General features: G+C 50.9%; 2 protein-coding genes and 1 long non-coding RNA gene across 4 annotated transcripts; 2 read left to right on the top strand and 1 right to left on the bottom strand.

The window, feature by feature from the left end:
* Nucleotides 1–15910: 15910 nt before the first annotated feature.
* Nucleotides 15911–23566, bottom strand: TBRG4 (transforming growth factor beta regulator 4; the record flags this gene model as incomplete). Of its 2 annotated transcripts, XM_079711350.1 has the most annotated exons (10): nucleotides 15911–16209; nucleotides 16892–17006; nucleotides 17120–17231; nucleotides 17413–17658; nucleotides 18041–18185; nucleotides 18950–19060; nucleotides 19682–19839; nucleotides 20117–20288; nucleotides 20894–21217; nucleotides 23153–23566. In XM_079711350.1, 10 exons carry the CDS (start codon nucleotides 23564–23566, stop codon nucleotides 16108–16110), a joined length of 1899 nt encoding a protein of 632 aa, XP_079567476.1. In that variant the 3' UTR covers nucleotides 15911–16107. The 2 variants fall into 2 exon arrangements, with proteins under 2 accessions (XP_079567476.1, XP_079567477.1); XM_079711351.1 differs by lacking the exons at nucleotides 19682–19839; nucleotides 20117–20288.
* A 2129-nt stretch (nucleotides 23567–25695) lies between these two features.
* Nucleotides 25696–47572, top strand: LOC307058144. The gene is made up of 3 exons (XR_013811087.1): nucleotides 25696–25725; nucleotides 30095–30265; nucleotides 47286–47572. It is a non-coding gene; the product is annotated as an uncharacterized lncRNA (long non-coding RNA).
* A 14473-nt stretch (nucleotides 47573–62045) lies between these two features.
* On the top strand, nucleotides 62046–78823 carry RAMP3 (receptor activity modifying protein 3; the record flags this gene model as incomplete). Its single annotated transcript, XM_079711470.1, has 3 exons — nucleotides 62046–62115; nucleotides 74571–74703; nucleotides 78568–78823. 3 exons carry the CDS (start codon nucleotides 62046–62048, stop codon nucleotides 78821–78823), a joined length of 459 nt encoding a protein of 152 aa, XP_079567596.1.
* Nucleotides 78824–142697: the final 63874 nt, after the last annotated feature.

Here is a 142697-nt window from a genome sequence, read left to right on the forward strand (position 1 = left end):
GGGGTGGGAAGGGGTCCCCTTACGCAGCCAGCCCCAGTCCTGGGTGCTTGGGTTGCAGGCCAGCCTGGTCCCTCCCGGGGGTGCAGGGTCCCAGCAGGGCCCCAGCCCACCTTTCGGGCCTTCTTCTCACTGCGGCTCTGCTTGACTTTGGTGACGGTCTCCTCGCTCCCGCCGCCTGCCGGGGCCTGAGGAACAGAGGGGTCTGAGCACCCGAGGGTGGGGCGTGGAGCCCTCCCAGGGCTGCATGTCCCCCCCCGCGGTAGGGCACCTGGGCTGGGCACTGCGCGGTCCGCGGTCCCGAGAGGTCCTGTTCCTCCAGCTCCGCCGACGACTCCCCGTGGCTGTCCGAGTGCTGGCCGGAGCCCGGAGCCTGCGGTGAGTCTGAGGACAGGGCAGGTGTGAGGGTGGCCTCCGCCTTCCGGACGGGGGCCTGGGGGCGAGCAGCACTGGCTCTGCGCCGGGGGGTGGCGTCCCTGCCCCTTGCAGCCCCCGGCTCAGGACACTGCTCCAGCCTGGATGCCCCTCACCTTCTTCCAAACTGTCCTGGTCATCCTGCTGCTCGGCGGCTGGGAGCCCTCGAGGTCCGGCTGGGCTCCGGAGCCCAGAGCCAGGAGGCACTTGGCAGGGGGGCGAGATCCTCGAGGCCAGGTCTTTGGCATGGGTAGCCCCCTTGGGGGCCGCCTTGGGGCTGAGGAGGGGGGAGTGGGGCGGGAGGCTGACCTGCCCGGCCCCGGGGAGATTCTTGGTCCCTGAGAAGGCAGCCACCGCCCGCTGGCCTCTTGCCCTCGGTGGTGGGAGCCCCAGAGAGCCCAGGGGCTCCGCGCCCTCCCCCAAGTCTTCCCCGGGGACCTGGCAAGGGCAGGGGCCAGGGGGTGCCGTGCGGTGGGGGACTGTCTGCATGAGGACACCAGGAGCGGAGGACTCGGCGCCCTGGATGCTGTCTTGGGGTGCAGTGGGCAGGCCCCCTGGGGGGCTTCGTGGAGGCTGCGGCGGGGAGGAGCCGAGGACTCCCAGGGCTGCCCGGGCCTGCTCTCCGCTGTGCGGGCCCCGCACAGGCTCTGGCTGCCTTGAGGGCAGTGGAAATGCCAGGGCAGGATCTTTGGGACAGCTCCCTCCCAGCCTGGGTACAGCCCTTGATGGAGACTCTGGGCAGGAGCCCAGCCCAGGCTCTGAGGCCACAGCCACGGGAAGCCTGGGCCCCAGGGCGGCCCTTCCCTCCTCCACTGGGCTTGGGGGCCCCACCTGGCCAGCCTCCAGGCTGGCAGCAGGACATGCCTCTGGGCTGCAGACGACTGCCTTTAGAACTCCACGCCCCTGGTTCTCAGCCCCTGGGGCCTCCTTTAGGGGTGAGCTGGGCTCAGCTCCATCACCCCCATGCACACGGGCATCAGGACAGGCTCCCCGCTCGGGTGCCAAAAGGTCCTTGGCTACTTCCTCCCCACTGGAGTCAGGCTCTGGGGGACTTGGGGCCTCCGTGGCAGGCTCAGGTGTGCCTGGGGCCTCCGTGGCAGGCTCAGGTGTGTCTGGGGTCTCTGTGGCAGGCTTAGAAGGGCCTGCATCTCCGTCCAAGGGTATCCGAGCATCTGCAGCTGGCTCCAGGCCACCCAGATGGATCTGATCCAAGGCCAGAGAGTCTGAGCCTCCAGTGTGGTCTGGGTCCCTTTTCTCAGGCGCTGGCCTCAGTTCCAAAGTCTTGCCTCCTTTCTGTTGGGCTGTGGTGGTCATGGGCTCTGTCCCTAGGGTGTAGCCTTTGTCAGCCTGCAAGGCCTGAGGGCTGGCCTTGGTGGCAGATCCTTGGCTAGAGGGGAGGCCTGCATCCTGCAGGGGCAGGGATGCCATCAGGTCCACTTCGTCCGACTGGGGTTCAGGGCTAGCCTTGTAGGCAGTTCCCTGGACTGAAGGAAGGCCTGCATCCTGCAGGGGTGGGGATGCGGTCAGGTCCACTTCTTCCAACTGGGGCTCAGGGCTGGCCTTGGAGGCAGATCCCTGGATCAAGGGAAGGCCTGCATCATGCAGGGGCGGGGATGCCATCAGGTCCACTTCATCCGACTGGGGTTCAGGGCTAGCCTCGTAGGCAGATCCCTGGACTGAAGGAAGGCCTGCATCCTGCAGGGGTGAGAATGCTGTCAGGTCCACTTCTTCCAACTGGGGCTCAGGGCTGGCCTTGGAGGAAGATCTCTGGACCAAAGGGAGGTCTGCATCCTGCAGGGGCTGGAGTGCTGTCAGGTCCACTTCTTCTGGCTGGGGCTCAGGGCTGGGTTCGGAGGCAGATCCCGGGACCGAGAGGAGGCCAGCATCCTGCAGGGGCAGGGATGCTGTCAGGTCCACTTCTTCCAACTGGGGCTCAGGGCTGGCTTCAGAGGCAGATCCTTGGCCAGAGGGTAGGCCTTCATCCGGCAGGGGCTGGGATGCGATCAGGTCCACTTCTTCTGGCTGGGGCTCAGGGCTGGCCTCAAAGGCAGATCCCTGGACCAAGGGGAAGCCTGCATCCTGCAGGGGCAAGGATGCTGCTGGTTCCACTTCTTCTGGCTGGGGCTCAGGGCTGGCCTTGGAGGCAGATCCCTGGACCGAGAGGAGGCCAGCATCCTGCAGGGGCAGGGATGCTGTCAGGTCCACTTCTTCCGGCTGGGGCTCAGGGCTGGCTTCAGAGGCAGATCCTTGGCCAGAGGAGAGCCCTGCATCCTGCAGGGGCAAGGATGCCATCAGGTCCACTTCTCCCGGCTGGCGCTCAGGGCTGGCCTCAAAGGCAGATCCCTGGACCGAGGGGAGGCCTGCATCTTGTACGGGCAGGGATGCCATCAGGTCCACTTCTTCCGGCTGGGGCTCAGGGCTGGCCTCGGGGGCAGATCCCTGGTCAGAGGGAAGGCCTGTATCCTGTAGGGGCAAGGATGCCATCAGGTCCACTTCTTCCGGCTGGGCCTCAGGGCTGGTCTCGGGGGCACATCCCTGGTCAGAGGGAAGGCCTGTATCCTGTAGGGGCAAGGATGCCATCAGGTCCACTTCTTCCGGCTGGGCCTCAGGGCTGGTCTCGGGGGCACATCCCTGGTCAGAGGGAAGGCCTGTATCCTGCAGGGGCAAGGATGCCATCAGGTCCACTTCTTCCTGCTGGGGCTCAGGGCTGGCCTCGGGGGCAGATCCCTGGTCAGAGGGAAGACCTGCATCCTGCAGGGGCAAGGATGCCGTCAGGTCTACTTCTTCCTGCTGGGGCTCAGGGCTGGCCTCGGGGGCAGGTCCCTGGTCAGAGGGAAGGCTTGCATCCTGCAGGGGCAGGGATGCCGTCAGGTCCACTTCTTCCGGCTGGGGCTCAGGGCTGGCCTCGGGGGCAGATCCCTGGTCAGAGGGAAGGCGTGCATCCTGCAGGGGCAGGGATGCCGTCAGGTCCACTTCTTCCAGCTGGGGCTTAGGGCTGGCCTCGGGGGCAGATCCCTGGTCAGAGGGAAGGCCTGCATCCTGCAGGGGCAGGGATGCCGTCAGGTCCACTTCTTCCAGCTGGGGCTTAGGGCTGGCCTCGGGGGCAGATCCCTGGTCAGAGGGAAGGCTTGCATCCTGCAGGGGCCGGGATGCCGTCAGGTCCACTTCTTCCGGCTGGGGCTCAGGGCTGGCCTCGGGGGCAGATCCTTGGCCAGAGGGGAGGCCTGCATCCTGCAGGGGCAAAGATGCCATCAGGTCCACTTCCGGCTGGGGCTCAGGGCTGGTCTCAGAGGCAGATCCTTGGCCAGAGGGGAGGCCTGCATCCTGCAGGGGCAGGGATGCCATCAGGTCCACTTCTTCCAGCTGCGGCTCAGGGCTGGCCTCGGGGGCAGATCCCTGGTCAGAGGGAAGGCCTGCATCCTGCAGGGGCAAGGATGCCGTCAGGTCCACTTCCGGCTGGGGCTCAGGGCTGGTCTCAGAGGCAGATCCTTGGCCAGAGGGGAGGCCTGCATCCTGCAGGGGCAGGGATGCCATCAGGTCCACTTCTTCCAGCTGCGGCTCAGGGCTGGCCTCGGGGGCAGATCCCTGGTCAGAGGGAAGACCTGCATCCTGCAGGGGCAAGGATGCCGTCAGGTCTACTTCTTCCTGCTGGGGCTCAGGGCTGGCCTCGGGGGCAGGTCCCTGGTCAGAGGGAAGGCTTGCATCCTGCAGGGGCAGGGATGCCGTCAGGTCCACTTCTTCCAGCTGGGGCTCAGGGCTGGCCTCGGGGGCAGATCCCTGGTCAGAGGGAAGGCCTGCATCCTGCAGGGGCCAGGATGCCATCAGGTCTACTTCTTTCTGCTGGGGCTCAGGGCTGGCCTCGGGGGCAGATCCCTGGTCAGAGGGAAGGCCTGCATCCTGCAGGGGCCAGGATGCCATCAGGTCTACTTCTTTCTGCAGGGGCTCAGGGCTGGCCTCGGGGGCAGATCCCTGGTCAGAGGGAAGGCCTGCATCCTGCAGGGGCAGGGATGCTGTCAGGTCCACTTCTTCCGGCTGGGGCTCAGGGCTGGCCTCGGGGGCAGATCCCTGGTCAGAGGGAAGGCCTGCATCCTGCAGGGGCCAGGATGCCATCAGGTCTACTTCTTTCTGCTGGGGCTCAGGGCTGGCCTCGGGGGCAGATCCCTGGTCAGAGGGAAGGCCTGCATCCTGCAGGGGCCAGGATGCCATCAGGTCTACTACTTTCTGCTGGGGCTCAGGGCTGGCCTCGGGGGCAGATCCCTGGTCAGAGGGAAGGCCTGCATCCTGCAGGGGCCAGGATGCCATCAGGTCTACTACTTTCTGCTGGGGCTCAGGGCTGGCCTCGGGGGCAGATCCCTGGTCAGAGGGAAGACCTGCATCCTGCAGGGGCAAGGATGCCGTCAGGTCTACTTCTTCCTGCTGGGGCTCAGGGCTGGCCTCGGGGGCAGGTCCCTGGTCAGAGGGAAGGCTTGCATCCTGCAGGGGCAGGGATGCCGTCAGGTCCACTTCTTCCAGCTGGGGCTCAGGGCTGGCCTCGGGGGCAGATCCCTGGTCAGAGGGAAGGCCTGCATCCTGCAGGGGCAGGGATGCTGTCAGGTCCACTTCTTCCGGCTGGGGCTCAGGGCTGGCCTCGGGGGCAGATCCCTGGTCAGAGGGAAGGCTTGCATCCTGCAGGGGCAAGGATGCCATCAGGTCCACTTCTTCCGGCTGGGGCTCAGGGCTGTCCTGGGGGGCAGATCCCTGGCCAGACGGAAGGCCTGCATCCCGCAGGGGCAGGGATGCCATCAGGTCCACTTCTGGCTGGGGCTCAGGGCTGTCCTGGGGGGCAGATCCCTGGCCAGACGGAAGGCCTGCATCCTGCAGGGGCAGGGATGCTGTCAGGTCCACTTCTTCCGGCTGGGGCTCAGGGCTGTCCTCGGGGGCAGATCCCTGGCCACAGGGGAGGCCTGCATCCTGCAGGGGCAAAGATGCGGTCAGGTCCACTTCTTCTGGCTGGGGCTCAGGGCTGGCCTGGGGCTCAGATCCCTGGCCATAGGGGAGGTCTGCATCCTGCAGGGGCAAGGATGCCGTCTGGTCCACTTCTTCTGGCTGGGGCTCAGGGCTGGCCTGGTGCTCAGATCCCTGGCCAGTGGGGAAGCCTGCATCCTGCAGGGGCGGGGATGCTGCCGGTTCCACTTCTCCTGCCTGGGGCTCAGATCCCTGGCCAGTGGGGAAGCCTGCATCCTGCAGGGGTGGGGATGCTGCCGGTTCCACTTCTCCTGCCTGGGGCTCAGGGCTGCCTGCAGCAGCAAACTCCTGGCCTATTTCTTCCTTCAGGTTCTGCAGAGAGTCGAGGCCCGCCTCTTCCTTCGAAGTCTGGGGCTCTAAGCCTAAGGCAGCGCCGTCTCCCTCCTGCAGGGACTGAGGTGTGATTGTGGCAACAGATGCTGGTCCCATGGTGGAGCCTGCCTCTGCTGCCCAGGCCTGAGGGGTCACCCCAGTGAGGCCTGGGGCTTTCTGTGGGACGTGAGGGGCCATAGCAGCAGCGGACACCTGGCCTGGAGCGGGGCCCACCCCGGTTATATCGGAGATGGGTTCCTGGCTCTTGGCAGCCCGGCCAACCTCTCCCTCGGACACCCCAAGAGTGGGCTCAGGGCCCCAGGAGGCAGCCTCACCAGGGCTGTCCTGGAGCAGGGTGGTGGGCTGTGCGTGGGGCTCCCCGCTGTACAGTCTCTCATCATCACCCCCCGCGTAGGAGGCGGAGTCGGGGTCAGAGGAGGCGGCCGAGGTGTCATCTCGGAAGGCGAAGGCCTCGTCCATGCCCTCAGTGATGGACAGGTCGGACAGCGACTGCAGCGAGGATGCGAACGTGCTGTCGTCCTCGCCCTGCCCGGCCAGGTCCTCTCTGGGGCTGGGGGCCTCCTGCTCGCCCTCCTCCGCCTGTTCCTCCTCTTCTTCCTCGGCGGGCAGCGGTGTCACCTCGACAGCCTCCACCTGGAAGATTAGGCTGCCCTGGAAGGGCAGGAGGGAAGCAGGGATCATCGGGTCGTTGGCCAGGAAGTCCAGCTCGAAGAAATGGCCCTCCTGGCCCCAGGAAGAGCTGCTGTCTGCTGAGAGGCTGGACTCTGGGGACGAGGTGTCTGGGGTCCCGGCAAGGGGCAGCTCCCCCTCATCAGCCACAGACCCAGGTGGGGAGAAGCCCCAGCCTGAGGGCACATCCAGCCCATCAGCCGGGGCCTGCAGGCTCACGGAGCAGGATGGGGACGAGGCCCAGCTGTCCCCGTCTGCCGTGATGTAGGAGCCTGAGGGCGAGGCTGGCGGCGAGTTCCCCAGCTCAGCCTGGGCATCCTGGGCATCCCTGTGGGGCCCGGGGCCAGGGAGCAGGGTGGAGGCTGTCTCGGTCGGGGTGGAGGGAGGGGTGAAGTAGGAATCAGAGTCTGGGGCAGGGAAAGGCACAGGAGGGTCACCCTGAGAACACAACTCGGGGGGTGGGTTCAGGCTGGCGTGCCCACCCTCCCAGTCCCTGAGCTCTGGCAGGGTTGACCTGGGCAGTGGGGATGCCCGGCACGTCTCCTCGCCCATCACAATCCGGGGCTCCAGGGAGGCTGGGAGAGGACCTTCAGCAGGCCGAACCTCGGGGGACCCTGGGCTGGGGCCGCCCTCTGCCTGGACTGCCCAGGCCGAGGGGGCGTGTCCCGGCCCTGCATCCCAGCTGGCTCCGTCAGGCGGGGGCCGGGCACCCGGCTTGCTGGGCAGGAACGTGAGAGCCAGGGCACTGGGCTCAGGCGTCAGGACACAGTGCTCCAGCTGGTCCCCCCTCGGGGTGGTAGGCGCAGCCGCATCGCAGGACAGATCTGTGGAGAGAGAAGGGCGTGAGAAGGGCAGGCATCTTCCCTGAGAAGCAGCTCCCAGGCTGCAGCCGTACCCCCTCAGATGGGAGTTGAGCACAGGGCTGGGGGCCCGCGGGGGTGGGTCTCCGCTGAAAAGAGAGGTCACGAGAGGGAAAGGCGATTGCTGTGCCTGGGGGAGGATTTCCAAGAGTTCTGACCACAGTGAGCAGCTTGAGGTCTGGCTCTTCTCCGAGATGCTCAGTAAAGATGAGACCAGTTCCCGTCGCCTCGGACACTAGCCTGCTGACTCCTTGCCCGTAATCTGCGCTGCCTCGGCCGGGCTTGCCAGGAGAGGCCTGCTCATGACCCCCCAGGTCAGTGGGCCCCCAGGGAGTAGGAGGCCTGCACTCCACTCAGCTCTGGAACATTCCAGATCTCACGCCTGCTGTGAAGTGGGGCTCTTGCTTCTCTGCCTCATCTCTCCCCTTTCCTCGCTGCCCGCACCTGAGGCCAAGCTGTCGGGGTCTCCCTGGGCTCCACCCCACCCCTGTTCCCAGAGCTGGCACATGCACGAGGGGAAGCAGGGGCCATGGCGTGTGGTCCTCAGGCAGGACGTCCCAGCTCAGCCAGAGGCCGTGCTGGCAGTGGTGCTGGCCCTCCGGGGAAGCAGAGGCGGCCCTGCCCTGCCCTGTGTGCAGCTGTGGGGGCCTGAGAGAGCGTCCAGCTGAGTCTCCACGGTGGCAGCCACCCCGCCGGGCTGGCAGGCCTGGCTCCCTCTGCCAGGGACATCTGTGGGGCATCTCACGGCAGTGGACAGGGGCTGCCCAGGCCCCGGCCACATTCTCTGGAGGGTTCCTGTTCTACCATGCTCACCCAAGACCTCCCACAAGTACATCTCCTATGCCTCAGCTTTCAGTCTGCAAAGGGGAGTGTCTGCCAGGATTAGAGGGGAGCTTACGCAGGGGCAGCCCCCTCCCCAGGCTGCCCGCCGGCAGTGGCAGAACCCGGACCCTTGGGCCACAGTGCTGGGGTGCTGGCGTGGCCAGGGGGTCCAGAGAAGGGGGTCCTTTGGGGCCACTGGAGTGCGATGAATACCTAACCCCTAGAGGTGGGTGTGGCAGGCAGGGCTGGGTGCTGGAGACCAGGCTCTTGGCACTGAGCCTGGTGTGGTACCCCTGTGCACCGCACTGGACTCCAGGGCCCCAAGACAGCCAGAGGGTGGAGCTGGGCCAAGGGAGCAGAGGAAGGGAAGCCAAAGGTCAAAGGCTTTTGTGCCTCATTCAAGGTCGCCAAACAGTCCAAGCAGAGCCAGCCCCACCGCACTTCACCGGACCCAGAGGGAGGCCAGGCCCCTGGACACAGCCCTGGTTTCAGCCCCAGGGGACTTCTCACCCACAGTCGGGTGCCCTTGGCCCTCCCGGAGGCTCACATGGCTGACCTCCTGCCCGGTGGCCATCGCTGGCTGGTTCTCCCAGGCCCAGGCAGATTCCCTCCCACACTTGCTGACTGAGTCTGTCCAAGGATTCGGGCCTGCACTCCAGGGCTACTGCTCCCCAGGCCATGCTCCCCCAGGGCCTCCCACATTCCAGACCTCAGCCGGCACCTCCGGCTTCCCCAGGCTGCAGCTCCAGCCCTGTTCCTCCCTCCTGAGCCAGGACCAGTCGCCAGCCCTGAGGCGGCTCTCAAGCATCTGGAGGGGCGGGTGCCCCGCGCATCCCCAGTGGCCAGGGTGCAGTTGACAACCCGCGGCCGCGAGGCCCCTTGCTCCCCTCAGACAATGGGGCGCGGCAGGGGACCCTGGCGGGGAGCGCACGGAGCCCTGGACGCTCGAAGGCCTTCAAGTCGCTTCTGGCTGCTGGAGGACATCCCAGCTCCACCCCGCCCTTCCCTGCAGTCCTGAGTGGGGGCCAGGGCTGGGCTAGGATTCCGGTGCCCGGAGGGTCAGGAGACCAAGGAAGGGGACGGAGCGGGGATGGAGAAGGGAGAGGGACGGAGAGAGGGCGGGGAGCGGAGAGGAAACGGGGACGGAGATGGTACGGGGACAGGGACGGAGAGAGAGGGGTGGAGAGGGGACGGGGACGACGGGAGGGGTTGGTGGAGACACACGCAGGCGGGAGAGCCCCGCGGCCTCACCTGTGCGGGGCCCTGTTCCGCCCGCCTCCGGCAGCAGCAGCTCGGAGCGGGCAGCTTCCCCCGGCATGGCCTGGCCGTACGCCCGTCCCTCCGTCCCCTGTCTGTCCGTGAGTCCGTCCCGCGGAGCCTGCGCGGCCACCGCCCCTCGGCCGGGGGGTGAAGAGGGTCAGTGGATGACGTAAGCGCCGCCCCGCCCGCCCAGCGCTCCGAGTGAGCGTGCGCGGGCGCGCCAGGCACTGCGGTGCGCCGGGAGCGGAGGGGGTGGGACAGCCTCCTTCCCTCCCCATGCCCCACCCCGGCTGCACTCTCCACCCGCGGTCCGCGGCCCCGCCTTTCCCGCAGCATCACCCCTCCGCCCCCACTAACGGGAGAGGGGTTCAGGGCCAGTCGGAGGCGTCAGCCCTTAGCCGGGTCGGGAAGAGTCAGAGGGTCGCCAGAATTCAGGGTGCGGGGCCGGGGGCGGTGTTGGAGGTTCTGGTGGGCGGGGCGCTTTGGGGGAGGCGGCGGCGTAGTACCCCTAATCGAACTCCCGGCCCCCAGCTACCCCCGGGCAGGGGTCCCCAGCCTAACCCGACGCCTCCATCCAAGAGGAGAGCTGGCGCCGCAGCTTCTCACTGATTGGCTGGTCCTCGCACGTCGGTCTCCGTGGCAACCGCCTCCCGGCTCCATGGCAACCAGAGCCGGCTGGCGGGAGCGCAGCAGGGAAGGTAGCCCCAGCGGAGCTCCGGGCTGACTGGTCCCCGGGGCTCCCCGCTGTCCCACCCTTCAGCTCTCGGGCAATGGAAGGAAGATGGAGAAACACGCCTTCCTCCATTCTCAGCAACCGCCGCTGCCACACCCCCCGAGGACGCAAACCCTCCCCGAGCTTTCCGGAGATGCGCCCTTGCTTCCACGCAGGCCCGCCCGCACTCAGATTCGCCGAGCATCCGCCCTGTGCCAGGCTCCGGGAGACAGATGAAGATTGTCACCACCCCAGAGATAGACGGGGGCGGGGGCAGGCAATCAGAGCAGCCATTGTTGCGGAGGGAGTCTCCTCCATCCTCAATCTTCTGTTGGCTCTACCCCAGAGCCCACGGAGCCAGGGGCTGCCTGCTGGGCATCTCCCCGGTGCACCAGGCACCAGACACATCATGTCCCAATCTAAGCGCTGCATCTTGCATCCCTCTCTGTCGCTGGAAATCTGTCCGTCTGTCCCACTGTTGGGGGACTCCTCTTCCTCCCTTTCCTCCACACCCATCTTCACCCTCTTGGGTCTGGGAAGCATCCAAGAGTTTCTAAGTTGCTCCTTCAGGGAATTCCTTGGCGGTCCAGTGGTTAGGACTCGGCGCTTTCACTGCTGGGTCCCGGGTTCAAGCCCTGGTAGGGGAACTAAGATCCCACAAGCCGCGGCACAGCCGGGGGTGGGGGGAAAGTTGCGTCCTCCTAAGGCCCCTTTCTCATCGCCTCAGCGGAGTCCTTCCTAAGTCTCACTTCTCTGCCAGCCCCTGTGGCATGAGCTTGTCGCCCTGCTCCTTCTGACTAAACCAAGAAAAATGCAGGAAATTAGAGACCACCAAAACTGAACTCTCAAAGATGAAAAGAGGAAGGTGAGCTGGTGAGGGACCCCAGGACTGGAGGAACGGCAGAGCAGCCCGCCCAACGGAAGGGGACCCACGCCCGGCATTTCCTAACCCACCCCTCCTCCCCACACATAGCTGCTACCAGGAGGGCCAGGTATTCATCCTCATGTGGACGGGAGTCTGTCACAATTCTAGGCAGTCTGGCAGAACTGGTACCACGATCAAGGGAAGTCTCGTGATACGGGGTCAAGGGAAGCACATTCCTCCCCACACCGTGCCCCACCTCACTCAGGCTCCTGCCCCCCTACCCCCCAACCAGAGGCTGAGGCTCTGGCGGATGGGGGCACTGGCAAGGGAAACCCCACCATGGCAGGCTTTCAGCCCAGCAAGCTAGGCTTCCTCCCCCAGGAAAACACCCCCTCCCCGACCCAAGGCACAGGATGGTCCAGCCTAGTTAGTGCCTCCCACCCATTCGAGAGCACCAGCAGGGCCCAGCGGCATGAGACCAACACAGTGCAAGAAAGCCCCTGAATGTTATACTGTCCTTAGAACCACAGGCCGTGAAAGCAGCCCAGGACCTGCATCTTGAACCTAAACAGGATGACTGCCTGCTAAAATTAAAAATTTGAACATAAAAATTTGAACATAAAGCCTGTCTGGGATACAATTTAAAAAAATCACCCATCATACCGGGGAAATCAGGGAAGAACCCAACAACCAGGAAAATCACATCTAGAAGAAAATTTTTAAGAAACACAGAACTGAACTGAATGAAGATAAAAATACAAAATATCAGATTATGTGGTCTGCAGGTAACAGTGCTAAGAGGAATATTTACAGCACATCAGAAAAGAGGAAAGGTCTCAAATCAATCATCTAAGTTTCTACCTCAGGAAACTAGGAAAAGAAGGGCACAATAAAACAAGCAGAAAGAAGGAAAGTCAAGAGCAGAAATCAATGAAACTGAAAACAGGAAAACAGAGGAAATCAATGAAACAAAAAAGAATAGTTCTTTGGAAAATTGATAAAATTACAAGATGGACAAAAATAGAGAAGACACAAATGACCAGTATGCAATGGGGGCTATGATGGTTAATTTTATGTGTTAACTTGACCGGGCTTGGGATGCCCAGTTAGCCCGTTAAATGCTATTTCTGGGTGTGTATGTGAGGGCATCTCTGGAGATTAGCATCTAATTCAGTAGACTGAGTAGAGATCCGCCCTCACCAATGTGGGTGGGAATCAGCCAATCAGCTGGGGTGGGGTCAGAGAGAAACAAAAAGATGAAGGAATGGTGGATTCACTCTCTCTTCTTGAGCTGGGACGTCCTTCTCCTACCCTCGGACATTGGACTCCAGGGCTGATACCAGTGACACGCCACCCCACATCCCTCCCCGTTCTCAGGCTTTTGCACTTGGACTGGATTTATACCAATGACTATGGTTTTCCTGGCTCTCCAGCTTGAGAAATGCAAATCATGGGACTTCTTGGCCGTCATAACTGCAGAGCCAATTCCTGTAATAAATCTCCACTTACATTTTTCTCTCTCATATATTCTGCTAGCCCTGTTTCTCTGGAGAATGCTGACTAATAACAGGGCTACAGAGTCTGAGGGCATTTCAAGGATACTAAGGGAACGCTACCAACAATGCTCATAAATTCAGCAACTTTGAAGAAAGGGACAATTACTTGAAAATTGAAATCTACCAAAAATTCAAACTAGATGAAACAGATAATATGAATAATCCTAAAACCATGAAAGAAATTGAATTTGTAACTTAAAAAAAAGCGTCCCCAAAGAAGTCTTCAGGCCCAGATAGTTTCACTGGAGTTCTACCAAGTACTTAAAGTAGAATTAACGTCAATTTTAGACAATCTCTTCCACAAATAGGAGGAAACACTTCCTAACTCATTTTAGGAGACAAGACATACCCTGATACCCAGACCACGCAAAGACAGTACCCAAAACAAACAAACAAAAACTACAGACCAATATCTCCCATGAACATAGGCACAAAAAAATCTAAAATATAAGCAAATCAAATCCAACAATGTATAAAAAGAATTATACATCATGACCAAGTAGAATTTATTCCAGCTATGCAAGTGTGGTTCAACACTTGAAGATCAATGTAACCCACTGCACCAACAGACTAAAGAAAAATTATATATCGATACAGAAAAAGCATTTGACATAGCCCATCAGCCAGTCAGATTAAAAAAAAAACAACTTCTCAGCAAGTTAAAATAAACTTGATAAAAATCATATACAAAAGCCTTACAGCTAACATCACCCTTGGTGGTGAAAGACTGAACGCTTTCTAAGATTGGGAACAAGGCAGGGATGCCTGTTCTCAACAGAAGCTCCCCTCCGCCGCCCTTTTTTCAAACAGTGCTGGAAGTTCTAACCCCTGCAGTAAGGCAAGAAAAATAAGTAAAAAGCAGATGGACTTCAGAATGAAAGCATGAGGAGCTCCACTGACCAGCTCCCCAGTGAAAACTGGTGAAAATTATAAAACAGGCAAACATTTAAAGCTCCTGGAAAGGGTCTGAAGGGCAAATAGGTGAAGAAATAGCTATTCAAGATCTACGCTGGGAATTCTCTGGCGGTCCAGTGGTTAAGACTTTGTGCTTCCACTGCAGGGGGAGTGGGTTTCCCCCGGCTGGGGTACTAAGATCCCGCATGCCACGTGGCACAGCCAAAAAATAAAATAAATCTGTGCAAACTTACGAAGAAAGCAGAGTCTAGAGCATTTGAGAATCCACCTTGTGCAGAGTGGTGGGTGCAGCCAAGAACACAGGGCCCCTCACCCCCTGCCCCTACCCTGGGGGGATGAAGGGCTTTGACACTTAGCCTGCCCCCAGATACCCGCTGCTGGAGCTGAACCCCAGGTAAGTGTGGCCAAGAGGTGGGGCTCCCTTCTGTTTAGCCCCCACTTGTGGGAGAGAGACTCTATTTCACCAAAATTTAGAACTTTAGTGTTTCAAAGGCCACCATCAAGAAAGTGAAAATATAGCCCACAGAATGGGAGAAAATATTTGCAAGTCATTTATCTGATAAGGGACTTGTTTCTAGAACGTATAAAGAACTCTTACAACCCAATAAGACAACCTAATTAAAAACTGGACAAAGGATCTGAATAGGTGTTTCTCCAAAAATTATATGTAAATAGGCCATAAGCACATGAAAAGGTATTAGTCATCGTGGAAATGATAATCAAAACCACAATGGGATAGCGCTTCATACCCACCAAGATGACTAGAATAAAAAAATTAGGTAAGTGTTCAGCATTTGCCATTAGGCAAATGCAAGTGAAAAGGTATCACTCCATACCCACCAGCGTTGCTGCAGGAAACCCTGAGAACACCAAAGGCTGGCGGGGATGTGGAAGACTTTACTGCTTCTCACGCGGCCAGTGGGGCTGTAACATGGTACAGCACCCCCGCAAACACTGTGGCAGTTTCTTAAACAGCATAGAAATCCCATATGACCCAGCAGCTGTATTCCCGGGCACTTATCCCAGAGAAATGAAAGCTTAGGTTTACACAAACACCCGCACACAGGGCTGAATCAGTCTACCAGCAGTAACAAGGAAGGACCTACTGGATGAAACGCCACAGAACCGTGCCGTGAAGAAACCCAGTATCTAAAGGTTATATACTGTATGATTCCTCTATAGAACATTCTCCAAGTGACAGAACAGACATGGAGGACAGGTTGGCAGTTGCTGGCTAGCTGAGAACAAGGTGGAGGCGTCCTGGTGGCAATGCCCATCTCCTGCATGTGGACCTTTATTCCCATCAGTGTCCTGGTGTGACATGTGCCAGAGTTCTACAAGATGTCACCTTTGGGGAGACTGGTAGGGGCACAAGGGACCACTGTGTAGTCCCTTACAACTGCAGAGAAGCTGTTAAAGTATCTCAGATAGAAGCCAGAGATGCTGGTGAACAGGACGAGCTCCTTCCTCCGTGGGAGCTCCCAGAGGCGCCCCCGTTGGCTCAGCCCCCGTGCGCTTGTCCACACTCGCCCTTCCCTGCGGAGTGTTCCCTGCTCCCTCATCTTGCCTGGGCTGGGACTCGGCAGCTCCAGAAAGCCATCTTGGCTGCCCTTCTCTCTGGGTGAAGAACCCCCGCCAGCCTGTGCAAATGACAAGGACCCACGTCCTGTGAGCTGGTGCCCTATGGTCCCCCCTCTACCCCAATGCCTGTGTGACTCACTCTGAGGGACCGCTTTGGGGGAGCGGGGAACAGCTGGGACGGGGGCCCACGGGGGCGATGGCCCTTCTCCTCTGCTCAGCCCCACTCACACCAGCCTCTCTCCGCTCTGTACTGCTGGAGGCACATGACACTGCCCTGTCCTCAGCAACGTCTCTTGTGAGGGACTGGAAGAAAGCCCCCCCCCCTTTTTTTTGGGCCATGCTGCGTGGCTTGTGGGATCTTAGTTACCCAACGAGGGATTGAACCCCGGCCCCCAGCTGTGGAAGCATGGAGTCCTAACCACTAGACCGCCAGGGAATCCGGAGAATGCCTATTTCTTTCCAGCATTTGGGGGCGCTGCTGCTGGTGTGGTGAAGGGGCCCGGGCTATGCAGGCAGACGGTTCCCACAATGGCAGCATGACACCACGGCACTCTGGTCCGGGGTCTCTTCTGGTCCCAGTGGCAGTCAAGTGCACGCCCGTCTTCTACTCAAGAGCCAGTGCCTCCTGAGTGACTGGCCTCATGCCACGTGGCAATGTAGGCCGTCAGGGTCCACCCCTCTCCCAAGACCATCGGATGGGAGGGGACCTCCCAGGATGACTGTCATCAGTAACCACGCCATTAGAACCCCAAGCCATGCACTGAAAACCCAACTGGCCCCCCGGGAAGGTCCTCGTGCGCCGAGGCTCCGCACTGCAGGACTCGGCCTGTGCAGGGCTGACCGCGTCTGAGCAACAGGCCAGCCGTGCACGGATGTACATGAGAAGGGTCCTCCGCGGGTGGCAGAGAAGCTGGTACAGAGAGGCAGCTGATTGAAGATTTATTACCCACGAAAGAACGACCTGCCACTCAGAGATGCTGGCCACCAGCCCACTTCCGGCCAAGGTCCTGCCCTGAGGTTTGTCCTTGAGCGTGCCACCTCTGGCCCACCCAGCGCTCGTGGCTAGGCCTCCAGGGGGAGTCCGGTCCCCTGGGCACACAGTCCTCGCTACGGGACAGGTTACTTGGCCAGCTCCTCCGCCACTGCTTTGCGCATCTTGTCCTTGAGGTAGGCGCTCTTCTGCCATTCAGACTTGAGTTCCAGCCACTCGTAGTATGGGACCTGGGGAGGCAGGAGACAAGTCAGGGCAGGCGGGGACCCTTGTCCCGCCTGCTGCCCTGCACACCACACCCCTGGCCTCCAAATCCCAAAGGAAGAAGCCCACGGAGCTGCCGCAGCATGCATGGGTGGGGAAGAGACCCTGACTTGGTCAGTGCTCAGAGCTGCAGGGGCCCACGGCTACACGGGACCAAGAGCAGCCTCTAGATTTTAAAAGTTGTACCAAAAGCAAAACAAAAAACTCAACAAGAGAGTCACTAATGTGAATCTCTGGCCCCTAACAGGACAGCCTGCTCCCGTGGCAGAAGTCTCTGCAGTGAAAAGCTGGAGCCAGGTCCCAGGGCCGGAGCACGGCAGAACCCTGGATGAGGCACACGTGGGCACTCGGACCTGGGCACCTGGTTGGTCTTACCCTGTCTAAGAGGCCCTGGCTGTGGAGGTGGGAACAGTGCCTATGGCATCAGATACTTAAAAGCTGTGTGACGTTGGGAAGGACACAACACCCTTTCAAGCTTCCCTTTTCTCACGTGAAGGGGGAATCCTAACATGGCTGACCTCAAGAGCTGGGGTCCTGACCTCAAGAGCTGGGGTCCCCGTGAGCACTGGCTCCTCCCATAACCCGACTGGGCCGGGTGGGCCGGGGGCTTCTCCCTGTGCAGTCACCGCCCACCCAACAGATACTCACATCGACCAGCAGGAAGCCAGCGGCCAGCAGGTGGCGCCGGGCCAGCACGAAGCGCCCCAGTAAGTCTTTGCTTCGGCTGTTGAAGTTGGGGAACTCCCAGCGCAGGAAGGCCAGCCTGCAGGGAGAGGGGCGCTGTGGGTGCTGACAGCTCTCCTAGGCCCCTGGAGAGAAGAGGGAATGCTGAAGAGCCAAGTGCACGTGGCCCCCAAGGGTTGTGTGGTCGCTCACCTCTTGGCCCCCGGGGGTAGTGGCTGGCTGCCAGAGGGCAGGGCGAGATGAGGGGCCACAAAGGCCCTCAGGGGCAGGAGCTGGCTGTCGGTGTCCAGTAGCACCTCAGCATCTAGGGAGAGCACGGAATGAAAACGTGTTGGGGACTGTCCCTTGGCGTCCAACTGGACTGACAGCCCCGCCCCTACGGTGGATGAACAGAGACCCTGGAGAGCAGAGGGGGCAGGTTTAGAACAGTCCCCAGATGGGACTGCTGGGAGGGGGAGGGGGAGGGGAAGGGGGAGGGCCCTCACCCAGAACCCAGCCATACTGCGTGGCCACCATGAAGCTGCCCTTGTCGGCACTCCCCAGCAGCCCCTTCAGCGTCTCCTGCAGCTCCTTCTGCAAGGGGGTCACCTTCCTGTCAAGGGCCGAGGGCCTGGGGACCAAGGCTGAGGCTGGCAAAAGGGGGCCCGTGTACTCGGGGTGCTCCAGCTGGGCAGTGGCATTGATATGGAGCAGCTTCTGGAAGGTGCTTCGATCCTTTGGGGACTTGCCACCTAACAGGAGAGGATGCAGAGAAAGGGGAGGGGCTGGCGGAGGGCCAGGAGGAAGAGGGCGGAGGGACACGGGCGCCAGGTGCGAGAGCCAGAGGCACCCCTCACCCAAGTCTCACCCTGGACTCTGGGTCAGGAGCAGCGGGAAGAGGGTTTGCCGGTCACCCGCTAGGAGCGGACAGAGAAGGAGCAGATGCTGGGTGAGCCGGGCCTGCCCGGTCTCCCCGATGGTGAGCGGAGCCCCGAGGCTCCCAGGCTCCCTCCTGGCTCAAGGCTGGGGCGGTACTTGGGATGGGGTGGGGTGGGGTGGGGGCCGGGCGGGGAGGGGGATGCACAGTGGGCTTGCCATCACTCAGGAGAGGGAGGAATACCCCCCGCTGCTCACCTAGAAACTGGGTGTGAAACTCAGGGTGGAGCACAGCCTGCAGCTCGGCCTCCAGCACCTGCTGCAGCACACACAGGGCCCACACCACGTCCACCTGCAGGGCTGGCTCCAGGCCTGCCAGCTCTGACCCCAGCTTCTCATGCACCTGGGCAAGGACGGGGTGGGGTGGGGAAAGCAGGTTTGCTCCGTGGCCGCAGGCATCCCTGGGCGGGCAGCAGCTGGAGCTGCGTTATGACCTGGCCACGCTGAGGCCCAAGGGGGTGATGGGGAGCAACGTTGGCCAAGGTGCTCTTGGTCAGGCTTGGGGCACCCCTGGTGGAAGGTACCAGAAACCCTCCTCATCCCTTAGGCCCAATCTGGACAGCAGCTGGGTTCCCCCCGCTGCCCCTCCCACCGGCAGGGACCTATGGCACAAAACCACGTCTCCCGCACAGGGGAGGTATTTCTGGCCCTGAGAGGAGTTAGCGATTATGAAAGGGGAAGCAGCTGGCCGGCTGCGGCAGTGCCCACCGTGGGGCCCTAGGGTCATACCCAGTCCACTCACAGGATGCTCTCACCCCTGCAAGTGGATTGAGGTCTCTGAGCCCCAACAGGGCCTTCAGGGAGCACTAGGAAGCAAGAGCAAGGGTCCCCCAGCCCTACTGCTCAGTGAGCCGTCGGATGCCCTCCTGACCCTTGGCTGCCATGCCGGATTTTGCGTTTCGTCCCCAGACAATCCCTGGGACGCCGGGCTCTAGCCAGCTCCCTCCACGCCCCCATGCCGGGCCTTCTTCCTTACTGCCTACAGCCGGGGCCCCTCAGCACAAATCCGGTCTCTTCCCTCCCTCCCACTCAGTCCCGAGCTGCTCCGAGAAGGGCTGAGCATCCGAGGCAGGGAGAGTGCAGGAGCTGGGGGCGTGAAGACTGTACCAGGCTGAAGAACGGATCCTCCCGTTCTGGGCGGAAGTTCACACGGGCGAAAGCCAGGAGCATGTTGTACAGCTGTGGCAGAGTGATGCTCTGGGCTCTGTCCAGGACGTGCTGGGCCGGTCAGGGAGGACACAAAGGACGGATGAGAGGGGCCCGGTGGCCAGTGCCCCATGCAGACCTGGTCCTCCCCCAGAGCCCACGAGCTCCCAGCCCCAAGGGGTAATTTACACAGGGCAGTGGGCAGAGGGCCAGACCCTATCCTCCCAGAGGCAATTACACACACAAAAGGCCCCTGACGACAGCTTTAGAAATAAATACTCCTCAGCCTACAAACACAGTTTCAACCTGTTGCACAGAAACCTAAGTGCAAACATCCTCTTTCTTCACAACTCCATTCTGGGGCAGCTGGAAGTTTAGGGAGAGTTCTGAGTGGATTCTCAGGCTCGCCGTCTACACTGCTCCCCACACAGCTACCCAGAGACAGACAAAAACTCTACAAAGTTTGGTGAAAGAATGGAATAAGCCGTTTTCAACTACATTTTCTTTCACTACTTTCACTACGTATCATTTCTCTCCAAATAAAAGCCAGAATAAGGACTCCATGTTTGCCACCAGAAAGTGTTTCCAGGCTGGAGGGGCCTCCCTAATGAAACGACCAGGGAGCCGGCTTAAGCAGGGGGTCAGGCACAGAAGGCCCTCAAAGCCAGGCCTCAGGTCTGTACCCCAGCTCACCTGGGCAAAGGCCTCAAACAGGGGCAGATTGAGCCACTTAAGGAAGGCAAAGGACTTGGTGCAGCGGGCCACCTCGCTGGACGTCAGGCGAGGAGTGTGGGGCAACAGGTCTGCAGCCAAGCGCTGGAACACCTGCGTCTGGTGGAAGCCGAGTTTGCCTTGGGGACAGAGCCCGAGATTTAACTGGTGAGGATCGGCAGGCCACCCTCAGGCCCACCCGCCACCCACCCTGGTCTCAAGGAGTAAGAGCTTGGTGTCTGTAACCAAATTTATCCCTGAGGCCCAGCAGAGAGGATCAGGGCCCGTGAGTCACAGTGTTTCTGTGGCAGCCTCTTAGGCCAGTGCCCGCCACAGGTGAGGCAGGCACCGAATTTGACACAGCTGCGGCCAGAACTCAGCCTCCGCCCCACTCTGCTCTCCGTGCACAGGGCTCACCATAGGCGTAGGCCAGGTCCAGGAGGATGCCTTTCGTCAGGGGGAAGGGCTTCTGGACCAGGTGGTACGAGATGGCCCGCAGCAAGGGCACCGACCGCCGGTTCTGAGCTGCCAACGTCACCAGCACCTTCCGCAGCTCCTCGGGGCCAAACTGCTCCACCAGCTCCAGGCACTGTCAACCACAGCCGGCAGGGGTCAGCTCGACGGCCCGAGGGCCAGGGGTCCCATGCAGTGCAGGCCCTGCGAGACAGTAACTGGGCCTGAGCTTACTAAACACAGGCCCCATCTGTGCAGGGCCTGCCCCACGCCACCCCAGGGAGCCCCCAGACCGGGGCGCCATGTCCGCAGCCAAACTTATCCCCAGGTCCCAGGGCAGGGGACCTGGGGCCCATGAGCTGCAGAGCTTGCTGTGGCAGTCATCTGGGCCAGCCCCCGCTACTACGGGAACAGGGGCTGAATTTGACTTGACTGCGGGGCGGGGGGTGCAGCGAGGGGTTGGGCAGGCGTGGTATCTCTAGGAAGCACTAGCCGGAGGCTGAGCCACGGGGGTGGCCCAGGACATACTTCAGGAGGTGCCGGCCACGCCGCTTCCAGGTTATGTGTAAGACGCAATTTTGGAGGCATACAAAGGAGTGGGGTTCAGGCTCCGCACCCCGCTAGATGCTTGGAGGAGCCAGTGGGTGTGGAGAGCTGCCTCCAGCCGTGTGAAGCGCCAGTCCCTCCAGGGCCACGCCCCAGACTCCGGACAGAAGCTGCCAGGGCTCTGGATCCCAGTACCTTGTCCTCCAGGCGGGTCATCAGAGACTCGGAGAGGTGCCCCGTCTTCATCATCATGGCCAGCACCGTGCGGCTGTCATCGATTTCTGCCCAGCGCCGCTCCAGGTGCACCAGCAGCTCCCCCAGCAGCTCCTGGGAGTCCTGCTCCTGCATGTAGGTGGCGCTGGACTCGGCCAGGAAGGCCAGGTGCTTGTACTTCAGCCTGCGCATGCGCCAGCGGACCTCCTGCTCCACCGACCGCAGCTCCTTGGAGGTGGGGGGAAGTCCCAGTGCATAGAGGCTCCGGAGCAGCTTCACGAGGGTCCCATGCCAGACTGCAGTTATCTGGGTGGGGGGACACGGGCAAGGTCACACCTGGGACCCTGTTGACCCTGTGCTGTTACAGGGCGGGCCAAGGCTCCGAGCTGGTGGCTGCCTCCCTAGAAGCAGCTCCCCACCTGCCACTTACACAGGCGCACCAGGCTGCTCCTCCATCACAGCCTGTCTGGGCCAGCAGGCCCACCACAGCGCCCCCTGCAGGGCACGTCTCCAGGCCTCAGAGGAATACGGGGGCCACTCGCGGAGCCCCCGGGTCCCACCCCCAGGGAAGGCAGTATTTGGTAGCTGAGCAGGGCTCTGCTGTCTGCTGCGCTAAGGCTCTTAACTCTGCCACTCTGCAAGTCTCCTGAGCCCTCATCTGTGAAATGGGGCTGCACTGCTGAGAGGGGGAGCTGAAATCACACACACGACGTGAGGGGCAAACAAAAAAGCTGTTGTGCGAAAGGCCGGGCAGAAGGAGAAAAGTATGAGGGGCTTCCCTGGCGGTCCAGTGGTTAGGACTCTGTGCTTCCTCTGCAGGGGCCGGGTTCAGTGCCTGGTTTGGGGAACTGAGATCCCACAAGCTGCGTGGTGCAGCAAAACAAAATAATAGGTATGAATTTGATCTCAGTATCACAAGAGCCCCCAGTGGCTCCTGCTTTTTCTGCAGATTTCCCTGAAGTAGGACGGCTCTTTAAAAGAAATCTTATGCACTGCTTACCCTTCTAAATACCTTGTTCCTGGTTCATTACTAGCTTGTAATTTTGTTACAATGTAATTTGCTACAATGTAATTTTGTAATTACAATTTTGTAATTTTGTTCCAAATGTCCAGTCTTGTCTCTAAAGCTTACTTTGTGTGTAAAATGTTCAATGAATAACAACTAGAATTATAGTCTTAGAAAAAGAAGGGATCTACTTAATTTTTGAGTTATATTCTCAGTAAGAAATAAATCTGTACTGTGGCCCGCACATACACACTTAACTAAGACAAAAAGTTCCACGAAACACTTCCCTGACTACATGTGAACTGTTTCCTACATTACTCTATCTCATTAAAAACACTTGGCCACTTCTACTACACTTTCATAACCTACAGTTTGAAAAAATTCATTTAATGTGGCCCCTTCCTTGAGCTGAGAGTCTCCTCCTCCTCATCCCTGACAAGTGGACACAGGGCCTCGCCCTTCTGGAGCAGCCAGGGGGAGGGTCTGTACCTCTCTGCTGCGCCCCAGGCCCTCTGGCTCCAGCAGACCCCACGGAGCCACGGGAAGAGTCTGCGTGAAGGGAGTCCTTCCTCACACGGAACACAAACTGGGTAGAGTCCTGCCCCCAATCCCTGCCACACACAGGTCCCTTCTCTCCACGCTCCACCTTTAAGGATCTGATCGGTAACGCCCATGGACAGCTCAAGATCCTCCGCTAGTCACCCCTCATCTCCTCCAGCCTCAAGAGTGTATCCCCCATCAGCCAGACACTGAGTGGGGGCTACGCAAGCCAAGACTGCAGGGCGAGGGGGAAAGCCCCCAAGGCATTGAGAAGAACCGTGCCCGATCCTTGTGCTTCTAGTTACTGTGTCTGCGTTGCCTGTCTGTAAGATGAGGACAGCAATATTCACCTAACAGACCTGCTGTGAGGATTCACAAGAGAGAAAGCAGACCTAGTTGGGAAGGAAATCCAAAAAAGAGGAGTTATATGTATTCGAATAGCTGATTCACTTTGCTGTACAGCAGAAACTACGGTGTAAAGCAACTATATTCTAATAAAAATTAATTTAAAAAAAGAGAAGAAACACATTAAAGTACTTTGGAATCTATAAAATGAAAAAATACCACTGGACGTGGAGGGCCTGAACACACAGCAGAGCTCCTATCTATACCCGGAAAGCGACTGGATGCTTTGGACTCCGGGGCTTCTGCTGTTTTCTGCTTGTTGAACCTGCAGGAAGGGTTCCTGAACCCACCTGGCTGTTGACAAGATGGAGAAGTTGCCGAAAGCGGGCATCCTGTATGAGCAAGGCTTTGTCTTTCGGCTTCTCAGACAGCAGGCGAGAGAGCTGGATGAGCGTGAGGGCAGCGTGGTTCTCGTGCAGACAGTGACCGCCACCCAGAAGCTCCAGGAGCTCCTCTGGCCTGGTGGCCTTCTCGATGAGCTGGTCCACCTCCTGGCGCTCAGGGTAGGGAGTAAACACCTGTTCCTTCTCCACAAGCTCTGACAAAGGACCTGGGAGGTGGGAGCTGGATGAGGTAGCCGAGGAAGTCAGAGGCTTCTGGGCTCCCCGGGCGAGTCTCAGCTGGCCAACCGGGGACACAGCAGGGGCCAGACGGGTGGCCTCCCTCAGGAGGCACGTGCATCGCTTCACCAGCCGAGCAGCCATGGCGGCCCGGGGGGCGGGGAGAGAAGCCTCCTAGCAAGTGACTCCAAAGCCCTAAAGAGAAAAAGGACAGAGAAGGGAGTGGTGCAGAGGCAGTTCCCGACTTCCAAACACAACAGAAGAACCAGACAAATGAAAGGGAGTCACAAGGACTTCCCTGGTGGCGCAGTGGTTAAGAATCCGCCTGCCAATGCAGGGGACACGGTTCGATCCCTGGTCCGAGAAGATCCCACATGCCGCAGAGCAACTAAGCCCACGTGCCACAACTACTGAGCCCGCGCGCCACAACTACTGAAGCCCATGTGCCTAGAGCCCATGCTCCGCAACAAGAGAAGCCACCGCAATGAGAAGCCCGCGCACCGCAAGAAAGAGTAGCCCCTGCTCGCCGCAACTAGAGAAACCCCGCGCGCAGCAACGAAGACCCAACGCAGCCAAAAATAAAGAAAAATAAACTTATTAAAAAAATAAAGAGAGAGTCACAGCCACAGTCCCCATAAACCAGCCCAAACCTCTCCTTCCTGACTGACCATGTGCATGCAGCAGCGTTTTCTGAAGCAAAAATTTCAGAGGGCTTCTGCTTCAGTACATAATATAACCAAATAACAAGACTTAGGAGCATCACAGTTTGGGCTGGAGGGTTTCCAGTCCTGGCTGTAGAATCATCTAGGGAATGGTTCAACACCTCAGAATCCCAGGCTCAACCCAAGACCTCTTGAGTGGGAGTCTTGGCACACGGGGCTTGAACAGCGTTCCCCCCCCCCACTTTTTTTTTAAATTTTTAAAAGTACGCAGGATTAAAAATTATTGACTTATGGAGACGATGAGACAGAATATTTTAAATTAGACTCATGGAAAACCCTGGACATATCGTCCATATATACAACCCACAGCTTCTGTGGATGTTATTTTAATACTTATAGCTGTGTGAGTGAGCCTCCCCAAACCAACCTACACTATTACTCACCGACCTACTAAACACACAGACACACAGACACACAGACTTTCCAAGAGCAAACCTCCTGAACCAATCATAAAAAGCACTTCACAACATGGCCCAGAACTATCTTCCCAGTTTTACCTTTTTCCTCCCTGGAACACACCCTCATTCTAAACAGGCCTTGCACTTTCATTACACCTTGGCAGGGCAGGGGAGGGCAAGGCCTGCTGCCTTGTTTTTTTTTAACCCCCCTTCATAGGGTTCGGAAAATCACCCCCCATCTTCCCGCACCCAGACGAAAAACGTTACCTCCTCCAAGAATGTTACATATCCCGATGCAGCTGCTTTTAACAACTCTGTGCTGCTCACCAGCGTGAATAAATGACCTGGGTAAGGCACACCGCCGGGGCACGATAAAAGGCGTTATAACCTGGGCCTCCCTCCTGCCAAAGCAGAGAACGTGTCTGACCTTCGATTTCCGAGAACTTGGTCTGGGACATTTTATTTTTACGTGAGCTCACTGTTGCAGCTGTAGAAAGCTTAGATTAACTGTACATAAAGCAAGAGACTCAGAGAGGAGGAACACCGACCCAAGGGTAACATCCACCATCCACAGAGCCCCAAAGGCGGGGAAGCACTGAAAACGTTCCCGACTAAAGACTGTCCTACGAGCTAGCGAGGAAAACAAGTTCAGAAGCCCAACTGGGATTTGTGGAAACACCAACCCAGAAGTTCGGCCCTCAGACGCAGAAAGAGAACGACGCGCACGAAGGGCAGCCAGCGACAGCGCAGAGAACCAGTGCGGGGCTCGCAGGCCGCCACGCGGGACCTCGGAAGAGGGGCGCGTGCGCGCGAGCAGGCGCGGCTCCGAACCGGGCCCGCCCCCACCCCCGTGCCCCCAGCCCCCCACCCCTACCCCCTGCGTCCCGTGCGCCCTCCAGGTATCCTCTCCCGGCCACGCCCCCATGCCTTCAGGACCTAGGCTCCTCAGGACCCTCTTCCCCCCGGCCCCGAGACCTACGCCGCCGCCGCCGCTACCGCAAGCGCCCCAGCTGACCTCCATACGCCCCAGCACGGCCCTGGGCCTACGCTGCGCGGCGCGCTCTTTTACGTCACTCGGCGCGCCGCCGGAAACAAGGCTCGCCGCCTGCCGCCCAGCCGGAAATCACTCCCGGTTTCTTTTTCCTGTTGGGGCGATGTTTGCTCAGGGCACGGACTAGATGAAGTGAGTGACAGTTGCTGAGCAACTTTGGGAAAATGGGAAGGGCGGTGGGGAAGAATAGTGTCCAGAAACGGAGGTTGGGAGGCCTGGGGGCCCTCTGGGCAGTACCCAGCCCTCATTCGGAGTATAGGAGGCGACGCTTTGTCGTCAGTGCGTGCTTCCCTCCACCTCCCAGCCCCGCGCCTTACCCGCGGGCTTCTCACAGCCTCTAGAGAAGCCCCGGCTGTAGACTGCCCAGGGCTGGGCTGTGACACGCTGGGAAGGCCTCTCAGCACAGGTGTGTGGAAATATAGGCACAAATTGCCTAGATCTTGCAGTTTTTCCAAAAAGGATCTAGGATTCTGGAATTTTATGTGCAGCCTTTTGACTTTTAAATATTGACGTTTACTTGTAAAAGAAACTGCGGGGTAAGCCAAGCAAGATGTATCTGAGTTGTGTATGTGGACTTGATTTATCTTTCTTCCTGCACGACTTTTTATTTCCATGGAATTAAGAATTGCTTTGTTTTTTTTTTTTTGGCTTAAGATTCCAGGGACCTGCCTGGCGGTTTATTTTTATTTTATTTTTTAAAAATAAATTTATTGGGCTTCCCTGGTGGCGCAGTGGTTGAGAGTCCGCCTGCCGATGCAGGGGACAGGGGTTCATGCCCCGGTCCGGGAAGATCCCACATGCCGCGGAGCGGCTGGGCCCATGAGCCATGGCCGCTGAGCCTGCGAGTCCGGAGCCTGTGCTCCGCAGCGGGAGAGGCCACAACAGTGAGAGGCCCGCGTACCGCAAAAAAAAAAAAAAAAAAAAAAAAAGAAAGAAAGAAAAGAAAAGAAAAAGAAATAAGTTTATTTATCTTTGGCTGTGTTGCTGCACGCGGGCTTTCTCTAGTTGCGGAGAGCGGGGGCTACTCTTTGTTGCGGTTCGTGGGCTTCTCATTGCGGTGGCTACTCTTGTTGCGGAGCACGGGCTCTAGGTGCATGGGCTCAGTAGTTGTGGCTCGTGGGCTCAGTAGTTGTGGCTCATGGGCTCTAGAGCGCAGGCTCAGTAGTTGTGGCTCACGGGCTTAGTTGCTCCGCAGCATGTGGGATCTTCGCGGACCAGGGCTCGAGCCCGTGTCCCCTGCATTGGCAGAAGGATTCTCAACCCCTGCGCCACCAGGGAAGCCCTCCTTGGCGGTTTAGTGGTTAAGACTCTGTGCTTCCAACGCAGGGGGCGTCGGTTCAATCCCTGGTCGGGGAACTAAGATCCCACGTGCTGCGTGGCTTGGCCAAAAAATTTTAAAAATGGAAAAAAAAATTCCATGTATTTGTCACAATTTCTACCTCAATCCTTCACCAGTTGTATAAATCTCTCAAGATGTTCAGACACTTCAGCTAGGTCACCAGTTTAATCTTACTGAAGAAGTGTCTTCCTGAACCTTCGGACTTCCTATGTGGATTATCACCGCTATGCTCTCAGCGCGAGTGTCATCCTGGGATCTCCCTTTACCATGTCCTCAGTATTCCTTTTGCTTCTATTGATGCTAGCTCTCTTATTTTCTGTCCTTTATCTTATTTCTTGGTTTATGCCCTTGTTTGGGTGGAGCGCGTCCTTCAGTACCTCTGTGAGAAATGATGCAAAGGAGGTCAGTAAAGGCCTTGCAGGTCTAAAATGTCTTTATTATATCCTCCTGCTTGATTGATAGTGTGGCTGGGTGTTTTAGAAATCATTTCCTGATTTTGAAGCCTTGGTTACTCTGTGAGCCTCTAGCTTTCAAGCTTTTTGAGTTTATGTGGAGTCCAAAAATTGTACGTGAGGTGTTTTTTCGCCCACCTTCCTTCCCTTCCTTCTTCCTTTTTCTTCTTTCCTGTTTCCTTCTCCTCTATTCTTTTCCTTTTTTTAAAAAAATTTCTAAAGTATGGAATCTAAATCTAAATCAATGAACAAAGGATGTTGCAGCCATCAAGCCACTACAGCTGCACCTTGATGGTGAGCCCTGAGGGGACTCAGGATGGAAAAGAACAGGATACTGGCCCCAGATAGCTGAGGTGCGTATCAAAGGAATGATTTCAGTGGGCGCAGACTAGCATCTTCGCATACATAAAAAGCGCTAAATTAATTAACTTGAGATGCCCGGTTTTCTTTAATTAACAGTAATCTTTTGTTGTTCTGACCACCTGGTTTTTGTTACAAAACTACATATCCTGGTTCCTCTTCAATACCTCTTCGGAGCAGTCCCTCAGAGCAATCTGAGAGGCTGCCTCCCGGGTTTGAAATCCTCAGTCCACCAAATAAAACAATTCTCAACTTTTAGATTATGCGTTTTTTTCAGTTGACAGGAGCCAGTCCAATGAGACCACATATTACATGATTTCATTTATATGCAGTGTCCTGAAGAGGCAAGTCTGTAGACTTGAAAGTAGATGAATTGTTTTCAGGGGCTGGGGAGATGGGGGTGGTGGTGTAATGGGGAGTGACTAATGGGTATGGGATTTCTTTTTGGGGTGGCGAAAATGTTCTGGAATTAGATAGTTGCACGATTAACTGAACGTATGATGAGCCGCTGAGTACACATTAAAGAGCGAATTTTATGTTAGGTGAATTATACCTCAATAAAGCTGTGATATTAAAAAGAAAAAGAAAGCACGGTGGGCTAAAAAGAAGGAACTCTAGCACATGAGTAGAGCATATTGGCAGTGAACCTCGCCATCAGGCCATTTTCTTGGGTAGCTACTGCTGTCATCTTCTTAGGTCTTTCCTTTTGGGCTGGTGAGACTTTGCAGAGGCATTTTCAGAGCTGCCAACATTTTGGGAGCCTGGCTGAGGAGGACAACTGGGTGGGGCGGGGGGTGTGTGGCCTCAGGTTTGAGCATGCGTATGTTTCCTTCATCATCGTTACTGTTGCTACGGAACAAACGTCGCCGTTTGCTTTATTATGCTTGTGGATGTTTTGAGGATGGCTTGCCTCTGCTGTGCAATGACTGGGACCTCCACTGGAACCACTCAGAGCTAGAGACAGTCTACCAAGAGCCCGTGTGTGCTGGCCTCTCTTGCTTAGCTCAGGGGTTCAGCCGTGGGTGCTCCAGCAAACAAGGGAGACCCCGTTGCCTTTCATGACCAGCCTCAAGAAGCACACAGGGTCTGCGTTCTCCATGGTGGAAGTGGCCATGGCCCCATCTAAACTCAAGAGGGGGTCTCTGACCTCAGTCTCAAGGGGAGGAGTGCCCAAGGATTTGAGGCTGCATTTAGAACTGCCACAGTCACTCAGATTTTAACAAGGTAAGCCTGCTCTCCCAGAGGGTTGAGGCAATTCGTTCCAGATGCCCTCCACTACCCTCTCTGGAGAGAAACTTCTGGCATTTTTTTGGTGGGGAGAGGTGTTGGAGAAAGGTAGTTACTCAGTTCTGTGGGTTTATTTATTTGGCTGCATCGGGTCTTAGTTGCAGCACAAGGTGGGATCTTCGTTGTCGCGGGAGGGATCTTTTTTTTTAGTTGCGGCATGCAGGATCCTTTAGTTGCGGCATGCAGGATCTAGCTCCCTGACCAGGGATGGAACCCGGGCCCCCTACATTGGGTGCGCGGAGTCTTAACCACTGTGCCACCAGGGATGTCCCCTTATTTCCTTCCTGATTCTACTTGCTAGCACCCTCCACCTTCCTCCTGATCCCAGAACTGCCTTATTGGTGACTTTGAGGGATGGAATGGCCTGGGGCGGGGATCTGACCTAAATGCCCTCCTCGGACAGCAAGGTCCTCGATGAGGAACAAGCCGTGGGTCCACCTGGCAGGACATCAGAGGTGTAGGAGATGAGTTTGTCTCCTTCCCAGAGGGAGGGTGGAAAGGAGAGCCGGGATACCTCAGAGCCTTTCTCATCCAACACACTTGCTGACAGATGGAGAAACTGAGGTGCAGAGAGGTGTGGGTACTTGCCAACACCTGTTCCCATTCCAGTTGGAATCAGGGCCAGATGAGCTGGCAGATGACCGTGAGGAGGTTAGGGTACCAATTTGGTCTTACTACCTGCCCACCCTGTAACCTGGGCCGAATACTGAACCTGCCTGCCTCAGTCTCCAGGTCTGTCAAAGTGCTATTTCAGGATGTGTGGCCAGGATGCAGGGATACAGGCCTCTGTCGGGAGCCCTCCAGATAAGCCCCCCACGTGGATACCCTCCCTCCCTTCCCTCTGCCTCCTTCCAGGCTGATCCTCGCACTCTTGCTACCACCCTCTGCTAACAGCGGCTTCTCTCCTGAAATTGTGCCTCAACTAGATGAGCAGCCATCCTGGTGTGCCCACCATGGTCCTGGTTTCAGCACAGGAAGTCCCCATCAAGGGAAATCCCCCAGTCCCAGGCCAACCAGGATGGTTGATCACTGTGTCCTCAACCTGCCCTCTCTCTTGCCCCAGGTGGACTCAAACCACAACCTGCCAGAAGCCCTGGTGTGCAGAAGAGCCCTGACACAGCACGTCCGAGGCTGCCAGTCCTGACGGGTCTGCCGGCCAGGTTGGCCCTCCACTGGTGTCTGGAAACGTGGCTGCTAAACAGTTCCCGACACTGACAACAACTTTCCCGCTATGGTAAGAGTAGCCCCCTGTGCCCAAACTGGACAAGTAGTGCGCTGTGCTGACAGCTGCTTTCCCTCGGAGAGTCTGGAATTTTGGTACACGCTGGGCAGAGGGTGCCTACAAGAGCAGCCCCTGATAAAACCCCTGGAGGCTGAGTCTCTAACGAGCTTCCTTGGTAGACGCTTCATGCCAGTAGCCCCAGCTTGTTGCCAGGGAATTCAGTGCCTCCAGGGTGACTATGGGGAGAGGTCTAGAAGTTCGTGACTGGCCTCCTCCAGAGTTCACCCCACGTGCCTTTTTCTCTTGGCAGGTTTTGCTCTGTCTCCTTTGTTAGAATAAATCTTAGCCGTGGGTGTGACTCTATGCTGAGTCCTTTTGGAGAATCACAGTACCTGGGGGGTGGCCTTGGGGACCCTGGACAAACCTGGCCAAGAGCTCTCCTCTCAGGAGAAGACTTTCCCTCAGCGCCTGGTAGCATTCATGCGTCTCCAGACCCCCGAGTAAGAGGAGGAATCAGACCTGGTGGCTGTCCCAAAGTCAGCCTGGCCCCAGCTCTTGCTGGGCACATGAACATGTCCTTTCTGCCCTTCTCTGTGTACAGGAAACTGAGGCCCAGGGAGGGCAGGACAGCCCAAGAGCACATGGAGAGTGAGCACCCAGGTCTCCTACAGCCACCCAAACCTCCCCATGCCTCCCCATCCTGGCTGGGGCTCCCTCCCAGCTGGCGTAGGGTGGTGGACCTTCTGCCCTCCCGAATCCTGAACACGGCCGGTTTCCCGGGGCCCGCAGCCCATGAATGACTCTCCCAGCCTTCTCCCTTGCCCTTCCGTCCATCATGTCCGTCCTTACATCCCCTTGCCCATCACTCCACCTTGCCCAGCCTTCCACCTCGTCCACCAGCAAGTCTTGCAGAGCCCTCCTGGTGCGGGGTGGAGAAGTGCACGGTATAGTTTATGGAGCGGGACCTGGTGATGGCAGCCTGTGGGCCAGGCACTGAGCCGTACTGATGGGGCCCTTCTTACAGCCTCTCCTGCCTTCCACCTGGGCTCCTGCTCTGGAGTCTGCAGGAACTGAGTACCTGTGCTGCAGGGGGCGGCCTCTCTGGGCATTGCAGGGGTGATAGAGCTATGGTGGGGCTAGGGGATCAGCCTAGTAGGTGCTGGGAACTCTGGGGTGGGCTGCTGTGAGCAAGCATCGAGAGGTGGTGCAGTGGGGAGAGAACCCCCTTCACAGCCCCTGGGTCTCTCTGGGATGGATGTCTAGCCCCTGAAAGTGACTATTAAAATATAGCGTGTTAATAGGAAATCTGAGATGACTGCCAGTGAAGACAGTTTATCATTCACAGTTCCCAGGAGAAGGAGGCACATCCCTCCACGAAGAGCCACACGGGGAAGCACAGAGTCAGCCAGGAGGTGGGGAGGTGGGGGGCAGGAGTGGGGAGAAACTGTGGGTAGGAGCCTTTACTGTGGTTTCCTTGGAAGGAGCTGGAGAGGCAGGATGAACAGGCTTATTAGGACCGGCTAGTGTGAATAATGTCAGTGGGCTCTGGGGTGGAAGGTCTCCCCCTAGTGGTGTGGTCCCTGGCCTTGCACTGGGAGAGTGACCAGGAGTATAAGACCCCCTAGACGAGGTGGCGGGGGTGTGGTCTCCGGATTGGTTACTTTGCACCCCCAGGGAGGGGTGTGGGGGGCAGGAGGCTGAGCAAGGTGAGTCAGGCATATCATCGAGGTGTCCAGTGTATGCGTGTAGGACAGATGTTAGAGCATCACGTTTACAGAAGCTGGACACGCGGTTAATGCAGAGACGGGGGCGTGATGAGCATTCTCTGCAGGGGAGGAGTCCTCAGCATGGCGGGGGGAGGCTGGTGAGCCCCCACTCCGTTCCTTCTAAGCTCAAGTCACGGTGGGCTCAGGGCCCGCCGGGGATCTTTTCTGGGTCTTGGCCCCGGCAGGAGCGGCAGCTCCGTCGAGGGGCTCAGCTCCATCTCAGACTCACCTCTCTCCCCAGAAGCTCTTCCAGCACCTGCCCAGCATAGGCGAGGGTGTGGGAGGGTGTGCCCACTGTCCTCCAGCCTTCGGGCTTCCTGGAGGTACAATAGTACCGCACTGTGAGTCCCTTTGCGTGGTAGATGTGGCTCCCCCAGGACCTGTAGCCCCATCTTTCTCACACCCTGGAACGGCCCTTTACCTGCCCAGCGTCCAGGCCTCCCTCCCGCGCGTCCTCCTGCAGCCCCTCCGGCGCTAAACTGTGCTCCCAGCTGTGCATTAACCAACTCAGGACCTTGCAACGTGGCCGTCCACACACCCCTCCCACCATCCGGCCCCCAACATGCCCCAGTCCTGGAAGGCCAGCTTTCTTTCCCTTTTTACTTTTTACCTCCCCTGGGAGCAGCTAGAAATGCAGAATTCCAGACCTTCAGAATTGGAATCTGCATTTTGGCAAGATTCCTGAGATTCGGGGGCACCTTGAAATCAGGAAGCCCTGCAGCCTCACCCAGCAGTCTTTGACTTCCTGGAGCTGCTGAAAACAGCATGTGGGCCCCACCTGCCTGTCTGACCCAGTCGGTCTGTCTGACACCACCAGGTGAACTGCCCTAAGCTGCACTTTGAGCCACCTGAGGTGGCAAATTGGCCTGGGTGTAGGTGTCTAAAGAACTGAAAGTTGCTCATGTGGACTGTAGGTGTCGAAAACCGGGCTGCACATAAAAACTGAATAAAAACTGAATCTGGTCTTTGTCCCTGGCACACAGCTTCAGAAACTCTTGCAAATTCCTGAGTGATAGGAATTTCCTTATTAATTTCCTTTTGTTATTTGTAATGAGCCCCTTTCGCATACCCAAGTTTATGCTAATGAGGTGACTCTAGGCGTGTGATTAGAGGGCTGGGGATTGAGTTAATCACCAATTGCTGATGATTTCCTTGTAATGCTTTTTTTAAAAAATTATTTATTTATTTGGCGGTGCTGGGTCTTAGCTGTGGCACATGGGATCATCATCGTTGCGGTGTGCAGGATCTTTAGTTGCGGCATGCGGGCTCTTTAGCTGCGGCATGTGGGCTCTTAATTGCGGCATGCGGGATCTAGTTCCCTGACCAGGGATTGAACCTGGGCCGCCTGTACTGGGAGCACAGAGTCTTAACTACTGGACCATGAGGGAAGTTCCTGACAGTGCTTATTCAAGAACTCACAAGAAAGCCTTTGGACACAGAAATTCAGGGGTCTTCTGGGCTGGTGATGGTTAATGTGCTGGGAGGGTGGCATACCCTGAGCCCACGGGGAAAGAGGTTCCTGTATCCCCCTCCCACGCCCTCACCCTATGTGTCTCTTCATCTGGCTCTTCCTGGTCTGTATTCTCTATAATAGAACTATAACATAAGTATTGTGCTTTCACAGGTCTGTGGGTCGTTCTACCAAATTATTGAATCTGGGGGGGTTATGGGAACCCCTGAATTTATAGCCTCAGGGCAGCGGGCCCCAAACTTTTTGGCACCAGGGACGGGTTTCGTGGAAGGCAATTTTTCAGCGGACCGCAGTTAGGGGGATGGTTCAGGCAGTAATGCAAGCGATGGGGAGTGATGAGGAAGTGATGGGGAGTGATGAGGGAGTGATGGGGAGCGATGGGGTGCGATGTGGAGTGATGAGGGAGTGATGGGGAGTGATGGGGAGTGATGGGAGAGTGATGGGGAGTGATGGGGAGCGATGGGGAGTGATGGGGAGCGATGAGGGAGCGATGGGGAGCGATGAGGGAGCGATGGGGAGTGATGAGGGAGCGATGGGGAGTGATGAGGGAGTGATGAGGGAGTGATGGGGAGTGATGAGGGAGTGATGGGGAGCGATGAGGGAGCGATGGGAGAGAGATGGGGAGTGATGGGGAGTGATGAGGGAGCGATGGGGAGCGATGGGAGAGAGATGGGGAGCGATGGGGAGTGATGGGGAGTGATGAGGGAGTGATGAGGGAGTGATGGGGAGTGATGAGGGAGTGATGGGGAGCGATGAGGGAGCGATGGGAGAGAGATGGGGAGTGATGGGGAGTGATGAGGGAGCGATGGGGAGCGATGGGAGAGAGATGGGGAGCGATGGGGAGTGATGGGGAGTGATGAGGGAGTGATGAGGGAGTGATGGGGAGTGATGAGGGAGTGATGGGGAGCGATGAGGGAGCGATGGGAGAGAGATGGGGAGTGATGGGGAGTGATGAGGGAGCGATGGGGAGCGATGGGAGAGAGATGGGGAGCGATGGGGAGTGATGGGGAGTGATGAGGGAGTGATGGGGAGTGATGAGGGAGCGATGGGGAGTGATGAGGGAGCGATGGGGAACGATGGGGAGCGATGGGGAGTGATGGGGAGTGATGGGGAACGATGGGGAGCGATGGGGAGTGATGAGGGAGCGATGGGGAGTGATGAGGGAGCGATGGGGAACGATGGGGTGCGATGTGGAGTGATGAGGGAGTGATGGGGAACGATGGGGAGCGATGGGGAGTGATGGGGAGTGATGAGGGAGCGATGGGGAGTGATGAGGGAGCGATGGGGAACGATGGGGTGCGATGTGGAGTGATGAGGGAGTGATGGGGAACGATGGGGAGCGATGGGGAGTGATGGGGAGTGATGAGGGAGTGATGGGGAGTGATGAGGGAGCGATGGGAGAGAGATGGGGAGCGATGGGAGAGAGATGGGGAGTGATGAGGGAGTGATGGGGAGTGATGAGGGAGTGATGAGGGAGTGATGAGGGAGTGATGGGGAGTGATGAGGGAGTGATGGGGAGCGATGGGGAGCGATGGGAGAGAGATGGGGAGCGATGGGGAGTGATGGGGAGTGATGAGGGAGTGATGAGGGAGTGATGGGGAGTGATGAGGGAGTGATGGGGAGCGATGAGGGAGCGATGGGAGAGAGATGGGGAGTGATGGGGAGTGATGAGGGAGTGATGGGGAGTGATGAGGGAGTGATGGGGAGTGATGGGGAGTGATGCGGGAGTGATGAGGGAACGATGGGGAACGATGGGGTGTGATGAGGGAGTGATGGGGAGTGATGAGGGAGCGATGGGGAGTGATGGGGAGTGATGCGGGAGTGATGAGGGAACGATGGGGAACGATGGGGTGTGATGAGGGAGTGATGGGGAGTGATGAGGGAGCGATGGGAGAGAGATGGGGAGCGATGGGAGAGAGATGGGGAGTGATGAGGGAGTGATGGGGAGTGATGAGGGAGTGATGCGGGAGTGATAGGGAGTCAAGAGCTAGTGATGAGGGAGTGATGGGGAACGATGGGGAGTGATGAGGGAGTGATGAGGGAGTGATGGGGAGCAGCAGATGTATCTTTGCTCGCTCGCCTTCCACTCACCTCCTGCTGTGCTTCCCAGTTCCTAACAGGCTGCGAACTGGTACCAGTCTATGGCCCAGAGGTTGGGTACCCCTGCTTTATGGGATTGAGCCCTTGATTTTGGGGCCTGACTTGAGCTCTGGTTAGGTTTTGTTTTTGTTTTTGTTTTTTTTTTTTGGCTGCATTGCACTGCATAGCTTGTGGGATCTTAGTTCCCAGACCAGGGACTGAAGCCTTGCCCATGGCTGTGGATGCGTGGAGCCCTAATCCCTGGACTAGAGGGACTTCCTGTGGTTGGTTCTATCCGAGCTGAAATGAATTATAAGACACTCACTGGGTGTGGGGTGGGGTATGCACACGTCACTGGAGGCTGTAAACCAGGCTGCCCGAGGAACAGCCTCTAACACCTTGCCCTTCGTGTGTCCCCTACGCTGGTCAAGGCCAGTGAGGTCTGGCAGCCGCTGAGCCCCAAGCCCTCCCTGCAGGCTCTGCTCATGCTCCCCAAACCCCTGTTCAGCAGCACCTCTGAAAGGGGTCAGACCCCAGGGGCCGGCACTGAGAGCCTGGTGGAGAAGTCTCTCCCAGCCCAGAGACGCCACCACGGCCCCCAGCCCCCAGCGCCTGGCTCTTCCAGGAGCTTCCAGGAGCTTCCAGGCCTGCTGGGGAGCTCCCGGAGGCAACCTCTGTATGCTTTGTCCCCCCCACCCCCCCAGCAGGTGCCAAGGACAGACAGAAGACGGAGAGACATGAAGCCAAGTGGGTTTTTATTAGCAGCAGGTAGGAGGCATTTGGGGCTGACTGGATCCAAGAGAGAAGATTCTGGCTGAGAGGACTTGGACCGGTCCCTCCTGGCAGCCAGGGGCTCTCAGGGATGTCCGTCACTGGAGAGAGTCCTCTGCAGGGGACGCGGAGGCCTAAGAGGAGGTGGAGCCTGGTCATGATGGAGGCAGGGGAGGGAGGGATGCTGCGTGTGGGCCAGTGAGCCCTCCACACCTACCGTCTCGGGCCCTCACTATCGCCCGTGGGCAGGCAGGCAGGCGAGGTCACAGCTGGCAGGGACTGTTACCCGGGAACCATGTCTCTGGGCTCCTAACCCAGAGCTCCTCCCCAGATTAAGTGGCAAAGGCGCAAGCATTGCAGGTGGGCCTGGCTGGACCAAGTCCCACCAAGCAAGTGTTCCTCTGAGCTCCCTTTGCTAGTCTGAGACCCACTCTCTAACCCAACGGCATCAAGTGCCTGCAGAGGCCTGCAGCTGTTGCAGCCCTGGGTCACTGCTGCCTGAGCCCCCGCCCTCTCCTGTGTCTTACTGCCTTCAGGGACCTGCGGAGGCCCCAAGGTCACGGGAGGCAAAGGGAGAAGCCAAGTCCACCATCCCCAGGGCAGTGTCTCGGGAAGGTGTCTTGCGGGCGGGGTCTCCGGGATGCTTACCTGTGGCGGGGACCATACACCTCCTGGCACACGAGCTGAAGCAGCACTTCTGGCTCTCCATGCATTGGTCATCCCTGGAGCACTCGTCTCTCTCTAAGCAGAGCTTTGGGGCCAGTGGGACCTGCACCCGGGGCCAGCGGCCAACCTCTGGAACAGGCACTGGGGGAGAGGCGGGCCAGGCCTTCATCACCCGCTGGCTTGCTGGGGCCGCCCCACTGCTGGTCTCTGGCGGCCCCCAACCTTCACCCCGCCTTGGTGGCCTGGAGCCTGAAGGCTGGGAGGGAGACAGCAGCCCTCGTGGATCGCTGGGCCGGGCACTGGTGATGGTGGGAGGAAGTAGGCGAGCCTCAGCTGGGCGTCTGGTGGGTCCAGCAGGTGAAGCGGTGTCATGGCTGGGCTTTTATGGGGCCGCTGGGGGGTTCACTGAGAGCGGGGTGTGGAGTGCCAGTTCAAGGGGACCCTTGACAAAGCTGGTCCCTCCCTCTCTCCAGATGGGGCTCTGCTGGGGCGCAGGGACGGCGGCGTTACCTATGAGGGGGACCACGCAGGATTGGCTGCAGGGGCTCCTGGCGCAGCACTTGGTGCCTTGGGGACAGTTCTCATCGTTGACACCCGAGATTGTGCAGGAATCCTCGGAGGAGCTGAGCTCTGGGCACACGGCCTGCCCTGCACACAGGATGGGCAGGTGGGTGGGGGGGTGGCCGGATCCCGCCTCCCCTGGGGCTCCTCAGGGGAAAGCAAGGTGGGGCAAGGACAGAACCACGGGAGGCGGGTCCCCAGCAGCCCAGCTGCTCTGCTTCTACGAAAGACAAAATCTGCCGGAGATGTGACATGGCTGACAGAAGTGTGCGTCAGCTGTGAAAATTAGGAAACAAGGCCTCAGGCGCACTGCAGGAGGTGGAGTTAAGACCCTGAGGGGCCAGGACAGGCTCCCCCATGCCCAGTTAGCTGCCTGGTCACTTTTCACCCTGGGACAGTGGCCGCAACTAGAGAAAGCCCACACGCAGCAATGAAGACCCAACGCAGCCAAAAAAAAAAAAAAAAAAGAGTAATTGGAGATTTTTCATGAAATCTAGCTTTCTCGTGTGGAAATAAACAAAACCAACCAGATGGGGAAGGCAGAGGTGTGTGTTCAGAGCTGGCTGTAGCGAGGGAGTTGCTCCCATCACTTGGTTTGGCAGAGACTCGGGCAGGCAGGGCAGTGGGACAGCTTCCTGGAGGAGAAAGAGGGCTCAGGGCTGCCCTGATGGGGGCTGTGGGCCTGGGGAAGCTGGAGGTGCCCTCACTAGAAGGGGGTGTCCCATGTGATTGGTTGGGGGAACGTGTTTGGCTTTCTCTGGTTGGTCCTGAGTTGGAGATAGGGACTGAAATTAGGGAAGCTGTCAGTTATTGACCAAATTCTGGCCTTTTGGGGCTGATTGTTACAGGGGTTATTGTTTAGCTTCCTGGATTGTCCCTAGAGACAGCAGGCCGGCTTCCTGGGCTGGCTGCTGGGGGCTGTGGGTCAGAAGTCTGTTTTCTATGTGATTCGGCCGTCAGTCTCACTGGGTCCTCTTGAAGAAGCAGAAGCCAGCCTTGCGCTTCTGTAATGGTGGAGGGGCAACTCAGATCCACTTCCCCTTCCCAAGGGCGACTCAGGAAGCCAAGCAATAGTGGTCAGAATTCTCACTGAAAGCATCAAAATCCATAGGATTGGAAGACAGGGACCCCAAGGTAAGCCTGGACAGCTGCCTTTGCATTCCTGCTCTAGGAAGTGAGCCGTGAACAGGAGCTTTGCTTTGGCCATGTCCCTTTGTCATAGCTGATCCATGACGTGGGCTTTGTGGAAGGCCACCGGGGACGGGGGACTCCGTTACCATTGATCCATGAGCGCAAGCAGTGCAGCAGAGAATAAAGGCATGGGGCCAGATGGGCTAGTTCGAGCCTGTCCAGTCTGGGAGAAGGGGACTGAGGCCAAGAGTGGGGAGTGTCTGGAGGGGCTGGAACGGTGGGAGCATGGGGACCGAGGGGACAGCAGCAGAGACAGAGACTCCACGTCTCGATGGTCCAGGAAAAGGGCTTTGCACTTTCGTCCAAGTGTGATGGGAATAAATGAAGGGCCTGAGCAGAGGAGGGTCTGGTGCGTGTTTAGAAAGACCTCTTGGGCTGCTGTGTGGAGAACAGAGTGAGGGGTGGGCAGGGTGAGGGGGGAGATCAGGTGGCTTCTACAGCAGCAGGGGTGAGGCGGGGCGCTGTGCGGTGGGGGGCATCCATGCACTTTGGAGGCAGACCCACCGGGACCCGGATATACAGCAAGCCAGAGGCCAGAAGTGTCCGGAATGTCAGGGGAGCTGTCAGCTTATGGGAAACGCATGGGGTTTGCAGGGAAAGAGTGCAGGAAGGGGTTCCTGGCTGAGCCCCGAGACACCACATTTGGGGACTGGTTGGGAAGAAGGATGCAGAACTCCAGGTGGAAGGGGGGGCGGAATGGAAGCACCAAGAGCAGCACCTTCCAGGGGAGGGGACTCCCCTGAGGTGTCCCGGCTGAGCCTCCTTGTGAAGACGATGAAAAAGTCCTGAACAGAAAGCAAACCTCGCCGGGTAGCAACAAACAATCAGGAGCTGAGTAAGGTGAAAGAAGGACCCCAAGAAGGCTCAGCAGAGCTGCGAGTGGCCTTTGCCCTGCCAGCCGAACTTGATATTGAACACAGCCAGCAGGAGACACAACCCAGGATGTGCCCAAGATGGGGCTCTAAGGACTCAAAAGATCTAGAAATCAAACGATCCCACCCACAGAACAAGGCAAGGAAAACCATCTCAAACTGGCCTAGAACAGAGTAGAGAATATACCTCTGGAGAATTCACACCAAACACATGCAGCACAGAGCAGCCTGCTGGGGAGCTCGGCGCTGTGCAGACACAGGGATGGCTGATACTCTTTACAAAGTAAAACCCGGAGAAGAGAAACTGTGGAGACCATCGTGTGGGGTCCCGAGGTTCTTCTCTGGAAGGGTGTTTGTGGGGCAGGGCTCTCCCCACTCCTGGTAGCTGCTGCTGGTCCCTGGCACACAAGGGTTTCGATCTGGAGATTTCTGCCTTAGCGGTAGGCTCCAAGGATGGACGTCCGTGCCTGGGTCCCTCTGCAGCACGGGGAGGGAGATGGGAGAGCGGGGGCAGGGTCCCAGGGGGCCCCTGGCCAGCTCACCTAGTGCTTAATCTTGTCCAAGTGGGTTTCTGACTCTGGTGGTTAAACAAGGCTATGAATGGATCAGGTGTGGAACAACACCTGGGCTCAAGCTCTTCTTGTGGTGACAACGGCTGTTGTCTTTTTTTAAAATTTTATTTATTTACTTTTGGCTGTGTTGGGTCTTCGTTGCTGCGCACGGGCTTTCTCTAGTTGCGGCGAGCAGGGGCTACTCTTCGTTGCGGTGCGTGGGCTTCTCATTGCCGTGGCTTCTCTTGTTGCAGAGCACGGGCTCTAGGCGCATGGGCTTCAGTAGTTGTGGTGCATGGGCTTAGTTGCTCCACAGCATGTGGGATCTTCCCGGGCCAGGGCTCGAACCTGTGTCCCCTGCATTGGCAGGCAGATCCTTAACCACTGCTCCACGAGGGGAGTCCCGGCTGTTGTACTTTTGTCCTATATTTCAGGCAAGGGGAAGAAGGTAGCCTGAGTGTGTGACTCCCCTGCTGGAATGATTGGAGCTAAGGAACCTCCTTCTCGTGGACTCAGTGTTTGTGCCCCCAGTCCATATGTTGAAGCCTGAATCCCCAGTGTGAGGGTACTTGGAGGCGGGGCCTTTAAGGACATAATTAGGGTTAATTGAGGTCCTAAGGTGAGGCCCTGATCCCATAGGACTGGTGCCCTATAAGAAGAGGGGAGACACCCTCTTTCTCTTTCTCTCTCTTTCCATGCACATGCACAGAGGAAAGGCCACATGAGGACCCAGTGAGAGGATGGCAGCCTGCAAGCCAGGATGAAGCCCTCATTGGAACCCTGACCTTGGACTTCCAGCTGCCCACTCTGTGGTATTCAGATATGACAGCCCAAGCTGACTATGATACTCTTCTCTGACACAAGTGCCCGTCAGCCAGGGCCAGTGACAGACCTGACCTTTGCTGGAATCAGGCCAGGCTAGAGGTGCCAGGGGTTTTAGGGGAAGCAAGGGAGATTCAAGTTCTGAAGCTATGGAAAAACAAACAAGTACTCTCACGGTCCTCATGTCTTCATACTCCCCATAAAAGCTGCTCCTTAGAGCTCTTAGAGGGAAACATTCATTGGATTCGAAGTGGCTTTCTACTTTCTGCAAGTCCTTCTCAGCTCTCAAGCTCCGGTTCATTCTGGGACATCAAACCTGGCTTTGAAAGGCAGTGTCTGCACACAGAGCCCACGCAGCAATAGATTCACGTCCCAGAACTTGTTCTGAGAGCAAGCACGCTGCAAGCTTCCCTTGGTTCACTGCGAGGACAGGTTGGGTGCAGATGTCCGGAAGGGCTCACCTTCCTGCCCCTGGCTGGCAGCCCTCTTCCTGCCTCTGTTCATCCTGTTCCCCTGCCTCGGCCTCCTGCCCCCCAACCCTGCTTGGTTCCCCTCAGTGTGAGAGCCTCTCCGACCCCATCACACCCAGTCAGCCTGCCCCCTCTAGCACCACATGGCCCGAGCCCTGTATTTATCACACTGTGTCACAATTAGTGCTTGTTTTCCTAACTATGAGGGCAGGGGGTATGTCTTCTTTGTATCTATCTTTATGGCTGTACCTATCTGCATCTGCCTCTAACATTCAGAGGCCAGGACATAGTAACTTGGTAAATAGGAGCGACTCCCAGGGCCTTGTCTTTTTGATGATAGCCATTCTGACAGGTGTGAGATGCTACCTCATTGTGGTTTTGATTGCATTTCTATGATGATTACTGATGTTAAGCATCTTTTCATGTGTCTATTGGCCATCTGTATGTCTTCTTTGAAAAAATGTCTATTCAAATCATCTGCCTGTTTTTAAATTGTGGGTTTGTTTTTTTTTTGATGTTGAGTTGTATGAGCTGCTTATATATTTTGGATATTAACCCCTTATCTGTCATATCATTTGCAAATATTTTCTCCCATTCAGTTGGTTGTTTTTTCATTTTGGCAATGGTTTCCTTTGCTGTGCAAAAACTTCTAAGTTTAATTAGGCCCCATTTGTTTATTTTTGCTTTCGTTTCCTTTGCCTTAGGAGACAGATTCAAAAAATATTGCTATGATTTATGTCAAAGAGTGTTCTGCCTATGTTCTCTTCTAGGAGTTTAATGGCTTCCAGTCTTATATTTAGGTCTTTAATCCATTTTGAGTTTATTTTTGTATATGGTGTAAGAAGATGTTCTAATTTCATTCTTTTAGATGTAGCTCTCCAGTTTTCCAAGCACCACTTATTGAAGAGACTGTCTTTTCTCCATTCTATATTCTTGCCTCCTTTGCTGTAGATTAATTGACCATAAGTGTGTGGGTTTATTTCTGGGCTCTCTATTCTGTTTCATTGAGCTATGTGTCTGGTTTTGTGTCAGTACAATACTATTTTGATTACTGTAGCTTTGTAGGATAGTGTGAAGTCAGGCAGCAAGATACCTCTAGCTTTGTTTTTTTTATTTTTTTCCTCAAGATTGCTTTGGGCATTCTGGGGTCTTTTGTAGTTCCATATAAATTTTAGGATTACTTGTTCTAGTTCTGTGAAAAATGTCATGGGTATTTTGATAGTGATTGCATTAAATCTGTAGATTGCTTTGGGTAGTGTGGACATTTTAACAGTATTAATTCTTCCAATCCATGAACATGGATTTCTTTGTATTTTTTGAATTGTCTTCAGTTTTCTTCTTCAACGTCTTATAGTTGTCAGAGTACAGGTCTTTCACCCCCTTGGTTAAGTTTATTCCTAGGTATTTTTTTCTTTTTAATGCAAGTTTAAACAGAATTGTTTTCTTGCTTTCTCTCTTTTTTTTCTTTTTGGCTGTGTTGGGTCTTTGTTGCTGCGTGTGGGCTTTTCTCTCTAGTTGCGGCAAGTAGGGACCACTCTTTGTTGCGGTGCGTGGGCTTCTCATTGCGGTGGCTTCTCTTGTTGTGGAGCACGGGCTCTAGGTGCGCGGGCTTCAGTAGTTGTGGCATGTGGGCTCCAGAGAGCAGTCTCAGTAGCTGTGGCACATGGGCTTAGCTGCTCCGCGGCATGTGGGATCTTCCTGGACCAGGGATCTAACTCGTGTACCCTGCATTGGCAGGTGGATTCTTAACCGCTGTGCCACCAAGGAAATCCCTGCTTTCTCTTTCTTGTAGTTCATTATTAGTGTATAGAAAAGCAACCAGACTTCTGTATATTAATCTTATATCCTGCAACTTTACTGAATTCATTTATTAGTTCTAAGAGTTTTTGGTATTTTAGAGTTTTCTATGTGGAGTGTCATGTCATCTGCAAATAGTGACCATTTTAGTTCTTCCCTTCCAATTTGGATACAGTTTAGTTCTTTTCCTTGTTTGATTGCTGTGGCTAGAACTTCCAATTCTATGTTAAATAAAAGTGAGAGAGGGCAACCTTGTCTTGTTCCTGATTTTAGAGGAAAAGAGTATGATGTTGTCTGTGGCTTTGTCATATATGGTCTTTATTATGTTGAGATATGTTCCCACTATATAAACTTTTTTTTTTACATGTTTATTGGAGTATAATTGCTTTACAATATTGTGTTGCTTTCTGCTGTATAACAAAGTGAATCAGCTATATGTATACATATATCCCCATACACCCTCCCTCTCGCGTCCCCTCCCACCCTCCCTGTCCCACCCCTCTAGGTGGTCACAAAGCACCAGGCTGATCTCCCTGTGCTATGCGGCTGCTTCCCACTAGCTATCTGTTTTACATTTGGTAGTGTATATATGTCCATGCCCCTCTCTCACTACATCCCAGCTTACCCTTCCCCCTCACCGTGTCCTCAAGTCCATTCTCTATGTCTGTGTCTTTATTCCTGTCCTGCCACTAGGTTCATCAGAACCATTTTTTTTTTTAGATTCCAGTATATGCGTTAGTATACTGTATTTGTTTTTCCCTTTCTGACTTACTTCACTCTGTATGACAGACTCTAGGTCCATCCACCTGACTACAAATAACTCAATTTCGTTTCTTTTTATGGCCGAGTAATATTCCATTGTATATATGTGCCACATCTTCTTTATCCATTCATCTGTCAGTGGACACTTAGGTTGCTTCCATGTCCTGGCTATTGTAAATAGTGCTGCAATGAACATTGTGGTACATGACTCTTTTTGAATTATGGTTTTCTCAGGGTATATGCCCAGTAGTGGGATTGCTACGTCATATGGTAATTCTATTTTTAGTTTTTTAAGGAACCTCCATACTGTTCTCCATAGTGGCTGTATCCATTTACATTCCCACCAACAGTGCAAGAGGGTTCCCTTTTCTCCACACCCTCTCTAGCATTTATTGTTGGTAGATTTTTGGATGATGGCCATTCTGACCCGTGTGAGGTGATTCCTCATTGTGGTTTTGCTTTGCATTTCTCTAATGATTAGTGATGTTGAGAATCCTTTCATGTGTTTGTTGGCAATCTGTATATCTTCTTTGGAGAAATGTCTATTTAGGTCTTCTGCCCATTTTTGGATTGCGTTGTTTGTTTTTTTGATATTGAGCTCCATGAGCTGCTTGTATATTTTGGAGATTAATCCTTTGTCAGTTGCGTTGTTTGCAAATATTTTCACCCATTCTGAGGGTAGTCTTTTCATCTTGTTTATGGTTTCCTTTGCTGTGCAAAAACTTTTAAGTTTCATTAGGTCCCATTTGTTTATTTTTATTTTTATTTCCATTACTCTAGGAGGTGGCCACTATATCAACTTTGATGAAAGTTTTTTTTTTTTATCATAAATAGGTGTTGAATCTTGTGAAATGCTTCTGAATCTATTGAGATGATCATATGTTTTTTATCCTTCATTTTGTTAATGTGGTGTATCACATTGATTGACTTGTGGACGTTGAACCATCCTTGTGTCCTTAGAATAAACCCCAGTTGACTGTGGTGTATGATCCTTTTGATGTATTGTTGAATTTGGTTTGCTAATATTTTGGTGAAGATTTTTACATCGGTGTTCATCAGAGATATTGGCCTGTAATTTTCTTTTTTTATGTTGTCTTTGGTTTGATATCAGGGTGATGTTGTCCTTGTAAAATGAGTTAGAAAGTGTTCCCTTCTCTTCAATTTTTTGGGATAGTTTGAGAAGGATAGGTATTAAATCTTATTTGAATGTTTGGTAGAATTCACCTGTGAAGCTGTCTGGTGCCTGACTTTTGTCTTTTGGATGCTTTTAAAAGAAAAATTTTTTGGCTGCAGCGTGCGGTGTGCAGGATCTTAGTTCCCCTACCAGGGATTGAACCCGTGCCATCTGCAGTGGAAGCGCGGAGTCTTAACCACTGGACCACCAGGGAAGTCCCTGTTTTTTGGAAGCTTTTTGATTACTGCTTCAGTCTCAGTATTTGTGATTGGTATATTCAGATTTTTAAAATTTCTTCCTGATTCAGTCTTGGAAGTTTGTATGATTTTAAAAATTTGTCCATTTCTTCTAGGTTGTTCAACTTGTTGGTGTGTAGCTGTTCATAATATTCTCTTATAGTCCTTGTATTCCTGTGGTATCTGTCTTTTTTTCCTCCTCTTTGTTTCTGATTTTATTTATCAAGGCCTTCTCTCTTTTCTCCTTAGTGAGTCTAGCTAATAGTTTGTCAGTTTTGTTTGTCTTTTCAAAGAGCCAGCTCTTAGTTTCTTTGATCTTTTCTGTTGTCTTTTTAGTCTCTATTTGATTTATTTTTGCTCTGGCCTTTATTATTTCAGTCTTTATATTAACTTTGGGCTTCGTTTGTTCTTTTTCTAGTTCCTTTAGGTATAAAGTTAGATTGTTTATTTGAGATTTTTCCTGTTTCTTGAGTTGACCTGTATTGCTATAAACTTCTCTCTTAGTACCACTTTTGCAGCATCACATTTTGGTATGTAGTATATTTATTATTATTTATTTTTTATTTTTTAATTTTTTTGCGGTACGGGCCTCTCACTGTTGTGGCCTCTCCCGTTGCGGAGCACAGGCTTTGGATGCGCAGGCTCAGCGGCCATGGCTCACGGGCCCAGCCGCTCCGCGGCATGTGGGATCTTCCCGGACCGGGGCACGATCCCGCATCCCCTGCATCGGCAGGCGGACTCTCAACCACTGCACCACCAGGGAAGCCCTATTTATTTTTATTTGTCTTCTGGTAATTTGTGATTTCTCCTTTGATTTCTTTGTTGACCCGATAGTTGTTCAGTAGCATGTTGTTCAGTCTCCACATATTTGTGATTTTTTCCAGCTTTCTTCTTGTAGTTGACATCTAGTTTCATTCCATTGTGATCAGAAAATACGTTTAATATGATTTCAATCTTAAATTTATTGAGACTTCTTCTGTGTCTCAACATATGGTTTATCCTTGAGAAAGTTCCAAGTGCACTTGAGAAGAATATGTATTCTGCTGCGTTTGGATAGAATGTTCTTTATAAATCTATCAAATCCATCTGGTCTGATGTTTCACTTAAGGGTGTTGTTTCCTTGTTGATTTTCTGTCTGGATGATCTTTCCACTGACGTCGGGGTGTTAAACTCCTCTACTGTTATTGTGTTACAGTCAATTTCTCCGTTTATAACTCTTAGTAATAACTTTAAATATTTTGGTTTTCCTATATTAGATGCATATATATCGATCATTGTTCTGTCTTCTTGATGAATTGTTTCCTTTATCAATACATAATGTCCATCTTTGTCTCTTGTTACCTTTTCTGGCTTGAAGTCTATTTTGTCTGATATAAGTATGGCTATACCAGCTTTGTTTTGGCTGCTATTTGCTTGAAGTATCATTTTCCATCCCTTAACTTTGAGCCTATGTTTGTCTCCAGAGCTGAGGTGAGTCTCTTGGAGGCACCATATAGTTGGATCTTATTTTTTAATCCACCCAGCCACTCTGTGTCTTTTGATTGGTGAAGTCAATCCAGTTTCACTTAGGGTGATTATTGATAAATGAGGATTTAGTACTGTCATTTTATCTTTGGTTTTCTGGTTTCTCTATAACTCCATTGTTTCTTTTTCCTTGTGTTTCTGTCTGCCATTTTGGTTTGGTGGTCTTCTTTGATATTTTTCTCAGTTTCCTTTTTTTGTGTGTTTCATGTCTCTGCTCTGTGTTTATGTTTTTTTGGTTACCCTGAGGTTTGTATAAAATGCATCATAGATAAAATAATCCTTTTTCTTTTTAAAAAATCTTGTGTGCCTGCCAATGCAGGGAACAAGGGTTTGAGCCCTGGGCCAGGAAGATCCCACATGCTGCGGAGCAACTAAGCCCATACGCCGTAACTACTGAGCCTGCTCTCTGGAGCCCGTGAGCCACAACTACTGAAGCCCATGTGCCACAACTACTGAGTCCATGTGCCTAGAGCCTGTGCTCCACAACAAGAGAAGCCACCACGAGAAGCCCGTGCACTGCAACAAAAAGCAGCCCCCGCTCGCTGCAACTAGAGAAAGCCTGTGTGCAGCAATGAAGAACCAACGCAGCCAAAATAAATAAGTAAATAAATAAATTTATAAAAAAAACTTGTGTAAATTATTATGGAAATACAGCATCAAAACTAGCCTCCTAACCTCATCTCCCCCCAACCTTTTTTTTGCGCGGTATGCGAGCCTCTCACTGTTGTGGCCTCTCCCATTGCGGAGCACAGGCTCTGGATGCGCAGGCTCAGTGGCCATGGCTCACGGGCCCAGCCGTTCCGCGGCATGCGGGATCTTCCTGGACCAGGGATCAAACCCCTGTGCCCTGCATTGGCAGGCAGATTCCCAACCACTGCGCCACCAGGGAAGTCCCTGTATAGAGTTTTCTTGAGTGACAATTTTTATCTTTCAGTATTTTGAGAATGTCACTCCATTCCCTTCCGGCCTGTAGGGTTTCTGCTGAGAAATCTGCTGATAGCCTAATGTGGGTTCCTTTGTAGATTACCATTCTTTTTTCCCTGGCTGCCTTTAAATTCTTTCTTTGTCCTTGACTTTTGGCAATTTTAATGTAATGTGTCTCGAAGAAAGTCTTCTTGCGTTGAGGTAATTAGGTGTTCTTGTAGCTTCATGGACTTGTGTATCCAGTTCCTTCCCCAAATTTGGGAAGTGTTCAGCTATTATTTCTTTAAATAAATTCCCTTCTCCCTCTCTTCTCTTTCTGGGATACCCATTATGCTAATATTGCCCTTCCTAAAAGATAGCTCTTGTATGATTTCCTCATTTAAAGGAATATCTTATTTCTCTTTCCTCTTTTACTTGTATTATTGTTAGATTTCTATCTTCTATCTTGGAGCTCACTAATTCTCTCTTCCATATGGTCTGCTCCATTTCCAGTGCTAATACTCTCTTCATCTCATTTATTGAGGTCTTCAGCTCCAGAATTTCTCTTTGGTTCGTTTTTAGAGTTTCGGTCTTCTTGGTAAAGTGTTCCTTCTGTTCATCATTTTTATTCCTGAGCTCATTAAACTGCCTTTCTGAAGTTTCTTGTATCTCTCTGAGTTTCTTGATGACAGCTATCTGAATTCTCTATCAGATCACAATATTTCCTGACTTTAAGTTTGGTGTCTGGAGAATTGTCATTTTCTTTTTGTGTAGTGTTATTGTGATTCTTCATGTTTGATGAACTGTTCCTTTGCTGGTGCATTTGAGGCTGGACAGGTTAGGAGTTAGAGTCCTTTCTTTTATTTTCCAGTAGGTGGCGCTATCACACAAGTTTTTGGGTTCTCTTAGCTGAGCTGCCTCTGGTTCTATTTCAGTGCACTTTCCAGCTTCATCGTCTCTGTAAGAAGTATGGCTCTGTGCCTTCATTGTCATTTCTTGTGCCTCTGGGGTCACTGGTGCCTTGTTTCTGCCATCCCTGGGATGGTGGGCTCTTTCTTTATGTCTGGGATCCCCTGAGACACAGGCTCCCTGTGGAGGAGGAAGACAAGGGGAGGGGAGCCAGGGTCCACAGGGCACCTCTCCTGTGTCTGGTGTTTTAAGGTTCCCGGGCTCAACCACTGCAGATGGGGTCGTGTCGTGGGCGCCTCAGCGGCTGGGAGGATGGTCCCCCAGCCCTCACTGCCACTGCTGCCCAGTTACCTGTGGCCACAGGTGCCGGTGCAGCCGGGAGGCCTGAGTCGTATGTTCCCCTTCTGCTGCTCCTGGGTTCTCTGAAGCTGTGGGCTCAGCTGCCGTGGTCAGAGGGCTGGGACTGCAGGCAGGCACCCATCCCACTGTTCCCATGGTTCTGTCTTCTCTATTTCAGTTCACCCACCTTTAGATGTACTGATGTGTAGACATTCCCTGTCCTGTTGTGTTGGGCAGAGGAGCCTTTCCTGAGCTGTGGATGTTTTACTGGGCATAGATCGAAGGGGAAGGACAAAGGTAGTTTTTCACTCAACCATGTTTCTGATGTCACTCTTTAACTTTAAAAGAGGCTTTTACAATTACCGAGTGGTAGCATGATCATAACAAATTAATTAAAAACAATTTGGCATCTTCCATGTTCTATTATTTTACATGAATCTAATCTAAAAAATTAAAAAGCAGTTTGCACAGCAAAAGTGTAACAGGAAGAGCCAAACTTGACATGTTGGATCTGTTTCTTTTACTTTAACCTTCACTTTCCGCTGCTTTTGTTCACTAAAAGGATACTGTCTATACACAAGGGCCTGCCTCAGGGAACCCCGCCCCTCTGCCTGAATGTTAAACCAAAGTGCCTTTGTTCAGGAAAGTGTCTGGCCCTGTCCACCTGTGGATGGCTGCAAGAAAGAAGAAATGAACACCTCCCTTCCCTGAGGCTGGTCATTCCAGGTGATATTTGCAAAACTTTCGGCCTTTTTACTTTACTTCCTCATCTCCTCCCCCTCTCTGTGCTATAAGAGAAACTGGCATCCAAACCCTGATAAGATGGTTATTTTGAGACTTTAATCTGCCATCTTCTCGATCTGCCAGCGTGCCTCAACACCTGTCTCTGATTTATTGGCCTGTCGTGCAGTGAGCAGAGCGAGCTTGGACTCCGTAACAAAAGGAGAAACCATGGATCACACAGAGGTGGGGGAAGCACGCAGCTAGACCAGAGGAAGAACTGGCATTTGGGCTCCATCCCTCTGCAGACCAGTGTTCTCCACTGCTCACGCTGCCTGGCAGTTTCATTAAGTTCGGCAACGACAGTTCTATTCCAGCACTTGACGGCAAAACCCCGTTTCCCAAGCTGCGGAGGGGGTGGCTTGGGGCTACCAGATGTCACAGCAGAGAGCCGTAACCACAGAGGATCCTGAGCCCAGAAGTGGGAGGGGGTGTCAAAGAAGGAACCAGGGATAGCTGCTCAGAGGAGATGACTCCAGAGCTGGATCTTGGCGTGTGAAGTCGGGGGCAGAGCCCGGTGGAGACAGAAGGCACAGTCATCCAGGGGAGCAGACATGGAGGAGGGACCCCGAGGGATGAAATGGTGGTTTCCAAGGATAAGAAAAGTCAGCATCCTAAGTGAACAGCGAGGGCACAGAGACGCCTGGAGCGGGGAGCAGAGGTCCCTTGGGGCTGGAGACACTGCACACAGCTCCCCCCTCGGGCTCAGCGCAGGGAGAGCAGGCCTGCCGCCTCTGAACCCACTCCTGCCAAGATTCTGCCACCTCTGTCGGCACCCCTAGCCCTCATCGTCCTGCTCCCGTGATGTGTGGTCCTCTTGTGCCCACTGTGACACCAGGCGCTCCTGGCCTGGCAGCCCCTCCTTTGTGCCTGGCAGGAGGCTTAACCTCCTGCAACCAGCCTCTCAATGGCGAGGTCCTGAAGGCACGTGGCCGAGCCCTCTGCTTTGCTGGGGCTTCTGCACGCCCCCCACCCCCCGCAGCCCTGTTTCTCCTCTGGGCTCCGGCCAGCCCCTCTCCTGCTAAGCCCTGGGGGCTTCTGGCCAAGTCCTGCCAATGTTAGCCCTAAATACCTCACTTCCACTCCTCACTCTTTCCTACCTCCCTCTCCCTGTGACCTTGTGCCTCAGGGTCCGTCCTCCTAACCGCTTCTCAAAATGCAGATGTAATGGCTCTCTTGCTCGCCAGCTTTGGCAGGCTGAGTGATCTGCCAGCCAGAGAGGGTGGGACATGCATGACCACCACCCATCCATCCATTCATTCAGCAGGTGTACATTGGGTGCATACTTTTGACTGGGCACTGTTCAAGGAGCATGCTTCCCACAGGAGACAGACAACCGTTCTTTCATTTCAGCCCCAGGGGTGTGTAGGAGAACAGGGCCGGGATTTGAAGCCAGGGCACTTAGACAAGCCAGGCTCCATCCACCATGTGCTACAGAGGGACTTCATGCCAATCAGGTCATTGATCAGGTAAGTAGGTCATGTTATTGAAGGCTCAGGTCTGCCATCACTAATGCGAACTTCAGCCGGAATATCTGTCAGGGTCCAGCTGGAAAAGGAAAGCTTGTTTATGGTGGGACTTTTCCAGTGTATACCTGCTGAGTGAATGGGTGGATGGGCATGGTCATGTATGTCCCACCCCTGTCTGGACGTGGTGAAAGAGGTGATTGTAGGGGAGGAGTAGAGGGAGACGGCCGAGGCAGGGGGTGAGTGTGGCGGTCTCTCTGCTGGTCCCCAGGGAAGCGGGGAGCACCTCCGCAATGCGCACATTTCTCAAGCCTGAGAAGGGAGGTTTGGGGAGACGGCCCCCCTCTCTGCCCCCAGGAGACATTGTGAGGACAAGAGTGCCATCGTGGACTGCCACCAGCCTGCCCGCCCCTGTGATTTGGGCAGCGCTGCTCCCCAGAACTTTCTCCAGTGGTGGAAGTGTGTCCAGTATGCAGCCACAGGAGGCTCTTGAGTACTAGCGTGACTAGTGCAACTGAGGACCTGAATCTGTAATTTGTTTCACTGCGGGTAATTAAACCTAAATAGTCACACAGAGGAATCTGAGAGCCACATCTCTGAGGCCGTGTTGCCAGCTGGCTTCCTGTTAGATTCTGCAGTAGGAGGCGTCACAGGGGGACTGGAGAGGGGGGGAGTGGGGCAGGAGATGGCCTCCTATTTTGTCCTGGCAGGGTCACTCCTGCAGTGGCCAGCGTCCATCTCCATCCAGGACCATGGAACGGGCCTTGTGGCTTGGTGCTCAGCAGGACCCCTCAGCCAGCTAAGCTTGTTCTGTGGGTGTCAGGCACACTGATGGCATCAGAATTTACACCTGTTTGAATTTTGTCTCCCTAATGACTAGCGAGGTGACCGCATTTTATTTTACCCCCGTTTCATTGTCTCCTGTGCCCTGCTTGTTCATACTCTGTGGCCCGTGCACTTTCCTGTCAGGCTGTTACTGATTTGTAGGCATTCCTCTTACCTGTTGTATATGAATTCTGTGTGTTGCAAATACTTTCTTTCATTAGGTTGTTTTTATTACCACTCTATGGTATTTTTTTGTCTTGTGAAAGATATAAAATTTTATGTGGTCAGAATTGTGCGCTACTTCATGCCTTCTTGCTATAACCCGGACTAACCTAGCCCAGAGTTATAAACACATCCTTCTGTAGTTTTAGTAATACGCTGATGGATTTTTTAACGTTAAGTTCTTTTGGTGCATTGGAAATCGTATGTGTGCGAATGTGTGTCAGGTCAGGAATTAATATAATTAATTTCCCTCAAAGCTGACAGATTGCTCCAAGCCCACTCTTTCCTCTTTGATTTTAAATGCTGCCTGTTTAAGGCCCTGTCCTTTTGTTCAATTTGTTCAGTTCCTTGAATTCTGCTGTCGCTCGGCAGTGTGTGTGGTGCAGCATGGCATGGAGGGAGGGTCAGAGCACACGGCCCGGCTCATGTGGGCACCACTGCAGCTCTGCGTGGACCCTGTGCTCCATCTTCAAGGTAAAATCCTGAAGCTCAGAGTTTCAGCCATGTGCTCACTTCACGGACCCTCAGCCTAAGGTTTCCAGCCGAGAGGGCCAGCTCCAAAGCCTGTGTTTTCCAGAAACTTGAGTGACAGGACCGGGGTCTGGATGGTTCAGAAATGGTGCTCCAGGAACACCTCAGCGTCAGAGCGCCCAAGCCTCTGTCTGGGCTCGTTTTCTTTTCTCTCTGCACTTTACCTGGGAATCTCGTGCTTTCCTTTGGCTTCAGATACCATCTGGATGCCAAAGACCTACAGGCCTGTTTCTCCACCCAACCTGCCCCCTGGTCTGCAGGCCCAGGCATGGACCTGCCTGGGGACATTCCCCTGCAGGGCTCAAGCAGACCCCTTCCCGCCAGCCCACATCTTTCTTCTCCCTACTCAGGGACTGTCACCAGCACCCACTGGGCGTTTGAGCTGCCATCCTGGGCAGCCATCTTTTTTTTTAAATTGTGTTTCGTTGTTGTGGTTGTTTTTGGTTTTTGTTTGTTTGTTTGGTTTTTTTTGGCCTCACCGCGCGGCATGTGGCATCTTAGTTCCCTGACCAGGGATCGAACCCGTGCCCCCTGCAGTGGAAGCGTGGAGCCCTACCCACTGGACCGCCGGGGCACTCCCTGGGCAGCCATCCTTGACTCGTCACTCTCTCTCACTCTGTCCATCCTTTCTGGAGTCCTGTCAGCATCTGCCGGCTGTGCCCTCCCTGTGGCTAGAGGGGCCTGCTGAAAGTGCCATCTAATCAGCTCTGCAGAGCAGGCCTACTGCACACAAAATAAAACGGACATTCCCTGAGCCCCGCCTGGGGGCTTCACTGCTTTTGGCCTGGCCCACACTCCTCTGGGGTTGGACCTCCTCTTCCTCCCCTGCGCCCTCTCTCGCCTCTCCCACCTCAAGTGAACCCCACTCCCCTGGGCCTCCCCAGAAACCACTCACGTTGGTTTCATGCTGGTTCCTGGTGTCAGGGTCTGTTTCAGGGAGCCCAAGGCAAGACGTGCGAGCTGTACAGTAAGTCCCCTACATATGCACCTTCAAGCTGTGAACTTTCAAAGATGTGAACGTGCCTTCCATCAACGTCAGGCGTGAGTGACATTGCAGCTTTCCCTCTGACTCCTGTTGCTGACGATCCTTCAGCTCTACCATCTCCCACCTCCTCTCCCTCCTCCAGTCAGTAACTCTTCTTGCCTGTTCACTCGATGCCAGCCCCTGTATGCCAGCTGTTGTGCTGTACTACTGTACTTTTCAAGGTACTGCGCTGTAAGATTAAAAATGTTTTCTTTATTTTTTGTGTTTGTTTGTTTTTTATGTATTATTTGTAAAGTATTTGAAAAGTATTATAAACCTATTACAGCACAGTACTACATAGCCGATTGTGTTAGTTGGGTACGTAGGCTAACTTTGTTAGACTTATGAACAAATTGGACTTACGAATGCGCTCTCGGAACGGAACTCGTTCATACGTAGGGGACTTACCGTATTTGTTTTAGGGTGGATGAGTTTTCTGGAGCTGCCATGACACCACAAACACAGCAGCTTAAATCCACACACTTATCCTCTTATAGTTCTGTAGCTCAGAAGTCCAGTTTGGGTCCCTTGGGCTACAATCAGGGTGTCTCAGGACCCCCTTCTTCCTGGAGACTCCAGGGGAGGATCCATTTCCTTGCTTGTTTGTGTCACTGGCAGAATTCATTTCCTTGCGGTTGTAGGACTGAGGTCCCCCTTCCTCACTGGCTCTCAGCTTCTGAGGTCACCCATGTTTCTTGTTTTTAAAAATTTATTTTTGGCTGATTTGGGTCTTCATTGCTGGGTGAGGGCTTTCTCTAGTTGAGGCGAGCGGGGGCTTCTCTTCGTTGTGGTGCAGGGCTTCTCATTGCTGCGATGCATGGGCTCTAGGTGCGTGGGCTTCAGTAGTTGTAGCACGTGGGCTCAGTAGTTGCGGCATGCGGGTTGTAGGACGCGCAGGCTTCAGTAGTTGTGGCGCACGGGCTTAGTTCCTCCACGGAATGTGAGATCTTCCTGGAGCAGGGATCGAACTCACGTCCCCTGCATTGGCAGGCAGATTCTTAACCACTGTGCCACCAGGGAAGTCCCCCACCCATGTTTCTTGGCTTGTGGCCCCGTCGTCCCTCTTCAGAGCCTGCAGTGGTGGGCGGAGTCCCTCTGGTGCCTCCTCCTTCCACCTCACCTCTCTGACCTGCGGGAAGGGCTCCCTGATTGAGGGGGTCAGGTGATAGGTTGGTCCCACCCAGACAGCCCCAGATGATCTTCCCATCTCAAGGTTTGTGTCTTAGTCACATCTGCAAAGTCCCTCTGCCACATCAGGTGACATATTTCCAGGTTCTGGGGATCAGGGCCAGGACATCTTTGGGGACTTTTATTCTGCTAACCACACTGGTCTTCCTCTTTCTCTTTCACCGAAGTCCAGGTTCATCTTCGCATCCATGACGTTAAAAGCCCAGCCACCAGGGGGCGTGTGGTGCTGGAGCCCTCCTCCCCGAGACTATCCTGGAGCAGAGCCTGGCCCCTGGGCCTCTTGGCCTCTAAAGAACTGGTTCTTGCTTTGCAGTGTCACGTGGGGAGGGGTTTCCTGCCTCTCTCTCTGTCCCCATTGGTCTCCGTACTGAGTGCCGCATCCTCTTACAGGAGAAGGAAAGTGCGTCCCCAAAGAACATCCCTTCAACTCACACTGTACCCCCCAGTGTCCAAAGTACCTTTGCTCCTCCAGCCCTGGGAGAGGCGGGGCAGCTGCTGTCATTGTCACATTTACCCCTGAGCTCACGAGAACCGTGCTCCAAACCGGCCCTGAAATCAGCTTGTCCTTTGCCCGCACCACAAGGCAGGAGCCTGGCACAGGTGGGTGGGGTCTGAGGGCTGAGGGTCAGGTGCTGTGGAGGGAGGAGGCCAAGTCCGGGAAAGGACTGTGCTCACTGTGTCCAGCTGGGGAGCACACTCACATCACACACATGCACACTCACAGGTACACTCACAGCACATGCGTGTCACACATGGCACACTGCACACACACGTGCACACAGGTACACACAGCACATGCGTGTCACACATGGCACACACTGCACACACAAACCCACACACACTGCACATACACAGACATCCACACATACCCATACACCACACACACGTATATGCAGCACATAACACACACGTGTTCACACACATATAAATGGAAACGCAAAGTCTCACAGCACACATATGACATAAGACCTACCACATGCCACATACACCACTATAGGAAAATGAGAAAACAAACAGAAAGGAACACAAATTAAAATTCACCCCGGGGACTTCCCTGGCAGTGCAGAGGTCAAGACTCCGCGCTTCCACTGCAGGGGGCACGGGTTTGATCCCTGGTTGGGGAACTAAGATCCCACATGCCGTGGGGCGCAGCCAAAAAAAAAAAATCACCCCAAATCCCTTCAGATCCAGAAATGACCATGGGTAACATTTTGGTGTATTTTCCTGAAAACATTTTCTGATAGGTTTTACAAAAATGAAATTAAATGAAAGTAAACTTGCTTTGTTCATTTAAAGAGGAAGTGGGTGATAATGAATAGATAAACACAATGTGGTGTATAATACAGCAGAATATTCTTCAGCCCCAAAAAGGAAGGACACATACTACAATGTGGATGAACCTGGAAGACATTATGGGAAATGACATAAGTCAGACACAAAAGTGAATTCACTTATGAGGTCCCTAAGCAGTTAGATTCACAGAGGCAGAAAGTAGAATGGTGGTTGCCAGGGGCTGCGGGAGAGGACAAGGGGAATTACTGCTTAATGGGGGCAGAGTTTGGGAAGATGAAAAGTTCAGGAGATGGCTGGTGGTGATGGTAGCACAACATGTGAGTTCGCTTAATGCCCCTGCACTGTACACTTGAAAGTGGTTAGGATGGTAAATTTTATGTGATGTGTGTTTCACAACGACAACGACAGCAACAGAAACAACAACAGCAACACAGAGAGTTGAGTTCTGGGCCCTGGGAAACAGCTGAGGGTCAGGTCCCTCTCCCGGCCGGCCGAGGGGGATCTCCCTGCCGCCCCTACTTTGTATACAGACGCTCTGCTGCATCACATGCGGGGGTCACGTCCGGCGCTTCACTGAGGATGGAGAGACAGTGTTTCACCGGCAGGGGGCGCCAAGTACCCGTGCACCTGCCCCGCTCCGCCGGCCTGTCCAGCCAAGTCTCCCACGGTCTGGGTTTTGAGGGGAGTCTCCCAGAAGGAGTCGGCCGGCCGTAAGCCTCGGCTCCTCTCATGCTGGCTCCTGGGCGAGATGCGTGGAGCCGAGACGCCCCGTGTTTCTCTGATCCCATTTGCCCACAAACCCTCCACTTAGAGAAGAAACTCTTTTACTGTCGAGAGAATTTGCTCCTAAAACCATTACGAGAAAAATTATTGAATAAATATCATGAGAATACTGTGTCAGTCAGGGCTGGATCAGGAGAGAGAAGCCACACAGTAACTGGCATGGGAGAGTCTGATATAGAGAACTGTGAACGGAGACTGGGTGGCCTACGAAGGAACGCAGGACCGCAGCTGTAGGGACGCCTGGTCAGCAGACCCCGCTGGCAGGGGGCCGCACCCTCAGGAGGAGCGAGTCAGGGGCCAGGCGCTGCCTGGGCTCATCATACGTGAGCGTGGGGACCGAGCGTCCCCGTGTCACACGTGAAAAGACGCAGGTGCAGGAGCCGCCGCTTCCTCTCTGGGGTCTCAGACCCTGGGGCCCAGCAGTACAGATGGGGAGCAGCCCCTGTGGGATCCAGCAGTGGGCCCTGTCCCCTCCCCTAGGGGCAGGGGATCTCCCCACCCCGTGACACCCTCGGAGCTGGTCTCTGGGTGGCACTGGCTGCCAGGCCACTCGCAGGGGAGAAAAACCACTTGGGCTCACCCTTGAGGGCTCAGCTTACTCCACAGGGCCTGAGCCTACCGTGAACCACAGGGGAGGGCCTGTCTTACCCCTGGGGTCTTGTGCTCGTCCAGTGCCTGTGTTTCCCAGAGGACCTGGCATGGGTCCCTGGACCCTGCAGGGGCCCCTCCTCAATCAACACATCTGCTATTTTCCCATCTGGTGGCCCGTGGCCAGGCAGGGGTGAGGAGAGGACCTCAGGGAGCTGCCTGCAGGCCTGCTAGAGAAGGTGGGGTCTGATGGCCTTGCCTTCCCACTGTGGAAGCCGCCTGCTCAGAGTGGGTGTGCTGCAAGGGGGAGCCAGATGAGGCCGACAGGCATGATGGCTACTCTGGGCCTGTCATGGCCATCTGGGTCCTCCCCATCTCCACCTCCATCTCTACTGTACCGTCTCCACCCCACCATCTCTATCTCTACCTCCACCACCATCTGCACCATGTCCAGCTCCACCATGTCCACCTCCACCATGTCCACCTCCACCATCTCTATCTCTACCTCCACCACCATCTGCACCATGTCCAGCTCCACCATGTCCACCTCCACCATGTCCACCTCCACCATCTCTATCTCTACCTCCACCACCATCTGCACCATCTCCAGCTCCACCATCTCCATCGCCACCATCTCCATCACCATCTCCACCATGTCCACCTCCACCATCCTCACCTCCAGCACCTCCACCTCCATCCCCCAGTGCCTGTGAATCTCAGCACAGAGAAGCTTCTTTGACCTCAATCCTCACCTCTGACCTGAGAACGAGGCAGGGCAGTTATCCCCTTCAGCTTCAGATGGAAAACTTGAAGCTCCCTGAGGGTTTTTTTTTTTTTTTCTTTTCCTGAGCATCTTGTGTTTAGGAGATAACAGAGCTCGGCTGGACCTTTGTGCATCTGGGACCCCCTGCTCCCCCACACCCCACTCTGAAACCCAGATCTGGGCCACCATGTGGGGAGGGGGCCAGGCCCTGGGAGTGTCTAATGGAAGAGCCGACACCAGGACTTGGACCAGATTTGTCGTTTCTAGGGGAAGTTTTCGAGCTTGGGGAGGGTTCCTATAAAAGCTCATTGGACCTGTTCTCAAGGGTGTGTGAGCTGAACCGAGGGCAGTTGGGGCTTCAGGGGAACAGGAGGAGGGCTGGCTGGGAGACCCTCAGGTGGGTTTCTGGATCCATCCATGTGGGGAGGAGATGGTTCTAGGGAGGGGTGACTGGCTCCTCTGAGAGCAAAGCCTGTGAGCTCAGGGAATCCCCTGGACCTGGCCTGTTCTCTCTGCCCTGAGGCCCGAGGGCTGCAGCTGGCCTCCCAGACATCATCAGCCTGGCCCAGAGGAGCTGGCTGTTTTGTGAGTAGGGGCTTCCATCCCTGGAGGGATCCAGGCTACAGCCTCTCCCCCTCTTAAGGGCAGATTGCTTGTGGGTGAAACAGCATCGTCCTAGGGCAGCACCCACTGTCGTGAGCACTGACCCTAACCCACCTGTCCAGGGTGTCCCCTTACCCAGCTTCCACCCTCCCACCTTCCCCTCTCAAGCTCATCTTTCCACAGAGACAGCCCCTCCTGTCTTCCTGGGAACATCACACCCTCACACCTGTGTACAGACCTAGTGGCGTAGACAGCAAACACGTGTCCTTCCTCACCATCCTGGGGGAGGCTGGCTCCGGCTCAGCCAGGACCTCAGTGCAGCTGGAGGAATGTCGAGGTGACCTCTCACCCCAGGGCCGCCCGCATGGCTGCTCCTTGTCCGTGAAGAAGCAGCTCTGCACAGCAACAAGCCAGAGCTGCCCACCTCTTAAGTTCTGGCCCTGGAGTTCCCAGAACGTCCCTTCTTCTGTGATCCACAGACCATAGCAACCACTAATGCCAGCCTGGATCTGGCAGGGGGAGGGGCAGCCAAGAGTCTGATGACCTTTGAAGAGTCTCTGATGACCTCTCCGGAGAGAAGGGGAGCAGCCGGGTCTCAGCAGGGGGGACAGCTCTGCACAGGGGGGTCCAGTGTGCCCAGCGGGTGCCAGGACAGGATGAATGTGGGAGCAGCAGGGTGGGGCCCCAGCACGATAGCCCCTTTGGGAGTCTCCCAACCCCCTTCTCACTACCTGCCTGAAACCACCTGCACCAGCAGACCACGTGCCCTGTGCGGGCCGTGGCACTGTGCACAGGGAACGGAAGCCAGGGCCCTGCCTCTCAGGCACTCCCTCTAACGGGAATGCGTGGGCAGCCTGTAGGCCTTGGGAGTTTGCCCTGGGGCACGGAGGAGCTCCATGGAAGTGGGATGCAGGGAGCCGAGTCTATGGGATGGGGGAGGGGAGGGCATCCCAGACAGGGGAGCAGCTTCATCCAGCGCCCTGCCTCCCAGGGTGCTCTTTCCCTAGTACCGGTCAGTGTGGAGCCACAGCCCCAGGCTGGAGCAGGCTCCAGGGTGCTGTCTGGTCTGCCCCCCGATCTGGCCCATCTCCCCCATTCCAGCCTGCTAGCTGTGTACAATCGCCTGCGAGGTCTGGCCTAGCCTCTCTCGTGGAGTGGTGTAGGCCTCTGTGAGTCTGTGGCCTCCTGGGATACTGGTGGACACCTGGACCGTGCTCTTGGCTTGTCTCCCTTGGTGCAGGGCATTTGAGAGAGGGCAGCTGGCAGGAAACACTGGCTGAGACTTCAGCCCCCGCTGAACGCGTGGAAGGCCTGGGTCACAGGTTCTGAGTCGCCCCTGCATCTGTGCTTGCCACCAACTAGGGCAGAAGGCAGGCAGGACGGCTGGTCAATTTTAATTAGCTTGAATTCTCCCTTGAAATAATTCTGGTTGTAATCAGAAAAAGCACAGAAAGCTTCAATCCCTTATTAAGTGGACTTCCTCATGCAAGAAAGGTCAGTTCAGCTCTTGCAAGGTAGTTGTTTTGCGAGGCCTGTACTAGAATCCCTCTACCCGACCCTCCCTCGCAGGACCTGGACTTCGGGGTGGGGTTATTACCCACCTCCCACCACTCAGAGAGGTGGAGCCCTTGTCCAGGTGGGGAGCCCACTTGCTCCATCCCTCTGACTTGGGAAGGGCCCAGGCTGAGAGCAACCAATCCCTGAGGGGGCCCCCATATTCCCGACCCCGCTCCCGGAGCCCTCAGACCAGCACGTGCTGGGGGGGGTGGACTGGGGGCACCGTAGGGCAGAGGGGTCCCCACCAGTGACAATGTGACCAGCTGTCCATGGGGCCAGAGTCTATGCTAGGGGCTGAGGGTGACAGAGGTAACCAAGCCAGGTGAAGTGACCCATGGTTGGAGAATCCCAAGTCCCTCCCTCCCTCCCCTCGGAGCCCATGACACTCCTCTAGGTCAGGTCCTTAGGGGTACCCAGTCACTCTCCTGGCCCTCGTCTTGTCCCCTGCGGCCTCCAGAGGGCACAGGGCAGGACCAGGGCCTGAGGACACGGTTCTAGCCATGGGCAGTGGGGTGTGTGCGTGAGTGCAGCCGAGTGCACGCGTGTAGGGCCCCACCTGCTCTAGTCCAGAGGGGTGCAAAGGCTCCTGCCACAGGCGAGGCCCCAGGAAAGTATCCTGGGGGCCTGAGGCCAATAAGAGTTCGGGGATCAGCTGCGCTCCACCCTGAGGGCTCCTCTCCGCACCCTCACACAGAGATATCCCCACTCTCCGCCAGCTCTCTCCCCAGGGGGGCTGCCCTCCCCGGTCTCTCATGGCACAGAGACGCACAGCAGTCCTTCTCCAGACACCTTGCCCAGCTCTTCTTCGGGCTGGGGTGAGGGTGGATGCATCCGCAGGATCCTGCCCGCCCTTGGCAGGCTGCCCTCACCCACCCCTCATCTTGCCCCGCAGCCCAGATGGGCGGAGCCTTCCAGGTGCTCACTTGCGGTGGGCCGCGCCCCCAGGGCTGCAGGAAGGGGGCTTGCGCTGGGGAGGGGATCCGTCCTGGGGAAGGACCGTCCAGTGAGGGAAGACATATCTTGGGGGATAGGACGCGTCCTTAGGGGACTCGTCCTAGGGATGGGAGCGTCCTGGGGGAGCACGACCTGAGGGAGGGCACCTGGGTGGGAGGGAGGCGCATCCTAAGGGGCGCAGAGCACATCCTGGGGGAAGGCACCTCCTGGGGGCGGGCTTTTTGTGGCCCCATCCCCGCCTGGGCTCCGCCCCCGGGCGCCCCTAGCGCCCCCAGCCGGACTCAGCTGTACCGCGCGCCGCAGCTGGATGGTGCGCCACACAGCTGGACCGCGCGCTACAGCTGGTCAGCCATGGAGACAAGAGCGCGGCGGCGCCCGCACCTTTTCCCGCTACTGCTGCTGCTGCTGCTGCTGCTCTGCGGTAAGGGGACGCTCGGTCCGGCACCGGGGGGCCCCAACCGCCTCTGGGGCCGTGGGATCCGCGCGGCCTTTGCCTTCCTGCATCCGCACCTGGCTGCACCTCCTCCCCTGCACCGACCTGGGCGAGCCCGGCGCGCCCCGCTCCGGAAGGGCGAGGGGTGACCGGGTGCGGCCCCCAGGCTCTCTCCAAGCCGATGGCGACCGACCGGACTAGGAAGGAAGGCGCAGGGTTTCCTGCGGGCTCTGCACCGCCAGCCGCAGACTCGGCCTGGGCCTGCTCCTCCCAGCTGCGATGTCCCCGGCCTCGCTGCCCTGGAGCTGGGGACGCCATGCCAGCGCGACACCCGAGCGAGCAGCGGCGGCGGGCATGTCCGTCTCCCTCCTCCCTGTGAGATAGTGCGCTCCTCGTCCCGGGGCTCCTAAGTTCACACCAGGCGCAGGGGTGTGGATGAGAGGAATCCAGAACTGGGAGTGCTAGATCTTCCGAGGACAATGTTTCAGTGTGAGTGTGTGTGCGCGTCTGGAGAGACTGGCTGGAGGGGGCAGGGGGCGGCTTTCCGAGGCTTCCCCTCCCAGATCCCTTCTCCAGCAAGAAAACACAACTCTTGGGAGAACACATTGCTCACAAATTGGGAATGGATTGAATGAAAAGGTTGTTCTGAAAAATCGTTCTAAAGAAATCATCCAAGAACAAGTAATAGGGTATGCGTGTTTGGGGAGGGCTTCGGTGGGAGAGACTTGCTGAGACTGGGAGTTGCAGAGCAGGGTCTGAGCCTGGCCAGCTCTGGGAGGAGGGAGCCCTGGCCTGGGGTTCAAGGGTCTCAGGCCCTGTCCGTGGGGGCCACTGTCCCGTGGGTCCTTTGGGATGCTCCCTTGCCCTCACTGGTCTCAGTTTCCCTGGCTGTAAGATGCAAAATTGGGCTTATTTGAAATATCATTGTCAGCTTCTTTTTTTTTTTTTTTTTTGCGGTATGCGGGGCTCTCACTGTTGTGGCCTCTCCCGCTGCGGAGCACAGGCTCCAGACGCGCAGGCTCAGTGGCCACGGCTCACGGGCCCAGCCGCTCTGCGGCATGTGGGATCTTCCCGGACCGGGGCACGAACCCGTGTCCCCTGCATCGGCAGGCGGACTCTCAACCACTGCGCCACCAGGGAAGCCCCCCCCCTTTTCTTTGATATTTTCCAATCCTGAGGAGGAACAGGTGCAGAATATGAAAGGGAATAAAGTTTTGGATAGAAAGGTTAGTCATAAACTTGACAGAGGAACTTGGTTTTAGTTCCGTTTTTGTTTTAACTTTTCCCAAATCTTTGAGGGAATGGGGTGATGATCACTCTGGTTACTTCCTGGTGAAATGGGACCTAGTCCTGCCTCAATTTGGGGAACGGACACAGAGTTGGAAATAGTCCCTATTTCCAAGCTTAGCATCAATATTTTGTATTATGAAAACATTACTTCCCTCTTTGATTGCTTTGTCATAGCACCTAGACAAACATTTGAAAATCAGTAGATATATTACAATGAGGATAATAATCAAAATGCATGTTTGTACTATTCTCCAAATGTATTTTTTCCCTTAATGGTTAAAGCAGACATACAATGTATGTTTAGTAGACCACAAACAGGCTGTTTTAAATTAGCATAAAATTTGAGTTAAATCATGTAAACCGGGCTTTCCTGGTGGCGCAGTGGTTGAGAGTCCGCCTGCCGATGCAGAGGACACGGGTTCGTGCCCCGGTCCGGGAAGATCCCACATGCCGCGGAGTGGCTGGGCCCGTGAGCCATGGCCACTGAGCCTGCACGTCCGGAGCCTGTGCTCCGCAATAGGAGAGGCCACAGCAGTGAAAGGCCCACGTACCACAAAAAAAAAAAAAAAAAAAAAAAAATCATGTAAACCAGAAGGGCTTCCCTATACCTCAATATGTGAAAATTTCTTCTGTCATTTCCCCCTTTTGACTCCAAATCTTTCAGTAGAAAGCACTGATGATCAAAATATCTGTCCCTTGATTGTGTTTACTGCCTGCTCTGGGTCTATCATGTCCCTTGGTGCCACTCCTACTTTTTGTTTATATGTTTGCCTAGTTATCCATGTTGGGGGAAAACTAATCAGACATAACAAACAGCTACAAAGGTATGTTGACAGGGAAACATTTTATAGGTTATACATCTTATCAATTATATCAAATTGTCACACAAACATTGCACATGCTCCAAGCAGTAGACTTAAAGCAAGCAGTGATACATGTCACGAGTAGTTATACTCTGTTACAACTTTATTAGAGAAATTTTTTCATATAATGTTTTCCATGTAGTTTAATAGACCAAATAATCTTAATTAGTTTAATATGTCTTTCTGAGATGGCTCAGGGGCCCTTTGGGAAACTCAAAGTTAGCTAGAGAAAGAAACTTACAATCTGTTATCAAAGCAGCTCAGTATTCCAGGAAAACTTTGTTCTCTTAACAGAGAGAGAAAAACAAACTCTAGTCCTGTATTAGTTTGCTTTTAAATTCAATCTAATCTCAATCAATCCTGACCATGCACAAAACTCTTTTCTTAAGGTTCCTTTTCCATAAACTTTCTACAACTTTCTGTATCTATATAAGTTTGTCCCTTATTTTTTCCCATCTAGAAACAATGAGCTCTAGGACAAAATTATTTTCCCTTTTTCTTTAACAAAAATATCTCCATCCTTCTCTTGCTGACAGCGTATTTTCTTTACATTCTGAAATGATTTCCTTATTATTTTTAATAGTTTAATCACATATTTATTTGAATTTTTAACCCTTAAAAACCTTAATCGCCAGCAAAAACCAAAAGCCAACTAACTGAACTGTTTGTTATACCAACGTTTTCTGATTGGCAAACTTATAAACTCTCTAACCTCTAAAAACATATTTTTTAAAAAATACATTTTTATAGCATAATATCTCTCTTTAAAGTGGTTCAAGATGTGTGTCTAATAAACTCAAACATCTTTAGTTTTTTTTCTCTCATAAGACAAAAGAAGATAGACTTGTCTAGCAATCAATATTCCAGTATTTTATCTTAAAAATGACCTAGACCTTCAAGAAATTTTTATCCTTTAACTTAATTCAGCAAAACTCGAAAGTTTCAAGTTACTAAGAATCTGGAAAGACTAAAACGTAATTACTTCTAAAGAGTTCACCTAAAAGCTTCTATACCACTTATCTCTATTTTTTTTACTTATGACAGTATCATCATACCAAATTAATTTTCTTGTTGACAATTTTTTCAATAGATATAATATGAATTTACTGACTTTCAGTAAACTTAGGTACAATAAAATTATCATACTTAACATTGATGACTCTAAAGACATGTCTGTATTAACTATACTTAAACTAACTTTAATGCTGGATATTAATTTAATACTGAATATTCCCCAGATCACATGAACCTGAAATTCATTTTGGTTAGTTTTTTGTTGTATTTAGAAATTTTGATTTGTAAGCACTTACTTTTCTTTAAGCCAATTAAGTAGAGCTCATTTACAAATGAGTTTTGGTAATACTATCCAAGGATAAAAACATATAATTATAAAGTATACACAGACATACATATATCCAGATAGGCAGAGATCTCATAGCTTCATTAATATTATTTATTTATTTATTTATTTATTTATTTTCGGCTAGGTTGGGTCTTCGTTGCTGTGCGCGGGCGTTCCCTAGTTGCGGCGAGTGGGGGCTACTCTTCATTGCGGTGCGTGGGCTTCTCATTGCGGTGGCTTCTCTTGTTGTGGAGCACGGGCTCTAGGTGTGTGGGCTTCAGTAGCTGTGGCAGGTGGGCTCAGTAGTTGTGGCTCGTGGTCTCTAGAGTGCAGGCTCAGTAGTTGTGGAGCACGGGCTTATTTGCTCTGTGGCATCTGGGATCTTCCTGGACCAGGGATCGAACCCGTGTCCCTTGAACTGGCAGGCAGATTCTTAACCACTGCACCACCGGGAAGTCCCATACCTTCATTTTAAAACTTATTCATGAATCAGGTATTTATTTCAATATAAAGCTTATTCGTTTATAAATCTTATCCCATTTTTCCTCTCTATTGTGAAATAACTCTAATGCATAATAGTAGCGTAGTTTAGGGACCCATTAAAGGGCAAATTTTCCCCCCTGAATCTAGGAAGTATTATGGCCAGGTTGTATTACAAAGGAAAATCATCTTTTTACGTTTCATTGGTTTGCAACTGGAAGTGGTCCACTTCTGGAGGATGCACCCTGAGGTGCTGCATTCAGAAAACAAATTTTGTTTCCCATAGAAGTCACACTTATGCCCAAGACAAATGCAAAGATACACACAAAGAACAAAATTCAACTCTTGTAGCACAAAAACAGAAGGGTGAAGTCCAACAAGTCCCTCGACTTACCCAAATGAGGTTCCCTTTTTTAACAACAAACAACATACAAATGGAAAGATAGGGAATCAGGACATCGTGTGTCATGGCAATTCACCTGGCCAGTGTAAAACCAAAAATAATAGTTGGACTAAGTTAAATTTACTTACTTGAGTTTAAAAAGCCTCTTCCCCTATCCTTTTTCACTTTTGGTTGAAGTTCTACTAATTAATCCAAGGCCTACTGCTCGGTTTCATGCCTAGCCCTTGACCAGCCCCTTGGGTCTGGGTGTGAATCCTGGGGGCCTCCCTTTGCAGCAGCTTAACCCCAAGATTATAAGACACTTACTTACTGGCCCTTAGCTTCAGTTTCCCCCACTCTAGTGTGGATGCAGGAATAGCAACTTATAAAGGGCTGTTGTGATTGCCATTTGGATTCAATGAGCTCAGTCCCCATAACAACATGCGGGGCCCAAGAGTGTGGAATGAAAGGGTTGTATGTATGGGAAGCTCCCATCAGTGCCTGGGACGCATTCTGTGGGCACTTGAGTTTGCTAGCAACTGTGGCTCCCAGGGGCTCACTTACAGCACCCCCAGACAGAGTGCCCATGCCAGTGTGTATGTGTATTAACATGTCACTGTCACTGTTTTTGTCACTGGTGGGAGTAATGTTGTCCTGCTGTTGAGCCACCTCCTGTCACGTTGGATTCTGTGGACTCAAGCGAGCCCAGATGCAGCGGCTGGATATCAAGTACCCCAGTGACGCAGTGATTGCAAGGAGGTGGTTAGCCAAGAGGTGTTTGAAGGTCCTCTGACGTCCCTATTCATCGTATAGATACAGAAACTGAGGTCCAGTGTGGGGAGGGATCTCCTCAGACTGCAGACACTGGGGGCAGAACCTTTCAGAAACCACACCCTCCCACAGCCCTACTGGCCGTGGCCCATCGCTGCAGAGCCTGCTGAGTCTGCTCGCTGCTGATTTGCACCAGAGGAGAACGAGAGCTTCTGTATTTCATTTCCAAATGACTGGCCATAAAAGGCCTTTCTCTTGGAAATGCATCTGTTTGGCTGTTTATCATCTCCCAGAGTCTGGAAGTCCCCTAGACAGAAGGAACACAGTCCTGCATTTTCTTTGTTTCTCTGATGGAACAAACTGAAATGGTTTTCTATTTCAATTTAATTCCCGAGACCTCTATGAATGCAGCTGGTAGCTTGAGTGGGTGGCAGCAACACACTTTCTTGGTGTTGTCAGGAATCTGCATCTTTACCTCACTGTTATAACACAGGGCAGGTTGTTGGGTTTGGCTGGGAGCCCCTTAAGCCTGTGCATCAGAAATGGTGACACGGGCTTCCCTGGTGGCACAGTGTTTGAGAATCTGCCTGCTAATGCAGGGGACACGGGTTTGAGCTCTGGTCTGGGAGGATCCCACATGCCGCGGAGCAACTAGGCCCGTGAGCCATGGCCGCTGAGCCTGCGTGTCTGGAGCGTGTGCTCTGCAACAAAAGAGGCCACGATAGTGAGAGGCCCGCGCACCGCGATGAAGAGTGGCCCCTGCTCGCCGCAACTAGGGAAAGCCCTCGCACAGAAACGAAGACCCAACACAGCAAAAATAAAATTAAAAAAAAAAAAAGAAATGGTGCCGTAATTACCAGTCTCCCCACCCCCTCACGGAGGGCACCTGTGGTTGATCAGACAGGTGTCCCATGGTGCCTACCCTGTGCATCCTCACAGCATCCTCCCACCCCGCCTCCCGCCCCCATGGGTGGGAGAAGTTATCCCAGGAAACCTGCCTTAGGATGTCACGTGGTCCTTGATGATACATTCTCAACCTGCCCTGGCCAGGCCCCTGTAGTGCTGGGTATGTGGCGATTCTGGGACACATGGAGATTCTGGGTTCATGGAGCTTCTGTCCATAAGGAAGCAGGAAGGAAGAGGAGGAAGGGGCTCCAGTGGTGGGGAGAAGTGGGAGGGGAGGACGAGAAAGCCCTGGGCTGGGTCTCAGTGATCTGACAGGTGGCGGTTGGGTCAGGCTGAGGATGTCTAGGTGGTCCAGGTCCAGGGGGGTCCAGGTCCAAGGGGTCCAAGAGGTCCAGGGGGTCCAGGTATTCAATGTCCAGGGGACATCTAGGAGGTCCAGGGTCCAGGTATTCAAGGCCCAAGAGGTCCAGGGGGTCCAGGTCCAGAGGATTAAAATCCAGGTCCAGTTGGGTCTAGATGGTGGTCCAGGTGGTCTAGACGGGCCAGGTCCAGTTGGGCCATGGCTGGGAGAAGCGGCAGCAGCCAGCAGGGGCGAACAGTGTGAGACTTGCCTGGCCCATGCCCATGTGGTAGGAGGGTGGAGCCCAGGACAGCCATGAAGGATACTGAGAGGATACTGTCAGGGGACAACAAGACCAAGCCCAGGAATGGGTACAAGGGCTGGATGTAGAGAACATCAGGTGGACTTTCAGAGCCTGTGGTGGGGAGCCTGTCAGTGAGCTGCGGGGAAAAGATGCCTTTGGAACACGGCAGTCAGTGGGAGAAAGGAGCATAGGCTGCCTTCTCATCATCTGCCTCCACCTCAGCCTGAGAGCCTGCGTTCCCTAAAGTCACTAACTGCGGGCCTGCACGGCTCTGGACCCAGGGCTGCACCTGGGTTTGGCCCCCTACCATGTTACTGAGCAGGGGGATGACTTTCCCCGGTCACAGTGGCCCTGTCTTGTCGGGCTGTTGCAGGGATCGGTGAGCTGGACCACACTTAGGACAGGGCACTCAGTGGACACTGGTCAGAACTCAAGCGGAGGGAAGCCGGGCAAGGAGGTGTCACGGCAGGTGTCACGGCTCCATTTCCAGATAGGGAAACCGAGCCTCAGAGAGGAGAGTGAGTGCGTCTGGGCCGGGGAGAAGAGCCACGGGGCCGTCTGACTCCCCTCTGGCCCTTGGTTTCAGCGCTCCCATTTTCTGTCTCTTACTCTGCAGAGTGTGGGCCTGGGTCTGGCATCAACCACCTGGAGCTTGTCAGAGATTAGCATCTTGGTGCCCCAGGCCTGCGGGGTCAGAATCTTCATTGCACAAGATCTCCACGTGCCTGTGTGCACGTAACTGTGAGCAAGCATTGCTCTTCCCACTTGTTCTCGGCTCTGACAGCACGTTGGAATTATGTGGGCGCAGGGGCAGTTTAACAAACACTGATTCTTGGTCCCTGTCTCAGGACCTGGGCTGTGGCCTGGGTGAGTCTGGTGTGCGGCCAAGTCAGACACCTCACGTGGTCTCCCTGAGAGACTCAGTGCTGAGAGGGGCCGGGAGGGAGCCCCCTAGCCGCAGAAATCTCCAGGTAGGCTCAGGTATGGTGGTCTGCACCAGCCTCCGAGGGGAATGGCTTTGTTCTGCCTTCAATGGGCTTTTATTACAATGATTATTTCCTTCAACGACCAAGTCGAGAGCCGTGTTAAAACAGAACTGAATTGACAGCATGGGAGCACACAAGCCAGACCTGCTGGAGCCTGGGAAGGGGGGCTGTGGTGACCTGCAGAGGAGGGTGGGCGGCCAGAGGGTCCTGGCAGAGTGCTGTGTGTGTGGGGCAGTGGGGGCCAGATGGTGACAAGTTGAGAGAGATTTCCCAGGTGCATGACTATTAACGAGTGAAAACAGCCAGAATCAGAATAACTCCTTTTTTTTATAAACGGGGAGATAAGGCCCAGAAAGGTGAAGGGCCTCTCCAGAGCCACACAGCAAAGCAGTGACTACAAGGGGGCGGGGCTGGCATCTGATGGGTGGCGTGGTTAAGCTCCAGAAGGACATCGCCCTCCCTTCCTGCAGAGATGGCAGCCCTCCTCTTGAAGGGGCATCAGCTTCCATCTTGGCTGCTGGTTGCCTGCTCGCCTGGGACACCGTGACGTGAAGGCTCTGAGGCTCAGGTTGGGTTCAGCGGGGGAGTGCTGAGTTTAAAAACTCACCTCTGCCTTCTGTTAGGCTTTAAATAAACTGGGAAGGCCTGCACACCTGCACTAGTCTGGCTTTGGGTCCACCTTCCAGTGTCACTTCTTCTCCTTTTCACCCAACAACCGTACGTATCCACCCCAGTGCCACTGGGCTCCTGTCCTACCCCTGCACACTTCTGCTACTCAAGTTTTTATAATCTTATTGGGTTTTTTTTTGTTTTTGCGCTACGGGGGCCTCTCACTGCTGTGGCCTCTCCTGTTGCGGAGCACAGGCTCTGGACGCGCAGGCTCAGCGGCCATGGCTCATGGGCCCAGCTGCTCCGCGGCATGTGGGATCTTCCCGAACCGGGGCACGAAGCTGTGTCCCCTGCATCGGCAGGCGGACTCCCAATCACTGCACCACCAGGGAAGCCCAGTCTTATTGGGTTTTTTGTCTATTGTTCTATAAATTATTGACAGAGGATATTGACTTCTCCAATGATAATTGTGGATTTGTCATTTTCTCCCTGTAGTTCTATTCATTTTTGCTTTGTGTATTTTGATGCTCTGTTATTGGGTGCATACATGCTTAGAATTGCTATGTCCTCTTGATGAATTGAGCCCTTTATCATTATGGAATGACTCTTTTCATCTCCGGTAATATTCTTTGCTCTGAAATATACTTACTTTGTCCAGTATTAATTTAGCCACTCCACCTTTCTTTTGATTAGTGGTAGCATGACATATCTTTTCCCATCTTTTACTTTGAATCTATTTGAGTCATTTTAAGGTAGGGTTCTTGTAAGTAGCCTAATATTGGGTCTTGCTTTTTGATCTCATCTAACAATCTTTGTTCCTTAATTGGGGTGCTTAGACCATTTACTTTCAATATGATAATTTATTGATATGGTTAGTTTTAAATCTACCATGGTACCGTAAGTTCTTCTTTCCCCTTTCTTTTTCTGCCTTCTTTTGGACTTAGTACTTTTTTCACTTTTCAACTTCTCCTTCTTCTTCTTCTCCTTCACTAATTGGCTGTAATTATTATTATTTTTCAGTTACTTTAGTGGTTGCTTTAGGGTTTGTAGTGTGTATCTTTAACTTATCACAGTCTATCTTTAAATGATATTATATCAATTCACGTATATCACAAGAACCTTCCATTTTTGCCCTTTATGTTATCACTGTCATACATTTTATTTAAACTTAAGTTGTAAATCCACAATACATTATTTATTTTTATAAATTTATTTATTTATTTTTGGCTGCTTTGGGTCTTCGTTGCTGCACGTGGCCTTTCTCTAGTTGCAGCGAGCGGGGGCTACTCTTCATTGCAGTGCACGGACTTCTCATTGCGGTGTCTTCTCTTGTTGTGGAGCATGGGCTCTAGGTGCGTAGACTTCAGTAGCTGTGGCTTGCGGGCTCTAGAGTGCAGGCTCAGTAGTTGTGGCACACGGGCTTAGTTGCTGTGCGGCATGTGGGATCTTCCCAGACCAGGGATTGAACCCGTGTCCCCTGCACTAGCAGGTGGATTCTCAACCACTGCGCCACCAGGGAAGTCCCCACAATACATTATTGTTTTTGTTTTCACAGTCAGTTATCTTTTAAAAGATTTAAATATTGAGAAACAAATTTTATATATTTACTCCTAGAGTTACAATTTCTGGTGCTCTTCATTCCTTTGTGAAGATCAATATTTACTTCTGATATTATTTTCCTTCTCCCTAAAGGAAATTCTTAAATATTACTTGAAGTTTGAGTGTGCTTGTAATACCTTCTTTCAACTTTTGAATGTTTGAAAAAGCTTTTAATTTTAAAAAAGCTTTTTGAGATATAACTCACATACCACACATTCACCCATTTAAAGTATATAGTTCAATGTTTTTTAGTATATTTACAGAGTTTCTCAACTATCACCACAATCCAGTTGAGAACATTTCATCACTCCTGAATAAATTCCATGCTCATTAGCAGTCATGCCCCATTCCACCAACCCCCTTGGCCTTAAGTAATCTAATCTGCACTCTGCCTCTATAGATTTGGCTATTCTGCAGATTTCGTTAAATGGAATCATACAATATGTGGTATTTTGTGACTGGCATCTTTCATTTAACATAATGTTTTCAAGGTTTATCCAAGTTGTAGCACATGTCAGTACTTCATTCTTTTATGGAAAGAAATTACACTACTACATCTAGTAGTGTAATTGTGGGGTCATATAGTAATTGTATTTTTAACATTTTGAGAAACTGCCAGGAAACTATTTTCCAATGTGACTGCATCATTTTACCTTTCTACCAGCAGCATATGAGGGTTCAAATTTCTCCACATCTTCACCAACATTTGTTAGATCTTTTTGATAATAGCTATCTTGGGGGGTGTGAAGTGATATCTGATTATGGTTTTTACTTGCATTTCCCTGATGGCTAATGGTGTTGATTATCTTCTCATGTGCTTATTGGTCATTTGTGTATATTTTTGGAGAAATGTTTATTCAGATCCTTTACCTATTTTTAAATGGGTCATTGCTCTCTTTTTATAGAGTCGTAAGAGTTCTTTATCTATTCTAGATACAAGCCCCTTATCAGAAATATGATTTTCATACATTTTCTTTCATTCGGCGGGTTGTCTTTTCACTCTCTTGGTGGTATCTTTTGAAGCACAGAAGTTAAAAAATTTGATATAGTTCACTTTCTGTCTTTTTCTTTTGTTGTTTGTGCTTTTGGTGTCATATTTAAGAAGACTTTGTTTTATACAAGGACACAAAGACTTTCTTCTTTTATCCTAAGAATTTTTACAGTTTAGCTCTTACATTTAGCTCTCTTATATGTTTTGAGTTAATTTTTGTGTAAATTGTGAGGAAAGGGTCTAACTTTATTCTCTTGCATGTGTATATACAGTAGTTCCAGCACCATTTGTTGAAAAGCCTATTCTTTCCCTGGTGAATTGTCTTGGTACATTTATAGAAAATAATTTTATTCTAAAATGAAGGTTGATTCTTGGACTCTCAATTTTATTCCATTGATCTATATGTCTACCCTTATGCCAGTACCACACTGTCTTCATTATTGTAAGATTATTGTAAGTTGTGAAGTTGTGAGTCCCACATAGGCACACATACACCAGATACACACAGTAGGGCAGCGTACACATAGACACGCACATGTACAAACACACATACCACACAGACATACATATACACACAACACACATACACACATCAGGACACACACGGCAGGGCAGTACACATATATACATACACACATACATACGTCAGGATACACATGGCAGGGCAGATATACCTACACACACAACACACACAGATGTGAACACAACACACACACACCAAGACGCACATGGCAGGGCAGCGTACACAAAGACACACACATATATCAATACAACATACATACTCCAGGACATGCACAGCAGGGCTTTCTCTTGATTATATGATGGGACCCAAAGCTGGGGGTCATGAGAGGGAAGATTACGAGGTGGGGAACTGACCCCTGGAAATCGGGTGCCTGGAGAGGGTGGGGGGATGGGTCCTGAGGGTCAGACAGGCGGGTGTTCCCAGTGGGAGGAGGGTGTTCTCTGGGGGTGGAGGGGACAGGAAGTGTTGGGGGCAGAGTTCAGGAAGAGTGATGAGAAATCGTGGGGCAGGGGTCCTGCCAGACCCCAAGAGTGTTCAAAGGACTGGCCGCTGTTGCTGGACCCTGCAGCCCTCAGCCCCTGGCCTCCTGGAGTTCAAGGGGGTGGCTTTGACAGGGTGGGCAGTCCTTACTGTCAAGGGGCCTCTGTCGCTGCCCAGAGGCCTGGGACTGTCATCAGACTCTCAGAATCCTTCCTGGGACATGCTCCAGGTGCCCTCATCTCGAGGTGCAGTGGTCGTCCCTGCTCCCTGCCCCCACCCAGCCCAGAATCCGTCAGCCCTCAGCCTCTCCACTCCCGGGACCCCTGTCCCTCTGCGTGCTGCCCTCCTCTTACCTGCTTCTTCCCATGACGCCCCGGGAGGCCACGGGCCCTCTGGGTCCTGTCTCCTTGATGCCTCCAAGTGGGCCACTCTTTCTGCACTGGCTTCAACCTCCCCGGGTCACATGGAGGTCAAGGTGAAGGAGGAAGACCCCAGCTGGCCTTGAGGGACATCAGCATGGGCCCTTCAAGGCTCATGCCAGCAATTCCAGCAGTGCTCACGGCTGTCTCCTCTCTAGGGGAGTGTCCCCCAGCGGGCGGCTGCAATGAGAAGCGCATGCTGGCCATGCTGCCTCACTGCGGCAAGACCTTTGCTGAAAGGATGAAGAAGGTGGAGGTCTGGAAGTGGTGCAACTTGTCGGAGTTCATCGTGTGAGTGTCCCTGCTCAGGCACTGGGCCTGCCCACGCCCTGCCCATGGCTTGCCTACCCTCTGCCCACAGCCCGTCTGTATCCTGCTGACCGTGTGCCTGTGCCCCGCCCTTGCCCTGCCCACGTCCTGCCCTCGGCGTCTGTGCCCCGCATGCTCCGAGGTCCACTCCAAGCCTCACAACCCTCCGCTCCCCTCACGGACCACCCTGGCAGTTCCAAACTGGACACTCCAGGCTTTGTGTCCCCCATTCCTCTGAGCAAGGTCATGTCTCTGGGAAACCCTGCCACCCACTGCCCTTCCTGAATTGGGTTAGTGCCCTTCCCTGGCGTGCCTGCCTCTCTTCATGGTCCGTGCTGGGTGGAAATTGTCATTTTGGGTTTTCTTCACAGCACCGGCCAGGGCTGGGTTTGTAGTCAGGACCAGTGGACCCCAGAGAAACTGAACCCCGCTGGTTTCTACCTGGTACGGTGGGAGCAGCGCCTCACCACAGAGGGCCCCACGTTCTAGAAGCTCCCGAGGTTTTTGATCTCCTCTGGTCACACCTAGCATCAAGTGTCAAGGTGGCCCTTTCACCTCCTCAGAAATCACCGACGGGCTGTGCCCGCCCTCCTGCACTTCCCACTTGGCCATCTCAACCTGGTGCGCTGCTGGCGGCCGCTGCAGACTCACACTGTCCTGTGAGCCGCGCCTGCCTGGAGGCCCCATCCTTCCTGGGAGCCCCGGGTTTGCTCAGTCGCATCAGCCCTTTCCCCTCCAAGACCCCGGCCCCTGTGTTCTCTGCCCCCAGTGGCGGTTCTAGGGGCTTCCACGCCCAACTCCCCAGGGGACAGTGGCTCCTTGTGGGCGCGTCCCCAGGCCCCTCGCAGATATAGTCGTTCGCTGAACCAAACGGTATGAAATTTCTGTGTCTGCTGGGAAAGGGGGCTGGGGGCTCGGGAAGGGGCTTGGCCAGGCTTCTTCTTGTCCTCCGAGCCTGGCCTGGACGCCAAGCCTGGAGTGGACACGCAGGGGTCGGGGTAAGGGCGGATGAAGTGGGCGCTTCCCATCCTGCGCCTTTGTCACCTGCTAAAGCCTCAGTGAGGAGATCAGACATCCAGCCCTGGGGCCTGAGGACAGCAGAGGGGCAGCCAGGAGCGGGGTCTGGGAGTTGGAGAGAGAGGGGCCGACATCCACCTGAGTAGGGAAATTTGCCTGGCGGGAGAGGGAGTCTGACGGGGGCGGTTTGCCTCGCTCCCGGCCTCTGCATCCCCCATTTCCCATCTGGCCTATGGCTGCGTCTTCTCTTGCTCTGGGAGCCAGGCTGAAGGGAGGACACGGGGAGGCCCTGGGTGACCAGGGTACGCTTGGGAAGCACAGACCCTGTCGTGACCCTGGTTCTGCAATGTCACACAAACAGCAGCTTCCTTGTGAAGGCCACCCTGATTTCATCTCCAGCCTGAACTCGGGCTGGCGAGTTAACAGGGCTCGGGAGCTGTGTGTGCGTCCCTGCCTTCTGCCTCCCCAGCGCAGGGAAGGGCGGGATGCTGGGATGTGGGAGTTGGCCTCTACAACTCTTGCCATGTGCCTGAGTGCCTGACCTTTCGGTGCCTTTCATCCTAAAAGCGTTTGCTATTAACATTCAGAGACACTTCCCAGCATTCTTGGGAAGCACCAGGTGTGGGCATTCTGCGCCTGGCCCCGTAGGTCGATCCACAGAGATGGGTGTTGTGCTCAGCTCTGCCCCATTCCTGGCCTTTGGGGCTCCCCCCGAGACCTCACCGAGCACCTACTATGTGCCAGGCACTTGCCAGGAGTGTATTCACTTCACCTCATTTGTCCTTTCAGTCACCTTATTGGATAAGAATTGTGAACCCCATTTACAGGCGGGGAAACTGAGGCTCACGGAGGCTAAGTTAAGTGGGCAAAGTCAGGAAGATGGTCAGTGGCCTAGCTGGGATTGAAGGACATTGATTCTTCATCCTGACCCCTAAGCTGCTGTTTTCCGTGCATGGGGGTCACTCGGGCCACACACCACTCCCCGGCGCCTGCAGCTTGCTGTCCACAGTGGGGCTTCCCCCAGCTCCATCTGCTTCGTTTCAGCCCTACTGAGCCCTGGGGTGGGTCGGGGCTTGGCAGGGTGTCCGGTTAGAGGCTCCGTCTGGGGTGGCAGGTCACTGACGGGGCCCAGTGGGAGGGGTGGGTCTTGGGGAGTGATGTTTTTGCCCGAGGACCTGCCGGGTGAGATGTCCCAGGGCCTGAGCATGTCCCAGGGGCCACATCACGGCTCTGCACACGGATTCCAGGCCGTACCCTTTGCTTCCCACTCTCTTTTGCCTCGTGTGGGTTTCCCTCGTCTGCGTTACCTGAGGGGTGCAGGGCAGATGTGTGCCTGACCAGCAACCCAAGTGTCTGGGCTGGGAAACTGCCTGGAACTGCCAGGAGGCGTGGGCACTACGAAGGCCTGGTTGAGCGATTAGCCGCCCCGTTTCCCACCGCCTTTCCAGGGAGAGATGAGGTTCTGTACAGGAAGTTCCTTGCAGGAAGCGGTTCCTTCCTGTTGCTCAGGCCAGGCCATTCTCCCTGGGTCCACACCGGAGGGAGGACGGGGGCCACAGGGCCTGGTGCCTGTGGGGATCTGAGGCAGGAGCCTCTCCTGCCCCCATACCTGTCCTGCATGCAGCACTCTGCCAGCTGCAAGAGAAGGTGGGCAGTGCTGGAGCTGGTGCACCTTGGCATGTGTCTGACCAGCCCTCTCACCAGAGCATCTTGGACAATGGCTGCCAGCCTAGGCCACCACCCCCAGAGGCCGCTAATCCCAGGCCAGCTGGCCGTGGGGCTGAACTCTGGTCCTGGTAGCTGTAGCCCTTGGTTGGCTTCAAGGGCCGTCCAGAGCCTGCCCACTGGATGGACGTGGCTCCTCATGGGTGGTTTGCTGAGTGCCCTTTCCAGCTAACCGACACAGACAGGAAGACCTTGGGGCGGGGTGAATCCCACGTGTCCTGTCAGATGGGGGCTGGGGGAGGGGACTTCTGAGAGGAAGACAGGCCGGGGCTGGCCTCACAGGTGGGACACGCTCCCCCAAAACAGGTAAATGAGGGCAGGCTGACTTGACTGGGAGGCCGCTGGCCCTCGGCCTGCCTCAGAGAGACCTCCTCCCCGGGGGGGGGCCCATAGAGAGGCCTTAGGTGACAAGGGCCTTGCAGGTCCAAGTGGCTGTGACTCCACACATCCCTTGGTCTTGGAAAAAGAAGCCAGGCCCAGAGTACCCTCTGGGAAAACCTGAGAAGTGCTGGGCCCAGACCTTGGGCGTTGGGAGTTCACGTCCTCATAGGAAGCAGGTGACGGCTGTGGATGACCAGGATGAGGGCAGGGATGATGGAGGAGATGCAGAACGGGGCATGAGGTATATTTTGGGGAGCTCATGGCCTCAGAGTTTCCTTGCTGGGCTCTGATGCCTCTGTTTTAAGATGGGAGGGTCAGGAGTTGGGCTCGATGACACCAGGCTCTGTGCAGAGGTCATTGTCTGCTGGGGTGGGCACGAGGGGAATCGAGTTTGTGACGCAGCAGCCTGCGAAGGGGAGGAGAACATGGCTGTGTGCTTTGGGGAGGTGGCTCAGCGGCAGATGAAAGCGGGGCTGAGGCCTAGAGGTGGGAAGCAGGGCATGGGGTCGCCATGCCAGAGAACCTCTGGGCAAGGACGCCAGGGAGATGGACCCTGCTGGCCCAGCAGGCCCAATAGGGCTCATAGCAGGAGGCCTGCCCCTGTGGCCTGGGGCCATGATGAGAGCAGGAGGCCAGACGGGACTGCCCCCCACTTTCCCGGCGGTCAGGGCCAGCGTGAGAAGGAGCAGGGGACCCAGGCGGTCAAGGCCTCTGCCTTCGCAGGTACTACGAGAGCTTCACCAACTGCACCGAGGTGGAGACCAACGTGGTGGGCTGCTACTGGCCCAACCCCTTGGCGGAGAGCTTCATTGCTGGGGTCCACAGGAGGTTTTTCCAAAACTGCTCCGTGGACAGGCAGCACTGGAAGGACCCCCCAGACGAAATTCTCATCCCGCTCATTGCACTGCCCATCCTGCTGACCGTCGTCATGACTGGCGTGGTGGTGTGGCGCAGCAAACGCACCAACCAGGTGGTGTGAGGGCCCGGTGAGTCCGAGGGGCCCCGTCTGGAGAAGCGGAAGAAAGTTCTCCAGGGCTGGGAGAGCCAGTGGACACTCTTCGGCTGCCCCCCACCCTGCCTGGGCGGCCTTTGGGCTGGTGAAAGAAAACGTGCCGCGGCTGGAGCCTGCGTGCTGGGCACAAGTCACCGCTGCTTTGCCTGCGCTGTCCCAGGCTGGGCTGGGGCCTCGGGGTTCCTAGCACTGAGTCCTGTGGTGCCCCATCTGCAGCCCCGGCCAGACCACGACCCTGCCCTCCCAACTGACTCTACCCCTGGCCCCAGCCCAGCCCTGACTCCACCCCTTGGCTCTGACTCCACCTCTGGCCCTGACCCCACCTCCAGCCCTGGCCCCACCCCCAGTCCCGACCCCACCCCCAGCCCTGGCCCCACCTCCCACTCTGACTCCACCCCCAGCCCTGGCCCCATCTCCAACTCTGACTCCACCCCCAGCCCTGGCCCCACCTCCCACTCTGACTCCACCCCCATCCCTGGCCCCACCCCGGCACCACCTGAAAGGGTGTGCCTATTCCCACCTGGCTGGGGGTTGGGGGAAGAGAGATTGGGAGGGAGTTTTTGTAGGTCCTCACTTCGCAGGCCTTGAGTCCTCTGGGTAGGGAGCCCACCTAGAGATCTGGAAGACTGAGGGTTGGGTTGGGGGTTCCAAGGAGCCACAGCACAGCCTGAGACCTGCTGTCTGGGGCCACCACCAGGGGCTGGAGCTGGGTGGGCCTCCTTCCTAACGGCCCCCCGCTGTGAGCACAGCCTCGGGGTGGGGTCCCGTGTGCTCTCGTTCTGGCTGAGCTCTGTCTGCCATGTCTGTACTTTCTCTGAGTAAAGAGTCATGCTACTTCTGGGGTTTCCAGTTTTATTTCAGGGAATTCACAGAGACCCCACCTGGCCTCTTAGAACTGGCAAGTCCCCCATGCCCATTTTACAGATGGGGAGTCCCTGAGGCTCCAGAATGTCAGAGCTCAGAGTGGCAAAGAGAGCTTCATACCAGGGGAATGTGGCCAGGCAGGAGGGATCTACCCATCCAGCTTGAAGAGGTATTGTGCTTCCCACTGGCACCCTGTGCTTTGAGGATGGAGGGGAGACTATCCTTCCAGCATTTCAAGTTCGCCTAGGGCTTGCCAAGACCCCCACCTGGTCCTGGGGACCTGGGAACAGCTGGTGGGGGCACTTTGTCCGCAGACCTCTCATTGGGCCTTGTCCGTGTTCCAGTTCTGGGGCCGAGGCTTTGGGATGTGGGCTGTTGGCTTCAGCACGGTCTTGCTGGGAGCCGGAGGTGGGCCATGGCTATGAGAGGACGTGGAGAGAACCTGGCAGGGCAGTCCCCGTGTCCTTCAGAGGCCCCGTCCCCCTTCCTGCCCAGACATGTGGTGGTCCCCTGAGCCTGTTGGTCCCCTCCAGGTGCCCAGAGGTGCGGGTAGGGGCACAGTGTAGGAACAGAATCTGAAACACCTGGCACTTCTGCTTTTTGAGGCAGCTTCAGCCGAGGAACAGAAGTCTGTGACCTGAATGTGAACCCACGGTGACTCCAGTGCATCTCCCGCTACCTGAGCCTCTGCTGGCCATCTTCGCTGGACATCTGCCAGATGACATGGCCTCTGGAGGCCGGGGTGCGGGGTCAGAGTGCTCGCGGGTCTCAGACCATCTCAAACCTTTAAAATGTTGGCCCTCTTCTCAGATGATGTCCTGGGGGGCCTGGATGCCTTGGTGGGTGTGCAGCCCAGCCCCTGGCTTGCCCTGGCCACTCCCTGTTTGAGAGCCTCTGGAGCACATGCTGTGTGTGCCTTCTCCTCCCCAGGGGTCCTCACTTCCTGGGTCCCATAAGAAGCTGGGCCCCCACCAAGAGGCTGCTCCTGTGTGCACATGGCCGTCAAGTGGTCCTTCTTGGCTGCGGACCCCACCCGTACCAAGAGTGGTGACCCTTGCAATCCTGGGCCAGGCACCAGGCCACCTGACCACCCCCCTTAGCTCTACAGTGCGCTTTCTTCACTATGCTAACTTTAGAGACCTCCTGGCCCCACTGAGACCTCCGACCCCCAGGCCAGCTCCGTCCAGCTCTGGCTCTCTGCCTTCCCTCCCACCCAGCCTGAATCCTGGTCAGTGGACTATTGGTCATGCCTTTGCGTGCTCTGTCAGCCCCTCGGCCCTCTCGTCTTTCACTGTGCTCATTGACAAAACCAGGGCACGGCTAACCCAGTTCTTTGCCTCCTTGAACCTGTAGCGGGGCTGCTGAACGTGTCGGGTGAAGAACGCACAGGGATGCTGTGTCAGCGCCTACTGCTGGGTAACAAATATCACAGGTTTCAAGGCTGGACGTAGTCCAGCTCTGCAGCCTGGAGTCAGGGTCCAGGTTTGCTTGTTCTCAGTGCAGGGTCTCTCCAGGCTGGAGCCAAGATGTCATCCGGAGCTTGGGGTTCTTGCCCAGGCTCACGGGGTGTGGCAAAGGCCAGTTGAAGGGCTAAGGGCCCCATTTCCTGTGGCTGTCGGTGGGGCTGCTCTTAGCTCCTAGAGGCCCTGCACATGTTCCTGGCTACATGGCCCCCTCCATCTTCAAAGCCAGCAAAGGAGACTGTACATCATATTGACCCCTCTGACCTCTAGACTTGGATTTATCGGGGGGAGTCATATGATCGGTAAGGCTGCCAGGATAATCTCCCTATCTAAGGGCCAGTAAAGTTGAGACCTTAATCACATCTGAGAAATCCTGTTGCCCTGGTTAGAGTTTGATTGAATAACCAGAGAGGGTGTGTGTCCACCAGGGTGGGGACCCCAGCACATCTGGGACCCCCACCCCAACCCCAGCTCCAGTTCTGCCCCTCTGTCTGCCTGGGTTTTCCTATGGATGTCTCACACCTCCTCCGCTTCGTGTCACTCCTTTATTTTGTCACTGTGTCCCACAATGGCAGAGGGCTGGTTCCCTCCATCTGGCACACTAAGTGTCACCCCTGTGCCCTGCACACAGTGGCTCTTGCTTTGTATCAGTTGAAGGCGGGTGGGGAAGAGGATCCAGCAAAGGACATGGGCTGTGACTGAGGGAGGGTGCAGGGAGCAAGGGGTCTCTAGGGCCGGCCCGGCAGTCTGATGTCCTTTGTGCACTTATTTCTAGAAACATTTATTAGCGTGGGAGTCCCTGGGCACCATTTCTGGCTGAGGTGAGGTTGGGACTCTGACTGAGACAAATGCTTCTTGTGCTGTGTGTGTTTGGAGAGTCTGGAGTTCCCTGCACGGAGGGCCTGAGGGCTGGGGGCCGTGGAGCTGCCGCATTGCTGTGGACAGGATTGGGGGGTGGGAGCCCAGGTGCCGGTCCCCACTCACCTCATCAGGAAGGGAAATAAACCTGCATTCAACATTCACCCTGTTCAAGAACTTAGGATCCAGGAATAAGAGGAATGTCTACTCAAGTTTCATATTTGAATCTTTCCTCACATTTTCACCTATTGATGAATTTTTTTCTAGGATATGGAGGGTCCTGGGTGCCAGGCCCACACAGGGAACGTGTGTGTGTATGCATGTGTGTATATGTGTGTGCATTTGTGTCCCTCTTCCTCCAGCTCCCAGACAAGGGGACGCCATGTCTCTCCACTTTCTAGACAAGGAATCTTGATATGGTATTTCCCTGGGAGGGGCAGGATTCCTCATCCCCCCCACCCCCAACCTCCATGTTACAGAGACTAAAGTTTAGTCATGAGCAGCTGAGATGTCAGGGCTCCCTGCCCCCACCCAGACCTCACTGGTATTTGCTGGGGGGCTCTACACCAGGCATGGCATGCTGAGAATACTGGGGCCCCATCAATGTGTCTTCAGCTTGCCTCTAAAGTGGAGGTTCCTGCCAGGAGAGGCAGGCTGAGAAGACCAGAAGCTGCCGTCCCCACCCAACATCCTGCTCAAAGTGGGGGTGTCATGCCACAACCCAAGCTCTGGACAGTGGGTCCGAGATCTTCCCTAGGGGAGAGGCAACCGTAAGGATAGGTAGCTCTGAAGCTCTCTCCATGACAACTGACTTTATTTAGAATAGAGTGTAGGGAAGTCCAAGCCTAAGGGAGCTCTCAAGAACTGGGGGCATTTTGGTGGTGAGTAGTGAGAAGCGGCTGGCAGCTCCACCGCGGAGGTGAGCATGAGAGGAGGCTGGCAGCTCCATAAGAGCACAAGTTAAACCACCGGCAGCTGGATTTTACCACCAGAGATAAGTGGGGACAGAGACTACTGCAAAGAGCCCCAATAGGGTCAGAGCAAACCTCATAGCCTGGCCTTAAAACCACCCCACCAAGGAACTCAAATTTAATTGGATTAGATTGTGGAGCATTTATGTCCCAGGTCATTGTCAACACAGTGGAGCAGTCAGCCAGACACCAGTGGAGCCTGACAGCTGAGTGTGACACCCGCAGAGACAACAGATTCACACAGAGATCAGACACAGGGATATCAAAGGCGGCCCTGTGGAGCCTCTGTGGTCCTGCGTGTGTGTGGTGAGCCCAGGGCTGTGCTCTGAGAATGACATGTGGGCTCACACTGACGGTCCAGCCCGTCCACCCACGACCAGCACGTGAGCATCAGCATCCATCCCCAGTTTGTCCCTCATCCTCCAGTACTCTCCGAGAACACTTGCAGACTTGCCTCTGTCTTACTTACGTACATAGATCAGCCAGGTGCCCCTCCCCTGGAGGCGGTTGGTGCAGGAACCCTCGACGGGTCCTTGGCCGAGGTGTGCTCTGTGTGTTCTGTGTGGACCTCTGCACAATGGTCAGGGTGCTGCAGGGGACCACCTGGGTTTAATCCCAGCCTGAGCACTTACGACGTGACCTTTGACAAGTATGTGGCCTCTGCACAGGTGGGTACCTGGTCTACACAGGGCCTTGGGAGGACGGGATGAGATAATCCACACAGCTTGCTGAGCTTGGCACACAGTAGGTGCTCACTGTTGGCTGCTATTATGGAAAGTCTGGGCTGGGGTCTGGACTGGGGAGTCCCTGGCGTGTCCCTTCGTGGAGGGTGACGTGTCCCTTCGTGGGAGTGGACGATGGTCCCAGGGGATGTGCTGAGTGGGGCGCAAAGAGAGCTTAGGGCAAAGTCCCGAGGGTTCCGACCTTAGGAAGGAGGGTCCCGGGCGACAGTGAGGGAGGGAGAGAACCAGAGAGTTTCCAGAAGGCGTCAAGTGCTGCTGAGGGATCCAGTTCATGGAGACCAAGAAGAATCCCCTGGATGTGGTCAGGTGGCAATCCTGGGACCACTGTCAGAACCATCTCCTGTCCTGCAAGGCAACAGGACCAAGAACATGTCACCCACGGTGGGAAGCTTACGTGGCTTCAGTCGGGTCCTCGTGGAGGGAGGGCACTCCTGACCCTCCTGATGTCCTCACCATCCCCCGACCAGCAGGCCATGGTTACACTGGGGACGCTTGCTGGGGGAGCCCTGATCCTGCTGGGACTGTTGGAGAAGTTTCCAGAAAGAGCAGAGTTGGCAGGTGACGGGTGGGCCAGAAGGTTGGGAGATTGGGTGGTCCTGCAGGGTGTGGGAGAGGTGCTGAAGAGCAGGTGGGCAGCCCCGAAGCTGCCACTTTACAAAAAAACAACTGGAGATGCGGAAAGGCTTTAAACAAGGCGAGGTTCCCCTGGCGGGAGCAGATTTAAGGGACAGAGGAAGGAGGAACGGGCCCTCTGTGTCGTCACTGCAGAGGCTCCTCCCACCCACTGCCCCCTTAGTGGCCGGTCTAGCCTCCAGCAAAGCAGACCCACCCTTTCCCCATGGGCAGGGGCCCAAGTGGAGGGAAGCTGGGTGTCCTCTTGGGGAGCAGCAGTTCCCGGCAGGGAGGCAGCGATGTGCAGGCAGAGGGAGGGCATTTCCCCGCAAAGGTTTGACCCTGTCCCTCCTACACACTTATTTCGGGTCCCTCTCATCAGGAGCCTTCTCCTTGGGGCTGGTTTGGTCACCAGGCAGCAAAAGCCTTGAGGCTGTTTTTACAGCTTGCCTCGGGGCAGCCAAGAAAAGGGAGCAAGGCCACCTGAGCCCAGCGCTGCTGCTGCTTCCCCCACATGCCTGGTGTCCAGGGTGCCCACTCATGTCCAGGGTGTCCACCCATGTCCAGAGATGCCCACTTATGGCTGGGTGTCCCTTTGTGTCCAGGAATGAAGACACCTTCTTATTGCTGTCATTTATGTTCAGTTTAAAGTGGATGCATTTAACTTGCAAAGTAGCCAAAATGAATGTAGTCAATGGAAGGGGATCAGTCAGAACATCAGAACTTGGGGTGGGGGGAGTTCCCTGGTGGCCTAGTGGTTAGGATTCCGGGCTTTCACTGCCATGGCCCGGCTTTGATCCCTGGTCGGGGAACTGAGATCCTGCAAGCCTCACAGCGCGTTTCCAGGAAGACAAAAGAGGCCCCCAAAGGTCACTCTTCATGTCTCTGACCATAACTGGGTACAGGACGTATGGTTGGCACCTGGCTGGCGCTGTCCCCTGAACCCTGTGGGAGCAGAGAGGCCATGTGTGGCTGCACAGGTGCCCAAGACCTGGCTCCTCCCCGACTTGCCGAGGGGCCCCAGGAAAGTCCCTGGCCTGGCCTTCGGTCAGCAGAGGACACGGGGTGGCCGCGGGAGAGGACCCACAAAGGCTGCCAGAACCGAGTTACTGGGGCTTTGGCGACTGGTCCTGCCTGAGCAGGGGCTGGAGGGTCAGATGTGCTCAGGACAAAAGGAGGCTGGAGGGGATGCCGGGTGAGATGCAGGGCTGGACCCGGGGAGGCTGTGGACAAGGGGCAACTTCTTGAGGGACTGGGGTCCCCTCCACACCTGCCTGCCTGTGAGAACTCTCCTTATCCAGAGGCGCGGCTCTGCACTGTCGTGATGGACGTGCAGAGTCAGAGGGTCCACATGGCGGGTGCCTGGTGTCTCCAGGAGGAAGTCTGACAAAGGCCGTTCCGGGCCCGCTCTGTGCTCGGGAGCGGCCCCTGCCCAGGCGACTCCCCGATTGGGTTTGGCCAGCGAAAGGCCCCAGCAGCTTGTAGAGCGGGCGGGTTTCTCCCCATCACTCCTGCTCCGTTGTCGGCCTCTGCAGCAACTTCTGTGTGGCCCCCCCTCCAGCTGGGCAGCCCCTCCCTCAGGGTGCAGGTGCCGGCTCCTCCCACCATGCCTTTCAGATGGAGATTCCCATCAGCAGAGCAGGAAACTGGGCGGCTTTGTTGTTTCTGAGGCTCACGGCTCTCTGTGATGCTCAAGATACAGTGGAATTCCATCCGAGCTCCTGGAAAAGGCCAATTCACAGCCAACCAGAGACCATGGGATGGGAGGGGAAGGGAGGGAGAGGAGAGGAGCCTGAAGATAAGCCACAGGAATGCACGGTTGCCCTCCCACTCCACAGCCCTCCTCGGCCCTGAGTCTGGAAGGAATTGGGGTCTCCGATCTTGTCTGCCTGCCCAGCTAGAGCTCACCAGGGCTCTGTGGCCTCAGGGGACCTCCCTGTCTCGAAAGCCCCCCATCTGTCCAGCTGATCTGACTCAGTTAAAGCCAGAAGTATCGTCCCCTCCCCCAGTGCCTAGGAGAGATGCCCTCTGGAGTCAGCCTCACTCACAGCCCTGGGCCCCCGTCAGGTACCCCTGGGCGGTCCGGGACAGCTTCCCTCCTAGGGCCTGCGGTGGGCTCAGGCTGCCCCACTGCCCGCAGGTGTGGGCTGGCCCAGAGCAGCCTGCCTGGAGAAAAGCCTGCCTCATGTGGACAGAGCTGCCCCATGGTGCAGTCACTGCCCAGAGGATGAGATCAAAGGCCTAGGGCTGCCCAACCTTGGGGCACAAGTACAAGCAGCGGGCGCCACTGGGGTGCTGCAGCCCCAGGACCAGATTCTGCAGGGCACAGGCATTCGTGGCCACTGGGGCCTCATCTAAATCTGCTCCCAGCCCGAACGCATACCCTGAAAGGAGCTTGCGCCTTCCTGTGGCAGCCCCGCAGCGGCAGAGATGGCTGACTGGCCTGCGGCTGCGGTTGACAGCTGATCCCGGAGGAGGGGCCATGGGGCTCCTCTCTGTTCACCCAGGATGTTGGGTCACCCGCCGCCTCCCCGCTCTCCGCCGCCGGCACTGTAGTGAGGAAAGGCGCTGAGAGGCTGGCGGGGTCACAAGGAGTGATTCTTTCCCCATGTGATCTGACCCCAGGGGTGGAGGCCCACACGCTTTGCCCCCCACCCTCCCCGGCCTCCTCAGAGCCTTGTCCCCGCCCCCTCAGTGCCTCCCTCACCAACGCCCGGTCCTGCTTCCCCTCCCAGCCAGTCTGCACCTAGCCAGTGTCCCAAAGTGCAAGTCAGGCCAGGAGGTGGCGGTGCCCTTGGCTCTCAGCAGAATGTGCACAACCCCCCAGGCCTGGTGTAGCTCCAGTCCACCCCCAGCCACCTTCCTCTGCACCACATGATTTTTGGGTTCTTTTCCTGGTGGCATTTTCAAAAAATTTTTTATTGGAGTGGAGTTGATTTACAGTGTTGTGTTAGTTTCAGGTGTACAGCAAAGTGATTCAGTGATGCGTATCCAAATATCCACTCTTTTTTTTTTTAGATTCTTTTCCCATATAGGCCATTACAGAGTACTGAGTAGAGTTCCCTGTGCTTTACAGCAGGTTCCTATTAGTCATCTATTTTATATATAGTAGTGTGAAGATGTCAGTCCCAATGTCCCAATTTATCCCTTCCCCCCCATCCCCTGGTAACTATAAGTTTGTTTCCTACATCTGTAACTCCTGTTTTGTAAATAAGTTCATTTGTACCCTTTTTTAAGATTCCACATATAAGCGATATCATAGGATATTTGGTTTTCTGTGTCTGACTTGCTTCGCTCAACATGACAATCTCCAGGTCCACCCATGTCTCTGCACATGGCATTAGTTTGTTCCTTTTTTATGGCTGAGTAATATTCCTGCGCGTCATGATTCTTGACATCACCAGCTCCTCCAATGCCAAGCCTACACACACCGTTCCTGTCCTGATGCCAGGACGCTCTACCCTTCTCGGACTCTGCTTGGGCAGTTATGACCCACCTTCAGGTCTCAGCCGAGACACTACTTCCTCCAGAGGCTGACTGAGCCCTGGTTAGGGGGGACGCACCCCTCACACTAATGTTTGCACACAGCCTGCACGGGGCCCTGCACTGCTCTCTCCTGTGTGGGAGACGGGTCTTCTCTGCCTGGGTGTCACTTGTCAGCAGGTCTTATTACTTTGGGGAATAATTGTGAAAGTGTGTGAGTGTGTGTGAACGTATGTAAGTGTGAGTCAGTATGAGAGTGTGCATGCACGTGTTGTGAGTGTGTGTGATTGCGTGTGACTGTGTGTGAGCGTGTGTGTGAAGTCAGCGAAGACACATATGGTTCCAGGATGGTGGTTGTGATGACCGGTGTGTGTCCCCTAGATGCATGTGGTGAAGCCCGAACACCCAGGATCTCAGAATGTGTCTTTCTTTGGAGATAAAACCTTTTTATTAAGGTTAAATGAGGTCACATGGCTGGGCCCTAATCCCATATGACTGGTGTTCTTATAAGGGGATCAGGACACAGACATGCACAGTGGGATGACCATGTGAGGACACAGGGAGAAGACGGCCGTCTACACGCCAAGGAGAGAGGCTTCAGGAGAAACCAGCCCTGCTGGCAGCGTGATGTCAGACCTCCAGCCTCCAGAACAGTGAAGGAATAAATGTCTGTTGTTTAAGTTGCCCAGCCTTGTGATGGCAGCTGAGCTGACGACTGCAGATAGCATGACCTGCCCCTTTGCCCGTCCGTGACCACTAGGAGAACCGGACGAGCCGGGGAGGAAGCTCTCTGCCCCTTTGGGCACCACGCACACTGTCTGTTTACAGGATTCTGACCAGAATGGAGCTGCACCCCTGCCTGTGCGTGTAGTCCTTTTTTGAGACTCTCTGGTCACTACCAGAAGTCTCTCTGTAGTCATCTGGCCAACCAGAGCCCATCTGTGTACCCTTACTCGGGGCTCTCTGGCCTCTGTCCCACTTCCTGGGGCTCAGTCTCCACGGCTGGACCCACCCCTTTGGGAAGCTCTCATCTCTGTGTTCACCTTTGCACTGAAAATGATCCTTCTGACTGGAGGTGTGATATGAATGTCCTCTGTTCAGAGAGGCAACGGCCACCAGGCCACAGAGCAATCAGCAGAGTTCTTAGAACTCCCAGGTCACAGAATGGGACGGCTGCAGAGGCTCCAGTGCTCCCGTAGTGGGTGGAGGGGAACTGGGGGGAGAAGAGGTGGTCCTGCCAAAGCGCCTGGAGATGGAAGGTGACTGCGGCGCGTCCTTCCCCCGAGCACCGATGTGACTGTGTGCCTTGCTTTAGGCATTGTCCACCCAGGTGGCCCAGGACATTCCTTTCAGTCTCCTTACCGAGTTTCACAGGTCCCCTTTCCAGTTTGTTTCTGCTAAAATCTACTGAGCCCCAGTAAGAGCCAGGGCACGCACATCATATGTTTGTAAACTGACGCCCACGTCAAGCTACTTGCGACGGGGACTGTGTTGGCCTGAGCTCTGCGTTTCCTCCCATGCTCAGCCGTCGGCCCCTGACCCAACCCTGCATGGATGTGCCTCAAGTCAAACGCCGGTGGATGTTGAATGGATGCAACTGGAGGGAAAGTGGGTTCTGGCCACAGAAGCTGCTTCCTTTGGCTGATGCCTCTCTGCTCCATATGTTTTGTTTCTAAGCGTTTTGGTTGTTTACAAGGATGTTGTTTTCGTCCCTTTGGGCTGCTATAACAAAATACCACAGACAGGGGGTTTATAAACAGAAATCATTTCTCACAGTTCTGGGGGCTGTGAAGTCCAAGATTGCAGCGCTGGCCGATTCTGCGAGGTGTCTGGTGAGGGCTCGCTTCCTGGTTCTCAGATGGTGCGTTCTCGCTGTGTCCTCTTTCGGTGGAAGGGGCTAAGGATCTCTCTGAGGTCTCTTTTATAAGAGCTTGAATCCCATTCATGAAGGCTCCGCCCTCATGACTTCAGCACCTCCCCAAAGCCCCACCTACGTATACCATCACATGGGGCATTAGAATTTCAACATGCGCATTTTGGGAGGACACAAACATTCAGACCAGAGCAGATGTGAAAGGGACTCTGTCCCACGGTGGCACCAATTCACGGTGGCACCAATTCACGGTGGGGAATAACTGAGACAAGATAAAACAACATTATCATTGCTTCTGCGTGTAGTCTATGGGGCTCACAATATGGTGTATTCATGGATGTCTCTTTGTTATATAGATCTGCTTTAGTACAGAAGTATTATTAATTTTACAACTGGAAGATTGAGTACTCAATCAAGGAATTAGCACCAAGTAGATATTAGTTATGATCAATAAGATATCTGGGAAGCACAGATGCTGGTCTAGTTAACTAGCATTAATTAAATAGGTGCTTGACATTGTGAGGAGGGTGGGGTCCTTTAAGACACCATCTTTGCTCTCAAGGCTTCCCTGTCTCGGAGTCTTGGAGGTGAGGGATGGTTACAGAGAATTCCCCTACAGGGCAGCGTGAGGTCAATCCATCAGACAGATGGGAGGCAGGGGGTGTCCAGGGAGGGCTGGATCAGGCTCAGCTCTGTGCACCGGAGGAGCCTCGCAGAAGAGAATTGGTTTAGCCTTGAATGATGGGTAAGACAGGAACATGCAGAGAAGCAGCTGCACGAAACACTGTAGCTTCATAGGATACAGAGCAAGAATTGTCAGAGACGCAAGGACAAATAGAGGCATTTATAAACATTATGGGAGATTTGAACAGATCAGAAGTCAAACACAAAAAAGTAGGGATGTATAGGTTTTGAATAACAATAAGTTTGATATAGTATATATCTCATATTTACCATCATCTATCTATGTATCTATGTATCTATCATCTATCTATACTCTGCAAATATAAATAGTCATTCTTTTTAAATACCCATGGGAAATTGACAAAAATTAAAGTGATATTGGCTATATTATTGGACTAAAAGGCAAGAAAAAACACCTTTTTACTCGGAATTAAAGAAAAAGTTTCTATATATAAATAATTTTTGTTTCAAGAAGAAATAAAAATAGAAGTCATAAATTATTAAAAAATTAATAACAATAAAAGCACCATCTATACACCTACGTACCCAAGATGTGTTTATATACACTCAGTGTGGGAAGGTATGCAGAGTGTCTACTGCCCAGCATGACCTGAACAAGGGCACTGACCAGTCAGCATCCCTCCCAACATTGGCCAACTGCCAGCACAAACGGCTTAAGTGAAGAAAGTGCTGGGGATGCTGATGGGACCCAAATCCCTGATGGCCATGTCGGTGTATAAACTTAGACGCGTTCTTCAGAAAATATGAAAGACTGAAACAAAATTAGCTGAGCATTCAACATAACACACTAGTAAAAAATAGCAAAGAAAATCCAAAAAGAATAGAAGGATGAAATAATGATAAAAGCAGAGGTAATAAAATAGAAAAGTCAGAGAAGACTTGATCAATAAAGTGATAAATACATTTTGGAGACCAAAGATGGGAGAGAAAACCTGAACAGAGTAATAAGCACAGAAGAAACTGGGAAGTTACTCAATTACCTTCTAAAATATGACAACAGGCCCTGTGGGTTTATGAGTAAGTTCCATCATCTATTCCTATATTATATATAAACTGTTCCAGATGATCAACAAAATTGGAAAGTTCCCCAAATAATTCTACAAGGGCAGCATCACCTTGCCCCGTTAGGACTCATTCTGCTGCCCTTTCTGGCTGGAGAGAGATCGACCCTCCTGGGGTAGTCAATCTTTAGAGAGACAGCAAAGGGCCCATCCGGGAGTAGGCTTGTGATATGCAAACTGACCAGTCCAGAGCCAGACCTCCTCTGCCTGGCCTGTGCACCCCAGGAGGCAATATTCCTCTTGCTCACTCACCCAAAGTCCAGGCACCAGGCAACTAGGGACCACACCTGTAGCTTAGAGCCCACCGGAACTATTCAAACTAGCCAGTCCTAAGCTCTTCTCCCTGTCTGCCCTGCCTTTCCTCTGGAAACCCAAATCAAGGGTCCTAGACTTTCCTTCACTCCCGCTTCTGCCTCCTGAGCACACTGGTGCTTCCCCTTTGGCCCTGCCTGGTGCGCTTCCTGTCTCTAGGACCTGGGAGTGAAATCAGCTTTGTTTTCCTGAGCCTCTCCTGTGTCTCCTCTTGTGCTTGCATCTTCCCATAAAAGGACACAGATGGTGGTTTATTTTTTTTATCTTGTGACCAGAAGGCTGGGGCAGTGATCCAAGGACGTCATGAAAGAACTGGGCTGGCTACCTCTCTCCACAAGCTTGTCCAGCTGCTGTACTTTGAGGTATTCCATCCACATCCAGGCATGAGGAGAGGGATAGGGTGAAGGGAAAGGTGTCTTCTTGTTGGGATACCACCTTCTATTCTGTAAATCCAGCTTTTCCTGGGACCTTCTCCTTCCCTCTCTTGGCCTGACTTATATCACATGACCACCTCTAGCTGCAAGAGCAGCTGAGAGAAAGTCTTTCAGTTCTCAGCTTCCAGAGGAGAAGCATGAGATAAAGGAGTGCGAATGAATTCTGGATGAAGCAGCCTGCAAAAAAACAGAGCAAAACTGGAGCACAGGGTGCATGTAGATGGGCACTTCCTTAACTCAGAAAAGGGCAGCTTCCAGAAGTCTGCAACACATGTGCTTCATCATGGAGAAACATCAGAAGCATCTGTCTTAAATTCAGGAATAAAACAAAGATGCTCACACTCACAGCTGGCACTGAGTCTTATGGAGGGGACCCTAGTCAGTGTAGAGAGACTCAGACAATAAATGACATAATTGAAAAGGAAGGGTCAAAACTGTCACTATTTGCAGAAACATGATGCTCTGTGTAGAAAAGCCAGGAAAATCATAAAAGTAGTTAGAACCAATGAGGTTTTAGTGGTGGCTTGAAGCAACATCAATTTAATTTATTTATATAACAGCAATATTCAGATATAAATTATTGTAGGAAATATCCTATCCACAATAGCCACAAAACTATAAGATATCTAGGAATAAGCCAGATAGGACAACTGTCAAATAACTAGTATATATACACATATAAAGAACTTCTACAATTCAATCTAAACAAGACAGACGAATTTTTTTTGTTTTTTTGTTTTTTTTGCAGTACGCCGGCCTCTCACTGTTGTGGCCTCTCCCATTGCGGAGCACAGTCTCCGGACGCGCAGGCTCAGCGGCCATGGCTCATGGGCCCAGCCGCTCCGCGGCACGTGGGATCCTCCCGGACCGGGGCACGAACCTGTGTCCCCTGCATTGGCAGGCGGACTCAACCACTGCGCCACCAGCGAAGCCCTGTGATTTCCTTTTTATCCTTTACCCTCTGGCTTTGACCTGAGGTAGGGCTGAACCCTGGAACTTTGCTAAATGGATGGCAAGCCTCCAGGAGAACCTCCTTGTTTGTAGACAGAACATCAGACAAAGGGACCCCCACGTGCTGGAGGGGGGGATCCCTAGCCTTTCTTCGTTTTTCCTCATCTTTTGTTTCCAGCCCTACCTCAAGGCTTTGCCTGCTTTAAAAAAACCAAACTGGGTACGTGTCACACTTTCCTGTATCTTTACATGTCTCAAATTTCTTTTGTGAAAAATTAGATTTTTAAGATAATCTATTGTAGCAACTCTGGATATTGATTCCCTCTCCTCAAGAGTTTGTTGTTGTTTTCTCATCTGCTTGCTCATTTGTTTAGTGACTTGGATAGACTATTTTGATGAAATCTATATCTCCTGAAGCATGCAGCCTCTGATTTTACTCCTCAGGAGACACAGCCTCTCCTCCCCTAGGGCTGACAAGGGTTTTAACTGGGTTTCCTTGATATCCCTGTTGAACTTCCAGTTGGCCTACCTCTATGGGTATCACACCCAGGTATCACCCACTAACTGCTAGCTGATTGCTCTGTTTTTGATTGACAAGCCCTGAAACATTGCTTCACAGTCTGATCTGGTTAATGTCTCACTGCTTAGCAGGGCTTTCTTTGAGGCCAGTTTTGAGGCTTGCTCAAAGCCTTTGAGGAGGGCTCCACTCAGCTGTCTCTTTCCCTGGTTCTCTCTGTTAAATTTCTAGTCCCATTTCAGTTGCTGCTCTCATGGAGCTGCCAGCCTCCTCTTAATTGCTCACCACCAAAATCTACATCATGTTTGGCAGTGCCCTTGGGCTTGAACTTCCCCATGTTCTATTCTAAATGAAGTCAGTTCCCCAGAGAGAGCCACAGAGCTGTCTGTTCTCACTGCTTGTCTCTTTCTCTGAGAACCTCTGGCCACTGTTTTGAGGCTGGGGGTCAGGACAGTGGCTTGCTTCTCTTGAAGTGACACCCCACTTTTACACTTGGGGTGATGGGCATATGCAGTAGCCTCTGGTATTTGTGGCTTGCCTCTCCTGACATTGAACATTACCCTATGAGTGAGCTGAGTTGAGGACGATTTGGTCCAGGATTCTCAGCCTGCTACACCTGGGTAGAGCTACTGCCTTATCAGTAGGGGTTGGTTGGAAGAAGGGATTCCCAGAGTTCTCAGCCACACTTGCCTGGGTTACAGCTGGTGGGGAGGTGGGAAATGCTGGTGGCTTGCTCCTGCTGGGAAATAACTGTAGTTATAGATTGGCTACATATATATATATGTAATCTATATGGACATTCACTACAGCAGAAGTTTGGGAGCACCTTGAATGTTCAAGCAGAATACTAGTTAAATGCAAGGTGGTACATTTGTTGTGTGTTGAGTGGGGGTAATCCCCACGGTGTGCTGTCAGGTTCAGAGCATTGTGTATTTCATGGCCCCTGGTGGACCCAGTCCAGAGATGGACAAGAGAAGGAGAGATTGACTTTTCATTTTATACCTTTTTGTACTCTTTAAATATTGAACATGTACATGTATTATCAATTCTAAAAATAATATTTTAAAATGTGTTGCTTAATATTGTTGGTTTCCTCTCTATTAACCCGACCCCACTACTACATCTGCTCGATCTCCAGGCCTTATTGATTCTACAATGTAAAATTTTCTCAAATCTGTTTCCATTTCTGTCCATCCCTTTTCCCATTTCTGCCTCCTACTCTCCTGCAAAGCCCAATGTAAGGGCCTCCTCGGGCTTTTCTGGTGGCACAGTGGTTAAGAATCCACCTGCCAAGGCAGGGGACACGGGTTCGAGCCCTGGCCCGGGAAGACCCAACATGCCGCGGAGCAACTAAGCCCGCGAGCCACAACTAGTGAGGCCGTGTGCCACAACTACTGAAGCCCACACACCTAGAGCTTGTGCTCAGCAACAAGAGAAGCCACCACAATGAGAAGCCCACACACCGCAACAAAGAGTAGCCCCCACTCGCTGCAACTAGAGAAAGCCTGCGCACAGCAACGAAGACCCAACGCAGCTAAAAGTAAAAACAAATAAATAAATAAACTTATTAAAAAAAAATAAAGGCCTCCTTGTCCTGGGGATCCCTGATCCCCTCCCTCTGGCATGAGTTCAGTTCTAGACATGTTAGGTTTTGGGTGCCTGGGGTACATATCTCAGTCTGGAGCTTAGGAGAGATTTAGACCAAAGTTGCAGTTGTGAGAGTCATTAGGTACATTTGTGGCTGCGTTCTTGAGCACATGAATTGACTGGTGGCTACCAGAAATGATAGGATTTTCGTTTAGGACTGAGGATTGGGAGCTGATGTTTCTGGAATGGAATCTGGTTGTCAGGGACAGCTTCTCCCAGGCCTCCAGTTTGATATTGGACTTCTGAATAGCTGCAGGAGCTGTAAAAACACAGCGAACTGCATCTAGCAGGATTTCCTCCGCCTGCCCATGGGACCACACGGCATGTGTTTTCCCAAAGGTTAGACGTCATCCAGAAGCCCCTCCCACGCCTGGCACTGTGCAGGGGGTGGCAGGGGAAGGTGCTTACCTCCATCGTCTCCTGGGACGCCCATGAGAGCTTCCACTTGAGAAGCATGTCCATTCATGACACATCTGCTGTGTGAGGTCAGCCTGGGTGCCAGCCTGGAGGGAAAGGTTGGGTGACAGGTCTGACCCCAGTGCCTTTGCTTGGTATAGCAAGGCTCTGACGTCACCCGGCCTCGACATAGGAAGAAAGCCTGGCGCTACTGAGGGCTGATTGACCTGAGGGTCAGGATGGAGCCATGCTGAGCGTGAGCTTCAAACAGGAAACCTGCAGGTTTGTCCTATTGTCCCCTTGCTGAATGGCCATAGTTTCCAGCCTCGAGAGAGGAGAAGCCCTGAACCTGAAACGAGAACTGAAGGCGGTAATGAAAGGGCTGGTGCAGCGGGGCCGCGGGCACATTCCATTCCCCCTGGGCTATATTAACACCCCCCATCCTTCAATCTGAGTCTCTTACCTCCCCAAAAGACCTGGTAGGGCCAGAGTCCCCTGCTACCTGTGCCCATTGTACCATGAGGGATGGTGGTGTTTGTTCAGACATCAAACCGATGCATGTCCATTTCCCCATAATTCAGGTAGTTCCGTGGGTTCCCTCCTGCTGACTTAATTTCACTCAGATAACGGATATGACAAGACGGTCACTACTTGGCTTTGAGTTTCAAGACTGACCTGAATTTCTAGTGAGGCAACAGTCTAGAAAGCCAGGCTTCAAAAGGGACGTCTAAATTCCACACCTCCCCTTTTAGGCAAAGCTCAGGGTTCTGAGGACGCAGAGTGATGTCAGAGAGATGGGAAACAGTAACGGAAGGCTTGGAGACAGGCAGGCCTGGTGGGATTGCTTGGCCTGACCACAGTCCTTCCTTTTCTTCCTCAGTTGGGAGAGAACCCCAGGTGCGGGGTGGAAACTTGTGGACAGGACTTTTGGTTAAAGAGGTGGATTAACACGGTCATTCACCTAAACCTGACTAAACCTACCCAGGAGGAACAAGAGGATGAAGAGAATAACAAAGGAAACAACAGCCGAGGAGAATCCGCAGCACAGTTTGAAGCCGGAAGTGGGTGGATTTTGCAAAGTGGAGGAAAGTGAGACCTAAGCGAGGCCTGGGTGGGCCAGGCCGATAGGAGGCAAGTGGGCGGACCACGGGACCCAGGACCCGGAGGGAGCCAGGGCTCCAGCGGCGTGGGCTGTGGGTCGGCCCCGTCTGCGGGGTGAGCAGTGAGGCCTCCATGCCCTCCCCGTGCCCTCTCCCCCCACAGGAGACCCGGTGACTCCAGAGGGGCTGAGGGGTGAAGGTGAGGCTGAGAGCCTGGGTGGGGAGGTGAGGCCCAGCCACTTTCTGTGCTCCTCTCCGGAATGTTCCCCACTCCTGCAGGAGGCTGGACAATCCCCACCCTGAGGAAGCCACCCAGCTGGAAGGCCAGAGCCATGCACGCTGACCTCTGGGGACCCCCGTGGTGAGGCTGTGTGGCCACATGTGGTCACCCTCCTCGAGGCACATCCGTCCCCCGGCCCTGTCTTCTCGCTGGAGCCTCCAGCCAGTGTTTCAACGTTTTCCCTTTAAATAGTCACATGTGGTCCAGGGGCAGCTGACTTCTCCAGAGATCCTCTGTGATATCATGATTTATAATAAGAAATATATATTTGGTCTTCATCCTGTTTATGGCATAGAGCTCCTCAAACCCTTGGAATTCTTAAGTGGTGAGAGTGATAAAGGTGTCTCTTGTTATGTTAATTTTGGAAATTAATTAATTAATTAATAATTAATAATGTGATTTTGGAAAAGAAACTTCCGGTTGCCAGGAGATCCAACCGTGCAACCATGTGATTAGAGGGTTGGAACTTGCAGCCCCAATACCCCCACCCCCCAAACTCCGGGAAGGGGAGAGGGGTTGGAGGCTGAATCAGTCACCAGTGGCCAATGATTTAATCAATCCTGCCTATGTAATGAAGCCTCCACAAAAGCCCAAAAGGACAGGGTCTGAAGACCTTCCAGGTTGGTGAGTGCGTGGCGATTCGGGGAGGGCAGTGCTCCTGGAGAGGGTGTGGAAGCTCCATGCCCTTCCCCATACCTCGCCCTGCACATCCCTTCCATCTGGATGTTCCTGAATTACATCCACTTATAATAAACCAGTGATCTCGTAAATGCGTAAATGAGTAAATGTGTTTTCTAAGTTCTGTGAGCTGCTCTAGCAAATTAATATTGAACCCAAGGAAAGAGGGGGTTGTGGAACCTCGAATTTAGAGCCAGCTGGTCAGGAGCCCAGGTGACAACCTGGGCTTTCAACTGGCATCTGAAGGGAGGGCATCAGTCTTGTGGGATCCGACTCTGTCTCCAGGTAGACAGTGTCAGATGTGAGTGGAATTGTAGGACATCCAGTTGGTGTCAGAGAATTACCTGGACCTATGTGCGGGTCCCCACCCCCAAACTTGACACACACATTGGCAACTGGTGATGGGAATTTTAGCCTCTAACCTGAAAGACAGAGATCAGAGCAAACAAAGCAGACAGTGGAGCTGGGAGGACCCTGAGACTGAGGGGACGGTGGAGGGGAAGACAGACCCCATCACCTCCAACCCTAGAGTTACCGTCCTCAGTGAGACAGGAGGCCTTGCATCCACCCCACTGGATGCCTTTGAAGGCCAGTTCAGAAGGCAAGAGAGATGAGAGACACAAAAACAAAGTATCCAGTGGAAGGGTGGAAGGGGAAATCTCTCCCCGTTCACTGCTCTCGCCTCGTGCATCTGTAGTGTCTCTCCCTGCTCTACCCATTGTCTCTGTCCCTGCCTCTCCCTGTCTCGCCGTTCTTAGTGTGCTGAACCAGTTAGGGAACAAGGGGTCCCCCCACATCCTCAGCAGACGCTTGCTTCTCTCTCTTTGACAACCACGTCTATCGGTGCGGGCATCTGGAAAGAGTGAATATTTATGTTCTCTAGGCTGCAAGGTGGAGGTAGACAAAGGGGCGGGGACTGAGTGTTGGGTCGGCCAACCACCTGGCACATTGACTTGGCCATTCTCTTCCTGAGGATGCCAGGGTTGTCTGCAATGCCCTGTTGCCACCCTGAATCCCGTGATGGACATCCTCCACAGACCCCTTCTCGGAGCCCTGTGAGGGTCTCTCTGGAATGTCTACCCTGGAGCAGGGCTCCTGGGTCTTCGGCACGCACCTGCTTCATGCTATGAGGGTCACCATATTGCCTTCCGAGATGACTGAATCCAGTTTATTCTCCTCCTGGTGGAGCAGGAGGATTCCCCTTTCTTCACGTCTTAGCCAGCACTTGGTATCATACCCCTTTTAAATTTCTGTGTGTGATTCTATTGGGTACAAGGTGTCCTCTCCTTTAAAAGCTGTGCTTTATCCTGTTACCACTGAGGGTGAGAGTGTCCCATAGACTCATTAGCCAAGGGGTTTCCTTTCCCATAATTCCTATTCATCCCCATCTATCTGTTGGAGTTTCTGACTTTGCATCATTCATTCCAGGACTTCCTCACAGTCCAGATTTCACTCTCTTGTCAGTTTTAGATGTGGTTTCACCCATGAATTTGTACATGATGTTCGTCACTGAACAGGCCTTCATATGGATGTGTCATCAAATGCATCAGTTCTTCACTTTTGGTTTGTGCTTTTATTTAAGAAGATTTATTTATTGTTTTTATTTTATTTAAGGAGGCGCTCTTCATCCCTGGTCACGAGGATATTCTCCATTTTCTTCTCATGGCTTTATAATTATACCTTTCCCATTGAAGTCTTTAATCTGCATGGCGTCTACCTTTGTAAATGGTGTGACATGGGGTCTGGCTTTGTGTGTCTCCATGTCAGGAACAAGGAACAATACCTCCCATGAAGCTGTCCTTTCTCCTCTGCTTTCTGGTGTTGTTCCCTCTCATATTTAGCCCCCCAAAGGGGCCCTTTGTTTGGAGCAAAGTTGGCTGCTGTCATTGAGGTTCTGAAGCAGGTCTTGAGGTAGGAGATGTATAGGCCCCAGGCTGAGCAGCTGCAGCTGTCTCCTGCTGATGCTTCGAGATGGGTTACCAGGAGGACCATTGGACCCTGATCGGGTGCATTCCTGTGGATTTCCTGGCCCAACACATGCGCGGAGAAGGTCCCTAGTCCAGGAGGGAGAAGATGCCAGCTAGAACCCGTCTTGGCTGAGAGATGCGTGCTCACACCAGGACCAAATGATTGACCAGAGACAACCTGGAAAACTGCCCCTATATAAGCAATCTAAGCCACTCCTATTGGGTGCAACTCACTCTGAGCTCACCTGTGTGCTCTTTCACAGGTATTTTGTTTTTTTCCACACATACTCTGCTTCTTCCACATGTACTTTGCTTCTAATAAATGCTTTTATCTTTTTCAAAATCTTGGTCTCTTTGCTGAATTCTTTCTTCAAAGAAGACAAGAACCGAGGTCTTTCTTCCAGCTTTTCACCTCTGGAATCAGTCTGTGTGCCTGGGAGAGCGAGTCCTCCCTCTGCTCTTTTTCCAAAGGGCACTGAGCTGTCTGCAGATCTTTCCTGTCCTGTATGAATTCTAGAAGGTCCTTGTTCGCATTCTTCACGAATTCCAGTGAGAGTTTCGAGTGGGATGGCACTGAACTTGTAGTTTATACAACTGCAACTTTACACATACTTGTGTAACAGTTTGACTGCTTCTTACCTTCTGTATGGAGCGCAGGGGGGCAGTGGTGTGTCTGTCTCCTGTGTCCTTGGCCCTCTGGCACTCATGCACGCAGCATGTGGGCTGCAGAAGGAGCTCACCAGTGCCTTGTTGGATAAGTCTGTTGAATGGTCATGTTAAATAATGATGCTTGTGAAAGCACTTTGCAAACTAGGAGGAAGCACACCAAGGGGCACAAACCACAGGCCAGGGCAGCCCAGGGCTCACTTCTTTTTCCCCCTCCCCTCAGGCAGGTGGGGGCTGGCTTCTTCACCTGCATCATGAGTGATGCCTCCAGCCCAGGGTCACTTTGAGGATCTAAGTGACCCCTGACACGAAGGAAGCACCACATGTAGATCAGCTCTTAGCATTATGGTCGAAGCTGATGTGAAGGAAAGATGATACTAATTCGACTTAAAAAACTGTCTCCTGATGGCTAAGGGAATCTGCTGGTGGGTGGCTTAGGCACACTTGATGTGTTTTGCCATCTGTCTTAGTCAGCTCGGTTGCCATAACGACATATTACAGACTGGCGGCTCAAACTACATTGATTTTTCACAGTTCTGGAGGCTGGAAATCTGCGATGAGGGTTCCAGTGGGGTTGGATTCTGGTGGGGGGGCCTCCTCCTGGCCTGTAGATGGCTGCCTTCCTGCTGTGTCCTCACATGTCACAGAGAGAGAGAGAGAGAGAGAGAGAGAGAAAGCTCTGGTGTCTCTTCCTTTTATAAGGCCACCAGTCCTATCAGATTAGGGCCCCACCCTATGACCTCATTTAACCTAATCACCTTCCTAAAAGTCTCATGTCGTCTTCTGAAAGTCACATTGGGGTTACAGCTTCAGCACATGAATTTTGGGAGACACGGTTCAGTCCGTAGCGCCATCCTATGGCACAGGATGCAGAGACAGAAAGGTTTCCCTGTCTATCTTGGCTGAGACCTCAGGACCACAGGTGCCCACTGCCTCCCTTTGAGGGAGGTGAGAGGTTGGGACTTAGGGCAGCAGGGCTCTGGCAGGTAGAGGGAGGCTTCTTGGGAGACAGGTGGCTTCTCCTGACCTTGAGTCTTCTGGCAGGAGCCTCAGAGGAGGCGGCTCAGAGGGTCTCACGTGCATCTCCTGCTGTTCAGCGTGGAGATGCCGTGTTGGGGGAGGACCTGAGCACCCCTAAGCCCCTGCCCAGACCGGGGAGGGGGTTGCCAGGGGACGCCCCTGCACCCACTGCCCTGCAGCCTGGTGGAGCCCGAGGTGGGCGCAGGAAGTGGCGGGGAGCAAGGTCTTCCCCAGACACTGGTTTGTATGTTGGGCTGGCTGCTTTAACAGCCAACCTGGAGGCTGTCTCAGGACCAAGGTGGCTTCTGTTATCTGAGTGTGACCAGAAAAGTGAGGGCTTGCCTCAGTGTACCTCTGAGGCGAGGCAGGGTGCAGCCCACTGGAGGGGACTCAGGGCAGTGGGGCTGCCGTCCTGGAGCCCTCAGGGCTGTCTTCTCAGCCCCACGTCACAGGTGGAGGATAGAAGCCCAGAGTGCGCTGGTACCTAGGGCACAGGGGTGGGGCTGTGGCCGCAGGGCCCACAGGCTCAGTGCGCGGCCCTCTGTGAGGGCGCTGTTCCCACTCCGGTCCCCCGGGGCTGCTGAGGTCCGTCCTTCCCCTTCTGCTCGCCCCAGCACTGCTGGGCCCCTTGACTCCCCCTGCCTTCCATCTCAGTGTCTGTCCTCCATGCTTTCAGGGCACCCCCTGAGCAGGGGCCTGCGCCTGGGCGGGGCAAGTGTTCACCCCACTCCCAGCGCTCGGGGCAATGTCTGGATATAGAAGCGCTGGGGCAGTGACCTGGGGGAGCCTGAGGGGTGACAGCAGCTGGGTGACGGGCAGCAGGAAGACATAGGCCTGTGTGTAAAACAGCTCTTCTGAGCATGCAGAGGGGTCCTCGCCCTGAGTCTCGGGAGAGCAGAGCCTGGCCAGGATCCCTGGGAAATCTGGGGGAGGGGAGCTCTGGAAACAGCCCAGGCCAGCGGTTTCCAGAGACGCTGGGATGCGGGATCTGCGGAGGGGTGGGTTGCGTTAGGCCCAGAAAAAGGATGTTCTTCAGGGTCCTGGTGGGTCAGAGTTCCGGTGAGTCCCAGAGAAGGCACTGGTGCAGACAGAGCTCGTGGACGAACGCACCACGTTCGTTTGACACGGGTTTGGGTCATCTTTCTAGAAAACCCAAACCCTGGTTCACACATAATGATATTTAAAAAAAAAAAAAAAAAGCTTACCTTGAGTAATTTCAGATGTATAGGGGTTGCAAGAAATCCCATAAACTTTTTACCCGGATCACCGACTGTGACCATGGCACATGAACACCTTGTTCTCCTTCTGTCTGTGTACCTACATCTATCTGTGGACATTACGTATATGTGTACACATGCTCTTTACGTGCTTCTTCTTTTCTTAAAAATTATTTATTTTAAAATTTATTTTTGGCTGCGCCAGGTCTTAGTTGTGTCGCTCTGGATCTTCGTTGCGGCATGCAAACTCTTAGTTGCGGCATGCATGTGGGATCTAGTTCCCGGACCAGGGATCAAGCCTGGGCCCCCTGCATTGGGAGCGCGGAGACTTACCCACTAGACCCTTTATGAGCTTCTTATACTCCTTTATGTATCCGTGTATACCAGGACACCAGGGAGTGGCTGGACTATTATAACTGAAGGTGGGGTCTGACTGCTCGCCGCTCAAACGCCAATAAAGAGGCAAGGTTGGCGGAAAGGAAAGCTTGCTTTATTTTGGACGCTGGCAGCCAGTGGGGAGGGCGGACTCCCGTCCAAAGGCCTACTCTCCCCTGACAATCCATGGACAAGAGCTTTTATAGACGGAAGGAGGGGGCTACGTGTAGAAATACCACAGTCAGCTCTGACAGTCATCTTGAAATTGGTCATGGGGTGGTCTGATCAGCATCATCTTGATTGTTTTAAGTACAGTTAATCTTCAGTTCCACGGTTGGTTTGTTCCCATTTCTCTGAGGCCAATTATTGGAACTGTGGCAGCTGATGTCATGGCTACCGTCTGGTCATCATGTAGTTCACTTCTTCCACTTGGTGTAGGTTTCAGCCTCTATAAGACAGCTCCCAGGATATGGCTCAGAATATTGTCTGTAGCCCTTGAGAAGGAACTAAGTGTTCTTACTATGCTTAATGACTAAGCTATTATTATTTGGTCTCCTTTGACTGCTTTCCTTTGTTTCTGCATTTTCTCATGTCTCTGATTAAAGTTACTCTTCGGCTAAAGTTTTTCCACAAACAAAAGGCAGGCGGAGGACATGGCGGGCAAGGACCATAGAGTCCTGTTCCGTTTCACCATCATTGGGTAAAAAGATCATGAAATGACAGAGTGGAAACACTGCAGCTTGAACAAAAGCGGGCAGAGCTGGACAAAGGGAGGAGACATCAGACTTCCCCGATCCTACAGGACGCACAACAAGGCCACTTGGCTGTGAACTTAGGTAATCCTTCAAGGAAAGGGAAGACCAACCTCAAGGCGACTCAGAGGTCAGCAGGGCTGCTCCTCCCACTGCAGACCCAGGCTGCCCATGCTGGGCCAGGGCTGCCTTCTTCTCCAGGCCACTGGGCAGGTGGCCACCAGCCAGTGCCTCAGGAACCAGGCTGCCCCCATGGCAACACTGCTGCCCAGGGAGCCCAGGAGGCCATTTCTTCCCTTTGCACCCAGGGTCAAACTCACATACCCGGGTCGTATTCACATACCCAGGGTCAAACCCAAACGCCCAGAGTTATACCCTCACTCAGGGGGTCACGTCCACGTCAAGGGTCAGAGCCTCGCACCCAGGGTCACACCCAGACACACAACACTCCCAGGGTCACAACTACACCCACGTCCACCAAGGCCGCCCTCATGCTCAGGTGTCCGGTTCCCCGGCTGGCCTCCTTTGGTCTCTCTCGGGTGAGGGCCACGGCTCTGGCCTCTCTGGGGGCTGCAGGTGGGTCGTGGCTCGGGGGCTGCCTGGGCACTGCCAGGACATGTTTTGGTTCCTGGGAAAGTCCCCCGTGTTCTCAGACTGCCCTCCTTCTCTTTGGCCTCAGGAAGTCCCCCGGGCTGCCGCATGGGCCTCCCTTGACACCAAGGCCCTGAGTCACCCTGGGCGCCCCCTGCTCCCCTCCTGGCCTCACTCCTCCAACACCACAGCCATCCTCTGAGCTCCTCTGGAGGCCCAAGGTGGGATCCTTCCTAAACCAGGCCGGTTCAAGCTGGTACCCGACATCTTGGCGGGATGGGGATGGGGATGGAGATGGTCAGGGAAAGTCGGGAAAGGGAGGGGGCAGCGTGGTCGCTGTGGCATTTGCCCAGTGCTCTCTGGTTGTGCAAGGGCACACTTGGGCCCATGGCAGCCCCTCCACGTGTCTGCTGTCGATGGGAACAAACCCCAGACTCCCTGAGGAAGTTGGGGGGGAGGGGTGGGCACTGGTCCCTCTGGGCCTCCCACCTTCTCCTGGGCAGTGGGCCACCAGCCAGCCCTACCCCACCCCCTTCCCGCCGGGGGGAGAGCAAAGGCATCATGGTGGGGCTAGGCGCTGAAGTCCAGGGGGTTTTTCCAGGGCAGGGTCAAGGGTCCTACTGACTGCTGAATCCTCAGCTCGGAGGACTGGACAGTCCCTTGCTGCTCAGAAGCCTCCCACCCCTCAGGTGAGCACCCAGGAGACAGCCACACCCTGGAGCAGGCACCCACCCACCCCCTCCCCGCCCCCGGATCCCTTCTAATGTTGCCTGACTGCAGACCTCGTGTCTGGAGCGCGGTGCCAATGCTTTTCCTCTTCTGGGTGAAACGAGAGCTCAGCAGCTCTCTTGGCTTCTGAGGAGTGACAGGTAGCTGATGTTCCCACACAAACTGCGTATAATTTTAGCTCAAAGTGGAGCCACCACGTTTTCTAGCTGCCTCATGTGGGTCAGTTGAGAGCTGAGGCATATGGCCCTGAGGTTTTGAAGGGATGGGTGAGAGCGTGTGGACTGACTAGGCCGGGCCCTCTGGTGTGTGAGGAGCCCAGCTTTTGCAGAGGTTTCCTGAGCCTCGACCTCCCCCCATCAGGCTCACCCACATCCCCAGCAGGCCTCCTGCCTTGTTTTCTCAGCTTTCTGCCCTCCTGACTCCACGAAATCTCACCTTGCAGTTTACCTGGGCTCAACCTTGGCCCCTTAATGCAGAGGCCGGCTGGGGGTGCTGGGGGTGAGGGGTCTCCCACACCTGAGACCCCTCCTTGGGGCCCTGCACTCACAGCCCTTGGGGTGCTGTGGAAAGGCCCTGGGCCAGCCCCGCCCCTCGGGAGCCTCACCTGTTGTTGGGAGAGGGCAGAGTCCCGGGCCTGGCCCCCTTCAGGTGCACCCGTCATATTTCTCTGCAGATGTGGAAGCCTTGCAGGGACGTGGCCCCTACCTCCCCACTCAGGGACTTGGATTCCCGCCCACGGAGGTGACCTCTGCAGTCTTTGGCCACGGCCAGCCTTCAGTATATGTTGGAAGAATTGGCTGGTGTGCATTTGGCTTTTTTTTCTTTGTGGGGTACACGGGCCTCTCACTGTTGTGGCCTCTCCTGTTGTGGAGCACAGGCTCCGGACGCGCAGGCTCAGTGGCCATGGCTCACAGGTCCAGCCGCTCCGCGGCATGTGGGATCTTCCCGGACCGGGGCATGAACCCGTGTCCCCTGTATCGGCAGGCGGACTCTCAACCACTGCGCCACCAGGGAAGCCCAGCAAATCTGTTTTTATATAGACAGGCACGTCTAAGTAATAACTCAGTTCACCGTACTTTCTCTCTCTCTTTGTGGAATTTTAATTTATTCAAAAATTTCCAGATAATCAAAGATCATTCACGAATCATGGACTCAGAGCCAATCAGGCACCTTGGAAATGATATTTCAGCTAACTGTAGCCATATGCTCACGCAGATGTCCCAGACCTGTTGGCGTGACTGTGGACCCACAGCATTTGCAGCACGGTTTGACATGTACAAACTGATTTTTTAAAGATAAAGACATTAGTTATTATAATTCAATTTGGTTGAATACCTGATTACATCCACAGTGCTAAACGTTTAGTGGAAATGATAGTGACTCATAAAACCAGAATAGGAAATTGAAGACGTTTGAATTAATTCAATTTATTAAGAGGAAACAAACACAATTTGCTTTGCCTGCATTGTATTCCACATTGTGAATACCATACAGGAGAAGATAAACAGCAGATTTTTAAATCAAGATTAGACCAGTTAAATTTGTCAAAGGATGAACTGTGACATGTAATATTAAATGAAAATTCTTTGTAATCCAAGAAAAATCCTTGTATAATTCTCCTGTGTTTTCAGAGCATAGCGACATTTAAAAAAAAATCTTGTTTAAATGTCTTGATATTTTAGGCTTTTTTGGAGCTGTTTCCTTTTTACTACTAACTAATCACATTCTTTGCTCTTGGCCTTGTAGCTTAGCAACAGCATCTAAATTCAAGGTTGGTGGAGGCTTCAGTTCCATTTGTCCCTCTGAGTTGGAGTACCCCTTCCACGGCATTGAGAATTTTTCTTAAAGAGTCAGCTTTTTTTTTGTTTTGTTTTGTTTTGTTTTTTTGCGGTACATGGGCCTCTCACTGTTGTAGCCTCTCCCATTGCGGAGCACAGGCTCCGGATGCGCAGGCTCAGAGGCCATGGCTCATGGGCCCAGCCGCTCCGCGGCATGTGGGATCTTCCCAGACCAGGGCATGAACCCGTGTCCCCTGCATCGGCAGGCGGACTCTCAACCACTGCGCCACCAGGGAAGCCCAAGAGTCAGCATCTTTGAATTCAAAGCACTAGGAGGCGTTCATTTCCTTCTTAGAGATCTTATATAAGTGCCTATTAGGATCTGTCAACCAGTACAAACAGATTTGCCTTTCAAATGTGAGGCTTGTTGATTCCTTTGGGCAGGGGACATGTCCTTCTGAATCTATCTTCTCCTGTGTTCCTGGGACTGGCTAATAGTCAAGGGCATGGGCCTAAGGACCACACTTTCCAAGCCGTCATGGTGTCTCTGGAAAGACTGCTCCCTTCCAGACACACAGACCTGCCAAAGAAACCAGAACACGGACACTTGCCCAAACACGCCTGCAGTGGAAAACAACAGAAAAGGGCCCCTGCAGGTATACAGAGGCCTGGCGTGGGCGATCGGCCTCCTAATGAATTTAAATGGGAGCCTTCGTTCTCTGCACAGCAGTGGATGGCTTCAGGTCCATCACCCACCAGCACAGTGTGGGCCCACGGGGTCCATTAGGACAGCCAGAGACCAGGGCTCTCGCCCCTGTGGGTTGTCCAATGATTACACGGCTACTAGTTGACAGGGTTGTATTTAACTCATGAACCAACAACAGACCACCTCCCCTGAATGTCTGTGTATATCTGATGGCAAAACCACACTACGGGGGGCCTTTCTCTCCAAGGTTCCAGGGCTGTTGTCAGCCTGCTACTTTGTCTTCGAGGGTCATTACAAGCACACAGTGACAGCAGTTTACACTTTCCCACAGCAGGAGATGCAGCAAAGATTGGCAATCAGAAAGTGCTCTAACATGTACCAAAAGTCATCTTGTTTGAAAATGAATACAAATGTCCTTTCATATCTGATCTGGATTTATCAGGCCAATTATTCCCACCCTTGTAACTCCAGCAAGATGCAGTCGTCCATCTGTCTCCTTGCTTCCGGCCCCACCAGGGCACCAGTTCCGCTCCCCTCGGCCCAGCTCAGGCCAGGCCAGGCCAGGCTCAGGTTCTTACAGTCTCTCTGGCACCAACCCTGGCATCATCTTTGATTCCTCCCTCTGTCTCACGCATGGCCTGGAAATGGGGGAGCTGGGCTGGGTGGGGACCAAGACTTGGGGGATTCTTGCATTTAAAGGCAGGGAGACAGGATCACCTGGAAAAGGAGGCAGAGGAGACCCCGGAGAGATGGCGTTTGTGAGGTCTTCCAGTTATGGGAGCAGCAGCAGTGACCAATTCTGCCACATGGCTGGGTAAGGAGGGCCGAAGATGGCCATTGAATTCAGTGACTTTCATTGAATTCGCAAACACCATTTCTTAGAGACATAACTCTAAATATCCACTTTCTTTTGGAGATTTATTACAGCTTCTTGTTATCTTATTCTTTTTTAAAAATAGTTAATTAATTAATTTATTTATTTTGGCTGTGTTGGGTCTTCGTTTCTGTGCGAGGGCTTTCTCTAGTTGCGGCGAGCGGGGGCCACTCTTCATCGCGGTGCGCGGGCCTCTCACTGTCGCGGACTCTCTTGTTGCGGAGCACAGGCTCCAGACGTGCAGGCTCGGTAGTTGTGGCTCACAGGCCCAGCTGCTCCGTGGCATGTGGGATCTTCCCAGACCAGGGCTCGAGCCCATGTCCCCTGCATTGGCAGGCGGATTCTTAACCACTGCGCCACCAGGGAAGCCCTAGGATGACTATTATAATCATTTCATGCTTTACACCCCACCTGCTTCCTAAAGGGTTTCAAGGCAGCTTAAAAATATAGGCTGTTGAGAAAGATTGACTTCTGGAAAGGTGAATCTTAGGAACCTACTTTCCCACAAAAGCAGCAAAAGTAATGACAAACCAATAAAACCCAACCATTTCAGAACTCTGGAAATTAACCAAAGGTACAGAACAAACTAAAAAGCATACATTCGAGAAAAAAAAGTATCCTGAATTTTCCTAAGAACAGCAGGGTATGTGGTGGTGTAAATTAAGGCTATGACATCTGCCCCTTCTCCCCAGCTCAGTGGCATGAAATGTTGGCAGCCTCACAGCCAACAGAGGAATGACCATTTTGAGAGCCCCACTAAAAGCCCGAAGCTCAGAACAGAGTCAACAGCTTGACCAAACTAGAAGTAACCTGGAAAATCTTCACTCCGCTGTTATAGTCTCTACTTGATTTGACTCAGAGCTCAGTTCTGAAAAAAAAAGCCCTAACCTATTACAGAAAACACTAGCAATCTGCTAGTAATATGGAAGGTACACAGGCTATAATTTCAGCTGAGGTGAAAAAAGACTGGCCAAAAATGTAAAAGGAAGACCTGGAGAACTAGATGACCATAGGGTACTTCAAAAAGCTCTGGCACCTTCCTGGGCATGCATAGGGCTGCATCCATGCCCAGGAAGGACCTGGGAAATGGGCAAGCAGGAAACGAAAGCTAAACCATCTTGTAAACTGCCAACAGTTTCAAGGTGGACCTTTACAAACAGATCCCGTTGGCAAAAGGTGGTTCAAGGCATTGAAGAACATCATAGGATCGATAACTGGCTGATCTCTAAATGATACTGACCTGCGTGACTCATAGGAAGCCAGACTTAAAAATAACAAAAAGAACTAAAGCTAGGAGAGAACTCAATGTGTACGCATTGCCGGGAATACAGAATCTACAGAATTAACCCAGGAAAGTCACAAAAGAAGTAAACAGCAACAAGAACAAGAACAAAAATGAAACAGCAGCAGCAAATTCTGTGTGTGTGTGTGAAAGAGAGAGAGAGAGAGAGAGAGAGAGAGAGAGATTCTCTCATCCTGATTTCATCACTGGTCATTTAGTCCTGCCTCCGGGTAAGGGGAGCAGAAGTGCCCGACTCCCGGACCTCCCTCCCTTGCCCCCGAACAGCAGGTGGACCACAGCAGGTGGACCACAGCAGGTGGACCACAGTGGTGTCTTCCCTGCTCCTCCCGCCCGCTGCTGTGGGACCCAGGTACCCGGCATCTGCTCTGCAGGTCCGGCCTGAAGATCCTCTATTTGCCCTCGAGGTGTGAGGGAAACAGAAGCACAGCATGGCCCTGGTGGACCTGACAACCCTGCCCCTGCTCTTTCCTCTGTATTCTGCTTCCCTGATCTCCAAGAAAGACTCTGACATCTGCATTTTCTCTCCCTCTTTCTGTCTTTCCCAGTCTCTATCTTTTTTTCTGTCTCAATCTTTCTTTCCCCTTCCTCTATCTGTCTCTCTCAATCTCCCTCTCTGTTACTCCGTCTCTCTCTCTTCATCTATTTTAAGGAGTTGGCTCATGTAATCATGGGGCTGGCAATTCTGAAATCTGCCCGGCAGGAGGCAGGATGGAGACCCAGGGAAGAACTGATGCTGCGATCTTGAGTCTGAAGGGCGTGTGTAGGCAAAACCCCCTCTACCTCAGGAAACCTCAGTCTTTTTTCACTTACAGGCTTCACCTGATTAGATGAGGCTCACCCATGTCATGGAGGGTAATGTACTTTGATCAAAGTTCACAGATTTAAATGTTAATCACATCTTAAAAATACCTTCATAGCAACACTTAGATGAGTATTTGACCAAACACTGAGTACCATGGTCTAGCCAAGTTGATACACAAAATGAGTTATCACAGGCATCACGTGAGACTGAAATAAGAGCTTTTGTTTAGGGGACGAGGAGCGGGGTGGGGGGGGCTGGGAGTCTCAGCAAGGCTCTCTTGTCCACTCTGGAGTCTACTGGGGACAGAGGCTCCAGAGAATCATGGAGAAGCAGCAGCTCCCTCTGCAGGTGGCTAGAGTGAGGACTGCCACCCGGCACCGCAGACCCCAAGCTTCAGGGGGAAAGACCAGCGGGTACACGGAAGACTCCTCCCACCTCCGTGCCCGGGCCTGCGAACCGGTAACTGGGAGGGTGGTCTACCCTCCCCTTCTCTGACTGACAACATGAGGAGCAGGGATGGGCATGAGCCCCCGGACCTGACCTGCCAGGCTTGCCCAGGGCAGGTGGTGCCCCAGAGGCCAGGATCCACCAGCCCTTCCTTCTAGAAGGAGGTCAGGAAGCTTCTCTCTTTCCTCTTTGCACCTGAGGATACTTCGGGGTAAATGTCTGCTCCATGTACTGGAAACTGCCTTGGAGTGTGTGACAGATGAGGTGTCAGGGGTGGGAAGGGGTCCAACTGTGGCTGCAGGCTGAACTCTGTAGTTCCTAAAGCACCTTATCAGTGATGAAGGTGAAATATACATACACACACGCACATATGCACACATGTATTTTCTATCACCCCGACTGCCGTGTTTTTAGTTGATTCCACTTCAAGAGGTGGCAGAAAAGGTGTGACTATTGCTCTTAACACCTAACTGGCATAGCCGCTGGCAGCAGCACCTGTGACTTTGTCATCAAGAAAAATCACAAATGATTCCATATTGCATTACAGTTGTGGCAGAGAGTCTGAATATGGTTTATTTTCATCATTAAATTTCATAAAATTATGATGCTTGTTGCACACTCTGCAGGATTTTGCTTTATTTAATGCATTAATAAAGAAGCACACATATCACAATATCCCAACTGCATTGTCTCTGAGATTGTCAGGATCGTATTTATGCATTTAAAAACATTATTCTGTGCCTAGTCACATCCTTGGCTGTTAGGACTCTATTCCAACATGTCACGGGGTGACCCCAAACATGATTACACTACAAATGGCACATGCAGTCAAGCTAAGTTCACAGATAATCAAGATCCTTAGAGATGCATTCACCCAGGTTGTACTACTCAATGAAAACTTTATATTTTTAGTTTTTAAAAATTTATTTTACTGAAGTATAGTTGATTTACAATGTTGTGTTAATTTCTGCTGTACAGTGAAGTGATTCAGATATATATATATATATATATATATATATATATATATATATATATATATACACACAGACACATTCTTTTTCATATTCTTTTCCATTATGGTTTACCACAGGATACTGAATATAATCCTCTGTGCTCTACAGTAGGACCTTGTTGTTTATCCATTTTATATATAATAGTTTGCATCTGCTCATCCCAAACTCTCTATCCATCCCTTCCTCACCCCCTTGGCAACCACGAATCTGTTCTCTATGTCTGTGAGTCTGTTTCTGTTTTGTAGATAAGTTCATTTGTGTCATATTTCAGATTCCACATTTAAGTAATATTGAAAACTTACTTTAGATCTCAATACTGTAGAATCTAGAATCCACATTTGGTTTTAGAATTGAAGAATCAGGCCTCCATTCTGGAAAAGGCAAGGTGTTAGAATTAAGCCAAGATCATGGACAAGACCACCCTCAAGTGAAGAATGAAGCTGGAGGAGCCAGATGGCATCATACCCACAGCCCCTCCTCCCGGCTAGATGTACTCATCAAAGCATTCAGGAACAATCCTTCCCTTGCATTGATTCTAGACTGTGACTTGCCAAATAAACAGGCGTTCTAGGGTCAAGAATGCACATTTGGTTTCAAAATCAAAGCTCCAGATGCTCTGCCCAGAGGAAGAGAGAACTCACGAGGCCTTAGAATGAAGACAAGACCAAGGACAAGATCCCCGTGATGAGCAGGCATGGGCATCGAAGGCACCCCAGAATCCCCTGGGGCCAGGACTGGGCACACGGCTCTGCGTCTGAGGTCCTCACCCTTGGCCTCACCATCCACCACTCCTCCTAGATCTCACCCTTTGCAGCCGCAGGCAGGCCTCCTGAAGACGCTGAGCTGCACTGCAGGAGCCACAGATCTGAGAAGTACTGCCTGGTCCCACAGGCAGTGGAGCTGCAGGCAGTTAAGACAACATGAACACAGACCGAGCCTGCTGCAGGCGCCAGAGTAAGTGCTGATGCTGGCAGCGTCACCCCTGTGAATGGATGCTTGATGACAAACAGGCACATTGTCTCAAAGAAGCCCCCACAAATTACTAAACTCATCACAAACTGATTTCAGTGATTTTACCATAGACAAAACTGCAGACCCCTCCTGTTTTAAAATTGAAGTATAGCTGATTTATAACATTGTGTTAGTTTTAGGTGTGCAGCAAAGTGATTCAATTATACATATACATATATAACTTTTTCAGATTCTTTTCCATTATAGGTTATTGCAAGATATTGAATATATTTCCTTGTGCTATACAGTGGGTCCTTGTCGTTTATGTATTTTATATATGGTAGTGTGTCTGCTAATCTCAAACTCCTAATTTATCCCTCCCCCTACCACTTTCCCCTTCGGTAACTGTAAGTTTTTTTCTATGTTTGTGAGCATATTTCTGTTTTGTAAATACGTTCATTTGTATCATTTTTTAGACTCCACATATAAAATGATATCCATCTTTCTGTCTGACTTGTTTCACTTAGTGTGGTAATCTCTAGATCCATCCATGTTGCAAATGGCATTATTTCACTCTTTTTGTTATGGCTGGGTAATATTCCATTGTATATATGTCTTCTTTATCCATTCATCTGTCGATGGATATTTAGGTTGCTTCCATGTCTTGGCTATTGTAAATAGTGCTGCTATGAACATTGGGGTGCATGTATCTTTTTGAATTAGCATTTTCCTCTTTTCTGGATATAAGCCCAGGAGTGGGATTGCTGGATTATATGGTAACTCTATTTTTGGTTTTTAAAGGAACCTCCATACTGTTCTCCATAGTGGGTGTAACAATTTACATTCTCACCAATAGTGTAGGAGGGTTCCCTTTTCTCCACACCCTCTCCAGCATTTATTATTTGTAGACTTTTTAACGATGGCCATTCTGACTGGTGTGAGGTGATAGCACACTGTAGTTTGATTTGCATTTCTATAATAATTAGTGATGTTGAGCATCTTTTCATGTGCCTGTTGTCCATCTGTATGTACAGATCCTTCCTTAATCAAGGGATCAAGATTTGTGTCCCTGCAGGGGGACACACTGACACACAGTGTCTCCTAGTAGGAAGCAATGGCTTCTGGAATCTTACTGTCCCTGGAGCATAAACTAATCGAGTCATGAGGAAATACCAGACAAAGCCAAGTCGAGTGACTTCTGTTAAGTAACTGGGTGTACTCTTCAAAGGCAGATTGAGTGGTGGTGATAGGGACGGAGAGAAGGCAGGCTAACTCGGGAAATACTCAGGAGGTAATCTCACAAAGAGTTCTTTTCTGTACGTAGCATGTGCCACTTTGTTTGTAAGAAAGAATGCACACATACACACACAATACAAAACAGAAGCCTGTTTGCCTGAAAAGAAGGTGAATAAACTGGTAGCAGTGGTAATCTCTGAGGAAGGGATGTAGGAGACAGGCATACTTTTCACTGTAAATCCTTTTACTTTTTGTCTGAATTATTAAAACCACTCAGGTGTGCAATTTATTTAAAGTTTACTCTTTATTCATGTAAAAAGATGGCCCTTGAGCATTATGTTAAGTGGAAAAAAAACCCCACATACACAAAGAGAGTACATATCATAAAATTCCATTACACCAATTTCAAGAGTTGAAGTCCTTATCGGTAGAGTCAGAGGTCCGTCTGGGGGTCGGCCTCACCCTGAAGTGTGGCAGTGGCTGGAAGGGGTTCCAGAGAGCGTAGAAGCTTCTTGGGTGGGTCCTGCACACACTGTGTTTGCATGTTGTGGAAATCCGGCAAACTGTACGCCGGTGAGTTGTGCAGCTGTGCAGTGCCCCCTACAGTTGCATTCCAATAAAAATAGTTAATAAAGCCCAACAGTACTGAGAAGGTCTGCAAGGCTCCTCATAAGCCTCTGGACCATAAGCTTGGTGAGGAGGGGCTTGTTCACCATTTTACATCCCTCGCCCGGAAGGGCAGAAGCTTCCTGATGTTCATGGAGTGTGTGGTGAGCTTTCTACCCACAGGGTCTCCCATTTCAGCACTGGACAGCTCTGTGTGCTTTTTCTAAAGGACACCTTCCATTTCTTGAATAGATACAAGTTTAGAGCCTGTGATGTGTTTGGTCCTGAGAGATGCAGAGATGAATGAACCACAGGCCAACTTGGGGGGACACTCACGGGTATCCAGGCACAGAAGGAATGACTGGACCGCAAGGTAGGAGGGTCACACAAATGGAATGTGGTGGAGAGAAGTGTGGGCCAGCTATGAGAACCTGGCAGTGGAGCTGGATCTTGCAGGATGCACCGGAGGTAGACGTGAAGAGGTAGGGAGGTGCATTCAGGGAAGATGAGACAAGGAGATCGAAGGTCTGAGGTTAGGAAACCTGTTCATTGCAACGATGAGCTTTCATTTATTAGGATGCTCCATAAAGTGTTACAGGAAGGCATGGTTTGTTAATGGGCTTAAGTGGAGGTGTGGACTCTGGGCCCTTTCATCCCCAGAATCCTGGGGCTCTGCTTTGTGGACAAGAAGGGCGGGGCAATGATGCAGGGTCAGCCAGGGGAAAATAACCAGGAGCTCTTTGACTCTTACAGCATTTTGGGGTGGGCGGGGCAGGTACTGCTTCTAGGCAGGATGTCCTGACATTTAGAGACAACCACTGTGACATTCTGCATGTTAGGGGTCAAGTTACAAACACCACACATTTAACTAAAAACAAAACAAACATTTCTAATATTAACAACATCATAAAATCATTCATAAGGGGTTGTTTTTATATTTCTTTTTTTTTTTTTTGGCCACACCGCGTGGCTCATGGGATCTTAGTTCCCCGACCAGGGATTGAACCCGTGCCCTCGGCAGTGGAAGTGCAGAGCCCTAACCACTGGACCGCCAGGGAATTCCCTGCTTTTATATTTCTTTTGTAGTATTATTTCCTGCATGCAAATTAAAATTTGGGAGAGCATCAATTAGTGCTTATCAAGGTTCGCGTATTAAATATTGTTTTGTTAGGAATTTCAGAAAAGTATAAAAATGAAAATAAGAATTGCTTGTATATTACTATCCAGAGACAATCATTCTTTGTAGTTTGCTGTGTTTTCCTCAAGTTTTTATATACTATGTTTTATGCATTATGCTTATTTATTAAAGGTTAAATACAATATTACATAGGAAATATTAAACAGTATATATGTTCTATTTTACATTTTATCTAATATATACATTTGTTTATATATTTATGTGTTCCGTATACATTGGAGTCCAAATTTAACCAGATACATGGAATGCTGGATAAAGTAAATAGGAACTGGCATTTAAAAAAACAACAGACAAAGGAGGTGCAAATTTAAGACTGATTAAAGTATACAAAAACTCTGGAGCTCTGTGTTTAATTTTGAAATATGAACTCACAATGCATTTTGCCTCTGTATTGTATACATGGACATCCTTTTATTGCACCTTGCTTATTGCTTTGCAGATACTGTGTTTTTTACAAATTGAAGGTCTGTGGCAACCCTGCATTTTGAGCAAGTCAATTGGTGCCATTTTTCCAACAGCATTTGCTCACTTCATGTGCCTGTGACCACATTTTAGTAATTCCTGCAATATTTCAAACTTCCTTATTATCATTTTGTGATGATGATCAGTGATCTTTGATGTTACTATTGCAAAAAATTTATGACTCACTGAAGGCTCAGAGGATGGTTAGCATTTTTTAGCAATAAAGTATTTTTAAATTAAGGTATGAACATTGTTTTTTTTAGACAGAATGCTACCGCACTCTTAACAGACTACAGTATCGTGTGAACGTAACTTTTATATGCAGCGGGGAACCAAAACATCCGTGTGACTTGCTTTATTACCATATTTGCTTTACCGTGATATTCACTGTACTGTGGTGGTCTGGAACTGAACTGGCCGTATCTTTGAGGTACGCCTGATGTGAAAAATTTTCTGTATATTCTGATGTTTTGGCATCTTGAAAACCCTTTCTGGCTGAGGAGAGACTACCCTTCCTGGATCAGCCAATCCTTAGAGACAGCAAAGGCCCCATCCGGGAGCAGACCTGTGATATAGAACTCCGCCGTCCAGAGCCAGACCCCCTTTGCCTGGACCGTGCCTCCCAGGAGGCAATATTCCTCTGCCTTAATCACCCAGAGGCCAGGCACCAGGCAACTAGGGACCACATCTACAGCCCAAAGCCCCCCAGAATTATTCAAACCAGCCATTCCCAAGCTGTTTGCTCTGCTCTGCCCTGTTTTCCCAATAAAGGCGGTGGCCTCGGCTTTCCCATCACTTCCGCTTCTGCCTCCTGTTCACCCTGGTGCTTCCCCTGTGGCCCCATGTAGTGTTCTGGGTCTCCTGTCTCTAGGACCTGGGGCTGTAATCAACTTTGTTTTCCTGAGTCTCTCCTTTGTTTCCTCTTGCGGCTGTACTTGACTGACCATCTCATACAAGAGCATAGAACAGCCTTTAAAAATACACATATTTCCTCACTCTGTACGTCACGAAGGCCTAGAAACCAAATCCAGCTCAACTGATAGCCTTTGTACCCAGCCTACCACCTCTCAGACTGTGGTCTCCCCCAAACCACTGCCCATTACAAGGAGCACTGACTCCAATGAGAGGTGGCCTATCTTACGCTAGAAAAGGACAGTACGGGATGTCTCATCTCACCAGAAAGCTAGTGAGACTACCTGAAAGCTAGACTGACAACTGCCTGAGTCAGGACAAAGGGTTAAATACAAAGTTCTTTTTTCATGGAAATTTCCAGCTGATAAGTGAGGAATGATAGACCGGGAACATAATCATTTTGTAAATAACATCATCAGCCAGATACCATGTCTCTGATAGAAACACACAAAGACATCCCCGAGTATGACTGGGACTTTAGATCTGACTACCACTTATAGCGACTTGGGGGCAGGAGGACTCACTAACTGGTGCCATCGCTTTTCTATCAGGAGGGGTCAGATTGTGAGAATCTTTCCAAGACCAATGCCCTTGTTTTCCCAAAGAAGTTGGGTTCATATCACACATCATCTTACAACAGAGTGTTTAACAGCAGTATCATGGGAGCATTTTGCTACAGGCATTGTGCTTCTCACAAGGACACAGGACTGGGCTGTGACAGAGGTGAAGACACCGGGCGTGGCCCCAAGGCACTCAGTACAGGGAAGACACACTGAGAACGAACTCAGTGGCATAAAGTAGCCTTAAATTCACGCCCTCTGAGTTGCAAGCATCGTCTGAGGTGAGCAGAAGGGAGCCCTCAACCTGAACTCTCTCCGTCACAACAAATTGCCTCTACACCAGATTGTGTCCTGATCTCCACCGCTATTCATGTGTATGTTCGTATGTTTGTTCATTCATTCATTCATTCAGTAAATGAGGCGCAGTCCCTTCCAGGCACTGGTTGTGGCTGTGCAGGGTGTGGAGAGCAGAAGGATGTTAGTGGCAAGATGCATGCTTACGCAATCAAACCAGGCTAGGAGTGAGGGTCTGCAGATGCAGCTTTGCTGAGAACATCCTGGACCCAGCCCTGGAGGAAGCATCTTGGACGCAACCTGGGGCGCTGGGGCGCTGGGGCGCTGGGGCCCTGCGTTGTGGCCTGGCCTCTGCTGCCCCCTGCCGGCGATGCTCTGCTCTGCGGGCACTGAGCTCCTTTCTCACCCCTAGTGGAGGATGCAAGGCCCCGGCCTGCTGTTTTCAGACCTCAAAGGGCAGTCTTTCTTCAGTGACAAACAGGCTGCCTTCTTGAACTCTGTCAAAAGAGTGTCTTTCCTGTTAAGGGGGAGGGTATTTTCCCCAGATTCCCTGACACTTGTTTGCCCCAGCACATCTGAGCGTCCCTCTCCCCTGAGGGTCTTAGTGAAACGCTTTGTTACAGAGATTAGAGCTGGAGGGGCCCCGAGGGTGTGCAGACCCAACGCCCTGCCCTCACAGGCTTTACAGCTGAGGGGCGAGACCCCCGAGTGGGAAAGCACACCGTCAGCTAGCTAGAGGCCAGGCCAGGCAAGGGAGCCGCCCCTCCTGAATTTTAACCCAGGGTCCCCCAGTAACTCACATGTCCTCAGAAACCCAGAGAGGGTCTGACTCTTCCCCTGGGAATCCTGGGGAGAGGACCAGGGCTGGGGAACGTGGGCCTGTGTGGCTCTGAGCTCATTTGTCCCGAGAGGGTGGCTATATCCCTCAGCCTGATTTGCTGTTTTGGGCACCATTTTCCTTGCATTGCCCCTCAGCTGACATTATAGCTTTTTACTTTTTTTTTTTTTCTGGTTCTTTTTGTCATCCTAAATTAGAAATAAATCCCAGAAAAGGAGTCAGGATTATCTTAAAGCAAAAGGACAGCTTTATTTTTCTTCACGAGGTTTGCAAACTGTGACCGAAAGTACGTTCCCGGGGAGGGAATGGGCCAGGGTTGGGGGATTTTTAAAGGCAAAAACCACAGAAGTCACCCTTGGGAGACTTGCAAAAGGGGGTTGGATGGCCCTTATAGCTTGACCATAAGTTTTGGATGTTTGGCTGTCCTTGGAGCTTCTCTTTGGGAACTTTCCCAGGTAGGACCCTTAGCAGAGTCAGAAGTCCTTATAGGATTTGTTGTCTCTTGGTGGTTTTTCTAAGAACACAGAGTATGTGACTGAACCCCAGGTCTGTCTTGTCTACTTGGTTCCATTTTATTTTGGGTCTCTGTTGGCCACACTGCATCCATTTTTCTACTGATACGTTCTTTCTGAAGGGGATTCCTCTTATTTTACTTTTCCTTAGGGGATTTTATTTTTTTTTTACAGATGGATATGAAGCAATATCTTATTCTTTTTAAATTCGGTGTTCCTAGTGACTTGAATGGAATAAAATAATAAGCAACCTTTTGAGACTGAATTTTTTCCCCCGCTGAGCATCACGCCCCTGAGTTCCATCAAGGTTGTCGCATGCTTCAATAGCTCATTGCTTTTTTTTTTTTTTTTTTTTTTTTTGCGGTATGTGGGCCTCTCACTGTTGTGGCCTCTCCCATTGCAGAGCACAGGCTCCGGACGCGCAGGCTCAACGGCCATGGCTCACAGGCCCAGCCGCTCCGCGGCATGTGGGATCTTCCCAGACCGGGGCACGAACCCGTGTCCCCTGCATCGGCAGGCGGACTCTCAACCACTGCGCCACCAGGGAAGCCCGCTCATTGCTTTTTTTAAAAGACAATTTTAAAAGAGGAGTTTTGGGTTGACAGCAAAATTGAGGGGAAGGTATAGAGATTTCCCATATAGCGTCACCCCGCACATGCATAGCTTCCTCCATTATCAACATTCCAAGCAGAGGGATACATTTGTTACAATCTATGAACCTACAGTGACATGTCATCATCACCCAAAGCACACTGTTTACCTTAGAGTTCACTCATGTGTTATGTGTGCATTGTATGAATTTGAACAATGTATAATGACATATATCCACCATTATAATATCACACAGAGTAGTTTCAATGCCCTAAAAATCCCCTGTGTTCCATCTAGTCATCCTTTCCTCCCCCCAGCTCCTGGCAACCACCTGTCCTTTTACTGTCTCTCTGTCTGAGAAAGTATTTCTCTTTTGTTTTTGAAGAATAATTTGGCAGAGTACAGAATTCTAGGTTGGTGGGTTTTTTCTTTCAGCACTTCAAATATTTCATATTTTGCTTGCATGATTTCTGAGGAGAAATTGGATGTAATTCTTATCTTTTCTCCTCTATAGGTAAGGTGTTTTTTCCTCTGGCTTCTTTCAGCATTTTTTCTTTACCTTTGATTTTCTGTAGTTTGGAAATGATTTGCATAGGTGTAGATTTTTTGTTTTTTGTTTTGACTTTTATTTTGCTTGGTGTTGTCTAAGCCTCTTGGATCTGTGTTTTGGTGTCTGACAATAATTTGGGGGGAATTCTCAGTCATTAATCTTTAAATATTTCTTCAGTTTCTTTCTCTCTTTCTTTTCCTTTTGGTAATCCCACTAGGTATATCATAGCTTTTGTATCTGTCCCACAGTCCTTGGGGATTCTGTTCTGTTCTGTTTCTTTTCAGACTTTGTTGTCTTTGCTTTTTAGTTTTATGGGTTTCTACTGATATATCCTCAAGCTTGGAGATTCTTTCCCCAGCCATGCCCAGCCTACTAATAAGCTCATCAAAGCAGTCATTCTTCATTTCTGTTACAGTGTTTTTGATTTCTAGCATTTCTTTTTGGTTCTTTCTTGGGATTTCCATCTCGCTGCTTACATTGCCCATCTGTTCTTATATACTGTCTGCTTTATCCATTAGAACCCTTAGCATGTGAATCACAGCTTTAAATCCTCTGCTAATTCCAACATCCCCTGTCATGTCTGGTTCTGATGCTTGCCCTGTCTCTTCAGACTGTGTTTTTTTCTTTTCCCTTTTAGTATGCCTTGTAATTGTTTCTTGATAGCTGCACATGACATACTGGGTGAAAGGAACTGCAGTAAATACGATGCCTTTAATCACGTGGTGGTAAGGTGTAGGGGGAGGAGAAGCATTCTATAGTCCCGTGATTAGGTCTCCGTCCTTTCGTGAGACCACACCTCTGGACTGTGGACTTTACAAGTGTTTCTGTTTTTTTTTTTCCCTTCTCCCTTAGGTGGGACAGTATAGCCAGAAGGGGCTGGAGTTGGGTACTTCCCTTGATCAGTTAAGCTCTGATCAACCCCAGCAGGTTAGGCTCTGGTTAACAACTTTCTCCTTGTTAAGATGAACTGAGGGCTCTGATGTATTTCAAAATGGTTCCTTTTCCCCTCCCTCTACCGGAAGTACAAAGGGATTTTTCTGTGATATTTACTGTGAGAACTTGGCTGTGCTCCTGGAGGTCAAATTCACAAACGTGTAGGGGCTGCCCTGTGTCCCTCTGGGGTTTTTAACTCTCAGTCCAGCCCACGCCTAGCCTCCGGTAACTCATTACAGTTCTGGCTTTCCTACCTTGACTGGTTCCCGTGGAGGTTTCTGCTCCAGTGTACCGTGATTTTCTGTATCTGCCTTCCCACTTTTGGAGCCGAGGTTCGGCACGTGACCTTATTTCTCTTACAGCTCTAAGAAGAGTGGTTGATTTTTCAGTTTATTCAGCTTTTTACTTGCTGTTAGAAGAGAAGGGCTACTTCCAGGCTCCTTACATGCCAAACCAGAAAGTGTTCATTACTTTTTATTGCTGAATAGTATTCTATCATATGGAATGTACCAGAATTTGTTCAGCCATTCACCTATTGAATGGCATCCGGGTTTTTTTACAGTATTTTTTCTATTATAAATAGAGCTGCTGTGAATATTTGTGTAGAGGTTATATGTGAACATATGTTTCTATTTCCCTGGGATAATGCACAAGATTGTAATGATTGGGTTATAAAGCAAGCGTGTGTTGGGTTTTGTAAGAAACTACCAAATCGTTTCCAGAGAGGCTGTATAATTTTACATTCCCCATTAATACATGTGAAATCCAGCTTCACATTCTTGCCAGTTTTTGGCATTACCACTAATTTTCATTTAAACTTTATTTTTATTTATATTTAAAGATATATATTGATGTCTCATTGTGGTCTTAATTTGTATTTCCCTAATGGTTAATGACATTTACTCATGTTTATTTGCTCTCTGTATCTCTTATTTGGTGAAATATCTTTTGCTTTTTTTCTAATTGGATTGTTTGTTTCACTTTTGAGTTTTGAGAGTTCTCATATAGTCTTTATATATGAGTTCTTTATATATTCTAAATATGAGTCCTTTATTGGATAAGTGGCTTGCAAATATTTTCTTTCAGTTTGTAGTTTTTTTTTTTATCAGCTTAATGAACTTTCAAGGAGCTAAAGTTTTAAGCTTGATTAAGTCTAATTTATTAAGTTTCTCTCATATGAATCATGTGTTGGTGCCAAGTGTAAGAACATTTTTGTTAATGCTAGGTCCCAAAGATTCTGTTTGGTTCTAAAGATAAGTCAGTGAACAAAACAGACACACAACCTTTCCTGTGGGGTTAATTTTCTGGGGGCAGTGGGGTGAGACAGTAATCACAATAAACACATTAATGTATAGCGTGCTAGTTGGTGAAAAGTTGTAGGAAAAACAAACAGGGAAGGGTGGGGTGCCTGTTGGGGAGACTGCATTTTGGGCGGGGCGCCGCATTTGAGCAAAGGCCTGAAGAAGGTAGGTGACTGGGCCTCATGGAAACCCGGGTTAGGGCGATCAAGGAGGCCAATGCGAAATGAAGGAGATGAGAGAAATGAAAAGAAAGAGTGAAATGAGAGATGCCTCTTCTGGAGTGCTTGAACATACAATCTGACCCCCTCCAGGATTCTCACTCATCTCCTTAGAGAAGACCTTGGTGCTACGTGCAGGGGGGGCAGAGGGTGGATTCTGGCTGCCTCAAAGCTGAGCCATCGCCCAGACCGCAGAGCAGGGCACATCTGGACTGGAAGTCAGGACCCAGAGGAACTGTGCTTGGGACAGATGAGATTTCCTGAATGACGGAAGTCAACCCCCACTCCTGAAGGTCATCTGTGAATGCCTCTTTTATTACCTGGGGAGGCTGGCAAGCATCCTCTTGTCTCACAGGAAAAATGCAAATAACAGCAATACCATTTTCACCAAGTTTTATGAGAGTCAAAGAATACTCTCAGAACGCCTTTCACAGAGGCTGGCGTGTGGGAATACTCCATAAAAGACGTGTATTCTTATCAGTATGGGGAGTGGTGGTTAAAAGGAGCACTCTTCCTTTGGTGGGAGGCGGGGAGAAGTTGGCCAACTTTCAGTTTCTTCATCTTAAAATTGGCTTAATGATAGTACTCACCCAGCAGGACTGTCTGCAAGGTGAGACAGCACCTGTGCTCATGAGTGGAACCCGGCACAGAGTAAAACCCTTTGGATGAATTTTGTTCTTGTTAGCAGGGAAAGACCTATGTCTGATTCATTGTTGTATCAGTTCACTAAACTAGGGGGAACTAAACTAGAACTGGGCAGAAGCGATGTTCAACCAAGTATTTCTGAACTGATTTGTATCCAGTAGAAATCAATGCAAAGCTGGGTCACTGGTGAGCACCTGTGGTTTGCCCAAACATTCCTCCACCTCCCTCCTCCTTTGGAGGCCAGCCTGGTCCTTTCTGGAAGCATCACACGTCCTGCTTTCTGACCTCATATTTCTAGCAGAAGCCTCAGATCCCTTCTTGACCACACTGCCCAATCACAGCAGATTAGGCCAGTTGGGCCCTTGACCCAAATTGATAGCCGTCTCCTCAATCTTCTTCCTTCTCATTTCTGCATCATTAATTAAATTCTTTAAATTATATTTTGTATTTCATCAAAGTAATATGTACATGATTTAAAAGGACAAATGCTCTAGACTTTTAACTAAAACAGCAGTTACCTGCTTCATCCCTACCTGTTCTAAATTCTTATTACCCATTGGCAACCACTGTCAACTCTTTGAGGTAATGGTCTGTTCTCCATCTCCCTATTTCTAAGGAATAAATTTCTGTTGCAATTTCTTGGTTTTCCAGGTTTGGATGCTATCTACTGTTTCTACTGTAGAAAGGTGAAGATTTAGCTTTCTTGCCTCCCACTCATAAACCCACACCTCCCTGGTCCCTGATGTGCTGGTATAGTTTTGTCACAGAATCTAGATCAATAGCTAGTGATTACATTTTCTAATAGGTAAGTAGTGTTTGTAGTTCCAGGACTTGGAATGCTATCATTTCATTTCCATTCTTGTACAAGTTTTCATTCCTGGAAATTAATAATTACCTTGCTGTTGTGTTTACATAGGTTCCTGGGAACCTGTGGCAGAGATTGTTGTGTGTCCACCACAAACACCTGTCCTCCCTTCTTTTGGGCCCATGGTTGGACTGCATTTCCTCGCCCTCCTGGCAGATGGGTGTGACCATGTGACTAATTCCTTCCTGTGAGAATGTGAGCAGAAGTGATGAGGGGGACTTCCCTGGTGACACAGTGCTGCCTGCCAATGCAGGGGACATGGGTTCGAGCCCTGGTCCGGGAATATCCCACATGCCACAGAGCAACTAAGCCTGTGCGCCACAACTACAGAGCCTGCGTGCCGCAACTACTGAAGCCTGTGCACCCAGAGTCTGTGCTCTGCAACAAGAGAAGCCACCACAATGAGAAGCCTGCGCACCACAACAAAGAGTAGCCCCTGCTCGCCACAACTAGAGAAAGCCCATGCACAGCAATGAAGACCCAACGCAGCCAATAAAAAAAAAAAGAAGTGATGACGGACACTTCTGGGCCATGACCATTGCAGTGGACACAACTCCTTCAGACTCCTTTCTCCTTTCCCACCCACAAGAAGCTGAAGTGGCCCAGACCCTGTTTTGGGGATGATAGAGCCCCTGGGGACAGAAGAACACAACTTGGAAGGAAGATGTGTCACTTTTTCCAGCTCATCAGCCTGGAGCTCACCTTGAACTGCGATATGAGAGGGGAATGAATCTCGCTATTCTTCAAGGTATTGTGTCTTGAGGTCTTTTTGAGCTTATCTTTACATTAACTCTGTTAGTTCCCTGAAGCAGGATGATGCCATCACCAAGATGAATAACGTGTCACTTGGGCTCAGCAGTCTGGTGGTGAGCAAACATATTGCAATCTGGAAAGCTATTTGTATCAGTAAGGGTTCTCCAGAGAAACAGAAACAACAGGATGTGTATGTATGTGTTTGTGTAAACCTTCTTTAAGGAATTGGCTCACATGATTGTAGAGGCTTGGTGAGTCTAAAATCTGATGGGGAAGGCCGGTAGGCTGGAGATTCAGGAAAGAGTTGCAGTTTAAGTCCAAAGGTCATCAGGCTGGAGATCCAGGAAGAGTTGGTGTTGCAGTTCAAGTCCAGAGGCCATCTGCTGGCAGAACTCCCTCTTGCTCAGGGGAAGTCAGTCTTTATTCTGTTCAGGCCTTCACCTGATTGGATGAGGCCCACCCACATTATGGAGGGCAATCTGCTTTACTCAAAGACTATTGAGTTAAATGTTAATCTCATTCAAAAACATACTCACAGAAGCATCCAGAAGTATATTTGACCAAATATCTGGGCATCATGACCCAGCCTAGTTGACATATAAAATGAATCTTGACACTCTAATTAATTTATTCTGAACTGAAAAATCTCTTCTCAATACATACAAACACAGTAGGTGTTATGACAAATACAGCTGGTTTTGGAGACATCTCTCCTCCTGCTCCAGTGGGCAGTGGTGGCTCTCTGCACCTTTTCAGAATTGCAGTCCTAGGACTTCTCTTTCCTGGCATTTTGGAAAATTCTTTAAAAACTTATAAAACTCTTTGCTCCCAGATTTGCAGAACTTCTATTTTTCTCTTTCTTGGTTTATTCCCTTGTTTTTTGTAGTTTGCTGAGAAATAGTTTGAAAATATTTTCTTCCCATCTGTGGTTTATCTTTCAATTCTCTTAATAATGTCTTCACAAAAGCAGAAGTTCTTAATTTTCATGAAGTTAATTTATCAAATTTTGCTTTTATAGATCATGCATATATTGTATCTAAGAGAATTTTTTGCCTAATCCAAAATTAAAAAGACTTGTTCTTATATTTTCTTGTAGAAATATAATAGTTTTAGGCTTTACCTTTAGGTCTGTGGTTAACTTTTCAGTTTGTTTTTGTATATGGTGCAACCTATGAATTGAATTTCCTTCCTTCCTTCTTTCCTTCTTTCCTTCTTTCCTTCCTTCCTTCCTTCCTTCCTTCCTTCTTCTATCCTTCCATATCTATGTCTATGTCTATGTCTATATCCTTATCTATTTCAACTTGTTTCAGCCTCATTTAAAAAAAAGACTTACCTTTCTCCACTCCCATCTGAATGACTTTTATTTCTTTTTCTTTCCTTATTGCACTGGAAATTCATTTCTATGAATAGTGTATCCTCCTATACACTATTCATAGAAATGGTGAGAGTGGAACACTTGTCTTGTTCCTGATCTTAGGGGGAAAACATTTGCTTTTTCATCATTATGATGTTAGCTGTGGGTTTTTGTACATACCCTTAATCAGGTTGAGGAAGTTACCTTCTATTTCTAGTTTGCTGAGAATTTTTATCGGGAATGGATGTTGGATTTTATTAAATGCATTTTCTGCAACATTGAGATAACCATATGTATTTTCCTTTTTATCTGTTAATATGTATAGTGAATTACACTGATTGATATTCTAATTTTAAGTCAACCTTGAGTTGAACCCCAGTTGGTTGCAATTTATGATCTTTTTATATATTGTTAGTTTCAAGTTGCTAAAATTTTGTTAAGAATATTTACACTTATCATGAAAGATATTATAGTTTTATTTTTTGGAATATCTTCATCTAGTTTTGGTATATCAGAGTACTTCTGGCTTCTCATAATGACTCAGTAAGTATTCCCTCCTTTTCACTTCTCTGGTACAGTTTGTGTAGAATTGGTTTTGATTTCTTCTTTAAATATCTGGTAGAATTTCCTAGTGGAGCTGTCTGGGCCTGGAGTTTTCTTTGGGGGTTGGTTTTTAACTACCAATTCAATTTCATTAATAGATATAGTGCTGTTAATTTTTTCTTGAGTGAGTTTTGGTAGTTTGCGTCATCCATGTAATTTGTCCAATTTATCTAAACTGTTAAAATTATTGCCATAAATTTGTTCATAATATTCCCGTACTGTACTCTTAATATCTGTATTACCTGAAGTGATGCCACCTCTCTAATTCCTGATGTCAGTGCCTTGTTTCTTCTGTCTCTTTTTTCAGTCTGGCTAGAGACAGTAATCATATTGATTTTTCAAAGAATCAGCTTTGGGTTTCATAGATTTTTCTCTGTTGTTTTTGTTTTCTATTTCACTAATTTCCACTCTGATCATTATGGGGTTTTTTTTTTTTTTTTGCTTACTTCGGGTTTTCTTCTTTTTTTCTAGTTTCTTAAGGTGAAAGCTGAAATCATTCATTAAAAACAATTCTTTTCTAACATGGATGTTTAGTGCTATAAATGGCCCTCTAAACACTGCTTCAGCTGCATCCTACAAGTGTTGATATATTGTGTATTCATTTTCATTCAGTTAAAAATGCTTCCTAATTTCTTAAATTTTTTTTCTTTGATTAATCTTTAATTTAAAAACATTTTAGTTAGTTGTAAAAGTTTGAGGACTTTCTAGATATGTTTCTATTTTGGATTTCCAATCTAATTTCATTTTGTGATCAGAGAACATATTTCAAGACTGGAATCCTTTTAAATTTATTAAGATTTCTTCATGGTCCAGACAATGGTTCATCTTGGTAAGTGTTCCATACATACCTGAAAAGAATAGATAGTCTCCTGTTTTTGAGTGTTGTGTTCAATAAATGTCATTTAGGTCTAGTTGATTGACAGTGTGGTTCAGGTCCTCAATATCCTTACTGATGATCTGTCTACTATGTGCTCTATCAATTTATTAAGACAGTGATGTCAAAATCTGTGACTCCACCTGTGGATTTGTTTATATCTCCTTGTCTATGTAATTTTTACTTCATGTATTTTGAAGTTATGTTATTAGGTACAAGCATTCAGGATTATGTTATGTCCTCTTGATTGACACCTGTATCATTATGAGAAGATTCTCTTTATCCCTTGTAATAGTCTTTGTTCTGAAATCAACTTTGTCAGATATTAATATGCTATTTCTTTCTTTAGACTAATGATAGCATGGTATGCCTTTTTGCATCCTTTACGTTTAACTTATTTGTGTCTTTGTATTTCAAGTAGATTTCCAGTAAGGAATATATACTTGGGCCGTGATTTTTCATTCAATCTGACAACCTCTTTTTTTTTTTTTTTTTTTTGCGGTACCCGGGCCTCTCACTGTTGTGGCCTCTCCTGTTGCGGAGCACAGGCTCCAGACACACAGGCTCAGCGGCCATGGCTCACGGGCCTAGCTGCTCTGTGGCATGTGGGATCTTCCCGGACCGGGGCACAAGCCCGTGTCCCCTGCATCGGCAGGCAGACTCTCAACCACTGCGCCACCAGGGAAGCTCCCACGCCACTTATTGTGTTGGATTATCAGCTTTTTTTGTTGTGATATTTTAGTGATTTCTTTAGAGTTTGTGGTATACATCTTTTACTAATTGCAGTCTACCTCTGAGCAATATTTTACCACTTCTTGTGTGGTAAAAGGAATTTACAACAGTGTACTTCCATTTCTCCCTTTCTGTTCTTTGTGCTATTATTGTAATATACTTTACTTCTACATATGTTATAAATTCCACAATATATTGTTATTATTATTGCCCTAAACATTAAATTATCTTTTAAAAAGCTTTAGTTAATTTTTTTTACATCTTTATTGGAGTATAATTGCTTTACAATGTTGTTTTAGTTTCTGCTGTATAACAAAGTGAATCAGCTATATGTATACATATATCCCCATATCCCCTCCCTCTTGAGCCTCCCTCCCACTCTTCCTATCCCACCCCTCTAGGTAGTCACAAAGCACCAAGCAGACCTCCCTGTGCTGTGCGGCTGCTTCCCACTAGCTATCTATTTTACATTTGGTAGTGAATATGTCAATGCTACTCTCTCACCTCATCCCAGCTTCCCCTCCCCCCTGCCCCATGTCAGCAAGTCCATTCTCTATGACTGCGCCTTTATTACTGTCCTGTCCCTAGGTTCATCAGAACCACTTTTTTTCTTAGATTCCATATATATGTGTTAGCATACGGTATTTGTTTTTCTCTTTCTGACTTACTTCACTCTGTATGACAGACTCTAGGTCCATCCACCTCACTACAAATAACTCAGTTTCGTTTCAAAAAAGCTTTAGTTAATTTTTTAAAGTCTTTATAATTTCTCATGTAGTTACCATTTCTCCTGTATCCTTGGCTTCAAAACCTACGAAACTGAAGTATCTGGGCATGAAAGGAGTTGAGGAATTCTCCAGAAACTCTGTTCCAGGAGGCTGGAAGGAAAATGAAGTAGAGAATATGCCAGCCGCCTTTCTGGGGAGCGTGTCTAGAAGGAGGAAACTGTGCATTGAGGATGATGTGTTTACACACCATTAGTGGGTTAATAATGTGCTACAACTCAGCTCCGTAAGCCTTGCACCCCATCCGTGAAGTATTGCTTCTGCTAACGGCACCGTGAAAATGAAACATTTGTTTGTTGGGGTGTAGGAAGATGAAAAAACTAATTATAGTGTCCTCTGGGGGAGCCTGGAGCACTGGAGTCATGGTTACAATTCTAGTCTATGTGGGATTTACTTGAATTATTTTAAAAAAAATTTCTACACTTGATGTGACAATAGATTTACATAATGAACATTTGTCAAGGGTTTCAAGTCACAGCTTTTATAGACTTCCATCATTTCGTGAAAGAAGACAAATTTTTGGAGTTTTGTGAATCTCATAATAATGTGGGGCCCACGTGGACAACTGATATGTTGTGAGGAATGGAGCTCATTTATGTATCGCTATTTGGAAACTCTGAAATAACACCAGGGGCTAATCCTTAACAATTGGAATTATCATACTGCTTATTAGCTTTAAAATTTGTCTTTAAAATTCATAATAGTACAAAAGATACAGAGAGAGAAATAGGTGAAAAGATCTGAATTTAAACCAAAGTCTTGCTACATAAGATTAATTTATGGTTTCTTTGTCTAAAAGGTATAAAAACTGCCTGGCTTTGTCACTTCTTTGAGTCTCATATTTTTATGGACTCCTGTACATATGAAATTAAATTTGTTTTTCTCCTTTTGATCTGTCTTTTGTCAATTTAATTATTAGACCAGCCAAGAACCTAGAAGGGAAGAAGGGAAGATTTCCTCTTCTACAGAAACATATGTCTGCATACTGACCTGTGCATATACACATGTCTATAAATATATATGTTTGTCCATATATGTCAATGTCCATTCATCTGGATGTACATTTGTATATTAGGTTAAACATGAGTTCATAATGAGGCCTTCACCCTCCATCCACTACCACATGGTTCAATCTAGCTTTTCTCCTGTGCTGAACTATAAAATGATATTTGAAAAAGGAACTTGTGTTATGTTATTAAAAAACTAGAAATTACATTTTCTCTCTCTTAAAATGATTGGCTTAGAGTGCTTAGTCTGTTTTAACCCAAGGAAGTAAAAAGTTTTTTACTTTCTGTAATCTGCCAAGATGGCAGAGACTCCTTATCCTACCAGGTACATTTTTGTGCTCTTGGTGACTTTGTTATGTCCTTCATTAAAAACAGAACATGGGAGGGAATTCCTCAATTCTGTGATAAATCAGGCTCCTTCAGGCATGTTATCATCTTCTATGTTTATTTAAAATAACATATGTTATTTTGCTTAAATGGTAACCAATCCATCTTCTTAGGCATCTATGGTTCCATCTTAATTAAGTGACCAAATCACCTGTTATAATTCTTTTGATTTTTTTTTTGTCTCATGGAGATCAAACCCTAAATTCAGGAAAATAATATATTTTGGATTAAAAAAACACTGAAAACCATCCTTGTGATTTCCCACAGAACTGTCAGAAAAGCACAAAGATTTGTTCTTTTATATATAAAATGAGCTATGGTAGAAATAATGAGTTTTTTTTGTATGCTCCATATTTCTTAATTAGTTCAACACTTAAAAAAACTGTATGGAAAGATCTGTCAAATCAAAGGAGAAGTTCAACCTACCCAAGGTTTCAGGTAAAACATCATTAATATAACTGTGTTTTAGAGATTGTACACTTCACAGGCAGGTTCTGGAGATAAGTCAATGCCCTCACTTTCTGTAGGATGTTCTTAACTGCAGAAGAAACACTGATAAATCCATATGCAGTAATTATGTATTGTGCTCCCTCTATTTTCCTACTGTTGGTAACTGTAATAAAATAACCAGAGCCTTGTCATCAATAGCTGGTTTCTGCTTTCTTTTGATTGCCTGAAAGCTCTGCTCTAATTTACAGGCTGAGAAATTAGGTCTTCAACAAAGAAGGTTAATTTCAGAATCTAGTACTGAAAGGACTGCACTAGGTACTGTCAACTACTCAGATTCTAAAAATTCTGTACAGGCTTTGGACTTAAGCTGATGTTGCTTAGATAACTTTCAGACTGCAACTCAGTAACAAAAACCAAAGAAACACAAAACCCTCCCCAAACTCTAATAACACAATTTAAAAATGGGCAGAGGACCTGAACAGACATTTTCCCAAACAAGTCATACAAATGGCCAACAGGTATATGAAAAGATTCTCAATATCATTAATCTTCAGGGAAATGCAGATGAAAACCACAATGAGATATCACTTAACACCTGTTAGAATGGCAATTACCAAAAAGATAAGAGACAATGTGTTGGTGAGAGTGTGGAGAAAAGGGAATTCTCATGCGCCGTTGGTGGAAGTGTAAACTGGTGTAGCCACTGTGGAAAACAGTATGGAGATTCATCAAAAAATGAAAAATAGAACTACCTTATGATCCAATAGTCCTACTTGTGGGTATTTATCAAAAATAATTGAAGTCAGGAACTTGAAGAGATATTAGCACCCCCATATTCATTGTGGCACTATCCACAATAGGCAAGATGTGGAAACAATCCAAATGTTCATCAACAGATGAATGGATGACCAAAATGTGGTATATACATGTACGGGAATGTTGTTCAGCCTTAAAAAGAAGGAAATGCTGCCGTATATAACAACACGGAGGAAACTTGAGGTTCATGTTAAGTGAAATAAACCAGTCACAGAAGAACAGTTAGTGTGTGTTTCCACTTATATGAGGAATCTAAAATAGTCAAGTTCATAGAAGCAAGGAATAGGATGGTTGCTGCCAGGGGCTGGGGGAGGAGGTTGAAGGGGTTGCTAACCAACGGGTATGAAGTTTCAGTTATGCAAGATGAATACATTCTAGAGATCGAACGTACAACATCATGCCTATAGATAACAATACTGTATGGTGCACTTAAAAATCCGCTAAAAGGGTAGGTCTCATGTTATGTCTTTACCATAATAAAATAAAATTTAAAAATGGCTAAAATGGTAAATTTTATGTTATATAATATTTTCTATAATTAAAAAAACCCAATGCCAATTAAAAAAAAGATTTCTAGCAAGCTAGAACTGCTTTTTGAAAATAGAATGCTATCCCAGGATCCCATGGAGCAAGAATTAATTAGGTGGGAATGAATGAGCTGATGAGAGAAACATAACTGTGATTATTCATTTGGAATATTGTTGAAACTGCATTTAATGATCTGTTTTCTGATGTGTATAAGGGTAAGCCCATTGCTTTTCTTTTCTTACTTATTTCTAACCCTCAATTTTATATACTGTGCTTTAGCAAACTGAAATGAAGTTTTTTTTTTTTTTTTTTGCGATACGCAGGCCTCTCACTGTTGTGGCCTCTCCCATTGCGGAGCACAGGCTCCGGATGCGCAGGCTCAGCGGTCATGGCTCACGGGCCCAGCCACTCCGTGGCATGTGGGATCCTCCCGGACCGGGGCACGAACCCGTGTCCCCTGCATCGACAGGCGGACTCTCAACCACTGTGCCACCAGGGAAGCCCCTGAAGTTTTTTTTATAAGGGTCTTGCTCTCCTTCAATTATTTGGTGATACGCCCTGTCTTTATAGCTCACACTATACTGTCATACTTCTTCACTGTGGCCAGAGAGTTGTTATGAAAGATCTTGTCAAATGTCTTGTCTGCGTCCAGGTACATTTATTTCTTAGACCTTATATCCTGGGCCTCCTTCTCAGACAGACCTTATGGAAAAGGCAACACCCTTCACACTGTGGTCTTTGGGACCCTGTGGGTGTGGAGACATCACTGCTTCCCTGTCTAGATATGCCTGGGCCTCGGCTTAGGTCCCTGACCCTACAGCCTTATCTGGGACCAGCGTAGAGTTCCAGGGTCTGTAGTTTTCAGAATGTATGTAATAGTGGTTCTGATACCAAGGGGTCTGGTACAAGTTCCAGTGTGAGTGAGTATGTGTATGCGGAGGGGGTTTCCCCACACCACCAAGGAATTCTCCTCAACACCAGCTGGGTGTCCTACAATTCAACTGGATTCTGACACCATCTACCTGGAAATAGCATTAGATCCCATGGGTTAAGGGCCCAGTCCTACAAGACTGGCCCCCTCATCCTCTCTCCCCAAATGCAGATGCCAGTCTCAAGTCCAGGTTGTCACCTGTGCTTCAAGTAAAGCACCTATAGATTGGCGGTTGCAATGACTCTATCCTTGTGTTGCAAGAAGGGGGACCCCTTCCAGGGCCCGAGAGTGGGCTCTGGTCTAACACTCGGAAATGAATTGTCCGAGGAGACACGTGCTGACAAAGCAAGAGACTTTATGGGGAAGGGGCGCCCGGGCGGAGAGCAGCAGGGTAAGGGAACCCAGGAGAACTGCTCTGCCACGTGGCTTACAGTCTCGGGGTTTATGGTGATGGGATTAGTTTCCCGGTTGTCTCTGGCCAATCATTCTGACTCAGAGTCCTTCCTGGTGGCGCCAACATCACTCAGCCAAGATGGATTCCAGCGAGAAGGATTCTGGGAGGTTGGTAAGACATATGGACTGGCGTCTCCTCTCTTCTTTGACCTTTTCTGAATTCTTCCAGTTGGTGGTAGCTTGTCAGATCTGCATTCCTTACCAGGACCTCCTGTTGTAAGATAACTTGTGCAAGTTGCTACTATCTTGCCTGGCCAGGGTGGTGGTTTCAGTCACTGTTTCCCCTAACACTTGGGTTTGATTAATTTGCTGGAGTGGCTCACAGAACTCAGGGAAACATTTACTTAGTTTACCAGTTTATTAAAGGATATACTAAAGTATACAGATGAACAGCCAGATGGAAGAGATGCACAGGGCAAGGTATGGGGGAAGGGCACGAAGCTTCCATGCCCTCTCCAGGAGCACCGTTCTCCCCAGACCTCTGAGTGTTCACCAACCTGGAAGCTCTCCTTTTGCTTTTTTTATGGAGGTTTCATTACATAGGCACGATTGATTAAATTATTGGCCACTGGTGATTTTTTTTTTAACTTTTTATTTTATATTGAAGTAGAGTTGATTAACAATGTTGCGTTGCTTTCAGGTTTACAGCAAAGTGATTCAGTTGTACATATACATGTATCTATTCTTTTTCAAATTCTTTCCCCATTTAAGTTGTTACATAATATTGAGCAGAGTTCCCTGTGGTATACAGACACACTGCTATATTTTTAAAGGCCATTGGTGATTGATTCAACCTCCAGCTCTTCACCCCTCCTCAGAGGCCTGGGGGAGGGGTGGGACTGAGAGAGTTCCAACCCTCTAATTGTTCTCCTGGCAACCAGCCTCCATCTCCCCAAATCACCTCACTAATATAACAAAAGACAGCTTTATCACTCTCTTCCCTTAGGAAATTCCAAGGGTTTTAGGAGCCCTGTGTCAGAAATAGGACAAAGATGAAAGTAAGCTCTCCATCCTTGGTTTCTGTATCCACGGATTCAACCAACCATGAATCAAAAATATTCGAAAAAAAATTCAGAAAGTTCCAAAAAAGCAAAACTTAAATTTGCTGGATGTTGGCAACTATTTACATAACATTAACAATATATTAGGTATTATAAGTAATTTAGATATGTATGTAGTTTATATGTATATACTACGCTATTTTACACAAGGGACTTGAGCATTCATGGATTTTGGTGTCCATGGGGCAATCCTGGAACCAATCCCCCAAGAATGATTGTATGTATTTCTCAATATAAATCACAATATCACAGTATCTTACTTCTTTATGCTTTTTGAAAATCCACCATTCTCTTTTATCCCTTCGCTATCGTTCCTCAGAGATTCCCGATAGGTTCACTGGTCTCATTTGGAAGTACAGTGGGTTAGAACCTGAGGGGGATTAAAGAGTATTGTTGCTGAAATCTCTGCTTCTCTGTGCACCGATGCCGAACAGAAATACAGAGACAGAGATTTCGGAGGATGAGAGAGATGGCTTTATTTTCCTGCCAGGCAGAAGAGAAGACACAGCAGGCTAGATCCTCAAGAAATGTGCCCCTTTCCCTAGGGAATCAGAGAAGATTTTTACACTTGGGGCTCAAAGTCTGGGGTATGTGATAAGGATCAAAGTAGTGAAGGTCTTGCTTTCTTTTTCCTTTGCATTATTTCAAAACAGTCATAGCTGGCTTCAGGCAGCCTCGTAATTGGGGTCCGGCAGTCTCGTAATTGGGTCCGTTTGTTTCTGGTTTATCGGCCAGCGATCTTCTTTCTGAAATGCAAAAGCTACAGGGGGTGATTTGTTACCAGGGGGCGTAGAGAATGTAAGCAACTGGAAGTAATAAGGTTAGGGAGTGATAGGCACAGGATGTAACTCACACAGAGTTAGGGGTGCTAGGTGCAGAATGTAATTTACATAGTGTCAGGGAGTGAGGATAGCTTTGTGAAGTACAAATCTAGTTACAGACGCTACAGATTAGTAACAGTTAAAATAAAACTAGGAGTGATTAACTCTTTCAGGCCAGGTTATGTTTCTTCTCCAGCCTTTCACTGTTCCCTTTGCTTTCCTTGCTCTCAGGAGAAGGAAAACTTCATTTCTATTTTTGCTGCAACAGTATCAACAACCAGATCCCAGAAGGCCCAGTGTGCCCCTGGGGTGGTGAATAAATAAATGGAGCAATGGATGAACCGTTGCCTGACTCTGGCTTTTTGTTGACCTTTAGATTTCAGTTTAAATGACGTTTCCACAGACCAGCCTGCCTGCCCATTCAGTCCCAAACCACTTCCGAGATGCTCTCTTTCATAGCACCTTTGTATCTCACGATGTTCTGTGTGTGTTTGTTAATGTGTTTAATGCCCGTAATCCCCCTAGAGAAGCGACTGGCCCTGTGCCCTCCTCACAGCTCATGCAGCTCTGGGCTCACCTCAAGCACAGAATACACAAAAATGTCTGTTGGGAAACGACAGAGTTTTTATTCCTAGGATTTATACAATTTGTTGAGTAGATGAATGAGTGAATGAACAAATGTAAATATCTCCAGGATTCAAGGAGCTGTAACGTTGTTGTTGGAAATTGTCTTCCATGTGGGGCATCCAGACCAGAAGGGGAGACACCAGGTCATCACCACTAGAAGCACCACAGACACAAAGTACCAGCTCTTGTCCTCCCGTCTGGGAGTCCCCGTGAAATAGTGGCCAGTGGGTAGGTTCTCACTACGTGTGTCCCCACTTCCCAGGAGGACTTTCAGGGAGTCATCCATAGAAAGATTCTTTGGGGAGGGGACGAAATGAGTGATGTCCAGCTGATTCAAAGAAAGAACTAAAAATTCAAAATGGAAACATAACATTTTTCAAAAACAGACCTGAAAAGTAGCAAAGGAGGTTGCTATAGACCAGCCCCATGAGCATTTTAAATAAGGTAAGGTCGCCCTTAAAATCAAACTGTAAAATCAATCCACAGCCTCTCAGAGATGTGCCAGGTCATCGACAAAAGACACGGCAGGATGCAGACGACTTCAGCCAAAATGGATGTGGCCCTTGCTATGTGTCTGGAGAGTTTCTAAGCACTTTGTTGTCCTGATGACAACCATGTGACTCATTTTGTAGATGAAGACACTGAGACACAGGGAAGGGAAGTAAATTGCTCAGCCACCCAGCTGGTAAGTGGCAGGATTGGTGCACAGGGCAAGTCGTCAGGCCCAGAGTCTGCCTGTTGTAAGATACCTGCTGTCCAAAATCCATAAATAACAAGATTAAAACCACCAGATTAATAAAATTGTTTTTACGAGACTTTATTGTACATATAGGAATGGTTCGCAAATTCGGAGCTTCCAAATTTAAAACTGATATGAAACTCAGGGTCATGATGTTATAGGATGTCTTATAAAGTGAAAATGAGGAAGTTTAGCATTTACAATGATTGGTTATTACAATGGGGTTTCCAGAGGATTGGTTAAAAGTGATTATCTTATACTATTTTTAGAAAGATGACTTGTTTATGATCATCAGAGACATTTACAAGAAATAACCTAAGTTTTGCTTATGTTTGTGAAATAAGCTAGATTTAGTTTTGCTTATGTGGCTTCAGTGGTTTTGTCTGCTCAGGGAATTCTCAGGTCTGGTCTCCACTTTGTATTGAATTTGAACATTGCACCACATGTGAAATGGTGTAACGTTATTTGAAGGTAGGGGTAGATTATTTTAAAATGCATATTGTAAACCCTAGAGCAACCACTGAAAAGTTTAAAATGGAAGTTTAAATGATTTGCCAAGTGAGGAGATAAAAATGGAATAACATAAAATGTTCAATTAAAACAGGAAAAGACAGAAAAAGAAGGAAGAAAAGAGAAGACAAAATGAAACAAATAAAAATTTTCTAGTCCGACTATACCAATAATTATTTGAAATATGATTAATATAAGTATACCAGTTGGAAGACAGATTTTGTCAGATTGGATAAAAATATAAGACAGAACTATATATTGTCTCCAAGAAACTCACTTTAAATATTAAGACTCAGGTAGCTAAAAGTAATCCACAAAGAGATAGATTACCTATGTTAATTTCAGACTAAGCATTCTACAGAATAAGAAATATCGTCAAGGATAAAGAATGACATTACAGAATGATGAAGGGAAAAGAAGACACAATAATCCTAAACGTGTATGCACCTAAGAACAGAGCATCAAAATACATCAGATAAAGGTGATAAAATGAAAAGGAGAAATAGACAAATCACTATATGGTTGTAACTTCAACACTCCTCTGTCAAGTAATTGATAGATCAAGCACATAGAAAATCAGTAAGGACCTCAACAGCACCATCAATCAATTGGATGTAGTTAACATCTGCAGACTATTCCATTCAACAATAGCAAAATGCATATTTATCTCAAGTTCACATGGAACATTCCCATTCTGGGCCATGAAACATGTCTTAATATATTTAAAGGAATGAATATCATACAAAGCATGTTTTTGGACTACAGTGAAATTAAATTAGAAATAAGTAACAGAAAGGTGAAAATTTTCCAAATATCTGCTAATTAAACAAAACACTTTAAAACCCATGGATCAAAGAAGAAGTCTCAAGAGAAATTAAAATATACTTCTTACAATATCTTATCTGGTTTTGGTGTTGGGTATTAGTGTAGTGCTGCCCTCATAAATGAGTTGGGAAGTACTTCTGCTTCTGTTTTGGGGGAGAGATTTCTAGAAAATTTAACTTAGCACATTTCGGGGATGCAGCTAAAGAAGTTGGTAGAAGGAAATCTATAGCACTAAAATGCAAATATTAGAAAAGAAGAAGGGTCTAAAATAAGTAATCTAAACTTCCACCTTAGGAAACAAGAGTTTGAAGAGCAATTTAAAGCTAAAGCAGGCAGAAGAAAGGAAATCATAAAAATTAGACCAGAAATCAACAAAATTGAACACAGGCAAACAAAAGGTAAAATCAATAAAACCAAAAACTAGTTCTTTGAGAATATCAGTAAAATTGACAAATCTCTAGCCAAGCTAACCAAGAAAAAAGAGAGAAAACACAAATTGCCAATTATGAGAATGTAAAGAATATAAAGCAACAATAATCAAGACTGTGATATTGGTGAAAGAACAGACACATTGATCAACAGAAGAACTTAGAAGTAGTCTGACACAAGTATAGTGAACAGACTTTTGACAAAGGCATAAAGGCAATTCAATGGAGAAAGGATAATCTTTTCAGTAAAAGTGCTGAACAACTGGACATCCATATGCAAAGAAAAAAAGAGCCTAGAAACAGACCTCCACACCTTATATAAAAATTAACTCAACATAGATATAAATGTACAACATCATAAAACTTCTAGAAGAAAACATGTAGGAAAATCTGCATGACTTCAGGTTTGGCAATTTTGTAGTACAATACTATTAGCACAATCCATGGAAGAAAAAAATTAATAATTGGGCTTCCTTAAAATTGAAAACTTTAGCTCTGTGAAAAACTTTTGCTTTGTTAAGAGAATGAAAGTACAAACCACAGACTGGGAGAAAATATTTGCAAATCACCTTCCTGATAAAGGGCTTGTGTCCAGAATAACAAAGAACTCTTAAAAGTCAACAGTATATAAACCAAGCAACACAATTACAAAATAGGCAAAAGATCTAAACAGACTTTTCCCTAAAAATGACATACAGATGGTAAATGAGAATATGAAGATTCTCAACATCATTTATCATGACAAAAACTTACTGGAATGTCTAAAATTAAAAAATAAAAGAGGATCATACCAGTTTCTGGTGAGGATGCAGAACAACAGGAGCTCTCATTCATTGCTGGTGGAGTTGCAAAATGGTACAGTCACTTTGGCAGAGAGTTTGGTAGTTTCTTATAATGCTAAATATAATCTTATCATATGATCCAGCAATCATGCTTCTGAATATTTTTCAACTGATTTGAAAGATTGTATCCACAAAAAAAGCTGCACGCAAATATCTATAACAGCTTTATTCATAATCACCAAAAACTGGAAGCAATCGAGATATCCTTCAACAGGTGAATGGATAAACAAACTGGTCATTTATACGGTGGGATATTGTTCAGTGATGAAAGGAATGAGATACCAAGCCATGAAAAGACATGCATGACCCTTAGATGGTTATTGATAAGTGAAAGAAGGTAGTCTGAAAAGGCTACATATTGTATGATTCAATTTATGTTACATTCTGGAAGAGACAAAAGTATTGAGGTGGTAAACAGATTGGTATCAGCAGTTACCAGGTTTTCTTGGGCTGGGAGGGTTGAATGGGTGAAGCACACAGGATTTTTAGGGCAGTGAAACTACTCTGTACACTTTAATGGTGGACACATGACACTGTGCATTTGTTAAAATGGAACTTTACATCACAAAGAGTGAACCTTAATATATGCAACTTAAAAATTCATCTAGGAGTTTGGAGGATCCCAGATGGAATTAATACTGAGAAAGATAGCTTTCACAAATGTATAAAATAACCTCATTAAGGGAGTGGGAGAATAAGAACCTAGGTAACTCTGGAAATGAATAGTAACTGTAGGACTAAGGGCAGAAGCTCTTGCTCATGGCACTGTCCTCTGGTTGGTAAAGTTGTTCCTTTTCAGGGCAACAACTCTGAAACCACTCCGCAGATACTGTAATGAGCAATTAAGTACATGAATGGTGGATGCTGGGAGCAGATTTCTCACTACTGTAGAGGGAGGAAGCAGACAAGCAAGGGAGGAAGGCTGTAATGGACAAAGTGGTATTAGGTCACAGTCTGAGGGACTTCCCTGGCGGTCCAGTGATTAAGACTTCGCCTTCCAGTGCAGGGGGTGTGGGTTCGATCCCCGGTTGGGGAGCTAAGATACCACATGCCTCGTGGCCAAAAAACCAGAACATAAAACAGAAACAATATTGTAACAAATTCAATAAAGACTTTAAAAATGGTCCAATCAAAAAAAAATCTTAAAAAAAAAGATCACAGTCTGAGGCATCAATGTGTATTCATGTTTAGCTAATATAGCTACAGACGGTACACACAGAAATGATCATAGATATCCAAATGCACACGGGTTAGCACACACACACATATTACATTGCTTTGTGTGCTGAGAAGGCCTAGAAGGAAGGACACTCCAGTTGCAATAAGCACAACCAGTGCCCAGATCTTGGTTTCTATTCCCATTTTCTGATAAAAGGAACTAGGGCTTCTTGGAGGACTGGCTGATTCTGTCCCTGGACAGGGAATATACAGGGTGAGCCTGGAGAACCTACCTGGTAGTGCCAGAAGAGGAAGTGTCGGAAAAAATATGATGATGCCACAGGAACACAGGGACCCAGTGGAGGAGCTCACGATGGCCAAAGCTGGGGCCGATATAGCAACAAAATTAACCCAGTAGTATTGGATTACAACCCAAAGAATAAAATAAATCCGCGAGTGTGATATAAATAAATGGCTGAACACACAAATAAATTATAAGTGGGGAGAAGCAACAAAACTCTTGTGAAGAAAATTCAAATAATTTATGAAGATGTTTTGTCTTGCTGGAAGTGGAACATAGCTCCCTGTCCCTTAAGTGTGGGCTGTGCATAGTGACTTCCCTCTAAACAGCACAGCATGGAAAGGGAAAAGAGTAACTTCACAGTGGAGACATGACCTCAGCCAGGTGACCAAGGTAAGCACCATAAGTCATGTTGGTAGTATGCATCCTTGATATCATGTGATGAGAAGGGCACTCTACCTCTGTGGTCTTCCTCCTAAAAACCTATAGGCCCAGTGCAATCATGGAAAAACATTAGATAAACCCCAATTTAGGCAAATTGTACAGAATACCTGACCAATATGTCTCAAAACTGTAAAGGTTATCCAAAACAAGAAAAAGCCTGAGAAACTGTTATAGCCAAGAGGGGTCTAAGGACACATGACAACTAATATTATATAGTGTTCCAGGTGGGACCTGGAACAGAAAAAGGAATGTGGATAAAAAACTGAGGGAGTCCAAATAAAGTGTGGACATCAGTGAATAATAATGTGTCGATATTGATTCACTAGCTGAAACATACTAATATAAGATGTGGACTATAATATAATAATATTGTATATAAGATAATACATAATATAAGAATATAACATAAATAGTGGAAACTGGGTGTAAGTTATACGAGAACTCTCTGTACCATTTTCACAACTTTTTGTAAATCTAACACTAATCTAGAGTAAAAATTTGTTTTAAAAATATTTCCTTTAGTAATAAATGTCTCCAAAAATATAAGGTACA

This window comes from Hyperoodon ampullatus (genome assembly GCF_949752795.1).
Source record: "Hyperoodon ampullatus genome assembly, chromosome: 9".
In the NCBI taxonomy this organism is placed as follows: Eukaryota; Metazoa; Chordata; class Mammalia; order Artiodactyla; family Ziphiidae; genus Hyperoodon; species Hyperoodon ampullatus.